At 44.4% G+C, this 108506-nt stretch overlaps 3 protein-coding genes across 10 annotated transcripts; 1 reads left to right on the top strand and 2 right to left on the bottom strand.

The window, feature by feature from the left end:
• Window positions 1-8809: 8809 nt before the first annotated feature.
• Window positions 8810-95300, bottom strand: LOC116878422 (protein HIRA). Of its 8 annotated transcripts, XM_032875904.1 has the most exons (25): window positions 95169-95300; window positions 77547-77609; window positions 75355-75465; window positions 74026-74116; window positions 72602-72696; window positions 65745-65840; window positions 64368-64528; window positions 62433-62600; window positions 60043-60156; window positions 57978-58048; window positions 57160-57265; window positions 54697-54912; window positions 53652-53737; window positions 49084-49281; window positions 47778-47939; window positions 32014-32218; window positions 31536-31640; window positions 30178-30326; window positions 28816-28977; window positions 28155-28213; window positions 27647-27752; window positions 25895-26017; window positions 25239-25402; window positions 23127-23215; window positions 9459-9700 (listed from the first exon to the last, which is right to left on the bottom strand). In XM_032875904.1, exons 1-25 carry the CDS (start codon window positions 95203-95205, stop codon window positions 9584-9586), a joined length of 3054 nt encoding a protein of 1017 aa, XP_032731795.1. In that variant the 5' UTR covers window positions 95206-95300; the 3' UTR covers window positions 9459-9583. The 8 variants fall into 8 exon arrangements, with proteins under 8 accessions (XP_032731793.1, XP_032731796.1, XP_032731794.1 ...); XM_032875902.1 differs by lacking the exon at window positions 23127-23215 and having other exon boundaries at window positions 8810-9700; XM_032875905.1 differs by lacking the exons at window positions 23127-23215; window positions 75355-75465; window positions 77547-77609; window positions 95169-95300 and adding exons at window positions 66526-66641; window positions 75146-75342 and having other exon boundaries at window positions 8810-9700.
• Window positions 95301-96199: 899 nt separating this feature from the next.
• MRPL40 (mitochondrial ribosomal protein L40) lies at window positions 96200-99937 on the top strand. The gene is made up of 4 exons (XM_032875900.1): window positions 96200-96384; window positions 96700-96783; window positions 98520-98678; window positions 99497-99937. The coding sequence occupies exons 1-4, from the start codon at window positions 96332-96334 to the stop codon at window positions 99819-99821; spliced, it is 621 nt and encodes a 206-aa protein (XP_032731791.1). The 5' UTR covers window positions 96200-96331; the 3' UTR covers window positions 99822-99937.
• Window positions 99938-104242: 4305 nt separating this feature from the next.
• On the bottom strand, window positions 104243-108184 carry CUNH22orf39 (chromosome unknown C22orf39 homolog). Its single transcript, XM_032875901.1, has 3 exons — window positions 108107-108184; window positions 107791-107958; window positions 104243-104689 (listed from the first exon to the last, which is right to left on the bottom strand). The coding sequence occupies exons 1-3, from the start codon at window positions 108128-108130 to the stop codon at window positions 104561-104563; spliced, it is 321 nt and encodes a 106-aa protein (XP_032731792.1). The 5' UTR covers window positions 108131-108184; the 3' UTR covers window positions 104243-104560.
• Window positions 108185-108506: the final 322 nt, after the last annotated feature.

Below are 108506 nucleotides of genomic sequence, written 5' to 3'. Positions count from 1 at the left end.
CCCCCTTTTAAACACTTTGAATATATCAGCCCAGTGCATTCTGGCCTCCAAGATTTCTCATGAGAAATCGGTTGATAATCTTATTGAGGATCCCTTCTTGTGAGGAGCTGCTTTTCTGTTGCTGCTTTCAAGATTGTCTTTGGCTTTTCATAATTTGACTATAATGTGTATTGGTGTGGGTTTCTTGTTGGTTTGTTTATCCTCGTTGGAATTTGTTGAGTTTCTTGGATTTGTAGATTCGTGTCTTGCATCAAATTTGGGGAGTTTTCAGCCATTACTTCCTCACATGTTCTTTCTACTCACTATTTTCTACTTATGCGATTCCCACAAGACATTCGTGTTGGACTGTTTAATAGTGTCCTACAGGTCATTTACGTTCTGCTCACTTTTCTCCATTTCTTTTTCTTTTTGTTCCTCAGACTTTATAATGTCAATGGTCTTATCTTAAAATTTGCCAGTTCTTTCTTCTGCTTGCTCCAATATACTTTTAAAGCATTCTAGTGAATTTTTATTTCACTTATTGTACTTTTCAGTTCAAGAACTTCTTTTTGGTTTCTTTTAAAAAATAAATTCTAGGGATGCCGGGGTGGTGCAGTTGGTTAAGCATCTGCCTTCAGCTCAGGTCATGATCTCAGGGTCCTGAGAGCGAGTCCCACATCAGGCTGCCTGCTCAGGGGGGAGCTTGCTTCTCCCTCTCCTCCCTGCTTATGCTCTCTCTTGCTATCTCTCTCTCTGTCTCTTTATCTCAAATAAATAAAAAAATCTTAAAAAAATAAATTCTACCTCTTTATTGATATTCTCATTTTGTTCATACATCATTTTCTTGTCTTTTTCCATGCTTTCCTTTAGCTCTTTGAGCATCTTTAAGAAAGTTGTTTTTTAATGTTTTATCTAGTAAGTCTGATGTTTGGGGTTCCTCAAGGACAGTTCATTGCAATTTATTTTGTTCCTTTAAAGGGGACAAATGTTTGTTTGCTTTTGTATGTTTGTGATTTTTTGTTATTGTTCAAAACTGGACATTTGAATTTCATAGTGTGGTAACTCTGGAATCAGATTGTTCCCCTTCCCCAGAATCTGCTCTTTTTTTTTTTTTTTCAGTTGTTCAAGGGTGTCTTTGCCTGAGATCAGCTTGAGATGAAAACCTGAGATCTTCTCTTGTCTTTTCTGAGACTTTGTTTCCTTGGGCATGCATAGAGGTTTTCTAAATTCCCCTGTATACATGTTAGATTTTGAACATCATCATCCTTAAATGTCTGCTCTCAAAGCGGGAAAAGTTTTGTAAAAAGAAAAACAGAAAAAATACCCCAAGGGATGTTCCTTTAAATCCCCTGGAAGGAATTTCAACTGGTGCAAGTTAAAACAACAGTGGTCAGCCTCTGGACCTGCATCTCAGTGGTCAAAATCAGTCAAAAATCAGAGAAACAAACTGAGGGTTTTGGAAGGAATGGTAGAAGGAGGATGGGTTAGTCTGGTGGTGGGTATTAAGGAAGGCACATATTGCATGGAGCATTGGGTGTGATGCATAAACAATGAATCTCGGAACACTGAAAAAATAAAATAAAAAAATTAGAATACCAAATACCAGTATTTGAGGACAAAGTCCTTATTGCTCACAGTGGCAATAACAATCACTAATATTTGGGGACAAGGTTCTTCTTGCCCACGGTGGTTCCAGAACACCACACCAGGAACCAAGATTATGGCTGCTTGCCATAGGCTTGGTGGAAAGAAGATGGATAGCCATTACTGTGCTGAAATGGAAATTAATAAAAATGAACTGCAATTTACCAGCCAAGCTTTCCCTCGGTAGTGGCAATCATTCAAATAAACTTGAATTCCAGTATACTTATCAGAGAGTTTCTGTCAGTACAATTTTCATCTAGGTGGAAAGATCGGTTCCTGATTCTTCTTACTCTTTATCTTCCTTTACTTCACTCCAATGTTTTAATGTTAATGACATATGTTTTATATTTCTTGTCATATTTCATGCTTTTGTGTTATTGTTAAGAACCTCCAGTTACTAAGATTTCCTCATATGTTTTCTCTTAGAAAATTTATAGTTTTAGCTCTTACATTTAGGTCTTTACTCCATTTTGAGATTTAAAAAAATATATGTTGTATGAACTGAAGTTCATTATTTAAACAAATGTATGTCAAATTGTTCCAGCAACATTTGTTGAAAATTATTTTTCTTTACTGAGTTATTTTGATGACTTTGTTGAAAATAATTTTTTAAAGATTTTATTTATTTATTTATTTGAGTGGGGGAGAGAGAGAGTTCGATTGATAGAGAGAGAACAGGCAGTGGGGCAGACAGACAGGAGAAGCAGACTCACTGTTGAGCAGGGAGCCCAATGTGAGTCTTGATCCCAGGACCCTGGGATCATGACCTGAGCTGAAGGCAGATGCTTAACCAACTGATCCACCCAGGTGTCCCAGGGGGAACCCTCTTATACTGTTGTGGGAATGCAACCTGGTGTAGCCACTCTGGAAAACAGTGTGGAGCTTCCTCAAAAAAGTTGAAAATGGAGCTACCCTATGACCCAGAAATTGTACTACTAGGGATTTACTCCAAAGATACGAATGCAATTATCTGAAGGGGCACCTGCAACGCAATATTTCTAGCAGCAATGTCCACAGTAGAGAAACTATGGAAAGAGCCCATATGTCCATTGACAGATGAATGGATAAAGAAGATGTGGTATAGATATACAATGGACTACTACTCAGGCATCAAGAAAAATGAAATCTGGTCCATTTGCAATGATGTGGATGGAACTAAAGGGTATTAGGCTAAGTGAAATAAGTCAATCAGAGAAATAGAATTATCATATGTGGAATTTAAGAAACAAAACAGGATAATAAGGAAGGGAGGCAAAAATAAAACAAGATGAATTCAGAGAGGGAGACAAACCATATAAACTCTTAATCATAGGAAATAAAACTGAGGGTTGCTGGAGGGAGGTGGGTGAGGGAATGGGGTATCTAGGTGATGGGCATTAAGGAGGACACATGATGTGTCATGAGCACTGGGTAATATCACTGGCGAATCACTGAACTCTATCTCTGAAACTAGTAATACACCACGTGTTAATTAATTGAATTTAAATAAAAATGTCACAGAATGGATAACATAAAAAAATGGATCAAAGTCTTAAATATTAGAGCCAAAGCTACAAAATTCTTAGTAGAAAACACAGGGATAAATTTACATAATCTCAGATTTATCAACAGTTTCTTAGGTATGAGACAAGAAGAATAAGCAACAAATGAAAAAATAAATTGGACTTCACCAAAACTGAGGACTTCTATGCTTCAAGACACTATCAAGAAAGTAAATGTACAACTGCAGAATGGGAGGAAATGTTTGTAAATCATATATCCAAGAAGGAACTTGTATTAGAATGTATAAAATACTCTTACAACTCATTAATAAAGACATAATCCAATTTAAAAATTGGCAAAGGATCTGAAAAGACATTCTCTAAATAAGATATTTAAATGACTGGTAAGTACATTAGAAGATGCTCACCATATTTAGTCACTAGGGAAATGCAAGTAGAGATACTTTTTCACACTCAGATGGCTGTAATAAAAAAGTTAGATAACAAGAATCGTTGGTGAGAATGGGGATAAATCAGAACCCTCATATATTGCTGATAACAAATGTAAAATGTGGGGTGCCTGGGTGGCTCAGTAAGTTAAAGCCTCTGCCTTCAGCTCAGGTCATGATCTCAGGGTCCTGGGATTGAGCCCTGCATCCGGCTCTCTGCTGAGCAGGGAACATGGTTCCCCCTCCATCTCTGCCTGCCTTTCTGCCTACATGGGATCTCTGTCTGTTAAATAAATAAATAAAATCTTAAACAAAACAAAATAAAACAAAAAAACAAACGTACAATGGTGCAGCCATTTGGAAGGTAGTCTAGAAGTTCCTCAAACAGTTAATTATAGAGTCACCATATGACCTAGCAATTCTACTCCTATGTATATATTCACGAGAAATGAAAACATGTCCATACAAAAATGTGAACACAAATGTTGATGGTAGCATTACACATAATCATCAAAAAGGTGAAATCAACCCACATGTCCATTAACAGATGCATAGATAAGCCAAAGGTGGTATTCCAAACAATTGAATATTATCTGACCATAAGAAGGAATGAAGTACTAATACATGCTAAAACATGGTTGAACCATCAAAACATTATGCTAAGTGAAATAAAGCAGTCACAAAATACTACCTATTCTATGATTCCATTTATATGAAATATCCAGAATAGGCAAATTATAGAGATAGAAAGTAGATTGATGATTGCTTAGGAATGACAGGAATGGGTCATAATAAAGGCTGTGGAGTTTCTTTTTGAGGTGATCAGAACGTCCTAATAGTGACTATGGTGATGGTTGCACATATGTGTAACTGAAAAAACCACTGAATTGTACACTTTAAATAGGTGAACTGCATGTGATGTGAATTTTATTTCAATAATTTTTTCAAAGGGCAACATGAGGCATTCTTGTGTTGATGAAAATATTTTATATCTTTAAAAATAAAACAAAACCAAAAACCTAGGAATGTGTATGGTATGTATTTTTAACTTTATAAGGCACTGTCAAACTTGATCAAAGTGGCTATTTTGTCTTCCTGCTAGCAATGTATAAAAGTTCCAGTTGTTGCACATTCTTATCAATATTCTGTAGTATATATAGTAGGTGTTATATGCAACTAATGAATCATTGAACACTACATCAAAAAGTAATGGTGTACTATTATATTGGTTAATTGAATTTAAATTTAAAAAAAGAAAAAATAGGATATGGAAAAGGGGAAACTGTCTGTATATTAGACAGAGCAGAAAGTTAATAAAGAGAGCTACTTAAATGTGTGGTGAAGTTGATTTCAAAAAATGGAAATTCCAGGAAATAAATAGAAGGAGCTGATCTAAAAAGAAATTTTAGATATGTCTTGTTATATCATTGTGGTTTTATCATTTATCATTTGTATTTTCTGAATGACTAATGATGTTGAACATCTTTTCACGTACTTTAAAAAATATATTTATTTATTTATTTGACAGACAGAGATCACAAGCAGGCAGAGAGAGAGGAGGAAGCAGGCTCCCTAGTGAGCAGAGAGCCCAATGCGGGGCTCGATCCCAGGACCCTGAGATCATGACCTGAGCCGAAGGCAGAGGCTTAACTCTCATGTACTTATTTTAGTTGCCACCCATGTATCTTTGGTGAAGTGTCCTAAGTTCAAAATAATTAGTTACAAAAGTAATTAAATTTTGATGAAATTTAAGATACAAAAGAACAATAATTAAATTTCACAAAAATTTTAAACTTAAAACCAAAATACCAATAACATTTAAAGGTGAAAAACCATCTGGAGAAAATATTTGCCATGTATGTGAAAGGACAGGGATAAGGGCTCTGATATGGGAAGAGGTGATGAGTTTTTGTTCTTTCTCTTGAGTTACACTATGTGTATATAGCTCTCACTGCACCAACCTAATTTGTAAAGGGTTCTGACTCCTTACATGCGATCTGAAGGCTAAAGCTGGGAGATGCCCAAGATGATCAGGTCAGAACTCTGAGAAGCAAGGAGTCCCAGCCCTGGAAGACACAGGCCCCCAGTGTTCTGCTAGCAAAAGAAGTCAGTGGGCAGAGGTAGTGGGAAGGTGTGGGCATCAGTGGACAGAGTAGGGAGGTCAGCAGGCATTAGGGTAGGGGTGAGGAGAAAAGGACAGTGGCAGAGGGGTCACCAGCAGAAGCACAAAGAATAAGAGAGGGGCAAGTTTTAGCCATTATTTCTCCAAATACTTTTTTCTGTCACCTCCTTTTCCCTTCTCCCCTGCCCTTTGAGGACTTCAATTGCTTGTATTTTGCATTACTTGGCAGTGTCCCTTGGCATATGACACTATTTTTTTTTCTTTCCTCTTATGAATTTTTTTCTGTTTTGGACCATTTTTATTGCTATGGCTTTACACTCACAGATCTTTTCTTCTGCAATGTTTCATCTTTTTCATCTTTAAAAGTTTGTGATTTTCTTATGGTCTTCTATGTTTGCACTCAATTTTTTTAACACAATGCAGAGTGTTATAATAACCATTTTACTGTCCTCTGCTAATTTCAATATCTGTATAAATTTAGGGTCAGTTTTGATAGATCAGTCAAGATTGATTTTTCTCATTTTGGATCATGTCCCTGCTTCGTATGCCTGGTAGTCTTTGTTTGGATGCCAGACATTGTAAACTTCACTTTGTTGGATGTTGCATACTTTAGTATTGTTATAAAGCCATTGTTTTTTTAAGATTTTATTTGTTTATTTGACAGAGAGAGAGAGAGATCACAAGCAGACAGAGAGGCAGGCAGTAAGAGGGAGAAGCGGGCTCCCTGCTGAGCAGAGAGCCCAATTTGGGGCTTGATCCCAGGATCCTGAGATCATGACCTGAGCTGAAGGCAGAGTCTTAACCTACTGAGCCACCCAGGCGCCCCAAAGTCCGTTTAAAAAATTTTTTTTTTTTTAAAGATTTGTCAGAGAGAGAAAACACAAGTGGGGTTGGGGGCAGCAGGCAGAGCAGGCAGAGAAAGGAGCCTCCCCGCTGAGCAAGGAGCCTGATGCAGGACTTGATTCTAGGACCCTGGGATGGTGACCTGAGCCAAAGGAAGCAACTTAACCAACTGAGCCACCCAGGCGTCCCTGTTATAAAGCCTTTTGAAATTTGCTTTGCAATGTAATTAATTAGTTGGAAACCGTTCGGTCCTTTTGGGTCTTGCTTTTATTTTTGTTAGATGATTCTGGAGTAGTAATCTAATTGTTCTTCAATATTTAGGCAATACTTCCTGAGTACTCTAAGCCCGTGAGTTACAAGGTTTTCTAATCTGGTTGGTAGGAATAGGTACTGTTCTTAGCCCTAAGTGATACCTAGGCAATTTTCACTCTAATCCTCTCAGGTGGTTGGTTCTCTGCCTACCCTTGGCGGTCTCATTTCCACACCCTGATCAGTGCTCAGTTAAATATGCACTAATAGGGTAGGGCTCCCTCTACTGAGGGTTGGGTTCTCTATGGAGCTTTTCATTTCTGGTATTCTGTCCTGTGAGTTCTAGCTGCCTTGGTCTCCCTGGGTTCTCAGCTTTATTTCTTCAATTCAAGTAGTTGTAGGGCTCTACCTCAGCTTCTCCTCCCTTTGCTGCAGCCTGGAAACCCTCTGGGTAAGCTGAGACAGTCATAGGGGTCATCTTGTTTGCTTTTTCCCATCTCCCAGGATTATTGTCCTTTGTTTTCTGATATACAGTATCTTTTTTTTTTTTAAAGATTTTATTTATTTATTTGACAGAGATCACAAGGAGGCAGAGAGGCAGGCAGAGAGAGAGAGGAGGAAGCAGGCTCCCTGCTGAGCAGAGATCCCGATGTGGGGCTCGATCCCGGGACCCTGGGATCATGACCAGAGCCGAAGGCAGAGGCTTTAACCCACTGAGCCACCCAGGCACCCCTCTGATATACAGTGTCTTAAGATCATTGTTTCATGTATGTTGACTGGCTTTTTTGGTTGGTTCAGGTAGGAGGGTCAATTTGGTCCCTGTTAGTCCATCTTGGCTGGAAGAAGTCCCTAACATCTTTCTACTTATTTTCCTCTCCTCTCCAAATAATAGTGTCAGGTTGCTCAGTTGTTGGTCATCTGACTCTTAATCTTGGCTCAGGTCCTGATCTAAGGGTTTTGAGTTCAGGCCCTATGCTGGTTTCTGAGCTGGGCGTGAAGCCAACTTAAAAAACAAACAAACAAAACCCCCACAAATAAAGTGAAAAACACTGATTGTTAGTTTTCTTCAAGGAGGCATTTGTTAAGCTCCAGGACTTTGCCTGTGTGATTCTGGTTAGTCTTCACAACCATACAGGTTTTCTTAACCTCATCTCCATTTGACAGCTGAAAAGCAGGCCCAGATTTTTGCTGGCTTGGACTCTGGACAAGTCTGTCAGTCCCAAGGCCGTGTGATCCTGTGGCTCCACAAAGTTCTCCATGCCTTGCTACAGAATTGCCAGGGAAGCTGCCTGACCTGCATAGCATCCCTGGCTCCTCATTCTTTAAAGAAAAGCTCATACTTGCAGCCTGGCTTTTGAGGTGTTCATACCCACATGCACTCTGTGCTCTGGCTTTGTCAGCCATGCATGTATGCCCGTGTCTCATCCAGCTACTTGATATGAATGAGAAGGCAGTAAGAAGGTAGGAAAGCATCCAGAGATGGGATATCAGTGGCCAGAGTCACCCATGTCTTCTACTAATTCCAAATCCATGCCTCTTCCACGAGACTCAGGATCCCACACAGCTGGCAGGAAGGCAACAGTGAGATGCATAACACAGAGGTAAAGGTGCTCCATTCTCACCATGTTTGAAAATTCTGTGATTCTAGCTATTTCTTCTCCTGAAGGTCAGCTTCTGGACAACTTTCTAGGAAAATCACAGCTTTCAGATAATTCTTCGGAAAACTCAAGTCTGTATTTACTGATTTCCTTCCATGAAATTGGAAAGCCAGCTATAGCCCTTGGTGCCTAGCACAGCCAGAAGGACCTTGGAAGGAGACTCGTGTGAGGTGGCCTGCCAGCTGCAGAAGCCTCAGATGCTTCATAGTCAAGAAAGTGACCTCTGTGCTGGGAAATGAATTTCTGCATGGAGAAGTTGGGGCCATTAGAGGACATCAAAGATTCCTTCCGGTTCTGATGTTTCATAACTACCCATTTCTGGAGAGGGATCAATAGCAGGGGAGGAAGGTGGAAGTTAGAAGGAAAAGGCAGGGGAAGCCAGGATGATTTGGTATCCAATGCGTGTTCATTTATTTTACACTTACAAAAGAAATCGCCCACCCCTCTGCCCCATTCCCCAAAAAAAAACAGTCTCTTTTTACAAACATTTAAAAATTAAAACCAAATGAAGATAGACAAGTTAATTTCAGTACAATTATTTTTCAATGTAGCTGTCATAATTAGAGTTTAAATTTCCTACAAGTGACCAATGTCCAAGTGACTTATAGGGAAATCCTGATTATTGGCCAAAAGGAAAATTCCATATTACAAGTTAGCAAATTCTAGTACAAAAATAGTCCGTGTTGGAATAGCCTTTCCTTTTACATAGGTCTCAGGTCAGTCTACTGACTGCATAATACACTAACATTTCAGGGTTCTCTCTTTCACAAATGGCTCATTCGTCATAGCTGAAGCAGCACGATGCCTGCAGTGGCAGGGACTAGTGTCCACCTTGGGACCGTGCTGGAAACGGCAGGCCTGGGAGTGCCTCACTGACCCCAGGGCAGCAGGGCAGGGCCCCAGCCCCAGCTCCACACAGGGGTCCTGGAGGGAGGGATGAGTGGCAGGCAGAGCTGCCCCCTTTTGAGGGAGCAACAGGCCCAGGATATAGGGGAAGTCCGCCCAGGTAGCTGGGCCAGCGCTGGCACAGGACAGCCCACCTCTTGCCAGTGTCTCCTCGTCCTTCTGTAGTCTGACGAGGTGAGAGGGGGCCCTGTGCATTGTCAGCAGCGTGAGGGTGGCCTTGCCCTTGCTGCAGCCAGGGAAGGTCTGGGCGGGCTACTTGTCCCTCAGGATGTCGAGCTGCTCCTGACACTCGGTAAAGAGGCGCTGAAAGCGGAGATTCTGCCCGATGACTGGCAGCAGCTCCTTCAGCAGCTCCCTCTTCCGCAGACCCTGTGGACATGAAGAATGACAGTTGAGTGCAAGTGTCAGTGAGGAGACCTGGATGGTGCTGGGTTTCCCTGGCCTGGCAGAGACCCCGTGTCTGCCCATCTGACCCCCAGACACCCCCTGGAGAAAACAGAGATGGATGAGAACAATTTCTCTACATGCTGGGAAGCTCCAGGCAAGCTAAAAGTCTGAGCTGGAGCATACAAGTGTGGCAGGGAGCAGGGGAGAGACACAGTGCAAGGTTACAGCAAAGAAAACCAGGGTAGGTTCTGCTCCTCTGTGTCCCCTAAGTCTGCTCGCACAGTCACTGCTGGCCTTCAACTGCACTGATTAGTGGCTATAGTAGCTTAGCATTCCAGAGCAGGATGGGAGTAGGATATTAGGGTAAAAGGGCATGTGGATGGCCATCCAGGAGGAGTTGTTCCCTAATGTGAATGCTCTCTGGGGGCCTGAGGTCAAGTCTAGGGGTGAAGAGGCACCTGGGAGGCAGTGGCTGGCCTTGGTTTTATAATCCTGGGGCCTCTGCCCTTGGGCCTTGCCCAGGGCTCTTTCATGCCTGGGTATACTGGTACCATGGTCTGCCTGGGCTCTTTTGCAATATGCACTGCAAGGAGGGGTCTCCAATGCACAGAACCCTGAGGAGCACAGCCACCGCAAAGAAAAAAAACACCAAACGATAACTCTGACCACTGAAAGAGAAGGAAGGCCCAGGATGTTAAAATAAGAATGGCAGAAAGACAAGGAATTATAGAAAAGAACCGAGTGTAGATATTAAGTTTGAGCAACACAATGGTTGAAGGGATGGGATCTGCAGAAGAATGGCCACTGCTGAAGACCAAGTCAGAGTGGAGTCAGATGGAGGACCAGACCATGCTTGAGAAGGGAGGTACACAGAGAGGAAAATGCAAGAGGAGAAACCATACAGGAAAAGTTAAGGCAGATGGACGATGACAGAAGGGACCAATATCTATATAATGGGTCCCAAAGGAGAGAGAGAAAAAAGAAAGAAGGAAATATTTAAGGAAATAATACAGGTAGATTTCACGAAACTAAAGAAAGTCAAATGGCCTTAGGTTGAAAGCCTCCCTGAGTGCTGATCATGTAAGATATGGAAACAAAATAAAGGCCATATATGAAAAGCCCAAAGCTAACATCATACTCAGTGAAAACCTGGGAGCTTTTCCTCTAAGATCAGGAATAAGACAAGGGTGCCCACTCTCACTGCTTTTTTTTTTCAACATAGTACTGGGAGTCCTAGCCACAGCAGTCAGATAAGAAAAAGAAATAGGAATCTAAATTGGTAAGGAGTAAGTAACATTCACTATTTGCAGATGACATGATACTACTATACCATACTATATAGAAAACCCTAAAGGACTCTAAAAAACTACTAGATAAATGAATAAATGAATTCAGCTAAATCACAGGATACAAAGTTAGTATACAGAAATCTGTTGCATTTCTTCATACTAATAATGAAATAGCAGAAGAGAAATTAAGAAAACAATCCCATTTATAATTGCACCAAGGGTAATAAAATACCTAGGAATAAACCTAACCAAGGAGGTGAAACTATACTCCAAAAACTATAAAACACTGATGAAAGAAATTAAAGATGACACAAATAAATGGAAAGATATTCCATGGTCATGGGTTAGAACAGCCAATATTGTGAAAGTATCTGTATCACCCAAGCAATCTACAGACTTAATGCAATCTACTTACCAAAATACCAACAACATTTTTCATAGAACTAGGAAAAAAAAAGTAAGATATGTAAAAACGGATATCTAGACATGTAGGATGAAATATATAGAATTTGAGAGTATCGAAGATAGAAAAATTCTGAAAGTTTCTAAAAAACAAGATCATATCACCTACAAAAAAAGAGAGACCAAGGTACACAATGAAGTAATATTTTTAATATAATGGAAAAAAACCTCACAACCTAAACTTTTTTACCCAGTTATTCATACAATAGAGTATAATATAAAATATTAAAAAAATATTCTTGGGCTTTTAAGACTTCAAGAGGCTTGCTACAAGAAAGATCCACCATGAAAATCTTTTAGAGGAAATACTCAAAGTAAGAAGAGATAAATCTAGATAATGCTACAAGAGATATGAAAAGAAATGTGGATAACTCAGGCTAAAGTTTATGTTGGCCTTGAGAAAACCAAGAAAACAAAGAATGTGGATGGTTTGAGCTTGGTGATTAAAAAAGAAAAATCTGTCAGACTGGATAACATAAAAGTCAGCTATCTGATGTTAGTAAGAAATATAGAAACATGGATGAAGAAGGGTTAAAAATTAAAGACAGAAAGATATGTTAGTAAAGAATGAAAAGAGAGCTAGTATTTTTAAATTACCAAAGTAGATTTTGTTACAAAAACATCACTGGGGAAAGAGCCAGTCAAAAGAAAGAGACAAAACTACCCTCAGGGAGATTTTAATACACATTCAACTAGTGATGGGTCATGGAAAGGCAAAAATCTGCAGATTCAGGTAATCCGAACTGACCAGTTAGTAAACATGACTAAATGGATATGTGTAAAATGAAAACAAATGGTCTTTGGCACATGTGGTCATATAAAAAATTGCTCTAAAAGCAAACCTCAACAAAATAGCAGGTATCATGTACACAGCAGACTGGCATAGACAAATACAGCCTATTATATATTTTTGTAAATAGTTTTATCAAAATGTAGCCACCCCTGCCTATTTGTTGGTATATTACACTACAACAGCAGAGTGGAGTAGTTGCAGCAGAGACTGTATAGCTTTGCAAAGCCTGAAATATTAACTCTCTTCCCTGACAGAAAAAGTTTGCCAACTCCTGATATAAATCATCTTCTCTAACCAAAATACAATTGAGTAGAACTCATAACTGATTAATCGATTAAGTTAACTTAGTTAACTGATATTTAAAAATGATTTACAAGTAAATGGTAATAAAAACACTAACTGTTGGGGCGCCTGGGTGGCTCAGGGGGTTAAAGCCTCTGCTTTCGGCTCAGGTCGTGATCCCGGCGTCCTGGGATCGAGCCCCACATCGGGCTCTCTGCTCAGTGGGGAGCCTGCTTCCTCTCTCTCTCTCTCTCTCTCTCTCTCCCTATGATCTCTCTCTGTCAAATAAATAAATAAAATCTTTAAAAAAAAAAAAACAAAAAACACTAACTGTTGCAAAACTGTTGTAGAAATGCCACAGAGGTGGGGCTTTATAAGGATACTTACAAACATAAAACATCTTCTATTAGAGAACATAAAAGAATGAAAACCAATGACCTGAGTCTGACCTAAGGTGGAAAAGAAGGGAGGAAGGTAAACAGGGAGGGAGGGAAGGAAAGAAGGAGACATCAGAAAAAAATATTTAAAAAATAAGCCTCATGACTGGCTGAGTAGTGAATCCAGTCTGCCAAGACTGGGAAAGGTGGCCATTTTTTCAAATGCCCAATATTCAACAAAAGACCATGGAACATACAAAGAAACAGAGAAACATGGAAATGGCTGGCTATGGTATTGGCCCATTCAAAATCACAAAATAAACATCCAGAAAACTGACCCTAAAGAAACATAGGCCTAGAACTTATGTGACAAAGACATTAAAACAATTGTCTTAAATATTCTCAAAGAGAACATGAACAGATGGACATATCAGGAAAATGGTATGTGAATAGAATGACAGTATCAACAAAGAGGTAGAAATTATAAAAAAGAACCAAACCAAAATTCTAGAACTTAAAAACATAGTAACTAAATAGAAAAATTCACTCAAGTGGTTCAACAGTAGACATGAACAGACAAAGAATCAATGAACTTGAAAATGAAGAAAAATGAAAATAGTCTAAGGGACTTTTAGGACACCATCAAGCACACCAATATATGCATTATGTAAGTCCCAAAAGAATAATAGAAAGAGAAAGGAGAAAAGAGCTTATTTGGAGAATAATGGCTGAAAAGTTCCCAGGGTTGAGGAAAAACATGGATTTACAAATCCAAGCTCAACAAATACTCCATGTAGGAAAACCCCAAAGGAACCCATACCATGACAGATTTTACTTGAACTATGGAACATCAAAGATAAAGAGACAATCTAGAAAGCAGATACTTGGCTCATTGTGTAAAAAGCATACTCAATAAGCATATTTCTCAGCAGGAACACTGAAGGCCAGAGGGAAGTGGGATGACATATTTAAGGTGCTAAAAGAAAAACTGACATCTGAGAATACCATAGTCAGTGAAACTACTCTTGAAAAATAAGGGGAAAACAAACACATTTCCAGATAAATGAAAACTGATGGAATTCATTACTATTAGATCTACCCTACAAGAAATGCTAAACGGAGTCCAAGTTGAAATGAAAGGATACTAGACAATAAAACAGAAAGTTCTCTGGTAAAAGTAAAAGGACGGACAAATAAAATAACCCATATTTTGTAATTTTATTTGGTAATTCCATTTTTTTTATTCTATAAGATTTAAAAGACAAAAGCATAAGAAACTATAAGTCTATGTTAAAGGCTACAGAATATATAAAGATATAATTTGTGACTTCAATAACAAAGTGGGTGGAGTGGAACTGTAAGGGAGTGGGCAATGTTTCTGCATACAATTGAAATTAAATTGTTATTAGTTTAAAATAGATTGTTATAACTTCAGAATGTTTTTGTTATCCCTATAGTTACTAAAAAGAAAATATCTATAAAACATACATAAATGGAAAAGAAGAGAATAAAAACATGTCACTAAAAAAATCAACTAAAATGCAAAGTAAAATAGTAAAGGAGGAAATGAGGAACAAAAACTATAAAACATACAGAAAATAAATAACAAAATGGCAGTATTAAGCATCTGTCAGTAATTATTATTTTTTGCCAGTAATAATAATAATAATTATTATTATTATTGAGAGAGAGAGAGGAAAAGCAAAAGGAGAGGGACAGAAAGAGAATTTTAAGCAGGCTACATGCTTGGTGTGGAGCCTGACATAGGACTCAATCTCCCAACTCAGATCATGACCTGAGCCAAAATCAAGAGTTGGATGCTTAACCGACTGAGCCACAAGGTACCCCTGGCAATAATTACTTCAAATGTAAATGTATTAAACTCCTCAATTAAAAAAAAAAAAAACAAACGGGTAAAAAACCAGAATCAAACTATATGCTACCTACAAGGAACTCACTTCAGAGCTCAGAACACATACAGATTGAATATAAAGGATAAAAAAGATAGTCCATGGAAATAGTAACCATAACAGAAAAGTTGGCTATACTTGTATCATACGAAATAGATGTTATTTCAAAAACTGTTACAAGAGACAAAGAAGGACACTGTATAATGATAAAGGGGTCAATTCACCAAAGATGATGTAACAATTATAAACATATGCACCAAACATCAGAGCTCCTAAATATATGAAGAAAACATTGAGTTGAAAGGAAAAATAATTCTACAATAATTGTAGTAGACTTCAATATCCCATTTTTGATAATGGGATATTGAACAACCAGAGAGAAGATCAATAAGGAACCAGAAGTCCTGAAAAACAATACAAACTGTACCTTATGTACATATATAGGACATTCCACTCAACAACAGCAGAATCCACTTTTCTCAAGTGCACATTAAACACTCTTTAGGAGAGACCACACAGTAGCTCACAAAACAAATCTCAATAGGTTTAAAAAGACTATAAAACTATCTTTTATACCACACAGTAGCTCACAAAACAAATCTCAATAGGTTTAAAAAGACTATAAAACTATCTTTCCCAATCACAATGGGATGAAACCAGAAATCAAAAGCTATTTTGTACCACACAGTAGCTCACAAAACAAATCTCAATAGGTTTAAAAAGACTATAAAACTATCTTTCCCAATCACAATGGGATGAAACCAGAAATCAAAAGCTAAAGGAAAACTGGACAATCCACACATATGTGGAAATGAAACAACACATTGCCTTTTTTTTTTTTTTTAAAGATTTTATTTATTTATTTGACCGAGAGAGATAGAGAGATCACAAGTAGGCAGAAAGGCAGGCAGGGGGTGGGGGAAGCAGGCCCCCTGCTGAGCAGAAAGCCCTGATGCGGGGCTCAGTCCCAGGACCCTGAGATCATGACCTGAGCCGAAGGCAGAGGCTTAACCCACTGAGCCACCCAGGCACCCCGAAATAACACATTGTTAAGCAATGATTCAAGAAGAAATCTCAAGGGAAATTAGAGAATATCCTGAGACAAATGAAAATGAAAACAACATACGAAGAAATATAGGATCCAGTAAAAGCACTTGTTAGAAATTTATAGCTGTAAGAATCTACAAAGAAAGACCTCAGATAAATACCATAGCTTTCCATCCTTTGAAACTAGAAAATAAAAGCAAGCTAAACCCAAATCAAACAGATGCAAGAAAATCATTATTTCAGGGAAAATAAAATGGAGAATAGAAAGATTGAGAAAATAAATGAAACCAAAATGTACTACTACTTGAAAGGATCATCCAAACTGATAAACTCTTAACTAGCTGGACTAAGAAAAACAGAGCGAAGACTGGAATGACAATCAGAAATGACACAGGGACATTATAACTGATGTCACAAAAGTAAAAATTATAAATATGGGGATACTATAAGTAATTGTTCACCAACAAATTAGACAACCTAGATAAAATGGACAAAATCCTAGAGACACATAGCCTACTAAGACTGAATCATGAAGAAATACAAAATCTGAATGGATCTATAATTAGTAAGGAGACTACATCAGTAATCACCAACTTCCTAAAAAAAAGATCCCATGACTTACCAAATGGCTTCACTGGTGTTTTTCACCAAATATTTAAAGAAGAATTAATAACAATCTTCAACTGATGCAAAAAAATTTTTTTGATCAAGTTCAACACTCTTCATTACAAAAATACCCAGCAAACTAGTAATAGAAGTCAACTACCTCAATATAATACAGACCATATATGAAAACATCACACTCAATGTTAAAAAACCGAAAGCTTTTGCTCTAAGGTCAGGAGAAAGGTGAGGATGCCAGCTTTCACACTTCTACTCACCTTAGTACTGGAAGTTCTAGCCAGAGCAATGAGGCAAGAAAAAAATAAAAGGCATCAATATTGGAAAGGAAGAAGTAAATTTTTTTGTTTGTAGGCATCATTTTATATGTAGAAAACCCTAAAGACTCTACAAAAAACTTGTTAGAACAAGTGAATTCAGCAAATTTGCAGAACAGGAAATCAGGACACCAAAATCAGCTGCATTTTTATATACTAACAACAAACATTCTGAAAAGAAAACTAAGAAAACAGTTCTGTTTACAATAGCTCCTAAAGAATAAAATACTTAGGAATAAAAAACTTAACCAAGGAGGTGAAAGACTAGTACACTGAAAACTACAAAATGTTGCTGAAAGAAATTAAAGAAGACACAACTAAATGGAAAGACACCACCTGTTCATGGATTAGAAAACTTAATATTGCTAAGATGTCAATATCATCAAAAACAATCTATAGATTTAATGTACTCCCTATCAAAATCCTAGTGGTGTTTTTCTACAGAAATAGAATAATTCATCCTAAAATTCAAATGGAATCTCAAGGGATACTGAAGAGCCACAAGAATCTTGTAAAAGAAGATGAAAGGTGGAGGCCTATTTCTGACTTCAAAACTTATTTCTGCTCTTCCCATAAGTGGCCTGAGGTGACCTCTGAAAATGGTTCACTATTCACTTGACCCAGAAAGCCCTACAAAATCATGCAGATCAAGAGGTTCAAAGCTTTGTGTTCACTTTATGAATGCATCAAAAGTTTGCATATCTGAGAAGCCACCAAGTATCTGAAGGATGTCACTATATAGAAGCAATGTGTGCCATTCTGTTGCTATAATTGTGGAGTTGGTAGGCGTGCTCAGGTCAAACACTGGGGGTGGACACAGTGTAAGTGACCTGAAAAGGGTGCTGAATTTTTACTGCACATGCTTAAAAATGCCTAACAGTGAACTTAAAGGTTTAGATGTAGATTTTCTGGTCATTGAGGATATCCAGGTGAACAAACCCCCCGAGACGTGGTGGGAACTTACAGAATGCATGTTTGGATTAACCTGCACATGAGCTCTCCCTGCCACAGAGATGACCCTTATGAAAAAGAGCAGATGGTTTCTAAACTGGAAGAGGCAGTTGCAAAGAAGAAAAAGATATCCCCAAGAAAATGAAGAGACAAAAACTTAATGGTCTGGGAATAAATTCTGCATAAAATAAATGTAAGTAGAAAAAACCCCAAAACAAAAAACAACCAAAAACAACCCCCCAAACTTACTTCAAAACTATTCTATCTTTTAGTTTTTGAACTATGTGACTATATTACTATCCAAAATTAAATTTATTTATTTATTTATTTAAAAATATTTTATTTATTTATTTGACAGAGAGAGACACAGTGATAAAGGGAACATAAGCAGGGGGAGTGGGAGAGGGAGAAGCAGGGAGGTGGGGCTTAATCCCAGGACCCCAGGATCATGACCTGAGCTGAAGGCAGATGCTTAACGACTGAGCCACCCAGGCGCCCACAAAATAAAATTTAAAATTAAAAAAAACCTCAAACATTTAATTAAAAAATCAAAGGGGATGAAGTAAACTGCTAGAAACAAAGCAGAATATTCTGTCTGCCTGTGGCAACAGAGGAAAGCTGCAAGAGGATCCACCCTCTGACCTGAAGGTTGGTGTCAAAACCAACTGCCACAGAGTACCATCTCCCAAAGTGGGCTCTCAGTATGTCTCTCTACTGTTTAAGGCAGCAGCCGGAGACATTGCTCATCACCACATTTCTGGCCATTGTCACAGGTCCTACGGTGAAGAGGGAGAGGGAGGCTTCCAAAACCAGGATCTGGCTGGGAAGACAATGGCCAGCAAAGAGCTCAAGCACCTGAAGGATAACTGCTTAGTGACCCAACCCTTGGCTTCCAGTCTCCCTCCTGTGTAGACTGTGCCATGATCTTTGAGGGAAAGAAGCCTGGACCTTTGGGGTCTCCTGAAGCAAACTGGTAGTTCATATCACAAAGAGTAATTTCCCAGTATATAAAGAATTCCTATGAACCAATTAAAAAAACATATAACAATGAAGTATTTCAATAGATAGTTAAAGAAAAAAAGGAAGTGTAAGTGGCTCTTAAATATACTAAATGATGCTTCCTAATACGCCTCTTGGGAGGGCTGCTGAGTCAGCATTGCTGGTTGGTTGTTTTTTTTTGTTTTTTAAAGCATTGCTGGGTTTTTGTTTTTTTTTTTAATTTATTTATTTGACAGACAGAGATCACAAGTAGGCAGAGAGGCAGGCAGAGAGAGAGAGAGAGAGAGAGAGAAGAGGAAGCAGGCTCCCTGATGAGCAGAGAGCCTGACTCGGGATCATGACCTGAGCTGAAGGCAGAGGCTTTAACCCACTGAGCCAACCAGGCACCCCTAAAGCATTGCTGGTTTTAAGTCCATCTTCCATCTACTGGTCCTTTTTCCCAGCAACTCTGAGGATCAGTTACATTGGAATGATCAATTCTTACTGTTAAAGTGTTTATGAAGAAACTCAACAAGAGAGCAGAGTGCTCATACTCCAAACTTGCCCTTAATATCTAGATAAAGAGATAGTAAAAAAGTTTTTGTAAAAAAGGAATAAATTCAGCATAGTGCTGAAGTCAGGAGGAAATGTGGCAGACATCAAGAGATGGCTGTGGGGACGCCTGGGTGGCTCAGTTGGTTGAGCGGCTGCCTTCGGCTCAGGTCATGATCCCAGTGTCCTGGGATCGAGTCCCACATCGGGCTCCTTGCTCGGCAGGGAGCCTGCTTCTCCCTCTGCCTCTGTCTGCCTGTGCTCGCTCTCTCTCCCTCTGTCTCTGACAAATAAATAAATAAAATCTTTAAAAAAAAAAAAAAAAAAAAGAGATGGCTGTGTCCACACCTGCTCTAAGACCTCTCCTACATATGCTTTACTGCTCACTTCCCCAGACTCCCTTGCAATGAGGGTGTTCAAGTGACTTGTTGGTTGCCTGTGAGGCACAGACTAGCTTTTGGGAGAGCTTTTCTTTTTTTTTTTTTTTAAAGATTTTATTTATTTGTTTATTTTAGATTTTATTTATTTATTTATTTGACAGAGATCACAAGTAGGCAGAGAGGCAGGGAGAGAGAGAGGGGGGAGCAGGCTCCACGCTGAGCAGAGAGCCCGATGCAGGGCTCTATCCCAGGATCCTGAGACCATGACCTGAGCTGAAGGCAGAGGCTTAACCCACTGAGCCACCCAAGTGCCCCAGCTTTTCTTTTTCTGGTAAGAATGGTAGATGCTATTGGTACTGGTTTCCCCCCTCCAGCTGACTTACTTGGAGGACAGAAAACAACAATATTTCAGTCACTATTGGGAGTACCACTTACCTGCAGCTGAGAGCATTTGTCATAGATACCAGGGACCATGAGTGGACTAGCTATGTTAGGCAGTTTACAGAAGATGAAAAGCAGGTGGGACCACACGGAAAGGGAGCCCCAGGCTCTTTTGGGCAAAGCTCCAACGAGGTGTCCTGCTCAGAGCTGGTAAGAATAAGTGGCAGGAAGGAGAGGGAGAAAAGAGCACATGGCTAATAAATGGTGGCCTGTCTGTGCCTCCCTTCATCTGCACCTTATTGGCCTAGCACCCCTGCCTTCAGTCTGAGACAGAAAGCTGCTATGTAGAACTCCAGCTCATGTCTTGGGCTAATAATGCTCTCAGAGTGGCAGCTGGATCACAGAATGAGGCTCTACAACCTGGCTGGGGAAGAGGTTAGTCAGGCACATGCTGACCTATCTCCCACCCAAGAAGACATCCTGTCAGGGTACCCCAGAGCTGACATGTGCTAGGGAATTACTGGTAATTTGGAACCACCCTTCCTGTTGAGGTCATGGGACGAAGGTACACAAATAGAAATGGACCTCAGGGAGCTAATGTGCTAATGACCTAGAGTTGAGCTGGGATGTGGGGAAGGTAGAAATTCAGAGAGGGATGCCTTTGCCTTGGGAATGTTTATTGATGAGAAAAAGGCTGAGCGAGCTTCTGTCAGACTTGTGGGCCTAGGGAGACAAAAGCAGGGGCCAAAATGAAAAGTGGGGATTCCTGTTAAGTCATCCCTCTTTGTGCTGACACCCCAAAGGGATGTAACCCAGAATAAAGGTAAACCAGAAATAAATCCGCCCCTGCACAAATGAGTGTCTGGCTTTGAATCATGAGACAGCCCAGAAAACCTCAATCCCAGAACTGGGCTGAGGGGAGTCTGCAGTGCTGGTGGTGCCTCAAGAACTGGCAACAGCAAATAAAAGCACTCTGTAAAAGAAGGTAACATCACCTGAGGCCTCAAACCATTTCTACAAATAATTTTTCAAACATGCCCAGCGGATAGAAATAATCAGGCATGTAAGGAAACAAGATAATATAAATGAGACCCGGCAGAGACATTTATAGGCAATTGAAACAGATCCAAGAGGGCTCCCAATAGTAGAACTATCAGACATACAACTTTAAAACAACTAAGGTTACTATGCTCAAGCAGATAAAAGACTAAGTTGAAAATATGGGGGGAGAACTGCAACCATAAAAAATGATACAGCAGATTTTAAAAAGAGAGGACATTACATCTCTCTGAAGATGTGGAAAATGGAAGGGAAGATATCACTGAGGAAGAGAACCAAGGCAGATCCACAGAATGAATGAAAGAAACAGACTTTCAGGTTTGTGAAACTTCAAAACAAGAGAGGGAGCCAAAAGAACTTACACAGCAATGGAAATCAGATTTGCAGCAGAGATTTTAGCAACAGTGGATGTTAAAAGTCTGTGGTGCCATACCTTCAAAGATGTAAGGAAGGGGAATTGGACTTTGAAGTTAGGATTCTAGTAACCAACCAAATTAAGATCCACTGCTACAAAATAAAAATCAAATAAAACACACAGGCCAATCACACACCAAGGCCTGTAGAGCTTGTGAGGTCTGACCTCCAGCCTTTCTGACTGCAACCCGTTTCACCCTCCCACTGCCATTCTGCTTGGCTATTCCTTCCACACGGCAGGCCCTTCCACCTTGGGCCTTTAGACTTGCTGTTCCCACTGCCTGGATGTTCTTCCCCCAAACATCTGTGGGGCTTTGCCCTTCACCTTTTCTGGTCTCTGCTCAGTTAGTTAAGACTTCCTTGATTACTCAATATAAAATAGCATCCTGCCAGTATGCCCCTGGCCACTTTATGTTTGTTCTCAGCACCCACCCTCACCCAACACAATACATGTACTTGCTCAGCTGTTTAGAATCCACCTCTCTGCACAAGAATGGAGACCTAGGAAGGTGGGGGCCGTTAGCTTTGTTCACTGCTCACTGTCCCATGCCGAGCCAGAGCAGGTGCTCCATCAGTATTTGCTCAGTGACTGCATGAAGCAGGGGAGCTAACTTATATCCACAACCCCCAATCCCTCACCAAACTGGTCCTTTCAAGGCACTAGCAGGCACATGTGCAAGCCAAAAAATTTGGAGGTGACTGCATGCATGTTCATTATTCTCTGTCTCTTAATCTATTCTACCCATCCACCCACCAAGTCTTGTTGGGTCTGCCTCTAAAATACAACTTGAATCTGTCTCCTTTCCCCTCTCCATGGCCCTCACACTGATCCAAGTCACCTTCGTCTATTGCCAGGACCGCTACAAAAACAAGTTCTGACTGCCCTCCTACGTCAGTTCGCATTACCACCCCTGCTAATCGATCTCTTGCCACCAGCTCCTCCAAAAGCTCCAGCTCCTCACAAGATCTCACTGATCATCTTCCTGCTCCTCTGTCTTACCTCATTTTCTACCACCCCGTCCTTTGCCTACTATGCTGCAGCCACAGTGGCCTCCATGTTTGCATTCACTATCACCTCTACCAGGAGACTCCCAGGTCCTGGTAGAGCTGGTGCATTCTCATCCCTGGGTTTCATCCTAAAAGACCCCTCTCATGTCTTCCCTGGCCATGCATTCCCAGGCACCCTTGTCTGATTGCTCTGCTTATTTCTGGGCATAGTATAATCCATAGTCTAAAACTATCTTGTTGACTGAATTGCTTCCTTGCTTTTGTCTGCCTTCCTATCAGACTGGGAGCTCCACGAAGGCAGGGAAGGATCTCTCACCTTCTCTACCGAACAAACCCGTAACCCCAGCAGGCAACTCTCCTCAGGTGCATGCGTGGCTGAGCACTCCCTGGGTCCTTGATGCCGAGGGCCCAGCTGCTGCCTGGCAGTACACTGCTGGCATTTCACCCTCCCACTGATCCTGGGGCCTGTGGCAGTGTGCTCAAGAAGTCTAATGGGGAAGAATTCCAAAGCACTTTGGCTTATTTTTCATCTCCACTTTCACTTTTCAAGACAGAATTCTTGTGGCAAGAACGAAAGCAGCACCTACCACTACCGTTGACTCCCACTGGCTTCCAGTGGAGTAGTGAACCGGACCCAGTAAGTCCTTGCATATTTCTCGGAGCCGGTATTCAAACCCTAATTACGGAAAAAAACAAAACAAAACAAAACAACAAAACAAAACAGAAATAGGAACACATTACAAAAAGAAATAAAAAAATCAAGAATATGCTAAGTTGTTGTGTATAGCAAACCAGATTGAGCAAATGTTTATTTTATTGCCTGCTTAGGGCAAAATGCCTCTTGCATGTCTCTCAGTTTGGGGCACTGAGATTCATAATGACAGACTCTCACTCAGGAACCCACTCCCTTGACAGCATAAAGAGCAGCCCCTCTGTGTGCTGGGCCTATGGGAAAAATAAATGTGGCCAGCTCTGGGAAAAACTCCCCAAGGTGATGGGAAAATGCAGGAATCGTGGAAGTGGGCTAGTCAGATTTGTTTCAGAGAAGACATGTTGGTAGTGAGAGGAGATCAGCAGGGTCAGTAGGCAGCCTTCAGGAGGTTAAGAGATGGCAAGGGTATGAATTTAGGCTGAGGAGGTGGTGACAGAGTGGAAAAGACAGGAGAAGCAGTCACAGGCCTGTCAACTCACGGGTTATGGCACAGGTATGTGGAGTGCCAGAAGTGCTGGTGGCAGAATCTGGGGGCCTGTCAGCACTGGCGGCAGCTGAAGCCACAGGGAATGATGAAATCACCCAAAGATGAGGGTAGAGAGTAAGAGGGTGATGCTGGAATCTGAGGAATTTTAGAAGTGAGAGGGGTCTTCCTTTACAATTTGAGTCCTTTTATGGTCAAGGAAACAAGAGATAGAGTGGAGGTGACTTGTGTATGGACGTAGGAACAGACGTGTGGAAGATGGACAAAGAGAAGCAAGTGGTAGAAGTGATCCCACAACTGGTGCAGGCCCTCGAGGAGGCAGCGACTTCGTACAGGGCGTCAGGATGAGTCCTGATCAGTTCCCAGGATGAAGAAAATTAGAGAGGCCAGGGGAACAGTCTCCCCAGTGGAATGGGGTATGAAGCCCAGATGTGACAGGAGCATCCCAGCAAAGGTATGGGTTTGGGAAGACTGAGTATTTAGAAGAGTCAGTGACCACACAGGCTGGGCAACCACACAGACTGGGCAGGAAGAGGAAAATTAAACTCATGTATGGAGTCTGCTGGGGAGGGGCGAGGGACTTCGAGTTGGTCAGCCATGGCTGTTGTCATCAGAGGTGTATATATACGTCATCAGAGGCAATGTGGCATAGCTGAGTTCTGGGAGTGACATTTGTAGGGGTTCGGCATGTTTTTCTCTTTTTCTGTACTCTAAATTTTAAACAAAATAGGGAGGGTGTCATCAAAAGCAAAGCAGGAAGGCCAGGAGAGGCTGTGGGGAAGGCTGCTCTGTGACCAGGCCTGGAGCTGTGCGGTAACACGGGGAGCTTTGGGAGGGCCGGTTCCCAAGCCACAACCCTGGAGGCCAAGCTCAGGGAAGAGGAAGGCTGGTAGGAAAAACACCACACATGCCTAGCAAACAGATGAAAGGCTATTTATTGGAGGTCGCCCTGAAAGCAGGATGGCCACCTCTTTCAACAAACCTAGCTTTCTGTTGGCCAAAAGGGGCAAGAGGAGGTGGTGGGGGATATACTGGGGAGGGGAAGTGCTGGCAGGGAAAGCTGGGCTGGAAGGCCATGGGAAGGCACTGGATGGGCTGGCTCTTCCAGGCCAGGAGGGGCTTGGGGAAGAGAAATACAGGCTCAATGGATGCTGCCAGAAGATGCCCTTCCCTGGTGTGACTGGCTGACCACTGAGGATGCAGGGTGTGAGGGAGGGCAGGAGTGTGAGCAACTCATCTGCTCCTTTGGAGAATCTCTATCTGAGCATCCCGTGCCCCCACCCCCTCCTACCACCAAACCTTCCGGCCCTCAGGGCCTACCTGATTCAGAGCCTCAGAGCCTCTAAATGGGCTGGATGCTTGCTGAGCTGCCTTGATTATAGCTCAGGCTAAGAGATGGGGCGAGGGCCGTCTTTGCCTTGATTCATAGGCTTTCAGGAGGGTCATGTTGGGACAGAAATTGAGCCAGTCCCAGGAAGATGGAAGGGCCGCAAGAAACCTCACCTTCATTCACAAGGTACCGAGCATAGAGGAGGAGCCAATGGCGGTACTCATGGCTGGACTGCAGGGTGAGTGCCGCTGCAACCTGATTCTCCAGGTAGGCCAGGGTGGTCTCCTGCTGCACTACATGAGGCACGGAGAAGAGCCGGGCTGCCTGTCTTCCTGAACTGCAGAGACCGGCAGAGCAAGCATCATGAGGCAGTGGGTACTGCATGGGTCAGGAGGCTGCTACCTCGAGCCCCTGGGCCCCAGTGAGGAGCCAGTAAAGGGGCAGGTGTCAGACACCACGCTGGCTAACCTGTCCCCATGTCCCGTGACAGGCCTCCTGGCCACTCTAGCACCCCAGGTGTATCCCACCCTGTCCTTCCTATCTAGGCCCAAGGTGACAGGTCAGCAGCTCATTTCTCCCCACCCCAAATACTGCCCATCACGGTGTCCATGACTCATAGCACCTCAGACCGCCATCTATGCCCTGAAGTGACAGGAATTGTGACCTAGCACCCTGAGATATTACCCAACGTGGGCCCACAACCCTTGGCACCTTGAGCCTACTTGTGCTAAGCAGCAGTTAGACAGAGGGCTGGGCAGTCAGAGAGCAGGCCTGAGTGGGACTGTGCTTGCATGACCCAGCCACCTCCCCCAGCACTTGAGTCACCTACGTGGAGGCACGGCCCTGGACTATGGCTAAAGGTCCGGAGCATAGCATGGCATCCTGGGGAGGCAGGCTGCTCCTGAAGTCCGCACACTGGGCCAGGGAGTCCTGCTTGTCAGAAACCAGGTTCCTGGGGAGGCAACAGCAGGAGCAGAGGTCAGAAAAACCAGGAGGTCCACCAGAAAGGCTGGGGGTGAGGCCGCCAAGGAGCAGGTACCACATGACTCTCTGCCAGAGTGTCAGCAGAGGCCAAGTAGCACTGCATTCTCCCCACAGGGCCCTCAGGGACAGGTTTCATGAGGCAAAATCAATGACGGTGAAGGTCATCAACAGGGTTCTTGCTGGGACCACCTGAGCACCATAGTCTCAGAACTTGAGGACAGGAGCCTGTGTATGAAGTGTACACAGGATGCCCACTTGCTGGGGGCCCATACGGCCTGGTCCTTGGAAGCCTCCAGGAATGCCAGGTGCCAGCCTTCCCGGGCCTCTCTAGCATCCCAAGCAGACAGTTTTCACCTTCTTGGGACCTTTCACATCTTTGTTGAAAACATTCCAGCCACACTTTAAAAATAGTTGGGTGAATTTGTAAAATACCGGGCCAACGTTTCCCTTCTTAAATAACTAGTCTGTTTCCACTATTATAGTAATCACATAAAATACACAAGTTTGCAACTTGGGAGAGCTGGGAATGGGGAGGTTTTTTTTTTAAAGATTAAATTTTATTTATTTTTTTTTATTTTAATTTTGTTTTTAAAGAATTTATTTAATTGATGGAGAGAGAACTCAAGCAGGCAGAGTGGCAGGCAGAGGAGAAGGAGAAGCAGGCTCTCCACTGAGCAGGGAGCCCAATGTGGGACTCGATTCCAGGACCCTAGGATGGTGACCTGAGCCGAAGGCAGCCATTTAACCGACTAAGCCACCTGGGCACCCCTTAAGATTTTATTTTTAAGTAATCTCTACACCCAACATAGGGCTCAAACTTAAAACTGTAAGATCAAGAGTTGCTTACTTTAATGACTGAACCAGCCAGGGGCAGCGGCTCCCCATCCCCCCCACCCTTCTTTTTTAAACTCAAGAAAGAAATCTCAGTGGGAGGATAAACTTGTGCCTGGCAACTCTTAACAGAAGAGGGCTGGAAGGCAGCTGGTTTGGGTATGATGGACCAAAGGTGCAGGCAGAAGAAAAGAATTTCTGAGTGGCTGGTACACAATATACATATTTCACACATCTAGATTAAAATCTTGGAGGAATAAAGATTTTGCAAATACAGAAAAGGCCTCTAAACTCCAAAATGGGCTGAGGAAAGACACAGACCATGACATATAGTGAGTGACTATGCAACCTCACTAATTCACAAAGTCAGCCAGAAGTACTACTCAGCTCCTGCTAAGCTACAAGAAGTGAGGAATGATGGTGAAGTTGTTATGAAGTCGACTCGCCTATGCTGACAATGGCTAAGGAGGCGAGGCTGGAAATGTGTATTGACAACCATAAGAATTTTCAAATGCCTGTTCCAAACAAAGTGACGTCAGGAAACAATGTAGAAGGAAAGCATCCCTGCCCACAGGGACAGTGGGGCCTGTACTGGCAGGTTTGAGCTCTCTCTCTTCTCTAGCGGACAGAGTCCAGCAGGGCTGCCACCATGGCACCCACTCCAGGGCTTGACTGTCAGGAGCCGAGCCAGGCAGGCCTGACTCTTTTGTTCCAGCTCAGATGGACACTCTCCCAGAAGGGTAGGGCCAGGAGCTGGCTTACTTACCATGTAGAAAGTGATGGATTAAAGCAGTATGCCTTCCCATCAGACAGATTCATCACTGGGATTCCATGCTGTGTCAGCAAGATCTGTGACACTGTCATGTCACTTCCTGGGGAGACAGCACAAGAATGGGTTCTTGGGTGTGTTCTGATCAGCAGGTGCCTGCATACACACCTAAGGAGAAATGCAAAGCACAGCTCCCACAGTCCTAGCAACAGGTGTCTTAACACTTACGCATAACTAGTCAGTCACTGCTCTACTCTGCACATGCTGGTCTCGCTGCTATCCATAGGCTGTTCATCACCTCTCAGGGACCCATTAAAATATGTCCCTGGAGAGAATGCATTGCCCTACAACATACTGACATCCCCTACAACACGAATTGCCTCAGGCTGGGCCCAGAGCTTGGCTCTCCATCTAGGCTGAACAGGGTGCTTCCACGTCAGGAACCCAAGCTGCCAAGCCCTCCCGCAACTCCAACGTACAAGGGGCAGTCCACTGCTGAGGTTACCTGCCAAGATGGAGTGTAGAGATTCCTCTTTCACCACAACCACCTGTCTGTGAACATCCCTAGGAGGGAGACAGGGAACAGCTTACTCTGCAGCAGGGGTAAAAGCATCACAATGTGCCCCAATGATCAGACCCCACTCCATGGTCCCTGGTACATACCCAGCCCTTGCTTCCAGGAGAGGGGCTCTGTGCTGGAAGTGGTTTCTACTCCCCATGTGTCACTATGCTACCTCTGCACAAGTCTATAGCAGAGGGCCTAGGAAACAGCTGTAGGGCCCGCCACCAACACTATGCCAACTTTGGGAGAAGTGTGGCCATGCTCTGGCAGCCGAGATCCCCTTTCTGGACGCTGGCACATGCAATTAGGCATTGTGATTTGTCGTGAGGTTTCAGGATGCTCTAACGATGGCAGCAGGGGCAGGCAGCCTGCGCCACTTCCATTGCACACTCTCCCTCCCCCAGTGCGGGGTGGCTATCACAAGCAATGTGTGACTGACTGTTCAGGGCTCCTCAGGCATTAAGATGCCCAGGCCAGCAGGACCCCAAGACATGTTTGCCGAGTAGCCGGCTTTGCTGCCTTCCCTACCCTGCAGTGAGAGGGGACCTGCACAGCCCCATCCCATCCTGCTTAGAGCCCACCCCACCTTGGGCCTGCCTCTCACCAGACAGACAACGTGGCTGCAGCAGTGAGTGCCATGACGTAGGAGCCCGTGCAGTGCAAAGTGGAGATTGGGGACGGCAGGAGAATGGGAGGGAGGAGGCGGCGACCACAGGCGGAGAACACGGACAGCATCCTCTTTTCACAGGCAACACATACCACGTCACTGAAAAAGCAGAGAGGGGACAGGTGTCATGATCATCGGGAGCTGTGGCAGAGACAGCAGCCCTGAAATGCAGAGCCTTCCCTCTGTCTGTGCTTGACACGTGCCTGCTGCAGCCTTCCTCTGAGCAGGTGCAGCAAAGGGAGAGGTGGGTGAGGCCTTGTCCAAGGACTGGGGCAGCAGGGCTGATGCAGCCTAGTCTCAATGAAACATCTGATTAAAAAGAATGTGTTCTCTTTCCTTCAGGGACTGCTTGAGCTTTTCTGAGCTCACACTAATGCTAATCCAGGGGGAGCCCACAGCAACGCCCAGGACACAGGCCCATTTGCCCTTTGTGAGTGCCTGGGATCAGGAAGCTCAGTTTGCTTATCTTGGCAGAGAATGAAAAGGAGGTACAGAATTATGGTTCCTTTTAAGTGCAACACCATGCACTCACTCAGGGTCCTTGGGAACCTGACCTAAGATCGAAGGTCAAGTACTCACAGACATTTTGAAAGCATTGTACGTGCAGCCTTATGATAACTAACTAAGGGCCTAGTTAAAGTTACTATATCTAAGCCAATTATCTTTGTAAAATCCCTTTAAGAGCTAAAGACAGGGTTCTGACTAGAGGCCCTACACCTCGACAGGCACCTGAGGAAAATGCTGGTCCTCTTTCCAGATCAAGCACATGTGAAACAGCGTTAGGGCATCATGGCCTGGAAGTCCATGGGAAGACATTAGGGGACTAACCACTGAGTTAAGGTTCCCCTCAAAGTGCAGAATATGGAGAGGGCTTGGCTGCGGACTCACAGGACAATCAGAAATCCATCGTGACTTCTCTAGAAGAAAATCTGGGGTCCAGAGAAAGAATCATCCCATGTTAGAGAGAGCCAGGCAGAGCTCAGCCTGGAACATGAGACTTTAGGAATATGGCCAGATAAGGGAATCAGAACATCTGGGTAGAAATCCTGCCTTGGTTGACCCTCAAAGACCGTTTCCCCACCTATAACATGGTGATAATGATACTGACTTTATTAGGTTTTGTGGGGGCTGAGAAGACATGTACACGCTTAGCCTAGGGCAAGGCATGGCACAGGCCTCTGTGGGAGCTAGCATGTAGGGCAATGCCTCCTGCCTCAGGCAGTAACAGGGCCACACAGCATAGCACATGGTGCTTGTCTGACATTAAAAGCCGGTTTGGGTGTAGACCCTTGCCCTTACCAACTGCCGGCAGCGGTGAGGATCCGGCTGGTGAGTACTGTCTCCCACTCCTTCCCTTCCCGGTTACACTTCAAACGACTTAGCTTCACACCCCCCACGGCAGTCACTTCATTCTCCACTTCAATGTACATGGAGGGATCGGAGCTCACCTGGGTGGAGGAAAGCAAACACAATGTCTTTTCAGGTGATGGTGGCCCACTGAACTTGGGTCATGTGACAGGTGAGATCATCAGAGGGCCCAAAGTAGGAGAAAGACAGAGAGGCAGACAGAACTGGCTGGTAAACAGGAGGGTGGCAGTGTGTGCAGTAACAGGGTGGGACGAGAAGGCCAGATATTTGGATGTGTGGCCCCCAGGGCAGGGAGAGGGCTGGGAGCTTGCTTGGTCTCATCTCTCATGCCCAAGGAGCTCATGGACTAGATACCCCTATATGGAAAACCCAGGCAGAACGGCTGAATAGTTTGTACTCATGTGGGCACAAAAGTGGGTGACTGGGAGAAAGGCCCGTTTATAGACCCCCGGAAACCAAGAATAGCCCCATGCAGCACTCAGTGGTAAAGGCCCTGGATGGGGGTTGGGGGGGCGGTGGCTAGGGTTTGGAAGGGGGTTTGTGTGCCCTATCTCCATGCACAACAGCAACAGGAACAAACCACGTGGGTCCCTATCCTTAGGCCCAGAAGGCCTGTAGTGAGAAGGGCTGACATCAGCTCTCATGTGTCCCAGGAAGACCAGCATGCATGGGGCAGTTGTGACCAGTGGAAAGTGACCTCCATGTGGGGTCCTAGAAGGTGTTCTGAGGACATGCACCTGAGCTGAGGAATAATAGGCATGAACCTATGGCATGTCTAAGGTCAGGTGCTAGATGGAATGAATGGAAGGCTTCTGGGCATAAAGGATTCTTTGTTTTAGAGGTGTGTTTTGAACAAGCACACAGTCATAAGCTTCTACTTCAAGAACTCAAATAGCTCTGATGATGACAGGGACAGGGCCAGCAAGGGAGGATGATGGGGAGGTAGGCCATTACCATGCAGTCCAACCATACCAAGCCCAAGGCTGCCCAGGGTGGAGTGTGGAGCTCAAGGAGGCTTCCAGAAGAATACCTGAGACAAGTTTTGAAGGAGCTGGCCATCCAGAAGATGGCAGCAGGACTGTAAGAGCAAAGCATAGAGGAGAGAAATTCGAGGTGGGGGCAGCAAGAGAGTTCCTGGGGAAGAGGCTAGTTGATCTGGCTCTGATTAACTACAAGTTCCCTCAGAAAGTGATGGAGAGCCATTGAAAAGCAGACCTAAGTCAGTGATAATTCAGGTTTTACAGAGGGGGATGGTGGAGAGAGTGTGCAGAGGTGGGAAGCCTGCTCACCTGGAGGGTGAATGCTCTCTGGGGGCCTGGCATGGGTAGTTTCAGTGCAGGTGCTGGTACAGACAAACACACGGCGTCCTTCTCTGCAGTCAGGGCAGCTGGGGACTGCAAGAGGAGAAATGTCTCTGAGCCCCGCCCCAGCACCGTAGGGCAAAGTCAGGTAAAGGTGAGTCACCCAGTGGTGAGGCCAGGCCAGTTCCCCAGGCATTTCCACCTACTCTGTGAGGGTGAAAGTGCAGATGAATGTTATAAAGACCCCCACTTTCCAGATGAGTAGCTGACCCCAGGGAACTGGTCAAGGACTCTGAGTGGGCTGAGGGCAGATGTGGGGGCCTGCAAGTTTCTGCCGATTGTTCCCACACTGATGAGGCACACAGTGGCATGCACCACTTCTCCTATCACACTCGGGCACGTGCAGATTCCAGCACTGAGCTCACAAGGTGGGCTGGTGGAGACTGCATGGGCCCACTGGCCTCACCTGGACAGACAGAGACACAGGCATGAGCCGAGAGTCCTTCCGAGGCCGCCCTTTTTTCTTCTTTTCCACTGTTTCCACCTCAAGCTCCAGTTTTCGCTTGGACAGCGAGGAGGGCTTAGCCACAGGGACCTTTTCGTCGCTGTCACTGCTGCTCTCCAGGAGGTCCCGCGGCCTTAGCTCCTTCACAAGGTTATGCTCTTTCAATCTGCACAAACACAGACATCCATGGTCTACTCAATATGACTACTAAGTTTATAATAATTAATAAAATCCATATTCATCACCAAAAATTAATAAATAAAAATAGTAAAAAAGGACTTCTTGTTTCTGCCCCAACATGCGAAGAGCTTGGAAGTCATTACTCTCATTCTTAACGAGGAAAGATGAAAAAGTGAAAATCAACAACTTTTCCTGGATTCATCAGAGAAGTAAGGTCACAAGGCAAACTACCACCCTGGAAACTGGAGATGCCAGGTGAAGACAGAAAGTCGGAACGCACCTGGAGCTAAGGCCCTGGAGCCCTAACTGGAAGGAAGACTTAAAGTAACTCGTACACTGCTGGAGGCTGAGTGTGGGCTGGCTTGTAAATCAAAACTCTTGGGGGTCTGGTGGCAGGAGGGTCCCCACACTTATGTTGGTTTTACCTCCAGGAGCTCTAACAGGCTTTCACAGGTGAAGATCAGGGATGAAAAAAATCCCCTCAGTGCTTTGGGCTAGTGGAGGGGAAAAAGAACCATTGAAATACAGTCAGAGTTCCCTTCTCCTTAACAAAAGCCTGCCTTCAAGCGAAACTACTTTACTAGACCCCAGGTGACTTAGCGGCAGGGAAATTAACCAACTATAGCCTAGCGCCCCCCCATCCTCACCCCCACCCTACACAGACTACAGAATTCTTCGGAAGGTCATAGCCCAGGGTCACTAGCCCAAAACAACTAAAAAAGATTTATCACGTGATAACAGAATGCTTCTCCTCCCTGAAACCTCACCACCAGTTCAACATGGCTCTGGTATAACAGGAGTAGAATAACTAGTTTGAAGCTAGCATAGGGTGGTTCATGAGTCTGAAGGAAAGAAGCTGGTTTCATAACTAAAAGGCAAGGAGAAGCTTCAAGTGCTAATGTGGAAGCTGCAGGAAGTTGTCGAGAAGATCTAGCTAAGATAATTAGTGAAGGCGGCTACACTAAACAGCAGATTTTCAATACACATGAAATAGCCTTGTTTTAAAAAGTAGAAGCTATTTAGGATTTTCACAGTTGGAGAGAAGTCAATGCCTGGCTTCAAAGAACAGGCTAACTCTCTTGTTAGGGGCCAATGCAGCTAGTGACTTTAAGTGGAAGCCAACGCTCATCTACCACCCCCGAATCCTAGGGTCTTAAGAAGTATGCTCAATCTACTCTGCCTTACCCTGTATGAGTGGAACAATAAAGCCTAGATGAGAGCATATCTGCTTATAGCGTAGTTTACTAAATATTTTAAGTATTTCAAGCTCACTGTTGAGACCCACTGCTCTGAAAAAGATTCCTTTAAAAATATTACTGTTCCTTTGGAAAAAAAAAAAAAATATTACTGTTCAAGGGCACCTGGGTGGCTCAGTCAGTTAAGTAGCTGCCTTTGGCTCAGGTCATGTTCCCAGGGTCCTGCGATTGAGCCCTACATCGGGCTCCCTGCTCAGCGGAAAGCCTGCTTCTCCCTATCCCTCTGCATGCTGCTCTGCCTACTTGTGATCTCTATCTCTGTGTCAAATAAATAAAAACCTTTAAAAAAAATTACTGCTCATTGCCAATACCCCTGGTTACCCAAGAGCTCTGATCCGGATGTATGAAATTAATGTTGCTTTCATGCCTGCTAACATAACATCTGTTCTGCAGGCCATGGATCAAGAGTAGTTTTGACTTTCAAGTCTTATTATTAAAGAAATACATTTTGTAAGGCTATAGCTGCCATACATAGTGATTTCTGGGACGGATCTGTACAAAGTAAATGGAAAACTTTCTGAAAAGGATTCATCATCTATATGTCACCAGGAACATACAAGATTCACAGGGTCAAAACAGCAACATGAACAGGAGTTTGGAAGAAGTAGATTCCAACCCTCATGGATGACTTTGAGCGGTTCATGACTTCAGTGGAGGGAGTAACTGCAGATGTGGTGGAAACAACAAGAGACCTAGAATTAGAAGTGAAGCCTGAAGATGTGCCTGAATTGCTGCAATCTCATGAGAAAACCTGAATGGATGAGAAGTTGTTTCTCATGGAGGAGCAGAGAAAGTGGTTTCTTGAAATGGAATCAACTCCCAGAGAAGATGCTGTAAACGTTGTTGAAAAGACAATAAAGGGGGCGCCTGGGTGGCTCAGTGGGTTGAAGCCTCTGCCTACGGCTCAGGTCATGATCCCAGGGTCCTGGGATCGAGCCCTGCATCGGGCTCTCTGCTCTGCGGGGAGCCTGCTTCCCTTCCTCTCTCTCTCTCCCCGCCTCTCTTGTGATCTCTGCCTACTTGTGATCTCTGTCGAATAAATAAATAAAATCTCTTAAAAAAATAAAAAAAAAAGACAATAAAGGATTTAGAATACTACATAAACTTAGCTGATAAAACAGTGGCATGTTTTGAGAGGACTGACTTCAATTTTGAAAGAAGTGTTGTGTATAAATGTTGGCAAACGGCATTGCTACAGAGAAATTGTTCATAAAAGGAAGAGTCAACCGATGTAGCAAACTTCATTGTCTTAAAGTTGCCACAGCCACCTCAACCTCCAGCAACCACCACCCAGAACAGTTAGGAACCATTAGCATTGAGGCAAAACCCTCCATTTGCAAAAAAAAAAAATTATGACTTGCTGAAAGCTCAGATGATGGTTAGCATTTTGTAACAATGAAGTATTTTTTCCATTAGGGTATATATATTGTTTTTCTTAGATACAATGCTGTTATTGGACACTTAACAGGCTACAATAGGTTGTCAACAACTTTTACATGTACTGGGAAATGAAAAAATTCATTTGATTTGCTTTATTGCAATATTAAATTTATTGTGGTGGTCTGGAACCAAACTTGCAACTCTCCAGCATATGCCTACATGCCATGCTAACTCTAATTAAGAGAAAATTGGAGTAGCTATATTAATTTCAGACAAAGTGGACACCATAGTAAGTAAAAGTATTAAGAATAAAGAGGAACATTACATAATGATAAAAGGGTCAACTTTCCAAGAAGACATAGCAATCCTTAATGTACATGCCTAATAAATAAGCATCAAATCACATGTGGCAAAACCTGATAGAACCACAAGGAGCACTATACAACTCCACAACCAAAAGTGGAGATTTCAATTTACCTCTATCAGTAACCGACAGATCCAGCAGGCAGAAAATCAGTTAACAAATTACTCAAACGAACAGTACTATCTATTCATTTGAATTTGGTTGATATTTATAAGATACTTCATATAACAATAGCAGAATACACATTCTTCTCAAGATCACACAGAATATTCACTAAGATCACATTCTGGGTCTTAAAACATACTCTAACAAATTTAAAAGGATAAAAAACATACAAAGTATGCTTTAAGCCCACAACATTGAATCTTGAATGTTCGATAGACAACAATAACAGAAATATACCTGAAAACCTTCCAAATGGAGATAGAAGCACACACTTCTAAACAATATTTGGTCAAAGAAAAAGTCACAAGAGAATTGTAAAAATATTTAATTAAATAAAAACAAAAATGTAATGTATAAAAATTTGTGGGATGCAGTGGAAACAGTGCTTAGAAGGAAATTTATAGCAGAGACTCTATTTTATTTTACTCCTACTATTTTTAAAAAGATTTATTTATTGGGGCACCTGGGTGGCTCAGTTGGTTAAGTGCCAGCCTTTGGCTCAGGTCATGATACTGGAGTCCTATGACTGAGTCCTGCATTGGGCTCCTGAGCAGAGAGTCTGCTTCTCCCTCTGATCTTCTCCGCTCTCATGCCTCTCCCCACTCAAATAAATAAACAAAATCTAAAAAGAGATTTATTTGTTTAATTTTTGGGGGGAGAGGCAGAGGGTGAGAGTCTTAAGCAGACTCTGCACTGAATGTGGAGTCCAACACAGGGTTCTATCTCAGGATCCTGAGATTCATTACCTGAGCCCAAACCAAGAATCAGACACTTAACTGACTGCTACCCAGACACACCCTTTGTTATTTTTTTTTAAAGATTTTATTTATTTATTTGAGAGAGAGAGAGCACAAGTAGGCAGAGCAGCAGGCAGAGGAAGAAGGAGAAGCAGGCTCCCCGCCCAGCAGGGAGCTCAATGCAGGGCTCGATTCCAGGGCCCTGGAATCATGACCCAAGCCGAAGGCAGGCGCCCAACCGACTGAGCCACCCAGGTGCCCCCTCCCTTTGCTTTTCCTTAAATATTTATTTATTTGAGAGAGAGAGAACAAGAGTGAGGGTGGGGGGAAAGGTAGAGGAATCTTCAAGCAGACTCCCTGATGAGCATGGACCCTGATGTGGGGCTCAATCTCCTGTCCCTGATATCATGATCTGAGCCAAAATCAAGAGTCTGCAGCTTACCCAACTGAGCCACCCAGGTGCCCTAAGAGTGCATATTTTAGAAAAGAAGAAAGACCTGAAATAAAAAACTTAAACTTTACCTTTAGGAACTAGAAAAAAGATGAGCAAGCAGAAGCAAATAAATAATAAATAGCAATACAATAATATAATAATAAGGCAATAATAAGTAAAATAATACAAAGCAAGAAGAAGACAATAAATTATAAAAATTAGAGCAGAAATCCATGAAATTTAAAACAGGAAAATGACAGAGGAAAAATCAATGAAATAAAAAGCTCGTTCTTTGAAGAGTAATAAAATTAATAAACTTGTAGCCAGGCTAATCAGAAAAGAGAGGACACAAATCACTAATGTCAAAAATGCAAAAGGGGCCTTTACTACTGCTCCCATAGACAATAATAAAAGGAACAGAGAGGAATATTAGGAATAATTCTAAACCCAAAGATTGGGTAACTTTGAGGAAATGGACCAGTTCCTTGAAAAAAACAAAAAACAATCAACTAAAACTCACACAAGGAAAAATAACTAATCTGAATAGGTGTATTAAAGAAAATGAATCAATTAACAACCTTCTAAGAAAAAAAAGTACCAGGCCCAGACAGTTTTACTGGTGAATTCTACCAAATATTTAAGGAAGAAATTATACCAATTCTCTACAATATATTCTACAAAAGAGAAGCAGAGGAAATAAATCCTAACACCCATGATGCAAGCAATACCCAAATATAAAAACCAGATACTGATATTACAAGGAAAAACAACTATAGGCCAGTATCTCTCATGAAGATAGCTGTAAAAATCTTCAACAAAATACTGGCAAACTAGATCCAACAAGGTATAAGAATTATATACAATAACCAAATGGTATTTACTCCAGATACACAAACTACTCAACATTCAAAATGATTAATGTAATCCATCACATCTAATAAAGCTAAAGAAGAAAAATCTTATCATCTTATAAACAGATGCAGAAAGGGCATTTGACAAAACCCCACATCCATTCATGATTTAAAAAAAAAACAAAAAGCCCTCTTAGCAGTAAAAAAAAAAAACTCTTAGCAAACCAAGATTAGAGGAGAATTCCCTCAATTTGATAAAGGATATTCACAAAAACACCTATAGCTAACATTATTCTTTTTTTTTTTAAAGATTTTATTTATAAATCTTTAAAAAAAAAAAAAAAAAAGATTTTATTTATTTATTTGATAGAGATCACAAGTAGGCAGAGCAACAGGCAGAGAGAGAGGGAGAAGCAGACTCCCTGCTGAGCAGAGAGCCCGATGCGGGGCTCGATCCCAGGACCCTGGGATCATGACCTGAGCCAAAGGCAGAAGCTTTAACCCACTGAGCCACCCAGGCGCCCCAGCTAACATCACTCTTAATCGTGAGACACTAAATGCTTTCCCATAAGACTGAGAAGGCAAGGATGTCCCCTCTCACTACTTCTATTTAATATAATATGGTACTAGAAATCCTAGCTGATGCAGTAAGATAAGAGAAAGAAATCAAAGGCATTAAGATTGGGAAGGAGAAATAAAATTATCTTTATTTGCAGATGACATAATTCTCTTTGTAGAAAATCTCAAAGAATCAAAGACAACAACAAAAAATGGAACTAATAAGCAATTATGGCAAGGCTACAGGATATAAAGTTAAGATACAAAAGTCAACTGCTTTTCTACATTATCAGTAAGGAACAACTGGTATTTGAAATTCTAAACACAATACATTTAACATTAGCATAAAAAATGAAATAATTAGATATAAATCTAACAAAATATGTCTAAATTCCATATGAGGAAAACAAGAAAACTCTGATGAAAGAAATCAAAGATCTACATAAATGGAGATATTCTACATTTATGGATAAGAAGACTCAATATGTATTTTTTAAAGTTCTTTTTTTCCCCAAGATTTTATTTATTTATTTATTTGAGAGAGTGAGTGTGCACACAAGAAGGAGGAGAAGCAAAGGCAGAGGAAGAAGCAGGCTCTGCGATGAAAAGGGAGCCTGAGGCGAGGCTCAATCCTGGGACCCTGAGAATCACGACCTGAGTTGAAGGCAGAGGCTTAACTGACTAGCCCCCAGGTGCCCTAGAAGACTCAATATTGTTAAGATGTCAATTTTTCATAACTTGATCTAGAGATTAAATGGAATTCCAATAAAAGTCCCAGGAAATTATATTGAATATACTGACAAACTGATTCTAAAGTTTATATGGAAAGATAAAAGACCTAGAAATAGATCCATACAAATATACTCAAGTGATATGATTAAGGCAAAGGCACAGAAAGAACACTCTTTTCAACAAATGATGCTGAAACAGCTGGACAACCTCATGCAAAAATGGGATCTACACTCATTCCTTACATCTCCCACAAAAATTAACTCAAAATGGATCATAGATCTAAGTGTAAAATGTAAAACTATAAAAGGAGAACTTAGAAAAAACATGGTAGGAAGTCTAGATGAGTCTGGGTTTGGCAAATTTATTTTTTACATTACAGTGCTTACCATGGTAAGTGTAGTTACCATCTGTCAGCATACAAAGTTATTACAATATTATTGACAATGAGTGTTTGACACAATACTGAAAACATGATTCATCACAGAAAAAATCTGGTTCAGTAGGACTTCATTAACATTAGAAGTTTCTGCTCCAAGACACTGTTAAAAGAATGAAAAGACAAGCCAAAGACCGGAAGACAGTATTTGCAAATGACATTATCTGAGTAAGGATTTGTAACCAAAATATACAAAGAATTTGTAGAACTTGACAGTAAGAAAACAAGCAATCTAATCTAAAAAATAAAAAGATCTAAACAGGCACCCCACCAAAGAAGATCCAGATGGCCAATAAGCATATGAAAAGATGGTCAACATTAGAAGTGAAAATCAGGGAACTGAAAATAAAAACAATAATAAGAGATCACTCAACACATACTAGAATGGCTATAATCTAAAAAAAATGTATAACAAATGTGGACAAGGATGTGGATCAAAGGAACTCACTCATTGTTGGTGGAAATGCAGTCATTGTGAATGACAGATAGTTTCTTACAAAGCTAAACCTAGTCTCACCACACAACCTAGCGACTGCACACCTAGGTATTAGCTCAACTGAGCTGAAAACATTTATTCACACAAAAACCTACACGTGAATGTTCACAGCAGCCTTATATAATACTTATACATAACTGCCCCCAAACGGAAGCAATCAAGGTGTCCTTCAATGGGGGAATGGATAAACTGGTAGTACATACAAACTGTGGTACATCCATACAATGGAGTATTATTCGGTAATCAAAAGAAATGAGCTATCAAACCATGAAAATGCACATAAGAACATTACGTTGCTAAGTGAAACACACCCATTAGAAAGGGTATATACAGTATGATTCCAATTTTACAACATTCTAGAAAAGGCAAAACTATGGAGGCAGTAAAAAGTTCAGTGATTGTCGGGTGTTCAGGGAAGAAGAAGGGAAGGATTAATAGCTAAAGTACAAGGGATATTTAGGGAGGTGAAGTTACTGTGCATGATGCTATAATGCTGGATAGAAGACATACATTTGTCAAAACAGATACAACTGTACAACACAAAGAGAAAACTTTAAATGATGGATAGAACTTTATAAATTTTTTAAAAAAACATTTTAAAGTGTAGGACTAAATACCTACTGGAGTATGATAATGGAATGTGATTATGTAGGAGAACATCCTTGCTTAGGAAGTGACTCACAGCAGGAAGGACAGAAGTGTTTTGTTTCTGTCATGTGTGTTGTAGAGTAAAAGTAAAATAAAAACTGGCAAAAGTGATAAAAACTGCTGAATCCAGGTGAAGGATACAAATAAAGATGTTTGATGGTGCTGAAGGTATGGAAGTTTTCAAAACAAAAGCCTATCAAAAACTCCACTTAGAAGTCCTAGGTACTGCTGACATAGAAACACGGTATCTCATGCATTTTCTTGCACTTCTCCACTGGAATCTGTGTATGTGTACGTGTATGTGTGTGTATGTATATGTATAATGCGTTTATTTTTGGTAACAGCTTTACTGAGATGTAACCCACACACAATTCATGAATTTAATGTATACAATCCAATCTTGCTGTCTTCACAAAGTTGTGCAACAACCACAATAGCAATTTCAGAATATTTTCATCATCTGAAAAAGAAACCCTATACCTCTAGGTTATAACCCCTTCCCTCCCCCAACAAATTCTCCCATTGACCACAGCTTGGGAAGCCACTAATCTACTTTCTATTCCCATAGATGTCCCCATTCTGGAAATTTTCTATAAATGGAATCACAGAATAGGAAGTATCTAGAATTGGCTTCTTTTACTTAGCATGTTTTCAAGGTTCATTTGTGCTGTAGATTGTATCGTACTTTACTCTTTTTTTTATGATTGAATAATATTTCATTGCATGCACAACCACACCTTGCTTACCCATACGTCAGGTAACAGACATTTGGTTGGTTTCAAGCTTTTGGCTATTTAAAGAATGCTGATATGAACATTCACGTAGAAGTTATTTGTGTAGGCATGTTTTCATTTTTCTTGGGTGTTTTTACCTAGGACTGAAATTCTTGTGTCAAATGTTAGGTCTACGTTTAACTTTTAAAGGAACTGCTGAACTATTTTCCAAAGTGTCTGTACCATTTTATATAACCACCAGCAGCATATGAAATTCTCAATTTCCTCACATTGATGCCAACAGTTATTATTTATCTTTTGATTTCCTAGAAGTACAAAGTAGAATCTTGTGGCTTTACTTGTATTTCCCCAATAGGTAATAAGGTTGAATATCTTTTTATCTGCTTATTATTTGTATATCATATATATTAAGATTTTATTTATTTGACAAAGAGACAGAGACAGCAAGAGGGGGAACAAAAGCAGGGAGAGGGAAAGAAGGAGAAGGAGAACAGGCTTCCGGCTGAGCAGGGAGCCAATGCAGGGCTTGATCCCAGGACCCTGGGATCGTGACCTGAACTGAAGGCAGATGCTTAATGACTAAGCTACCCAGGTGCCCCTATATCATATTTTTAAAGAAGATTTTTATTTATTTATTTTAGAGAAAGAGAGATTGTGAGTGGCGAGACGGACAGAAGGAAAGCGAGAATCCCAAGCAGGCTCCCCACTGAGCGTGGAGCCTGATGTGGGGTTTAATCCCAGAAACCTGAGATCATGACATGAGCTGAAATCAAGAGTCATTGCTCAACTGACTGAGCCACCCAGGCACCCCTCATATACCGTATTTTTAAAAACGCCGGGGCACCTGTGTGGCTCAGTGGGTTAAAGCCTCTCTGCCTTTGGCTTGGGTCATGATCCCAGGGTCCTGGGATCGAGCCCCACATTGGGCTCTCGGCTCAGTGGGGAGCCTGCTCCCCACCCCACCCTTGCCTCTCAGCTTACTTGTGATCTCTGTCTGTCAAATAAATAAATAAACTTAAAAAAAATGCCTATTCAAATCCTTGGCCTACTTAAAAACGGCATCATTAGTCTACTACTGAGTTTTAAGAATACTTGTATTCTAGACACAAGTCCTTTATTAGATATAGGATTAGTAAATATTTTCTCCAGTTCTACAGTTTTTTCCCCCACCATCGTGATGGTCTCTTTTTTTTTTTTTTTTTAAAGATTTTATTTATTTATTTGACAGAGAGAGATCACAAGTAGGCAGAGAGAGAGAGGAGGAAGCAGGCTCCCCGCGGAGCAGAGAGCCAGATGCGGGGCTTGATCCCAGGACCATGGGATCATGACCTGAGCGGAAGGCAGAGGCTTTAACCCACTGAGCCACCCAGGCGCCCCGTGATGGTCTCCTTTAAAGCACAAAAGTTTAAGGGCGCCTGGGTGGCTCAGTGGATTGAGCCTCTGCCTTTGGCTCTGGTCATGATCTCAGTCATGATCTCGGGGTCTTGGGATTAAGTCCCGCGCCGGGCTCTCTGTTCAGTGGGGAGGCTGCTTCCCTTTCTCTCTCTGCCTGCTGCTCTACCTACTTGTGATCTGTTAAATAAATAAATAAAATCTTTAAGAAAAAAGAAAGGCATGAAAGTTTTAAATTTTAATGAAACCCACTTTATCTATTTCTTCTTTGATTACTTGTGATTTTGCTGTCATAGATTATTGAGAAATGCATTAACAAATCCAAAGTAACAGAGTTTTCTAGTTTGGCTCTTAAAATTAAGTTCTTTGATTAATTTTGAATGCAAAGTGAAGTGAGGATCCAACTTTACATTTTTGCATATGTGGATATCCTGCTGTCCCAGTAACATCTGTTGTTAAGAATCTTCTTTTTCTTTATCCATTGAATGGTCTTGGCACCCTTGTTGAAAATCAACTGATTGCTGACTTGAGCTTATTTCTGGGATTTCAGTTCTACTCTTTTGATCTACATGTCTATCCTTGTGTTAGTACCACACTGTCTTATTATTGCTCTGTACTAAAGTTTGAACTCAGGAAGTGTGAGTTCTCCAACTTTGCTCTTTTTCTTCAAGACTATTTTGGCTGTTTGGGGGCCCCTGTGTTTCTACATGACCTTTGGGATCAGCTTGTCGATTTCTAAAAGGAAGACAGAATTTTGCAAAGGACTGCACTGAATCTGTAAATCAATTTGGGAGCTACTACCATCTTAACAATATTAAGATATCCAAAGGAATGTCTTTCCATTTATTCAGGTCTTTAGTTTCTTTCAACAATGTGTTGTAGTTTCCAAAGTATAATTTTTATGCTGTATTTCTTTTGTTAAATTTATTCCTAAACAATTTTATTCTTTTATGTGCCATTACAAATAGAACTATTATCTTAAGTTCTTTTTTGGATTGTTCTTTACAAGCGTATAGAAATACAACTGGTTTTTGTATACAGATCTTGTATCTTGCAATCTTGAAGTCATTTAGTCTAGAAACTCTAGTACAGTATTGAACAGAAATGGCAAGAGCTGACATCTTTGTCTTGCTCCTGTTCATTTTCCTTAAGGGGAAAACATCCAGTCTTTTACCATTAAGTATGATCTTAGTTGTGTGGTTTTTTCAAAGATGTCCTTTGATCATGTTGAGGGAGTTTCATTCTCTTCCTAGTTTGTTATTTGTTTAGGTCATGAATGGGTGCTAGATTCAATCATGGGGTGTCTGTTTTTATTCTACTGATATCATATATTACATCGGCTGATTTTCGTATGTTGAACCAACCTTGTATTTCTGGGATAAATCCCACTTAGTTCTTGTGTATGATTAAAAAAAAAAAAAAAAGTTGTATTTTTGAGGATGTCTTCTGCTGTTCTTCCTACCGGTAGCCCTAGGTTATAGAAAGGTAGACAGGCACACTAGGGTCTACAAATCCTGAACTCTTTCCAATATGTACCCAGGTACAGAACTGGGAAAACCCAGAAATTCCTAGTTCTACTCCATGAAACCAGAAAGCCTGCTCCCCATTCTTCTGACGCCCTAGAGCAGAGCAAAACATCCACCTTTGGATGTAACTTGATGGTCTAGACACCCTAAGTTAGTGCTTCCCAAAATCCTTTCAAAAATCCTTTCTAGAATTTGTAGACTTTTGTGTAATTATGGTTTTATAAAATACAGTAAGAATGTCATAGCAATGTCAAACTCATATAAGCTTCTAAATTATTTGATCACTTTCTAAACTCAATACCAGTGTATGAACCTCACTTTGCTTAGCACTGCCCTAGCTTAGGCTGTATCACTCTCTACGGCTGAGACTTCTTTGAGAGCCCTCAGGAGTCTCTCCACCTTTTACCTCTACCTGACATCCCATTCAGGGCTCCTAAGGCTAGGGACCCACTGAAAACTACACTTCCCAGCCTGTGTGGGCCTGTACCAGAGATCACCCAGTACCCCTAGGAGAACCAAGCTATGGATCTATAGCAGCTGTCTCTTAGATCCAGGTATCTGCTGAGGAAGAGCACAGCTGGTCAGAGATGCCACACTTACAAGTGGGCTCCATCTTAGGTTCTGCCTGCACAGGCCAACTTGGAACCCTACTCTGTGCCTTTCACTGACACACAGCCCTAAGGCAGGGTGGAGTGGAGGACCCACCCACAGGTTCAACTAGGATGGCCACCCTGCACCTGGAAGGCTAGCCTTAGGCTTCCAGACTCATCTAACACTCTTGGCAAAGAAGTACCAGTCAGGTTGCAAAGACCAAATTGCCAAACCATCAGGAGGTACAATGAAGGAGTAACAGCAGGAGACCAGGATCAAGATATGGTTTTACAGGCACTGCCTTCCTCTTCAACCCTCAAGATATATCACCTATGAGTTAGGTGTTCCTCAGAGAGCCGTTCTGCCTAGCGGGGAGAGGGGCTGAGACAGACTGTGTGTCTTGCTAAAGATCACCCCACCAGAGTGGGGAGTTAGGACTTAACCTCAGAGTGTATGGCTCTGAGTGCTGCTCCTAACTATGCATGACACTGTGACCCCAAAGGAAGACCTCTACTGATGGGTGATTTAAAGGATTACAAGAAATAGCCATATCCAGAAAGCTGCATTTTGGGGCACCTGTGTGGCTCATGACCTGAGCCGAAGGCAGACGCTTACCTGACTGAACTATCCAGGCACCCCCTCATATCACTTCTTCTTCTTCTTTTTTTTTTTTTCAAGATTTTATTTATTTATTTTACAGGGAGAGACATAACCAGAGAGTGAACACAGGCAGGGGGAGTGGGAGAGGAAGAAGCAGGCTTCCTGCCGAGCAGGGAGCCCGATGTAGGGCTCCATCTCAGGACCCTGGGATCATGACCTGAGGTAAAGGCAGACGCTTAATGACTGAGCCACCCAGGTGCCCCACACCACTTTTTATTATGACTTTTTGAGTACAGCCATCCTAGTCGTATCTCATTGTGGTTCCCAGTTTGCATTTCCCTAATGACTATTGACAGTAACAGTCTTTTATGTGTTTATCAGTCATTTGTATATTTTTGGAGAAATTTCTATTCAAATCCTTTGTTCATTTTCAAATTGGGTTATTAGTCCTTTTATTGTTGAACTGTAAGTTCTTTATACATTTTGGATCCTAAGTCTTTTAGCTGATTTTAGTTGTTTAGTTCTTTAGTTGTTTGTGATTTAGGTATTATATCTAAGAAACAGTTTCTTAATCCAGGGTCATATAGATCTACATCTGTTTTCTTAAAATAGTTTTAAAGTTTTAGCTCTTACATTTAGTTCTTTGACAGATTTTGAGTTAACTTTTTACATGAGATGGCAGATTAGACTTTCCTCACATTTTACCTTTCATGTCTTTGATTATTTAAGCATATTTATTTTATAGTCTTTATCTGGCAATTCTCTATGATCACATTTATAAAAAGGTCTAAACCCATTCATTATGTCTCCTGACATTTGTGTGTAATGCATGGTCTCTGCATGTTTTTTGTTACTTTGGATTTTGAGTGTCCCTTTTTGGCAGTGCTTCTCGGTGGGAATGCTGGACTTCTTTGGGTCAGGGAAATGTCGTCACTGGGACGGGGTGGGGGGAGGGCGGTTTGCGTCAGTTTTGCCAAGTGCCTCTGGGTGTTAATTAGGCCTAAATCTCCTTTTGTGTTCTTTTCTTTGCTTGGTTTCCAGATGACCTGGGTAGCATTAAACATCCCCAATCCACAGGAGGGCAGGTCTGTGGCTATACAGTCTGTTTTCCCAACCCGGAGGACTGACTGAGATATTTTAACTTTTTGGCCATGTTCTCATCCTGCCCTTCAGGTTTTTTCTATCCTCTCCCTCACTGGTGGTGTACTTTCTCAAGCAGTTTGACTTAATGGTAGTGTCTTAGTTCCAACCTCCTACATGGCTCAGGGCCAAGGCCCTGTCTTGAATCTGTGTGGCCATTAAAACTCAAGGTTACCATGTCAGTAACCCCCAGCCCAACACCCACAGTGTGGTCCTGCCCACTGCTCTGGCTGTCTTATCATCCTTAGATTTCGGCTCCTGGGGCCTTCCCTTACTTTCTCACAAACTGGTTACATGTTTTAGGCATATGTATTGCAGTTCATCCATCGTTTCAAAGTACTAAGCAGCAGGAAGGTTTTCAGATCATCCACACTGCTGGACAGAGGAACTGCTAGATAAAGAGATCCCATAGAACATCTGTATATGTAAATAGGCATGATCACAACAAAGAATACAGGTCCCGCGCCAAAGTCATAGACGCAGCTGATGACTTGAAGGGAGAGTCCTCCCATGCTCGTTTCCAGAGGCTGTTCTCCAAGGAGAACAAATCCTGATCAGACAAGCAATTTTGAGATCATGAGTCCAGTCCTAGGGACAGTGTCCTACAGCTTTAGCTCTAAGACATTACCTACTGCCAAGGTCAGGTCTTATTACAAATGCTCCCTTCATTAAGTACCTACCTGTTGTGTGGCTACTGTGAGTCTGTGACCAATGTCCCTGAATTTGGCTGATAGCAGCAAAGGGCTGCTGAGTCCCTATCACCTCAAGGTAGAGTGCAACCCCAAGAGGACATCACTTAAGTCCTTTGCCCCTCTGTAGGAAGCTAGCCCAGCCCACCTCTAACCCCCTCAGCCCCCACCTCACTGAGCTCTGTCTCGTGGTGGGTTCATGGTCATGGGGGTGGAGATATGCTCCCTAGGAATCAGAAAAGTACTGTGCCAACAAACACACCTGCTCTGGTCACCTCAAGAGGACTCCTGCAATTCTAAGAAATAGACATCTTAGATGGTTTGGTTGCTGTGTGCTAAGGGAGGTGCAGAGAATGGGCGAGTAGCATAGAGCCTGAAAAGGTGCAGAAGCTCATTTCATAAAAACCTCTATCACTTTTATCTGAAGCTCCCAAATGCCTGGTCAGTGTCTGAGCAGGCCATTACTTCCACGGTACAACAGTATCAGAGCCAATCTCCTGCTCCACTTTAGGCAAACTCTGGGCTCTATTCAAATGACAACCTTATCCTCAGCATAGTCTCTGCACCGACCAGCCCTGGTGTCATTGTCTTCATTGTCCTTTATGCCTGTTCTGTGCCCGCATGACTCCTTGCAACCATTTTCCCACTTAAAGAAGCTGCTCCTTTCTCTTTGGACACAGAGGCTCCTGGGTACAGAGGGACCAGAGTCTGCTCCTGCATGGGAAGGCAGGCTGGTTGGTGCAAAAGCAGACACCACACTACTGGCTGAAACTGTACCCTCCCTGGTCTCTTGAGGCCCCACACAGCCACCACCTACCTTTCCACGGCTGTTGGAGTCACACTGGTCAAGGAAGGAGCACCTGGCGTGGCTTTGGACCGCTCCGTGAATCGGGAGTCAAATGCTTTCATGGGTTCAATCTTGGACGGGGTTGTTAACATGGAGGGTGATGATGCAGCAGGAGTAGAGGTAGCATTCACACTGGGGGTCGGGGGGTAAAAAGGGGGAACATGTCAAGCACAATCCATCAAACATCTGGGAGTCCTAGATTTGTGTTACTTGGAGCCAACTAACAGGGGCATGAATATCAAAGTTACATAGAACCCAACTTCAAGATGTAATCTACTACTACTGACTATTTCTTCAATAGTTTCATGTGTTAAAATCTGGAAGTCTGTCTATCTGAGAAGGTCATGAACAAATGTACTCACATTTCCCCACTGCATGTTGACAGTTTCTGGGGGTAGCATGAGGCCTAGAAAGTGGCTCTTACAACCTTTTTTTCTCACCATACAGCCTTATCTCCACAACCTGAATATAGCACCTCCCACCCCAAACCAAATCCAAACTCACCAGCTTTTCCTGCTTCAACAAATGGTCTGAGGGAAGTCCCCACCAGCATCCTAAAGCCACTGTCTATACCTGCCCTTCAACCTCAGCCAAAGACTGTGGCCTGGGTGGCCCCTCTCATCTTACCTTGGCAATTATGCATTCTTCATACACTCCTCCAAGTGCACACCCCATAGCCCTTGTGTTCTCCACAGGAGGGGCCCAGGCTTGAGCCTACAGGTTTTCCCCCATGCCCAAGCAGGTCACACAAGCTGAGTCCCAAAGCCATTGGGCCTCCTATTGACCACATCCACCTGCCTGGACCCCGCACCAGACACCTGGCTGGTATCTGGGAGCCCCCCTCCTTGCCCAAGACCTGTAGGGCCAACTGTTAAAATGTCTTACAGATCTGGAGCTGTCCTTCCCCAGATATCCTTTCTGAGATGACTGGTGTGGCAATGCTCCTGACTGTGCAATGAAGGCCTAAGCCACTTCAAATGTGGAACTGCTGATAGGTGGGGCTGACTCTGAGGCAGGTGATCTGTCCCTGGCCAGGTCCCACCCTCAGGAACACATCTTGGGACTCCATCTTGTCCCAGGAGGTAAAGTCCTTATGGTCCTGTGCATCAGAGACTCACCTGAACAAGGTCTCCCTCCCAAGCAGGCCCTTATAAGAAAAAAAAAAATCAAGCATCTCTTTCTTTTTTTATTGAAGGAGCCATGAAGTGTCAGCGAAACTGTGTCCAAATCTGAACTTTCCCCAGAGACAGGAGCAAGCCTTGGCATGCCCACTCACCTGTCCTTACTGACAGTATCACCAGCCGGCCTGGCGCCAGTTGTAGCCACAGGCTCTGTGGAGGGCTTCGAGGCGCCAAAGGAGTTGGGGGTACTGGAATCCAGTGGCAGTAGCTGTGGATTGCTATGAGAGGAGAGCATGGTGCCCGCCAGGGAGCCTGAGAGTGGGATGCTGTTAAAGAATGCCGTGGAGAAGTCCCTGTTGTCAAGAACAAAAATCAGCCTGGGAAATCAGACACCACCACATCAAGTACTTTCTGTGTTTGAAGTAATTTTTTTGGGGTCCATAGATGAAGTATTTTTGTGGAAGAAAATGTGCAAAGTTACAGAAAAGTAAAAAGAAAACTAGACTTATGTCATACACTATGTGTAATTGAACCTAAGATGAACTGGTACTTTAGGTACCACTAAGAAAGAAAAAATTACTACCAAATATAATTGTTAGATGCCACTGATTATAAAATGTACCCTGATTTCAGAGATAGTAAAATGTGCAAACAAGTGTCTCAGAACTCAGGAAATGCAGCATACAGAGCAAAACTCCCTTTCGTTATGGGCTGTATGGATATACCATAATTTACCTAACCAGCCTCTACTGAGGAATGCCAGGGCTTTCTCCCAGCTTTTCCTGTAACAGACACTGCTGTAACAGGAGGCAAGATACTGCAGTGCTAAGGCTAAGGGCCCTGGGCCAATCCAGCCAGGTCTCACTCCTTTGCCATACACAAGCTCTGGGATCTTAGGCACGTCAACCACTCTGTGCTTCAGGTTCCTATCTGCAAAACAGAAAGTGACAGGCCCCTCCCCATGACGTCAGGACTGTGGTCAGTGTAGCACATACTTAGAACACATAGTAGCCGCTCAAAGATGCTCCCTATCATAATCATCCTTGCACTAGTTGTTTCACATATTACATAGGATAAATTCCTAGAAGTGGAATTGCAGCAGCAGATGGAATGTTCACTAATGAGTTCTGATTAATAGTTCTAAAGTGCCTTCCGTGGAGGTTTAAATTCCAGCTGCGCGTGGGAGTGCTTATTTCCCCAAACTCTCACCAAGAGTCTTACCAAATTTTTTGATACTTGACAATCTGGTAAAAAACAGTAACTTACTATAATTTTAATTTGCAATTATTTTGATGTGAGATTAAAATTTTTTCATATAGAAGCATCTGATTTCCTTTTTTGGTGAACTGTTTATATCCTTTATATATTGTTCTATCTGGTACTGGTCTTTATTATTGATTATAAGACCTATTTATAGAACTAAAATATTCCTTATATGAAGAATTAGTATTTTCCCTAGGATTTTTTTTTAAGATTTTATTTTTAAATAATCTCTACAACCATTGTGGAGCTTGGCTCACAATCCCTAGAATTAAGAGCTGCGTGGTCTTCTGACTTAGCCAGCCAGGTGTCCCCAAGATGCTGTGTTTTGACTTTTTATGGTGCAATTTTCCTTGCCCCCAAAATGTTATTTTTGTGTGATCTAAATTTTATGTCATTTTAAAAAATGACTTAAAAAAAAAAAATCTCTGAGATCCTAAAAATATTCTCTTAGGGAATCTTCTAAAATTTTAAACAACAAAAAAGCTAAATATTAAAAAAAAAATCTACGAGCTGTTCAGAAAGTATCTAATTTTAAGTTGTGAGGTAGGGATCCAACTTTGTTTCTAGAGGGTAGGTAGTCCTCTCATTTATTAGATTAGCTGATGCTTCATCACTGATGCAAAATGCTACCTTTAAAATTCCCGTAAATATTTGGGCTTACTTGTGGGTTTTCCATTGTATTTCACTGCTCTAGTCATGTGTTAGTATCTATTTAATTATAGTTCATAAGTCTTAATTTCTGGTGGAGCTAGTCTTCACCATATTTTTTCATTAATTTAGAATCAGCCTAATTCTGAAAACTGCTGTTAGTTATTTGTATGGGCTCATGTTCAGAGAGATCATCTTATGATGTTGAGTCATCCTACAGAATAAATGGTATGCATTTTCAGTTATTTCTTTGAATTTTCTTTTAGTTCTCTCAGTATTGAATTTTTTTCTTCACAAAGAGCTACATTTCTTGTTACATTCTAGGTACTGCATTTGTGAAAGTGATTTCTCCCTTTATATCTTCTAAAGGTATAGATCTTCTTGATCGGTTGCATCCAGTCATTTTTTGTCCTATTTTACGATCTATGACAGTTTTCCCAGTTGCCTCTTTTGTACATCATACCGTCTTTAAATAATGACACATTTTACCACCTTCTCTTCAATTTATTCTTTCTCCTGACGACAGTATGAGTTAGGCCCTCCAGAACAACGTTAAAGTATAGTCAACAAGAAAGGACACTTACTTGTTTAGTTTCTGAATTTACTTTAAAATAAGGTAGTTTTTAATCAAATTAAGGAAATATCCATCTATTCATACTTAACTAAATTTTAAATCAGAACATTAGTAAAAATGTCTCCTACGCATTCGTGGAGATGATCACATATTTCCTTTGATCTTTTGACACATAGAATCAAATTAAGTTTCCCAAAATTTGAACTGCCTTGCTTCCCTGAAATAAACCTTACTATGTCATAGTGTATTAGCAATGTAACACTGTAAGTTTCTGTTACTATTTTCTTTAGCATTTTTGAACTGACATTCAGAAATGAGACTGATCAGGAATTTATTATGTTCTATCTTTGTCATGTTTTTGATGTAAATATTATGTTCATTTCAAAAAAGTTTTAGAAGTTTTCCTTTTTCTATGCACTGGAGTATTTTTAAGAGTATTACAATGATCTGTCCCTCTAATCATTAGAATGATTAGAATGAAAACTTTATTAGAATTTCCCTGTGATACCTTCTTAGCCTGGTGGCTTTTGGTAGGTTAGCTCTGTGACAGTGTCCTTTATTTCTTCTATAATAATTTAATGGTATAGATTTTCTTGTTTTTATAATTTTATTTCCTCAAAATCATCTATTCTCAAATTTATTTGCATACAATTCAGTAAAGAAGTCTTTCAAACTTTTGATTCATTCTTTATCTGTGATTATTTCCATTTAAAATACTTTTCTGTCTTGATTAGCTAAGCTAATCGTTACCTATTCTGTTGCTACAAGTAACAAGGAATCAAAGAGGGCAACAAAGCCTTTAAGACCAAAAGAATCAAGTTCTGGTGTCAGAAATACACGCCCTGTAGCACAGATAGAAAGCCACCTACCACCTTTGTCTCCTCATCAAGTAAGGCCTGAAAGGATCCATAGAAGAAAAGTGCCACCATCACCACCACCTCCAGGACCCTCACTCCCACAAGCCCTTCAGTGTTCAAAGCACAGTCACATACCTGTCTGATTTTGTCCTAGTAAAAAGTAAGCATATGGCATTACCCACTAGTAGGTTAACAATAGAAAAAGGCTTGGTCAAAGGAAAACCACTCTCTGGGAGGAGTCAGGAGACCTGGTACTGGCTCTATCTGGTCAGGTCTCTGCCCTCCAGGGCCCTAGAACCTGCACACCCTTAACGTGAGGAAGTCATATCAGCATACCATATGACTGGTAGGTTTTTCAGACTTCAAGGAAGATCTAGAACAGCTCGCAGATGAACAACTGCAAAGTGCACAGGACTAGTATTTTTGTGATGTCCTGAGCAGACTGGTTGAATAGAAAACCAGAATGAATCACCTTAATAGTGGGGGTCTATTTCTTTCATGCAGGACCTTATTATCCTTTGAATCAATATACATTGTTTTGGGGAGAATGACCAATATAAAAGCAAGCCTGATGACAGATGTTGAGACAACAGCAAATGGTGACTGGGTCCACTTCCCCCTTCTTTGCCCCCTCCAGGGAAATGTGCCTTAGAGCCCTATTCTCTGTCCAGCAATTCCACTTCTGGGAAGTATCCTGAGGTGACAGTCACAGGTGTGCTCAAAGATTCATTTATAATCACAAAACACTGGACACAAACTGTAAGTCCATAGTTAAGGGGCTGGTCAAGTAAATCATGGTGCATTCACAGCCTCGGAACCTGGACAATCAGCAAGCCAATGCTTCAGAGGACTATTTATTAAAAAGGATGCAAGGTCAAGATACAGGAGCAAGTGGGGAAAAAAGACCAGAGATACAGATGCCAAAATATTAACAGTGATTATATCTCAGAAACTAGATTACGGGTAATGTTTATGTCCTTCTTTGGGTTTTTACTATTCAACAGAGTATATACAGAAGGCTATAAAAGGGAAAAATGAAACAGAAAAAAATCAGTCCGACTTCTCTCCCTGGTGTCTTCAATGCCCCACCAACAATGAGGCAGAGCTGCCCATCTGGACACACTTGCCCTTCGAAGGTGCCTTCGCCCTCTGACTTATCACAGGCTCCTCCCTGCCCACCTTCTGATGAGTCAAATGTGCCTAAGGGCTCTGGAGGAAGCATAGGGCTTTGAGGCTGGTGGGAAGCTGGGCTCAACTCCCCCATTTCCAGATTGGCCCAAGAGCCCGTGAAGACCCTGATTATGAAAGTGTTAACTGCTGAAAGGAGAGAGGAAGACCTCCCCAGATAAGGCCACAGAAAGCTCGGTGAGTGAACAAGTACCCGGTGTCCAGCTGTGCTATGCAGAGAGGTGTGATTCTTCTGCGACCATCTGCTGTCCGAGTCTCAACTTGTTTCTTCAAAAGATTCTGGCAAAGGAGAGTGACATATGAATAGAAAAGTTTCTGCTCAGTATCTCCACGTATCAAAAAACAAGGCTTCCAAGGAAATGAATTTTAACTTCTCTTTCTATGGCCTTTCTAGTTCAACTAAACTAAGCCGCTGAATCAAAAACCAAGCATTTTTGTCAGATATGTGTTCAACTTCCTGCACAGTAAATCAGCAAGGACAGAAAAGCTCCCAGTTGAACTGGTGCAGCACTTTGCTCTCCATCACCAGCACTGCAGGCCTGGCCAGGCTTCCTGGGCAGTGAGCAGGCCCCTCCAGCCCAGCAGCCATGGGGCTCACTGAAGGGATGAAGGAAACCTGCATCTGTAAGCCACTCTTGTCTCTAAGCTGTGATCTGCAGACCTTCTCTCATCAGAGTCATTTCTTCCACTGAAGGCTCATAAAATCAAAGGTTCCCAGTCACACATTGTGTCTCAACTACCTAGGGAGGTTTGTTACCCTGCACAAGCTCATGAAGATGGTTTAAGCTCCCCAAGGGATCCTGACATTTCCTGCTCTGTTCCTGACCCATGTTCACCCTCATTCCACAGTGAGACATGGGCTTCCAGAGAAAGAAGGGGAAACCATAGACATCTCCTCAGGACAGAACCTGAAACCTACCGTTCTCATGATTGAGAATTTCCTAGAAAGGCTAAAAGTGAGGTTTGGAAGTTCCCACAAGAGATGACCTCCTCTAGAGCTCCTTGGGACAAAGAAGCTTTTGACAAAGTGCCTTAGGCTCCATTACTACCTCATGTAGCTGATGGCAACAGGGCTAAGTAGCCCCAAGCTGGCTAACCCCTAGGTCCTGTTCTAGGCACAGCATATACTTGCCTCCTCACCACCTGCACCTGTGCTCTGTTCAATGGACTGCATGCGCCCCTTCCCCTGTCCCCGGGTCTGGACCCACGTCATCAGTGATATGGGGCTGAGACCTCACCTTCCTAATGTCTTCCAGACTTTCCCCGTTAACGACACCAGCAACTGAGGCAGCTGAGCTTGTCTCTCTGGCCGAGGCACTCTTCTGGTCCAGCTGCTGTTGCTGCTGCCTGCGTTGGTATTTGAGCATCTCTGGGTTCTCAATGACGGCTGTGGAGAGCTGGGCCTCAGTCATGATGGCCAAGCTCTTGCCATACGTGGACTGATGAATGCGGCTCTAGGGGAAGCAGAGAGAAGTGCAATAGACTAGTTGTGGGCAGCAAAGTGGTGGCTAGTGCCCACCAGTCAGTGAGCTGCATGTTAGGTCTCCTGATTCTGAGACTGGAAAGGGTCCTGGGCAGTGGTCCCAGGGCCCTGGATGCCAGCCTGCCCTCACCACTCACCCTATTCTGCCTAGAGCTGACTAGATGACTCTGGAGAAGTCTTAAACCCTCTCTAGATGTATAGAACCTCCTTGTTCTATAGCCAGGGATGAAAATGAATGAGTAACTGATCAAAAAACTGCCATGTGGTCTGGTGCAGAATGAATGGCAATGAACATTTGCTGAATTTAAAGTAAGACACTCAAATTGTTAATGTGAGGTTCTTAAATCACTCCAAGGACCCCAGACACTTTTTGGGCATCAAATGCTAAAATTCAGAGCCTCCTTCAGTGTTCTTGTCTGCAGTCATCAGTCCCATGTGGCTGAAGTTGCCGTGGGGCTGCTAACAGTGTCTTAGAGTAAGGGAAGGCCTGGCACAACAGACCTAGGGAAATCTTTCTCAGCCCTTGCTGTCAGCCAACATGTCCTGACCCTTCCGAGCAGGGCCCCTCCCTCCACCTTCCCAGGTCTCAATCCTATGTGACAACAAGCCAGATAGGACCCCATGTGGGCAGGGACAACCGGTGTGATGAGAAGCAGATTCATACAAGGATGTGTTAATGACCAGTGGAGGCCAACAGGACATATGCTTCATAACAGAGGATACAGGGCAGGGGAAGGTGATGCCCTGGGACTCATTTCTGCAGGGCCTGGTATGCTGTATGTGGCCAAGAACCTTCCTCCCTTGCTACCTGTCCCTTCTCCCCTCAATCCCTCCCCTGGAACCTAGAGGCAGAATTCAGTTTGGCAGATGTTTACCTATGTTTCTTTTTCTTTTTTTTAAAGATTTTATTTATTTATTTGACAGAGAGAGAGAGAGAGAGAGAGAGATCACAAGTAGGCAGAGAGGTAGGCAGAGAGAGAGGGGGAAGCAGGCTCCCTCCTGAGCAGAGAGACATAAGCGGGACTTGATCCTAGGACCCTGAGATCATGACCTGAGCTGAAGGCAGAGGCTTAACCCACTGAGCCACCCAGGTGCCCTACCTATGTTTCTTAAACATGGGGTCCCTGCCTGCCATCTGAGAAATGGTAAGCTAGACAGTATTATTTTGTAGGACTCCCCTTGACCAGCCAGGACTGAATAAAGAGGAGGGGAATGTACAGTGATCCCAGGATGCCTGACGACAGGGTAGAAAGAAGACCTGAGGCCACTGAGACACTCATCCCTTCACTGACCAATGACTTCTGGGGAGCCAGGCCATTTTAGGTTTGTCAACAAGGCAGACCTCTACCCTCAAGGGGTTTACATCATAGTGGAAGGTCCACATAGTAGCTTATGAGGGAGCCTCTACCAGTAATTGAACTTTGAAGGAGAGAGCCACTCACCTGCTTTGGGCCTTTATAAGGCTTCTTTCAGACAAACGAGTACATTTCACTAAGTGTCATCAAAGACCCATCTATAGAAATGTCTGTTTTCTAAATCTACGGTCCATTAAGCAGGGCCTGTCCCAAAGTCCCTGAAGAGCACATTGGCCTCCCTGTCCTGGGCAAAGCACAGAGGGAAGGAGGCCTATGGGCGTGAGTCACGGTTCTGTTCTCAAACCTTAGGGTCATGTATGGTCTCTGCAAAGAGCCAAACTATTTTCTAAGGCTTAGTTACCTCATTGATAAAATGAGCCCTTCCTTGAAGGTTTTTGTATAATTCATACAAAATAATACATGCAAAATACATGGCCCAGAGTCTGGAATGCAGTAAGTGCTAAGAAATGACCAACATTACTGTTATAGTTGAAACACCTTGGCAACTAGGTCTCTACAAGACAACGGGGAAAGTGACATGAGCAGGCATCCTTGGGTGACACCCAGGGGGAAAACTTTTCAGTGCAGAGCTAATTATAAGCTCAAGAAAAGATGCCAAACTTATTCTTAGTTCTAGAACTGATTTCTGACATGAATAAGAGTCTCATCTTTAATCTATACTGTAAAGAAGATAAGCATTATGAACTATAAAAGATAAATACCCAATAATATTTTAAGAAACAATGTGTCTGTGTATATCCTAAGAGGAGGGTCCAAATGAAGGGGCCTCTCAGAGCTATTTCCATGGCCCGAGAGCAAGTGCAGCACTCAGGCCACTAGCTGAAGGTATAATGTTCTCTTACCTTCTCCTCCTCACTCAAGGGGTCTCCGAGCTCATCCTGGGAGAAATCTAAGAATGCCACAGAGCCATCCATGGAGCACACCAAGATGCCCAGCCCGTTCAGAGTCCTGAAAGAGATGGCCATTAGCAGCCTGGAGAGCAAGTGCCTATGGAGCTTACCCACACCCCCCAAGGGTGGACCAGGAGGATGACATGCAGGACTTTACGCAGATGCCAGAAACCCTTCATTACCTTCTGTGGCATTCCCTGGTAGGGTGAGGACAGGAGAGACAATCACGCCCTAGCAGGTTCTGGTATCTTTTAGTTTTTTTTTTTTTTAATCTTTTAGTTCTAATTCTAAGCATATGTGCAAAGTATACTTCATCTTCTTTTGTAAGAATTTCATTTTTATTTGTTTTTGAAATCACTTTAAAAAAAACATTAAGTATACATCTAGATGAGGTCGTTGAAAAGCAAAAAATGTGTCTCCACACTTGTGCTAATCTGGTTCATGCAATGACAAAGTGAAGCGAAACCAGAATCATAGCACTCTCCGCTTCCCAAATACCAGTTTGCCTAAGAAGTATTTTCTATAGGCAAATGCCAAAAAAAGCAAGGAGCACAGCAGCAGACATTCTCCCAATGGCAGGGGCAGGTTGCCCTTTTCTGAATCATATGCAAACAGCACCCCAGGGGTCTGGTCCGGCTCCCACACCTTGGAGGGTTGAGGGGTGGGGAGAGTCCCTGGCTACCTGACCCTAATCACATCCAGAAGCCTCATGTTCCAACATGTGGCTTCTCTTTTCCTAGCCTGTGCATTTTAAAAAGAATCCATCTTACCAGGAAATATCCATGATGGATTTGTCAAATAGTTCATGGATGACAACCAAAGGCCGTTTCAGACACGTGAGCTAGAAAAAAAGGAGAAGTTAATGAAATGAATGAACACTGCTTTCTGTCCACTCAGCTCATCAACAGTCCTAGAAGTCTTGATATGAGTTTTTGTTGACATATAGGGCATACTGGATTCTATTCAAACAGCAACCAGCAAGATCCCAAGCCGTGGAAACCGTGGAAACTTGCCAAACTTGCCAAAATAAACATTTCAGTATGGCCCCCGTCTGAAGGGCTCGCTGTGGTCTGCCAGGGGAGATGGATTTATACATAGACAACTAAGAATGGAGAAGGTGGGTCTAAAAAGGCCATGACCTGTGCAGAGGTCTACAAGCAGGGATAGGATGTCAAGGCCTGGGCAGAAAATGAGGCAGCAAAATTAGCACCCAGGAGAGGAAAAGAGCCTCGGAGAGAAGCCAGGACATCTCCGCCCAAGGAGTTCTGGTATGTATTAATGCAAAGCTCACTGTAACTGGCTACATACATCACATGGGCTCATTCTAAAAAGTGTGTGCGGATAGTCCACCAACACCAAAACAGTTTAAGTTGCCTTGAATCTAGACCCACAGTTAACCACTATAACACTTGAGTTATTTTCTCCTAGTCTATCTTGTGCAAATATTTTATTCTTTGGCAGATGACTGTGCTTGCTTTTCATTTAATACATAATTAGTATGTCATCAAACACCGTAAAAACCTCTCTTTGATGACTGCACAACATTCACCACATGCATATTTGTATCTAGTCACTCAAAGGCTGGGCTGTGTGTCATCTCCACAACCCTACAGCTCACATGCTAATGTCTGACCACCCTGCTGACAGGTCTAGGGGCCACAGAGTGGTGGGCTGGGATGGGACACCTTCTGCACGGCTCCCATCAGGTGCTGCTTTTGTGGGGGAAGAGCTGCTGCAGCTACCCTAGTCCTGAGGAGAGGAAATCTGAGCTACCTGGAATCCACAAGAAGAATCTTGCCCCTCCCCTAATTCCACTTTCAGAAAAAAATAGCCCTGTCTCTTCTCTCAAAAATGTGCCTACAGACCACTCAGAAATCTGGAACCCATGTGAACACCTGACCTCAGCATTCTAAGAAAATGGGATCAGGAATGTTTTGGTCAAAGCAGGCCAGCAGGAGTCCAGGAAGAACACGCCTGGAAGTGCCTATGATAGCACTAAGGTTCAGGTTCTGAAATGTCATGTGAATAAGAACGTCGATAAGAATGTCATGTGAAAAAAGAACCACAGTGTACACAGAAATCCATTTCTGTGTGACACACAACTGTAATAAAGGCAGCCTGAGAACAACCTTCAGCTCCACAACTACAAGTCCATTCTGCTTATGGGGAAATCAGTTAGGAACAAACTATTGATTGCTAAATCCAACAACAAACACGAATCTCAACAACATTAAATCAAGTGAAAGCAACACAACTGCACAACTTGTTGATGTGACAGACATCACTGGAGTGGTTGCCTCGGCCAAAGGGGGTTGGGAAGTGGGGTCTTGACTGGGGGCAAGTGGGGGCGGGGATGAGGGGTTACAGGTTCGTGGTTAGACTGTATATATGTATGTCATACATGTATGACAACGCACTGAGGTGTATACTTTAGGTGAATGCATTTGCTGTAGGTTATTTTTAAAATTTTATTTATTTATTTATTTGGCTGTAAGTTTTATATATAGACAGAAAGGTTTTCCAAAAGGAAGCAAACACAACATACCAACTGAGGGTATTCCCAGAGTCTGGACACAGAGTTGCTCAGACTGGGGCTCAGGGTGGCCTTTTCTACCTGGGCCCAAGCCTAGTCTTCAGTCCTCCCTTCTTCTTGGGGCAACCAGGGGGCCTGACCCCAGGTGTAGGGTGGAAGCACATACTGAGCACCACTAAAAGTGGCTCTTCCAGGCCTCTGGGCTCCGCCTCCTTCAACAGCCCCTTCTCATTCCCCCTGTAGGAGCCACAAAAGCTCTTGGGGGAGGGTTGGGGGGTTGCGGGTAGGGAGTCGGGGCTCACCCAGACGGAGAGAGAACGGTCCTTGCTGCCAACAGCACAGCAGCAATACGGGCAGCTGGGCTTTGCAGAACTCCCGTTCTTCTGCTTCTTTTTGAAGATTTTTGGGTTGAATTTCTAAAGCCAAATAACAAATGTTAAAATAATTAATTAAGCATCAAGCATACACCCCTGCCAGGTTCAGAAATATACCACAATACCAGCCTGTCTGCGGGAAACCCACAATGACATTCTCCCAGCCCCAGGCACTCAGCATGCTTTACTTCATCTTCATCACTACCCAGGAGGCATTTTGCTGAGGTTGAAATGGAGTTTCAGGGAGGCCAGGAAATGTGGGCCAAGTTACCCAATAAGTAAGTGGTGGGACAAGGATTTGAAGCTGGCTCCACCAACTCTCCATTTCTGGGCCTGTAGCCAGGTTGATGGCATGGGAGCTACTGAAATCGGCTCTCTGATTTCCTCCTGGCCTGAGAAAGGCCAGTTCCAGGACCTGGCTTTAGGTACAAAGTCTTGACAGAGGATGGTGGGACTGTCAGATACCTACCCCATTAATCCTTTCCCCTTCACTGTAAGTGATGCTCAGAGTCAAAACTATCTAGCAGATACTGATTAGCCCTGAATAATCTTACTTGGCCAGCTAAGTCATGCTAAAGTCTGTACCGGGGGATATCCTCAGTGTAACCTGGGTGCTGCTTTTGGCAAGCACACCAAGAGCTCCTGCCACATTCCTGGATTGAAAGGGATAGGAACTCTAGACTCAGAACTGGAGTCCCCAATCCAGGACAACTGAGGAGAAGGGTGGCTCCCTGGAGCCTGGTATCAGCTGGCCTGGCCCATAGGGGTTCTAATTCCAGAGGGCAGGCATAAAGACCAGACAACATAGAACCTGGAGGTGTGTACGATGGTCTTGAGTCTCACCCTGACTTGCCTGAGAGGCATCAGTACCATGATCTCACAGAGTCACTCTTACAGTGCCTATGAGGACCACCTGACAGTCATGAGGAAGCATTGCGCTATGCTGAAGCAGTGATTTTCAATCATTTTCATAACAAGGACCTGGGCTCAAACAAAGTCCTACATGGGTTCCAATAAAAAAAAATCAAAGAAGCAACATTTTATTTGTATAAAACATATATATTCTAAGTCACAACATATAATACTTATTATTATTATTTTAAAGATTGAGAGAGAAAAAAGAGAGTGAGCCAGTGTGTGGCGGGAAGGCGCAGGGGAGAGGGAGAGAATCTCCAGCAGACTTCCCACTGATCTCAGAGCCTAATGAGGGGCTTGATCCCACGACCCATGAGATCATGACTTGAACTGAAATCACAAGTCAGATCCTTAACTGACCGAGCCACCCAGGCACCACTATAATATTTATTATTAATTTAAGCAATTGGAAAGATTAGCCCATTTTAAGTAACACGAAAAACTGAGATCAGGGTCCTGGCTGATTCTTCACCTTTTCTTTTCTTTCTTTCTTTTTTTTTTTTTTTAAAGATTTTATTTATTTATTTGACAGTGAGACACAGCAAGAGAGGGAACACAAGCAGGGGGAGTGGGAGAGGGAGAAGCAGGCTTCCTGCTGAGGAGGACCCTGGGGTCATGACCTGAGGCAAAGGCAGACACTTAAGGACTGAGCCACAGGTTTCCCTGATCCTTCACTTTTTTTTTTTTAAAATACTTTTAATTTTTATTTATTTGACAGACAGAGATCACAAGTAGGCAGACAGGCAGGCAGAGAGACGGGAGGGGGAGAAGCAGGCTCCCTGCTGAGCAGAGAGCCCAATGTGGGGCTCGATCCCAGGACCCTGGGATCATGACCTGAGCCTAAGGCAGAGGCTTTAACCACTGAGCCACCCAGGCGCCCCTATCCTTCACTTTTGTCAACCCTAGTCCACCAACCTATTTACTTTGTTTTGGTTGCCCAGTGCTGAGAAAACCCTCACTAAAAGTAGCCCGTATCTTCCGATACCCTTCACCCTCCATACCAAGATTGGGCAGGGCAGCTCCAGACTCAGGTGATCCACAGCATGGCCTCACAGCCACGCCTGGCCACGGCTGGGGTATAGGCAGGCACATGTGCTTAGCAGGCATATGCTACTGGAGCACTTGTCAGAACCACCATGCTTGAGTACACAGGACCTGACCCAAATATGGAAAAAGGCTAGTGTGGAGCTATAATTTCCCAAAGACTGATTTTGGTGAAACTCGTTAAAATATGTGAGTATGTATTCTGCTTTGTAAAATGTGTTTAAAAATTATGAAACATAAGTAATTAAAATGAAACAAGAATGTAGCATGTGCTGACTCTCAGAGCCCACCACCTGAGCCCCACATGTGACCCAGCCTCGGGGTAAGACAGCACCCAGGTGGAGGCTAAGTACACTCACCACAACAGTCACAGCTTTCCGGTGCCCAACAAAGTCCATGTTGGTCTTCCAGCCCTCTCGTTCAATGATCTGGGCAGTGGGGCCAGAGTTGTTCATGGCGTGGGCAGACACCAGGTAGTGCCCATCAGGTGACCAGCTGAGCCGCAACACATGGGTTGTCCCTCCACACTGAAAGAAACATGTGCCCTTGGAAGGAGCTCAAGACCAACTGTGTGACCAAAACTCTGTCCTCAAGAATAGAGTCAAATTCTGATTTATAAATGTATGATGGCAGAGCATGGACACCAGCTTTTGGCTATGCTAACAGCTCTAACGCTCCAGTCCCTCCAGGTGTCTGACAAAAAAGGCTGTTAGGTGAGACTGGGAGCTGCAGCACCCTATACTCCCCTATGGGAGCTGAGCACAACACAGTGGCATCTAGACGATCAACAGCCACCTCTTTTGTCAGTTCTGTTTGGGCCAAATCTGTCTGGCCACTGACCTCTTTCTTCTGCCTAGCATGTTAACCTTACCACATGAGATCTGCAGAGCATTCACTTCAGTGGAGAAAGAACTCTGTGGACCTTCAGGAACCCGTCTCTGTGATGCATTCAGTGACCATGAGCCGCTACATACTTTCTCCAGCCTGCCTCAGCTGAAGACTGGTGGTGCTACTAACTAGCAAATGAGAAAAACTTCATAAAGCCCATATAAACCATTAAATCCATGGCAGAAAGATATTGTTCCCCTGATCTGGACTAGGCCTGAAGCAAGGCATCCCTCCACATTATTATTCCTGCAAAGTGAGATGATATGGGCCAGAAAAACAGCCCTCTAAAGCTCAAGGTCAGTCCAGGGCAGCCTGAATGACTTAGGAATTAAGATCTTGGCCTCACAATCCTAGAGAAGGGTAGGATGATGCATGGCCTTGAGTGCAGTGACACAGCTGCTTCAAGCCCACTCAGGCCCACCCGAGGCTAAGGAGTCCCACCAGCTCCCAACTGGGATTCCAAACATTCCTATCTCCATAGCTGCCCCAGGAACCCTGCTAGTGGGATCCTGCTGCCTGGTTGCCGGAGCCCTGAGGAGGAGCTCCAGAAGGCATTAGGGCCCATGTCCTCTGTACATGGAGGGCACGTACTCCTAAGGAGGGCAGGACTAAGCAGGGTGAATACCAGTGCTCATGTGGTGCTGTTGGTTTGGGGAAAACTGCATACATGATTTCCACCTTCCTTCTGCAGCCAGCCTTGACTTATGGGCAAATGTCTAGACCTCCTGCAAAACTTTGCTCATAGCCCTTCCTCTGATGTAATCGGTACTCCTCGGCTGTTTCTGTGCATTCTGGACAACTCCATCACCATACTCACAATGGATGTGAAAGTCTATCTTTCCCACCAGGTTCTAAGCTTCAAGGCAGAGACTCCATCTCAGTCCACTTTCATTTCCTTTATCCAGTACTACCCTTCTTACAGCAGGCACTTAAGAAATATCTAACAAATAAGGGAGACCCTGAACTCTGATTCCACATGAAACAAGAACTCAAATAAAAGGTAGTAAAATACTACCCAAGTCACTGCAGTCTGACATCCAGACATTCTGCATGAGGCACTGCTTCACTACCCAAGAGAGAAGTGGGCTGGCCTGCAGAGTACAAGTCAGTGAGTAAAGCCACAGCACAGTCAGGAAAAAAATAAAAGAGAAGGCCTCCTCTACCTGTGTGGCACAATGCTATGGAGGCATCACTAAAGTTCTCTTCAGCTTTTTCTCACTTCAAAGTTGGACATTTCATACTGTCTGAGAAGTGAAAGTTTTTCATCATCTGACTCTTTGGGCCACAGTGCCCACCCCAGAGAACCTTGTTGGTTCAACCACAATGTATGGACCCCAGCCAGCTTCTCGTCTGTGCGTGGAGGCCGGGGAGGCTGCTGGACCAAACTCCCTGAGCTGTGTTCTTACCTCATCAAAAGGCTTGGTGATGCTGGTCTCCAACTGCCAGTCCAGCGTTCTCCACACCTTTAGGCTGCGGTCATCAGCTTGAGAGGCAATGTATTTACCAACAGGGTCCCAAGTCAACCCCTTTACCAAGCCAGAATGTCCTCTCAAAGTAGCTAGAATTTCTGTGGAGGAAAAGAGGAGATTGGGAAAGCATTAGCTAAGGGAAAATGATGAGTCTATATAGAAACATGAGCTGTAATCCATGGGCTATGGAATGGCTAGCCAAGAGAAGGGATCTCAGGAGTCCATCTCGGCCAGCTCCCATCCCTGGGCACAAGCAAAGAGCCCCCTAATCTGATCCCTATCAGGCCAAAAGCAACTTGAAAGAAGGACTACACCCAGGAGCAGGCATTGTGATTTCCCTTTAGCCACAGCTAATACTGACTGAGCCTGCATAAGCCCCCTAAAGGGCAGGCAAGCAGGGATCCAGGTTTGGCCAGAGTCAAATTCTGCCCCTTTGACTTGTCTGTGGTTGGCAGCTCTGCCAGTGGTTTCTCCCTCTGGGGGCCATGCAAACCTGTGCTGTAACATCGATATTTGTGATTTGAACCTTCCTGGCAGCTAAAAGCAGGCCTAAAAGCTCAGGGGTTGGAGCACTGTGGTGAAAGTTCTTTGTAAGTCATCACAAAGGACAAAGGTGTATGAGATAGCATGTCCTAGAGACCTGTAATCTAAATGCCACCCCAACTCTCAATCTGGCCCTCTGTGACCACAATGAAAATGCCCCTCCCCCACCCCGCCCACATCTTGGTGGCTTATAGAGAAAATGACTTGGGCCTAGTTCACGGAGGATGTTTTTTAGCCCACGAACAAAACATATTCTAGATCCCAAAGAGGAATCAAAGTATCTTACTAGTTATCAACTACAGTGATATGCTAGGTTATGCCGTCTGTTTTGACTTTACACACATTAATAAGAAATACCAATCTTTTGCAAAACTGGATTTGTTAGCCTATCTCTGTTTAATAGCTTCAGAGAGGAGATGGCAACTGAGTGGAGGCCAGAGCCCAGTGGGGTGGGGAGGGTGGGGAGGCATGCCCTCAAGAGCATGTGTGTAGTGGGGAATGCCAGGTGCCAAGCACATGCAACACCACCCTATCACCCTCGTGATCTGTGGCACATCCACGCTAGCCCTCAATTACTATTTTTCTTTAACATAAACTTGTTTTAAAACCTTAAACAAATGTCACTGAAGAGAAAAAGAACTGAGTTGCTGATGAGACGCACAAATCCCCATTCACTGCGACATACTTGTCACTGCCAGCCTTAGGAGACAGAGCCCACCCTGCTCCAGATGATCAGCCCATTTATGCTGCCACCCAGTCAGAGGTCCAGACCTGGGAACTTCACAGCATTCCAGATGACGACAGTGTTATCCACGCTGCATGAGGCCAGCCACGCGTCATGGGGAGACCATGCTACATCCATCACATCTGGAAGACAGAGGGCTGGCGGTGAGCCTCTTATCTGGTGTGCAGACTCAGCGAGGGGGGCACTCGGCAACACCTGTCTGCCAGGTTGGCCGGCAGCCCCTAGCCTCTCATGTTTGAGGAAACTTGACTTGCAATCATCATAACTAAACTCCTTCTTAAAAACCAGTCTGTAAAACTTCCCCACTAAGGTTTATGAACTGGTCATGACATTTGAGGCATCTGAGTGACCTCCCTCACCCCTCACAAAGGAGGTGACTGAGGACATGGCTGACAACTTGGGGCCACGTATAAGAACTCTGGCTCTGACACCTGCTGGGACTGTGGCCTCAGGCTCGCTAAGCTTGCTTCTCTGATCCCAACTGGGCCTTTCTGAGAGCCCTTTGAGCTCTACAGGCACCACACCTGGCATAATGGCTAGCACAGAGCCAGAGTACAATAGCTGCCCAATAAGTGGGAGGCCATCTTCAGGCCCTTCTCCTCACAAACTGGATCTCATCTCCAAGACCCCACCAGAATATCCCTTCCCTAGAGAACCCCTAAATACAATCACTCATGTTAATTTTTTGTGACTGTTTTCTTATCTATAAAATGCAGATTAAAAAAAAAAAAACACAACCCTATGCTCAGAGGGTTATTATGAGGATTAAATGTGGGAAATTGCTGTAGCACGGTGCCAGGCACACACCAAGGCATCGATAAAGGTCAGCTGTGACGGTGACGATGACCGGGCCCATCTCGCCGTGCAGGTGTGATTTTTCTAACCTCTGTGCCTGGTGCAGTGCTAGGTGTACAGAAGAATGGCTGGTGAGGTGAAGAAACAGAAACACAGCAGCAAGTTAATAGCTATCTAGTCCTCTCCTCATAGGATTTTTAAAAAGGTGTAAGCAAAATACTCAAAACTTCTATTTTTTTTCTATTTTTTACAGTCTTCAGGGACAGCTTGATGAATTTTTTCACAAGGTACTGCAATTTGTATTTCACACTGCATATGCGCTAGTGTGCTGCATTTAGTACCCCCACAGCCTATGTGATCCTAAGGGCTCCTCTTGTTTAGTTCTACATTCCATGTCCATAAACAGACCTGATTCAACTATTGACTATCAACTGAGTCCCAGGTTTTATGCTAATGAGCACATGGGTGTACGCCATTCTCCACACTCTGGTTTATTTCTTGTGCCTGGCAGCCCAAAGTGGACTCTGGGCAGAATGCCTGAAGACTTTCCTAAGTCTGGACTCTCTTAACCCTGTAGACAGCTTTTCAGAAACCTCTATGACTTTACACTTTTATAAGCAGAAATGTCCATTTCAAAATTCTCTTATTATCTTGAGGATTACGATTTTCCCTTCTAACTTATTAAGTACATTTTTTATATTTTAACTTTACTAATAAAAGTGAAGATTTTTTCTATCTGTCTAGAGTTGTCTTCTTGGGCTATTTTGCTCCCATCTTCTGTCTGTTGGGAGGCCTTTTGTGCAGCGGGTCTAACAAACACCAATGCAATGCCTAAAAAAATGAAGAATAAAAACCTCCTCTAAGAGCTTAGAGGCCAAGAGGGGCAGACATGTAAACAGTAGAATTTCACCATGGTATCTAAGTCCTAGAGCCGAGAAGTGGTCAGCTGGGAGGGAATTCCGGAAGGGAGATGTGATTTTCCTAGCAATTTCCATGTACTACTGATAATACAGGCATTAGCTGCAAATTCTAACAGTTTATCTTCCTATACTGTAAGAGATTGATATAGTAAAATCTGTGATTCTCCTTTGTGATGTCTTTTATTGCCTGTTAACCTTAAAAAACATTCCCTCTGGTAGCGGTCTGATGAATATTCAGTTCTGTTTTCTTCTGCTTTAATTATTTAGAACGTTTCTCTCTTTAACATATGGAATTTATTTCAGTACATGCTGTATTTAGGGAGGCTCTACTTTACTCTTTCCTCATCTACAAACCATATAATGGTTATTCTATCACAAGTGGGGAACAATTCTTTCTTCCCATAACTGATAATTGGTGCCTCCTTCACAATAATACACCAAGGTCCTAGGTACATGTAGTCTACTTCAATGTTGTTAGTTTTGCCCCCAAACTCATGACATTTTAATCATTGCAGCTTTGAATGATTTCTTCTGTAACCTTCCTTACTCTTCCAAGTGCCCTTTGGAGTCGCTGCTGAGTTACATAATAAAGCCACTTATGGACAAATTTTCCACTAATTTTCTCCCTTAACCCCAGTTTTGGAGCTTCTGTCTTCAGACCATACCATTCCCGCTCTTTTCTCTTTGCACATCTACATACATCTGAGACTCTCCTGCATTTGAAGTGTTTTCTGGTCACTGTCATTCCAGATACTCTCATCATCATTCTTGGTGATTCTAGGAGGATGATCTGTTTAATACCCAAGGCTCCTGGATCCTTAAACTCTGCCTCCTCCTCCAGTAACCTTGGCTTCTGCTACCTCAGGCATTCATTCCCAGTCATGCCCAGAGAGTCTCCCAAACAACACAGTGTAATTCCTCCCTGGTTTGAATGCCAACCCTCCCTTACTCCTACCATCAACTGGTGCTTCTGGCTCCCTCTCAGCTCCAACAGAGCTTCCAGGTGCTATGAGCCTTCTGTTGTCTCCCTATTTGGCTTAGAGTCTACCATACCCTCCACTCTTCTGTGTTTTCACAGGTGCCCAAAACCCAGCCTGGTTCAGTCTAGCTCTGTCCTCCCCTGGGTCTTAATCTTGAGGACCCTCTAATGAGGCTTCCACTGAATTGCACCAGCCTGAACAGCACTAGCCAAGGCCATGGGTGGCCTCTATGTCATCAAGTCCAATGGTCAGTATCCTCAGTCCTCACCTGACCTCAAGACAACATTGGATGCACTGCTGGATTGCTTCTCCTTCAAACGCTCTATCTTAATTGGTCTCCTCTCCATCTCAGCCACTTTTCACTGACTGGTTCCTTATCACCTCCAAATCACCCCATCACCCCAGCCTCCACCCTTGGCCTCTAGTCCCACATACACTTGTCCCCTATACTCAACTCTCACATATCAAAATGCCTATGCAGCAGGGCTAATTACACCCCTGCTAGGCAATGCAAACTGAACATGCCCCAAAGCCAATTCTTAAACATTTCCCTCAGCAAATATGTCTGTCCCACCTATACACCTGCCATCAGGTAATGGCAACTGCATTCTTGACACCCTCCAGACCACAGTCTGGTACACTGTCCTGATTTCCTTTGCTTATCTCACACCCCATATCCCATCCACCAGGAACTCTCCATCTGACCATCGCTCCTCTTGACCTCCACTGCTATGACCCAGGTCCACTGAGATTACGCCAACAGCCTCCTCAGTGATCTCTCCAGTGCTGCCTGTAGTCCATGCAGCTGCCACAGGCCTCCTCACTCCTCTACTCAAAATCCTACTTAGTCTTCCCATCTCACTCAGAGAAGAGCCCCTCACAGTGGCCGTGTCCTAGCTATTCCTTTAGCCTGGAAGGCTCTTTGGATGTGTACTCAGTGGTCCCCTCACCTCCACCTGGTCTCCTGTTGGATGTCACCTTCTCAGTGAGGCCTCCTGGAAAACCCATCTCATTTTGCTTCTCGGCACTTATCTTCTAGTTGCTGATGTGACTAGTTGTCTGTCTCTCCTATAAGAATGTAAACTTCCCGAGGGTAGAACAGCACCCAGAACATGGCAGGTGCTCAATAAATATTTGTTAAATGAATTTGGGGAAAAAAATAGTGTATTTTTTTCGATCTTTCCACTTATGAAGTGGCCATTTTAGCTCTCTCAAAAAAGGTTTGTGTTTTAAGACTTACAGATCTCACACATTTCTTGGTAAAAGTATTCCTGAATATTTACAATTTTTCTTCCTGCTGTATAAGAGTTCTCTTTGTATCATTAGATATTCTAATGGCTATTACTAGCGAAAGGTAAATAATTTAAAGTTTTCTTATATGAGACCAACTCAATGACTCATTATTAGCTCTAGGTGCTTTTCAACGCTTTTTAAGTTCTAATAGCTGCGTGCTACAATATTTGCCATTGGTTTGAAAAAGACATTTCATATTAAGGAAATAGCTTCCTATGGCTATTTAAAAAATATTTTTATTACAAATTGATGCTAAATTATCTAATATCCCTTTCAGAAAACCTCCTTAGATGACTGTTTTTGTTTTTGTTTCTTAAAGTAGGCTCCATGTTCAACTTGGGGCTTGAACTCAGGACCCTGAGACTGAGTCATATGCTCTACCAACTGAGCCAACCAGGCGCTCCAAGAGTCTTTTCTCATTTAACCTCCTAGTATGTTGTTATAGTAATACACAAAATTCTTCCATTATAAATATACTTCGTCAAAATGAATTAGTGTTTTCAAAAGTTATCAAATTCACAAGCATTATGTTTCTGGTTTTTCTTTTTTCACATTCGTCTAAGCTTTTGTTTTACTATTTTTTTTTTAGGTTTTTGGAACCCAGGGTGACAGCTTCCTTTGAAGAATAAATATTTCTAGGGGCGCCTGAGTGACTCGGTTGTTAGGGGTCTGCCTTCAACTCAGGTCATGATCTCAGGGTCCTGGGATCAAGTGCCACATCAGGCTTCCTGCATCAGGGAGCCTGTATTTCCCTCTGCTTCCCACTCCTCCTGCTTGTGCTTTCTCGCTCTCTGTCTCTCTCTCCCCCCAACAAATAAATAAATAAAATCTTAAGAAGAATAAAGTACCTAAAAAATTCTTAAAAAAAAAAAAGAATAAATATTTCTACAACCTGGAATAATTTTTCTTAAAAACTTGAAAAAAACCCTGCATCAACAAATCAAAAAATAAATTAGGATCAGGAAGCATTTATGAGGACTCCAATTTTTTCATTGGTTACTACTTTAAGTTTTCCGAACCTTACGGTATCAATTCTGAAAATTTGTATCTTCTAGAAAATTTTACTTCTCTTAGCATTTTTTTTTTAGTTTAATAAATATTATGTTGTACTCTGTGGTAACATTTTCCTCTAGGTTAAACGTTTTTCTAGCCCCATTACCTCTAATTTCTTCTAGGTTTTTTTCTTCCAACCCTCACTCCCCAATTAAATATGCCAAAGTATATGTTTTTCACACTCTGCTTTCAAAGACCAAGTGCTTTCTATTTATTTATTTATTTTTGCGTTTTCACTGATTTTTCTTCTTTAAGAGTTCTGCCCATAACTGCTATCAGGACCACTGAACAAGAAATGGGTGTCCCTGCTGAAAGTGGGCAACCCTACTTCCTGTAAAGGAGAACCGTGGGATGGTGGGTATGGAGAAAAGTTGAAGTTATGGTTCAGCCCCAAGTCTCAGGGTAGGGAACCCAACAAAGGCCTCACTGAGGCCCCACCCCACACTTGAACACCTGCATGGACACTTTCTCCAAGTTCCAGAGGAGTCCAATTAGACTCTGCTTTGAGTAACTGTGAGTAAGCAAGGTTAAGTTACAAATTTTTATGGTTATCAACAAGTATACAATACTACTCTGCCAGCTTTCAAAAATGTGGAATTAATCTATGGTCACTAAGAGGTGGGTCTGTTTACCTTTAAAGTGTGTGTAGAGTATTTGCAGAGCATAAACTGTCAGTGGATTACGGCTGATGCCTTCCAAACCACTCACTCTTGCCCCATCTTCTCCCAGAGCTCCAGGCTCAATTCCAAATCTTGTGACATTCTTCCCTGCCCCCACTCCCCAGACTCAGTACATCCCACACTGAATTGGTATCCATCCTCATAAGCCCACTATCGATATGGTCTGAGAGAGGACACCACCGGCTATGCAGGCACCAGCTAGGAATCTCCTTCATCCCTCCCCTGCTTTGTCCTAAGAATTTCTCAAGTCAGTCTCCCTCTCCATCCCAATTATCCCAGGCCTGGTTCAGGCCCTTACAGTTTTCATCTGAACCACTGAAACAATCTCCTTTTCTACATACCTATCAGAATGATCTCCCTCTTACACCTCAAATCTTTTAAAGGCTCCCTATCTCTTCCACAATAAAGGCCACCTTCATTAACAGGGAACACAAACCTTCTATGACCTGGCCCCTGACACTTAGCCAGCTCCACTCTGTACTATTCCCTGCCTTGTATGTAAAGATCCAGCTGTGGTGAAATGCTGCTGACCCACCATGTGCATCAGGCCTTTCTGGCTTCTGCTCTGTCTGGGAAATGCTTCAGGCCATTCTTGGGCTAGACGACAGGCTTTCCAAGGTATAGTAACTCTAGCACCCTGGCATCTGAATGTACAACACATGGCTTTTAACTACTCTTAATGACATTCCTCTTCTTCAGTTCAAATTTGTAAAATGTGTCCCTTTCCATTTCAAGTCCATTAAACACTTTTCAAATATACTCAAGGTCAGGTAAAAAACTTTTCATCGGGCCCCTTTTCATGTGTGCTGGTTTCTGTGGAATAAATAAAGTGTGCTTACAGACTTAGTGATCCACTGATGAAGGTAGTGATTCAGTTCACCAGGACAAACGGCAGAACGTGGGGAGTTCTACATTGAAGATATAAACATATACCCAATGAGGGCAGGAGTGGGGGCACTGAATGCAGCTGGAGGCAGGCAGTGGGGACAGTGACTGCACAGATCTTGAGGGACAGGCAGGGTGTGACCGATGGTGATGGAGAGGGATGGCCCAGACGCAAGGTTGCTATAAGGACCAAAACAGTCCACCAGGCCATGGAGGTGCTGCTGCTGACTGCAGACAGCTGCCAGGGCTGCCCATCCCAAAAGGCAGCCCCACTCACCGCCTGAGTGACTCCGGAGGATAGAGACACATCGCCACTGCTCCACATTGGCAAGCTTACCACTGGAGCCGAACACGGTGCTGGGGCCGATGTACCTGTGTGAAAGAGGAGTCAGAAAGGCACTCCAAGCATACTCGAGGCACGGCACAGAGATGTCACTGCAGCATGGCTTATCATGGCAGACAGAACAAAGCAAACCAGACAATGGCTAGAAAGCATCAAATTGTTGAACAAAAGGGACTGATTAGGTAAGTTATGTTCCATGCACTTAATGAAATACTAAATAGCCATCACAAATCTTGTGGTAAGAGACTATCCACTGTATGGGGAAATGTTCACCAAATATAATTAAATGAAAAAAGCAGGCCACAGGACATCCTATACAATATGAAGATATCACTATGTAAAGAAAAAAAAATACATGTAATATCGGTATCATCTATGCATGGAAAATGGATCAGAAAGACACACATGAAAAATACCAAAATATTAATCATGGCTTTTTTGGATGGTGATTTTCACATACTTTTTCAGATTCCCAAATTATCTACTAAATTCGTTATTTATATTGACTAAAGCAGCAAAGCCAACAGTCTTTTTAAAGCTCTCTTGCAAAGCAGTCAAAGCCCGGGTACTAACTGCTTGCCATGCAAGCAGTCGGGTAGGTCCCCATGGAGGTGGTGCTGACACCACTGATAGAGCCTCTGTTAACACACTCTGCTCCCACAACTCTTTACCAACTCACAGAAGGAGCTCACTGAGTGGGCCAAAGGAGATAGCACGCCTTTGCTCTCATGGCCACGGCCAAAGGGCCACTCTGGCTAAGCAGCGGGGTAGGGTCTGGTTCCCTAGTCTGACTAGCTCCCAGAATCACCTGGGGAGCTGGTTATGGAACAGACTCCCAGGACCCACCCCGAGACACTCTGCCTAGGTTTAAAGAAAAAGTTTTCTACGTGATGGTTAGTTCATTATGGGTACAGAGCAGGCACTTTCAAAGGGGACTCCTTAGAGTCCCAGGGTAGGGCTGACAGAGAATGAGGTGAGTGGCAAAGAGGGCAGGCTCCAGATACCAACCCCACATTCCATCAGAGCACTTTGACTTTAACCTATTCTGTATGTTGGAAAATTTCATTTGAAGAGCAAAACAAAGTTACCAAGGTCAGCAATGGAAAGGATTAATATTCTTTTCAGATGGACATGCTGCAGCCCTGGGAGGGGGCGACTGAGTAGGTCTCCAGGCAGGTGGGTGGCTTCTCAAAGCCCTAGTCAGGCCCCAGTGGCTCCAGGCCTATGTGTGCTTCCTGCTACTCAGGAAGTTTGGAGTTCTAGGGACTTCAGTGCCAGAATGGGGAAAGGTGACTGTGATTAAGACCAGCAAAGAAGCTTCTAAAAATAAAATGTGAAGAAAGGAAAATGATGCTTACGTAGCCCGCTTCCACACCATAATCAGTTTGTCATCTCCCCCAGAAGCTAAATACATCCCACTGTTTGACCACCGCACACAGTTCACACATGCTGGGAAGAAAAAAAAATAGGGTGATGAAAATCCAATAGTCATGCCCATTTGCTTTATGCAGAGTCTAGCAAGATGCAAAGGGTTTATAAAACCTATTCTCTCTCAACTATTCAAGGCATCCACTGTGGGTGAGTCCCAGAAGAACAATCCAGATTAAATACTATCCTACCTGTACTGTAATAACAAATGATCAGGACAGAGTTTGGCGAGGGGAAGTCTACATAACCTGAGAAGTGTTAGTGCTGGATGAAACAATCAACAGGAGGTGGATTTCCATGAAAACTTGTAACTAAATCTCTATTTCAAAAGGGCTATCTCATGATGAGATGTGTTCCTGAGCAGGGAGAAGTCCTGAAATGAGGGCATGTACTAAAAAGGCTGAGATGCCCTTCACAAAACTTTCAGGGGAGCAGCTTGTTAGAGCATAAAACTCTGACTTCATCCTATCTGTGGCCTTTTTAAATTTGGATTTTCCAAACTTGTCAGAACTACAGGTTGACTGGTTCTGCACTTATAAATTAAGACCAGCAGAAATGCCTCCTAGGCCCCGATGGGTGAGAGCGTCTGGGAGCACTCACAGCTCGGCCTTTGGGAACCCTGCAATACAAGGGACACTATCCAAGTTGTAGCCCACACATGGCCTGCGAGTGACTTGTGCTCCAAGTCAGAGGGCACTGAGGCACGTTGGGAGAGCAAGAACACACAGAGCTAAGGAAGGGGACATAGCTGTTAATGGAGCATCTCAGGGAAGGCAGCTAGGTTGGAAACCAGAGCCAGATACAGTCACCCTGATGCTCAGAAGCAGGAAACTAAGGCACTAAATATAGGAAAGGAAACCACAACACTGTCCGACCATCAAAAGGATCCTGGCAGAGGGCCTCAGAGTGACACTGTGGCAATCTGAGACATTTTGGTGAGTTGTCTTTAATACACCCTTCCCCAGAACCCTACTGCTTCCAGGTCACTGGCCCCAAAGCCCCATGGAATCAGGCAGTAACGACTCATGAGCAGGAAATCACCAGAGGTACCTGCAGACTGTCCAAAGATGGTTCTGTGGGCGGGCCGAGTCTTCTGCTGAATAACTCACCCAGGTGTGCAGCCAACATCTGTGCCTTCAGACAGCAGGCCGAGGGGAGTTACCGCCGCACGGGGCCTTATCTTTCTAATTACAAACACATGTGCTAACCTTGGGCACTCTGCCAACACGCAAAGCCTGCAAAGGGCCACTCTGTAATACCTAAGTGATTGTCCATCTGGCAAAGCATCTTGGGAATATTTTCATCCTTCTCGTCATCCTCCTGGAGGACTGGAGACATATTCCAGATCACAACCTTCCCAGAATCCTGTCCTGGAATGAAGGATCAGAAAAAATTCAATGTGCAAGAAGTAGAAATTTGATATTAACTCTGAGACACAGTCTTCACTTAGCTTTCATAAATCATAATGGACTAGACTGGAGGAGACTAAATTTGCATCATTAATTTAAGTTACAGAAAAGAAATGAAGAAAGATTAAGTGCTGAAGGGGGTCAAAAAGCATATGGATTTAGTAGTAGGGGGAAGCCAACCTGACTTTGAAAAGAACTCTGGACTAGAAATCAGGAGAGGACTGAGCTCTAGTCTGTCCTCTACAACAGATCCCTCAGGAGCCCCTAGAAGGTCCTCATCCCTGCCCACAAACCAGACTCCTCATCTGTAAGTTGAAGACTGGAAAAACTGATGTCCCAGGACCCTTTCAGGTTTGTGCATGGGAACCCTAGCAACCAAGGGCAACAGCACATTCCTGCCAGTACTTTGATCCCTTTTCAGGTGCTGCCTGGAGTCAAGGGCAGCCCCCAGAGCTGACTGGATGCTTTGAGACCCACGTCTCAATGAAATGTGCCCTGTATACAGGAAAAAAGGCTCATTATCTTCTTATCTGCCCTTTGCTGTCACCTATAGATGGGAGAGCAACCAAAAGAGGGCATTTAGGGATCCTGGATCATAAGGTGATATAAAACCCAGCTAAAAAATTTATCTATGGGGGTGCCTGGGTGGTTCAATGGGTTAAAGCCTCTGCCTTTGGCTCAGGTCATGATCCCAGGGTCCTGGGATCGAGCCCCACATCAGGCGCTCTGCTCGGCAGGGAGCCTGCTTCCTTTCCTCTCTCTCTGCCTGCCTTTCTGCCTACTTGTGATCTCTGTTTGTCAAATAAATAAAATAGAAATCTTTAAAAAAAAATTAAAAAAATTATCTATGCATTTTGGCAATGATCTTTTCTTTTCTTTTGCAATGATTTTTCTTTCTAAGCTTCTCACTTACTGATAACTGATGAAAGTCTGGCCCCTCATTTAACTATTACAGAGGAAGAAACACCAATAAATGCCTACAAATGGACATGTCAGAATTATCATAAGGCATACCTGAAACTGCCTATTGGCCAGTATATAAAAATATTTCCTAAACAGCTCTTCTTGACCATACTACATACTGAGAAGGGTGGGAAGGTATGTCTCTTTTTATGGATGAGGAAAAAAACCCTGTCCCCCAGCTTAGTGCAGTAGTCATAGATGATGTCAGTGGGTACCTTCCAGGTGCAGTCCGTAATGTGCTGGAAGGAGATCAAGGGTCCCCTGCATACCCTTGCAGCAGGAAGCTCATAGGCAACCCACCCTGTAGCACCTGGCCCAAGGGCCTGGAACTCACAGGGGCACTCTTCAGGTGCTGTCCAGGAAGGCCTTGGCCAGAGGAAGACGCTGCTCTATAGTGAAGCTGTCGGGGGCTGAGATCTGTGGGAATGCCTCCTTGTTCCACCATATACACATCTTGGTGTCCTGGCGTGAAAATGACTATCTTTCCAAGCAGCACTGTTTCTGTGACACTGTAACACCGATGAAGCATGCTAATACTATTATGGGCCGTATTTTCAAATGGCGCAGGCGTTTTTACTTGCCCACAGCATACTTCTTCTCTAACTTAGCTGAATTCCTCTGAGCCCAGGAAAGGCCTCATAACTACATGACTAACTCTGTAGTTTTAGTTTAACCACTTCTTCCCCTTTTTCAGATGAGAAAGTACTGCCAGAACGAAGATGAGGACCCAACCTTGGCCTCAAGGGCTGGGGATCTATCCATGGGACCACCTGCCACTTGCCACCTTCAATAAGCTGGGATTTGGGGATGTAAAATGATTTGAATATTAACCCAATGAATAGGAATTAGAAAGATACACCCACTACTGAAATATTTATATGGAGCAAGCACACTAGAGAAAAAAAAAAAAAAAAAAAAAAAAGGGTTTTGAGATAACAGATTATAATTGTACATTTTAAATGGAGTCATATCCATACTGAAAAAAGAAAGTATTCTATCTTCAGCTCAGTGGGCAACCAGGAGAAGCAGAGCAAGGTGTCAGGACCGTGCATGCTCCTTCTGTTACTCTGTGAACGTACCTTGTCCTCCAGTTGCGAACTTGGTCCCGTCAGGGTGAATATCAACTGAAAAAATTGGCTTTCCTGGAAATAAAGGGAAAAAAAACACACACAACATCTATCTTGGCTTGTATTCACTGGAGAATAGCAACAAAGTCAAAATTTTTGAAACAGTGGTTATTTGAGTAATATGTCTAATTGCTGCTCCTGGGAAAAAATAATAGGCTGCGGATAAATTCCTTCTAAGAGTGGAATGATCTAACAGTTTTCGTTAAAGTAGAAACTGCTGGAAGACTCTCCAAGTGACATTAAATAGCTGAGTCTCAAAGGGGAACAAAGCTTTCTGTCATTAGAACGGAGTCCAAAGATTGCTTGAGCGTTTGCACAGAGGTCCAATAGACAGTAGCTGGCCACATTCTGGGGACACACATTTGTTAAAGCTATGAGCTGTTTATGACAGCAGCTCTGAGTTACAGAGCTACATCTTCAGCTACCTCTCCATCCCATGGACCTGCACTTGGCTAGCAGCCTGGACACAAGAACCCTGGCCTTTCTGCCTTGCTGACAGCTGGGTAGGACCAGTAGCTGACCACAGTTATCACTTCCCTCATCCTTCTGCTTCCAAAAGCCCCCCTATATACTTGTGTTGCTTCGAAGTCTGTGGAGAGTCAGCTTTCTTGGCCTCTCCTATGGCTGAACTTCCTTCATAGGATGTGCTCTGTTCAACTGGATGCTCAGTCCCTCCAGGGGGAAGAACTGTAGCTACAAGCTCCTGGAGTCCCCACAGGGTGCAGACCCACACCAAGGGCCCATGAAGCGGTGTGGCTAGCTTGGTGGACCAGACTGGTAAGGCGTCATGACAGCTTGAAACCCAGCAAACTGAAGTGTTGCTGGGGCCTGGTCCCTGTGGCATTTGTCGGGCTAACCAGTCTGCTTCCATGCTAAGAGTGGCATGTCAATTGTTGTCAAGTTTATCACCATATCCTCAGCTTCTAGCAAAGGCCTGATGAGTGGTGGCTCAGTAACATTTATTCAGTGACAAATCAGATGCATGACAATAGACTGAACGTCAGCAATCACTAATACAGACAAGGTGCTGTTGCCAAGGAGTCTCTTGGTTGAAGATGCTGTCTCCGTTACCTAAGAGGAGTTGGCATGGACACCAGAAGGAGGGCTACCAGCTCTAGAATCACATGATGGCAAGTGGAGACAGGGCAGGGTGGGGCAGGGGCAGGCGGTGGCGCCTAACAGCTGAAAGTCTTGCCAGGGTTACTGTCCAAATACGGAAAATCAAATATTGGTACCCAAAAAGGCAATGGCCAGCGTGGGCCCCAAGGAATAGACAGCTCACTTTATCTTCTTCCAGAGAGCCATACCCCTAACAGGCAAATCGAGCCTGAGCTTCCACAGACAAGGAGAAATGTGCTCTCCTTCCTGTCATTACACAGTAGGGTGAAACAGCTGTGTAAGGACACTAGCAAGCAGGTGTCCCAAATGCAAGGGCCCTATTTTGTCTCAGAGAACAAGCAGAAACTCAAGCAAAGTTGGAAATCGAATCACATACTATTTCATCTCTACTACTTACTGAAATTCAAAACAACAAAGGCTGCTACAGCAGGACCCTGCCATGCTGGCAGCTCTAGCCAGGTTCCCCAGACCCTCAGTCACCTCCAGGTCCACACCTAAGAGCCAGAGCTTTACAGTGACGGGTCAAGTTTAGCCAAGCTGCTACTGAGTGCCTTCCTGGAGCACAAACATACGGGAAATTCAGCCCTGGTCTGCCCTGAGCGTTTACTCCAAGGATTCCCAAGACAAGCCCCAAAACAGCTTGGCACTCTATATAGCTTGGAAGGAGCCAGAACAGCAGTGGAGCGCACTTACAAGGACCCGAGGAGAGAGAGCTATTGCTATTCTTCCACAGTCCAGATGGGCAGACCCTAATTAGCCCCATCTTTGCCTTCAAAAGAAGAATCCAGAAAACTATGTACAGTAGGTAAAAAGAAGGTAGGGACTGAGAATACAGGTAAAAAAGACTGGAAGTGTTAACACTGGTGTTCCTGTGCCTATGCACTCAGACCTACACTGGCACACCACGCCCTTGCTGGGTCAGGTGGTTGTCTCGTGTGTTAAGCCAGAGAGCCTGACACACTGCTGCTGAGAATGTGCCATACTTTCCCAGAGGCTGAGGACCTAGGACGGAAGCAGTAGCAAGAAAGTGGGTTTCTTGACCATCTGGGGCACGACAAGTGCCTGACAGGGAAGCCTCAAGAAAAAAGAAAGGACAATTAGGGCTATGAGCTGTGCAGACCATGGCTTCTAGTGCTGAGAATGAGTTGGGCCAGTCCTCGTAGATGCCAGCCATCTACTCCTTATGGGAGAGGCAGAGCAACAGTGGGGTAAGCCCTGTGGAGCTCTCCTTCCCAGTCCATGACATACTCTACTAAGCATCTGATGTGGCCCCTCAAGCCACGCAGGCAGCACAGTCCAGGGTATTCTCTAAATCTCACACCACCCGGTGCAATGGATCGTTCTGACATCCTCATTTGACAGAGGGGGAAACCGAGGCACAAAACTTAGGGAAGTTGCCCAAGGTGATGCAGCTTGAGGCGGCACACTGGATGCTCAGCTTTAAGTATATAATGTGCTGCCCCTTCAGATGAAGCTGGGAAGGGACATGCCTGGACATGCTGGGAGGCCTTTGATGTCACTGCCTGGAGGGAAGAGATTCAAAGCCCACAGGTGAAAGGTGAAGTAGGGAGTCAGAGGGAGAGTGAGAGCTATGCACAGATGTGCAACTGGTCTTGATGACCTGGACGAGGCCTTGGACTTGCTATACTGAGCTTTGATCACCCTGGACACCTCAGTCCCAAGGCCTGGGGAGACTGCTACCTGGTTAGGCTCTGGTGAAACACATCTCTCAGGACTCCTGCCCTTGCATGCTTCCCTTTCCTTGAATTTGGATTGGCTCTGTGATCTGTTTTAACTAAGAGAATGTGACTGAAGTGATGCTGCTCCAGTTCTGAGATTAAGCCTAAAGAAGGTCCAGCAGTTCAACTTTTGCCCTCTGGAGGAAGCCAGAGCCCTGTGGCATTTGTCTGGCTCCAGTGATCAGGTGGTTGCCATGTAAGAAGTCCAAGTACCCTGAGGCCACTGTGTTGAGACCCCCCAAGCTGGCCAAAGAATCCAGGGTCAAAGGGTCAAAGAATCCAGACAACAGTGAGAATGAGAGCCCTGAAACAGGACCCAGGGCGAACTGTTCTGGCCCCAAACTGCTCCAGCCATCCCAGCAGATTCAGTGCAAAACTAAGATGAGCTGTCCCTGCTGAGCCTGGCCAGGTTTCACAATCACAAACAAATAATAAAATTGCTATTGTTTTTAAGCCAGCAAGGTTAGGGGTAGTTTGTTATGCTAATTCATTTGGTTTCCTGCCTAGGGCAACTGGAGCTACATATTTGTCATTTTCACCAGAAAAGTTCTAGCTGACTCAACTTGAGTCTTGAGAAGGCCATCCATCAGTGTGGAGCATGCACCTGGCCACAGGAGGGCTTTTCAGTTCCGTTAAGTCTGTGAGACACTGTATTATATGCCCCCCAAGAAGTACATCAAAATGACTTACATGCAAGTCAGAAACAAACCTGACTCCCCAAGAGCACACAGAGCAGAGCCTAGGTAAGCAGAGGGGCTTCGCTGCACAGGTACCCATCACAGCCCAAGTCTTCCCCACCACACCCACTCATAGCATCCATGGGATGTTTTCTCATCCATCCACCTTTGTGGTTGTCTATGAGCCTGCTATGGGACTAAGCAGAGGAAAGGTAAAGCCAATAAAGGTTCAGCCCTGCCCTCAGGAAGCTCCCAGGGATGGGTGTCTGCACAGGTGAAAAGCTACCTAACTCACCCTGGGCTTTCTACAGAAATCACAACTGAAGTGAGTCCCAAAGTCTGAAGAGGAGTTAGCCAGAAGAGTAGGGAAGGGAATTTCAGGCATTGGGGACATGACATAGAATACAGAATAATTCTGACAAGCTGCTGCAGAATGTGGGGAGAGGAGGCTTGGAGGATGGGTAGGGCCTAGCAAGACACCGTTGAGGAACACAGACCTTCCTCTACAGCTACCTCTGAAGCAAGGGAATGCTAAGGTCAGATTCACATTTCAGCTCCACATAGCTGCGTGGAGCATGGGCTTTTGTTAAGACCAGAGGGGGCCTCAAGGCTCCAGAGGAAGGCAGAAACAAGGGCTGGGAACAGTCCTGGGTGTGAACAATGAACATGCCTGGGTAGAATTCTTAGCCATGCCACTCAACAACTATGCAGCCTTGAGTAAGTTACTGAATGCCTCCAAATACCAGTTTTCCAATCTGAATGGTGTGGAATTCAGTCACCCTTACAAGTACATTCTCAGAGAGATTAAGATGCTGTGCCACATTGCTTCGAAGACGCACACATTTCACATGTGAACATTTCTGAGATCATAATGTGCTTTGGAGAAAGGTGTGACTGGGGTAATGTTTCCTTCTGTAGAGATGCGCCACAGAGTTGATGAAATATCGCTACTCAAAGCCACCAGCATGGTACTGGTTCCCTACTTCTTTCCAGCACTAGACTCTTCAGTCTAAGGAATATATCAGTTCATATACCCACAGTAGGAACAGACCTCCTTTTTCTAAAGGGCTCTTTGAGGCAGAGTAGAGGAAAAGGATCTATGGCCTGATTAGAGAACTTTTCCTGTGGCACAATGTTAAAGATGAATTCCTGTTTCCTGCATTCCACCTTTCTTTGTACAAAAACAAAGACAAGGGGTGCCTGGGTGGCTCCAGTCACGATCTCAGGGTCCTGGGATCGAGGCCTGCATCAGGATTCCTGCTCAGTGTGGAGCCTGCTTCTCCTTCTCCCTCTGACCCTTCCTCTGCTTCTGTTGTTTCTCTGTCAAATAAATAAATAAATAAAATCTTCATTTTTGTTTTTTTTAAAAACAGAGACAAAAGAGAAATTAATCCACTCCCTAGGCCCTAGAGCCACCAGGCAATTTCACATCCTCTGAATGAAGTGGCATGTTTTCCCTGCACGCCTACCAAAGCCCATTCTCCTTGGGGACCTGCTTTCAGGTGACCCCTCTTGGACACCTTCTTGCACCCCTCCTCAGACCACATAGAGCACCCTCCTGTCACTCTCTCCCCAGAATTGTGATAGTTGGCCATGTTCCCTGCCTGGGGGTTGCTGATCTGACAACTGCAGTGTGAATGCTCTCCCTCTGGCAGGAATAAAAAGTAAGGTACAGAAGCTGAATTTTGACAGGGCGTGGTCAGACAGCATCCTCCTCCCTGGTATCTGGGGAAAAGACTCCTGGAGGAGGCCCAAATGTGGAACTTAGTCTGAACCGAGAGCACTGGCCAAAGAGAAGCAGGGAGGGCCCAAACAAGAATGGCTGGCACTCTCAGTGGCCTTCAGATCTTTGGTTTGTGCTCCTCCTGTCTTTGAGTCTTTATGCTCTGAAAGCTCACTGGGCAGATCCAACTGGAACATCTGTGAGTACATACTGCTGGAATGGAAGCTTAGGGGAACCTGAGCCCTTTGCCCACTGTACATTGTTCCTGGAAACGCTTATCCTATACAGCCCATTAATACTTGGTTTTAACAAATGTTGGTGAATTTGTAACAAAAAATGAAACATGGGAAAATGTTTGAAACATTTATAAAGTGAAAAAAATTACAAAAGAATATTAAAATATAAGGTGGGTGCAAAGGACATGATCTTCTATGCAAAAAACCTTGAAGAGTCCACAGGATAAATTTAGTAAAATTGAATGACACAAAATCAGCAAACATTAGTTGCATTTCTGTACATCAAGTGAAAAATCTAAAAAAGAAACTAAGAAAACAATTCCATTTAAAATAGAATAAAAAAATACTTAGAAATAATAAACGTAACCAAGAAGGCTAAAGACTTGTACACTGAAGACTAGAAAACAGCGCTGAAAGAAATTAAAGACACAAATAAAAGGAAAAACTCTTATCTTCATAAACTGGAAAACTTAATACTGCTAAGATGTCAACAATATCCAAAGCTCTACAGATTTAATGCAATCCCTATCAAAACTACAGTGATGGGGTGCTTGGCTGGCTCAATCGGTACCAAGCGCACAAATCTTGATCTCAGGGTTCTGAGTTCCAGCACTGTGTTGGGAGTAGAGTTCACTTGAAACAAAACAAAACAAACACCAGCAATGACATTTTTTGCAGAAATAGAAAACCCATCCTATAAATTCTTATGGAATCTCATGGGACCCTGAATAGCTAAAAGAATCTTGGAAAATAACAAAGCTGAAGTCTTACACTTCCTGATCTCAAAACTAACTACAAAACTACAGTAATCAAAACAGTGCGTACTGGCATAAGACAGACATATAGACCAGCATAGCAGAATAGAGAGCACAGAAATAAACCCTTGCACATGTGGTCAAGTGATTTCTGACAAGGGCGCCAAGACCAGCCCATGGGAAAAGTTTCGTCAACAAATGGTGCTGGAAAAAATGAACACCCGCATGCAAAAGAATGAAGCTAGAGCATTATGCCATATAAGAATTTAACTGAAAATGGATCAAGGATGCAAATGTAAAACCTAACATTATAAAATTCAAGAGAACATGGGAGAAAGTTTAATGACAATGGATTTGGCAATGGTTTCTTAGACATGATACCAAAGACACAGGCATTAAGAGGTAAAAATAGACAAAGTGTACTTCTTAAAAATTAAAACCTTTTGTCCACCAAAGGGCACTACTAACAGAATAAAAAGGCAACCCATAAAAAAGAAGAAAATATTTGCAAATCATATATATGATGAGATTTTAATATTCAGAAACACAGAGAACTCCTAAAACTCAATGACAGAAAACAAGAAAAAACCCATTCAAAAACGGGCAAAGGACCTGAACAAACATTTCTCCAAAGAAGATATACAAATGGCCAACAAGCATGTAAAAAGATGCTCAACATCATTAGCTACCACAAAAATGCAAATCAAAACCAGAATGAGATTATCACCTTACATCTGTTAGGTTGGCTACCATTAGAGAAAGAGAGAGAGAGAGTAACAAGTGCTGGTGAGGATGTGGAGAAAATGGAATCTTGTGCACCACTGGTGGGAGGGTAAAATGTCACAGCTGCTATCAAAAACAGTATGGGCATTCCTTAAAAAATGAAAAACAGAATTACCCGTGGTCCAGCAATTCCACTTCCAGGTATATATCCAAAAGAACTGAAAGCAGTGTCTTGAAGAGATATTGTACACCTGTGTTATAGCAGCATTAGTCACAACAGCCAAGAGTAGAAGCAATGTAAGTGTCCACTGACGGATGCATGGATAAGCAAACTGTGGTATATATATAATATATACAACAGAATATCATTCAGCCTTGAAAAGGAAAGAGATTCTGATGCATTCTACAACATGGATGAACCCTGAAAATGTTGTAATTAACATAAGCTAGTCACAAATAATACATGATACCACTTAAATGAGGTCTGTAGAGCAGTCAAATTCATAAAGACAGAAAGTAGAGTGGTGGTTGCCAGGAGCTGGGGGTAGGGAGAATGAAGAGTTGTTGCTTAAGGTGTATATAGTTTAGTTTCACAAAATGACTAAGTTCTGGAGATTGGTTCCACAATAGTGAGTTCTCAGTATGCTGATACACTCATAACACTACTGATTTATATACTTGAGAGACGGTTAAAATGGTAAATTTTGTGTATTTTTATATTTTAACATAACTTAAAAAACTTAAAAGAATGCTAACTAAAACCAAACCCAACCAATCTATCTATATATATCTATATAACTCTACTCACCTACCAACCTACCTACCTACCTATCTATAAGGTACAGAGGCATGGAAGGGTTATAAAAGGATTAATTAGAACTGCTCGGTGTCTTGACTATGGTGGTGTATACATGAACCTATACAAGTGAAAAATTGTATAGAACTAAACACCAGGGGGGTGCCTGTGTGGCTCAGTCAATTAAGCCACTGACTCTTGATTTTGGCTTAGGTCCCAATCTTAGGATCCTCTGATCGAGCCCTGTGTCAGGCTCCGTGCTCAGCACGAGACCACTGCTCCTTCTCCTGCTCTCCCAAATAAATAAAATCTAAAACCAACCAACCAAACAAAAAACCCCAAAACCCAAACAAACCCTAAACACCTACCCAAACACAAATGAGTATAAATACAAGTGGAGAAGTCTGAGTAAGACAGATGGATTGTTTCAATATCAATGTCAATGTGATATTATGTTGCTGTTTTATAAAATGTTACCAGTGGGAGAAACTGGGAAAAGAGTACAAAGAACTTCTTAGTATTGTTTCATTCCACTATGCGGTAATCTACAACTATCTCAATAATAAATAAATAACTACACACATATACATGGTCTATGTGTCTGTATAGTAATGTATAATAAAAGCAAATATCAAAACATCAGTGGCTGTCTATAAAACTGACTCCTTATGCAGGTGATAACGTGCAAATCTACAACTAGCCATCTCTCTGGAGAGACTTGCACCTAAGCACTCTAACGAGCAGCTCACTTCTCTATCCAGCCAAGTGCAGACATTTCACCTTCAATTTCTTTACAATAGAACTCCTGATCTTCTGGCCTAAACCTGCTCTACCCATCATCTCCCCATCAGCAAAGATCATACCAGGGACAGGGGAAGCCAAGAGGCCCAACATAAAAGCCCCACTCCCCATGACTTTTCTGGCCTCATTTTCTGCCTCCTCCCCCAAACACTGGCCCCATGCCCTGGCCTCCCCTCTGTTCCTAGACTGCACAGGGGTGTTTCCATCCTGTGCCTTGCACTGGTTCCTTCCCGGATACACATTCCTTTCTCACCTCCTTTTAGTCTTTGCTCAAATGTCACCCTCTTACTGAGGCCTGAGCTAACAACCCTACCTGAAAGTACTACTTCCTCAACTTGGCACAACCAATCCTAATTCTCATCTACTTTTTTCTTAGCAATTTCTTACACACTGTATAATTTCCTTTATTGCATGTCTGTCTACTCCAACCACCAGAATGTAAACTCCAGGAGCTCAGGAATTTTTGCCTGTTTTAGTCAGAGAGTCACTGTGGTACCCAGAGCTGTGGGGCTTGGCAAACAGTAGGCACTCAATAAATACTTATTATTAATGGCTGGAGAAAGACTGCAGCAGAGACCCAAAATTCAAAACACTTTCATTGTCACTAGGATCCCAATCTTTGAAAGGCAGGCTCCTCATCTCCTGAAGTGAGGACTCAGATATCACCAAACACCTGCAAGTGGGAGGCATGGCCCTGGCCTGCTCACAAAGCCATCTGCTGCTGTTCTCTCTACCAATTTCAACCACAAAGACTTCTCCCGTCTCCTTAAGCAAGCCCTACCAGGATGACATCTCATAGATATAAGGTGGCTGAGAGATTCAAAACACAGCACAGGAAGGAAGCTGTAGCAATCATGCAGCCATTTTGTTTTGTTTTGTTGTGTGTGTGTATGCGTGTATGTGCATGTGTGTGCTGCCACAAACTAAAGTAAAAGAAAGTCACAGGTATATCATTTATGAATCTTAATCACTTCTCTTGCAGCATTTGCCAATGTGTAACCTAGAAAGTTTTGGTAATGGTCACTATTTCTTCATACTTTTTAAAAAAAAAAGATTTTATTTATTTATTTGTCAGAGGGAGAGAGAGGGAGAGAGAGAGCACAAGCAGGAAGAGTGGCAGACAGAGGCAGAGAGAGAAGCAGGCTCCCCGCTGAGCAAAGAGCCCAAAGTGGAACTTGATCCCAGGACCCTGGGATCATGATCTGAGCTGAAGGCAGCAGCTTAAATGACTGAGCCACCCTGGTGTCTCTTCCCCTTTACTTTTACAGAACACAGATATTCTTTAAAAGTTATCTGCAAAATGGATTTCTCCAAACATCATCATCTCTTCTATATAGCTCCACTCGAAAATTAAGAGCAATTAAAAACATTTCTTTGGGGGCAGGGAATGTTAGCTGTTTAACAATTAAGAAAATAACACTACAGTTAATAATACTGTATCCCATACTTGAAAGTTGCTAAGAGAGTAAATTTTAAAAGCTTTCCTCTCAAGAAAAAAAAATCTGTAACAACGTACAGTGACAGATGTTAACTAGACTTACTATGGTGATTATTTTGTGACACATACAAATATGGAATCATTATGTTGTACACCTGAAACATTAATGCTATATATTATACCTCAATTTTAAAAAGGAGGGGGGTGGAGAAAATAACCTACAGTCTTATTTAAGTAGAAAATACAAAGCAACATTTTACCTATTCGTTATATGTGTAATGCGAAGTCTGAAGGGAGGCTATACAATAAAAACACTGAACGTGCTACGTATTAGGGATTTGGCTAAGGTCTTAAAGAACGTAGATACTTTTACATTGTGATATGTACATTAAACAAAATGTGTGTGTGTTTTTAAAAGTACCAAGTTATCCATTTATTTTTTTCCAAATGGTCTCAAAGACTATATAAGTTTTAGCATTTTCTAATTTTCCCTAAATTGAACAGGTATTCCTATAATATGAGAAATAATTTTAAGTTCCTAATCACAAAATGCTTCATTATCCAGATCCACTCATACACCATTAGACAGATGTATCCTAGTATAATTATATATGGCAGTTGTCTCTGGCCAAAATGTAGGTGTTTGTCCTATTCCTTAACAATAGCTCTAGAATGGAGTTCTAGTGTTTTCAAAAGGGAGAAGGTGAAGAAGCCATTTATCAAATGGGACCTGGGGGAAGCCCTGTGTGGTAGCCTCATTTAGGCAACTTCGTCTAATTGAATCCTGGCTCTTCTGCTCCGTCTACTCTATTCTCTTACTGATCTCAGTGGACAACAACCCTGCCCTTCACCTGGGAGCCACCCCATCTTACACCCCACATTCTACCCTGGTGACTCTACCTTCACAGTATGTCTATAACTCACACTTCCTAGAGCGGTGCAAATGTTTGTATTTTGAGTTGGGAATGAGTAAGAGAGTGTATCTGTTTGCTGAAATTCATTAAATTGTATACAAACTGTGCATTTTGCTATGTAAATTATACTTAAATATGTCTATAATTTACATATTTTATGTAAATATAATATACAATTACTGTATAAAGTAACATATGTAAGTTATATCTAAAAAAATAATATGTGTACACTCACACAGAGTCCAGTCATTTCTCATCAGCACTATTACCTCCATCACTACCCTGGTCCAAACCACAGTCATCTCTTACCTGGATCACTGTGACTGCCTTTTAATGGGTCTCCCAGCTCTCTCCCTTGCCCCCAAACCCATCCTAGTCCCAGTGCAGAAGTCAGGAAGATCTTTAGCAGTCACATCAGAACACTGTTACTCCTCTGCTCACGTGACACTAGGAACAGAAGTCCAGCAGCCAAAAGGTCCTCCCAGTCCATCCACAGCTCTCTCCAGCCTCACCTCTTAGTGCTCTTGCCCATCTGCCTCTCCAGCCTCACTCCAATCACAAGATACTGGTACTATTCCTCAAACCCACCAGCCAAGTTCTGGCTGTTCTCTCTGCCTGTAATGCTCCTCCCTCAGACAGCTGCCTTCCTCACCTCCACCACGCCTGTCATGGATGCTGTGGTACCAGGCCAGGTCCCCTCCCTCCAGGAATGAAGCTCCTGCCCCCAACTGTGGGAGTGTTGGCAGCCTGTGTAAACTTCCAGCTGAGGTCTTCTCCACAGAGGACCTACCCTTAGTGGAAGAACTGCTTTGACTAAGGTCAGGTCCCCTCCCCAGGACAGCCTGCACCCAATGATTGTAGATGTGCGTTAGAAAGCCCTGGTTCTTCACCCCAATTCCGGACAACTCATAAGGATTAGCTGCAGAGCCCCTGACAGGGTGGGCAGCAGCTTCTGTTGCACTGCACTACAGCTCAACTTCTTCCTGTCTAGCCCTGTTTCCAGCACTCCCCAATAATTCTTCCTTTCTCGGGACAGGATACCCCCAGCAGACAGCTCTCCCAGTCTTACTGGCTAGAATGCATCACATGCTGCTCCTCAAAAGATCCTGCTATGCTACTTCGTTCACTGCTACACTTCTAGCGTTCAGCCTCTGGCACACAATTTGTACTCATTATTGGTTGAATGGTTGAATTCACTCAGTGCCTCTCTGTGCAGGACCCTCTGATCTGACGGACGATGCAGCAGACCTGGAGTCCATTCCTATGATGGTCTATTCCTGGCCCTCAAATGAGACCCACTGCCTCTTCTATCTGTCCCTCATTACGGTGCCTCTGACCAGGGCAACGTCACTGTGACTTGGTCTGTCCTAGGTGGGTTAATATAAAAAACAACAAGTTTTGACCTAAATGGGTATTCCTTTTGCCGGAGGTGTTCTAAAACACCTGCTATTTGTTTCATCTACTCCCTTTCCTAAAATGCTCCCAACCTTCCCCAGGCCTTTGCTTCAGATACTTCCACAGTGGCAGCACCTTCTCTACTACCACAATCCACTTCCCATCAAGGCTCAGCCCCAGGGTACACCCACAAACCAGACTCTTGTCCCTAGGGCTACAATGGCTCACTTGTGTAGCCCTGGTTTCCACCTGCCCTGTATTCTAGAATGTGGTCTATAGGTCCTCTCCCACCTACACACAAAGGGGTAACCTTATTTACCTATGATCAGCCCAGACCTTCTCTCCAAAAGGGTTCAAAGTCTTGTCCATAAATAAGTGAAAGACCCACATGTGTATTATCTAAGGCAAAATCCCACCCGTTTTCTTCTGAATCTTCAGATGCATTCTGGTTATTTATTTATTGATTTATTTATTTTTATAATCAACCTACTGCCTTCAGGCCTCACTCAGTGAGAGACAGCCTGGAGAGAGCTCAGATTCCCTGAGCCTTCACAGGTAGCAGATGCAGCAGGTATTACTGGCTTCATTTAACAAATCAGGAAAGAGATTAAAAAAAAAAACAAAACAAAACCTTCTGTATCACATATTTTGTGAGCAGCAGAGCACGGAGATTCAAGAACTATCTGACTCCCAGATAAACAGCACTAATTCTCGTCCTCAAGAAGTTTATAATCTAGTTGGAACCACGAGACAAATAAATGAAAAGGCAAATAACGACAAAGATGCTCTTACATACAGCAGGGTTTCTCAACCTCAGCACCACTGGCCTTTTAGGCCAGATGATTCTTTATTATGAGGGAATGTCCCATGTGCTGCAGTGTTCAGCAGCAGTCCTGCCCTCTACCTACTAGCTGCCAGTAGTGCCCCCCTTCACTTGTGAAAACAAAATGTGTTTCCAGACATTGGCCTGTTTGAGAACCCTTGATGTAAATACATTTCAAGGCTTATCTTAATGACCACTGCAATCATAAAATATCACTATTAGGATCCTCCCAGCCTGTTCTCAGAGATAGGTCTGCAGTGCCCCTCTAGCAGCTGTGCAGGGCCTTTCCACACCAGCTGCTGACTTCATTATTCTACCACCCTGCCTGCATTTCCCCTTCAAGCGTACTTATTTATTTTCATCGGTGTATGTCTCAGAACGATGTCCTGAAATCCCTTCTGGAAGGACACAGGGTAGGGGAAAATATAATCCAATTACAGGGCAGGAGGAAAAACACACATCATAAAGCAAATGTGATTAACTGACAAATTACCCCAGTACTGAAAATTTGCCAAATGCCTTTATACAACAATGCCATTAAAGTGTGAGCCAGAGGCCAAGGGAGGACAAGAATTCTTTCAGTTCTGTCTCTTTTGGTTAGAATGGGCTTCCCTGAAGAGCTGAGCATGAACACTGCCCAGGAGTGAAGACTTCCAGAAACTCTCAGGAGCAAAGGCCCAGGGATGGGAAGAACCACGAGTCTCAATGAAGTTTTCTAAACATATAAATTACATTTTTCTACAACCAAAAACCCAATCATCCACTTTCCGACCAATGTGGCTATAACCTAACTTAGAAAAGAACCTCCAAGCCTAAAATAAAATCAAATATATAAGAAATACTGTATCCAAGAACACAGAGTAAAATAGGTGTAGGTGTTAACAGTGGCTGGCACATACTTCCATATATATGATAAATGTTATCAGCTCTTATTGTATATCTTCAGATAGCTTTCTTATATTTGGGTACAGGGTGAAAACACAGGAACAAATCTTTGTATTTCCTCAACTTTACCTAGAAGTGGAATCACAAGCCCAAGAATTTACAGCTAATACATGATAGCATCTTGAATCCAGTTTGATTCCTTGTTCAAGGCTCATTTCACTGTGATACAACAACTTCAAAATTTGTTAACTTACGGGATCACCTTAGAGCAGTGATTCTCAACTGGGGCTGATTCTGGCCATCGGGGCTCTGCTGCATTTGGTTCACTGGTATATTTCCAGCACTCAGCCCCTGGCACACAATCTGTACTCATTATTTGTTGAATGGATGAATTCACTAAGTGCCCCTCTATGCAGGACCCTCTGATGGATGATGCAGCAGACCTGAAGTCCATTACTATGATTTGGTTGTCACAGCTGGGTGTGTGTGTGTGGGTGGTGGTAATGGTATCCCAATGGGTTAAGGCCAGGAAAGCTAACATCCTACAACACACAGTATGGTCCCCACAACAATTAGGTGGTTCAAAATGTCAATAGTGCTAAGATTGAGAAACTCTACCTTAGAGGAAAGGTCTTACCACTATTATTAGCCAGGAAAATGGAGACCGAAAGTATGCTTACATCCCAACAGATATTTCTTCCTTTGCCTTTAACCTGCTTTATTCTAGCTGTCCTCTCCACCATGGCTGAATGGACACTGCTACCTCAGGGAAAATACTGGGCTCTCTGCTCCTTCCCTCTTTGGACTCCCAGACACCAGAAAAAGTATGTTCAAGCCAAATAACAAGTCAGGAGATATGAATGCAGAGTCAGGAATCCAGGAAGTGCAATGATGCACTCTCCACAGCACCATGGTCTTCTGGGTTTGTTAGTCCAAAGGAAACATGATTTTACTGGCCACCACCCACAACTCTGGTTTCTGGCTAGGCAGCTCCTGCTCCCAGCAGCTCCCACTATTTACCAGTCTTTAAAAGACCGCTCAGTAGTGATCCAGATTATTATCATGTCCTTCAGGACAGTGGTAATTAACCCTGACAGTCCTTCTGAACACTTGAAAAGACAGAGACTGATTTCAGGAGATTTTAAAAGAAAGGAAACTAAACTCCTATCCTGCCAGAGTTTCAATTTCTTTTATTACTACCTTTTAGATTTCTAAAGCACTTTATAGCCTGGGGAGCATTTTTGTGTCTACCTTTGCAACCAAAGATCACAAGTGTACTGTGAAGAAACCAGAGCAAATTATTATCCTATTCCATTCTAGGACCATGGAGGGAGAGACTGCAGCAACAAGAGGCCAGGGCCCAGTGCTCTGTCCACTCTGCCAGGTTGGAATGTTTGGCTGCTGGCCTGGTTGCAGACTCTCGCTCATTTGTACCTAGATAATCGCTTGAGCATCTTGACACACTTAATGCTTACATAGCATAAAACTTGTGTCCTACAAAGGAGTTTATCACAAAGTTAGAAATTATATGGCAAGAGATAGAAGAAAGACTAAAGAAGGGTAGATTATACACAAAAATTGATCTATGGGGTGATCTCGGGGTCCTGGGATCAAGCCCCTTCTTGGGCTCTGTGCTCAGCAGGGAGTCTGCTGGAGGATCCTCTCTCCCTCTGGCTGCCTGCCTACCCCAGCTTGGCCTCTCTCACTCCTGCTCTAAAATAAATAAGTAAATCTTTAAAAAAATGATCCAGGGACGCCTGGGTGGCTCAGTGGGTTAAGCCTCTGCCTTCGGCTCAGGTCATGATCTCAGGGTCCTGGGATGGAGCCCTGCATTGGGGTTCTATGCTCAGCAGGGAGCCTGCTTCCTCCTCTCTCTCTGCCTCCTTCTCTGCCTACTTGTGATCTCTCTGTCAAATAAACAAATAAATAAAATCTTTTTAAAACAAATAAATAAATAATCCAGACAAAGCATTTTAAAACAAAAATTCCTTTAGATAATCACTTTTACAGCAAAATTTTTCCCTTCCAGACTCACGAGCACCATAATTTATAATCACTGAACATTTGCCCAATTCTCCAGGGAAAGATCTACAAACTACACATCAGGGAATGCTCTTGGAGATCAGCACTTGGAAAAATCCAACTAAAGTTCACCACTTTTGCTTTCATGCACAGTAAGTCTAGTTGTGTCTTTGTAAATTACGCAAACCTCAGCTTACCTGTTGCAACCAATATTTACCATATACCCTTTGTGTGAAGGTACTGTTGAATGTGGTAGGGAATACAGAGGGGACTGTGGCAGTCCCCTGCCCTGAGAGAGCATATGGAAAGTACACACACAAGGACTAGGCACATCTAGTGGAGTAAAACAGGAAGAATGTCAACAACAACAAATAAGGTGACCTCATCTGGACCCTGAAAAATGAGAGAGATGTCATATAAGAAGACAGACGGAGAAAATACTTCTGACTGAAAGAACATAGATGTTCAGTTCAGTTGTGGTAGTGTACAGCACCACGGGATTAAGTTCAAAACTAAAAAGCTCCACATGTATAAAAAAGGGGCCTTACTTGCTCTCAAAGGAAACACTAGCTCCCTCTAGTCGCCTTGCAAAGCAGATATGAGGAACAAGACAGAATCAGGGTGACCCTTTTCCTGTCAGCAGACAGGCTGGCATCAGGGATACAGGCCCTAGGCTGGAGGAGTGCTCCTTGGGCTTCAGTGCTGTCAGCAGTGAATGGGGGTCTCTCCCCACTCACGTCTCCCAGGAACAAAGACCAACTCCTGCAGTACTTGTGCCAACAGAGTACAATTATGACAAACTGCTCTACCAGTTTTGGGGGCTCATATGCACTCAACCAGAGGACTAGGAGGGTCTGTTCCCCCAGGGTACGCTTTGGGACCACCGCCACAGGGTTAAGAAAGGCCCTATCCTAGATCACCCCTTGTCCTACAGGCTCCAACCCAAGCCACCCTGATGTCTCAGCTCAGCATAAACGTGGTTCGTTCAGCTGGGGGACCTTGGGGACCAAGCCACAGTCCCCCAAATGGGGGCACTGTCACCAGATTCAGGTCTCTGGCAGGAGTAGTAACAGTCCCACCAGCTGGGCAGAGACATGCAGATTGCAGGTGTTCACCCGGCCACTGAAAAGCCACAGAGGGGACTGGGCCCCAGTTTCACACACTGGACCATTTGAGCACATCCTGGCTGCTGTAGACGAGTGGCAGGAGCTGGCTGGCGCCCAGGGCCGCTCCCCGGAGGCAGGCCGCGGCTCCTCCACGGACCACGGGTGGGCGACCGAGGGCTCAGTGCAAGTGCCAGGAGTGAGGGCGGATTCGCTGAGGACAAGCGGAGCACGTGCCCGTGCTCGCCGGCTTCCTCGGGCGGAGGACAAAGTCCGCTCCCGCCGACCCCGCAGTTTGGGCACCGGGCACCGGGCACCGGACGCGTCGGGGCCGAGAAGGGCAGGGCCTGCGCGTGGCTCCGACCCCGCTCCAGACCCCGCCTCGACCCCCGACTCGGCCTTTCGCGAAACCGGCGCGCACTCACCATTGTGGTTGACCCAGGTCGGCTTCAGGAGCTTCATTGTTCGGCCGCCGCCGCCGCCGGGCTGAGGCGAGAGCCGCGTCCCTCAGCGCGCCCGGGCCATGGAGCCACCGCCGCTGCTTCCTCCCGCGCCGCCCTCCGGCCGCCGCCCGCCCCGCGCCCTCAGCGCCGCCGCGCCATTGCCGGCCCGCGCCCCCCACCGCCGCCACAGCCGCCCCCCGCGCTCGGCCACCGCCGCCGCCGCCACAGCCGCATCCCCTGCGCCGCTCCTCCTCCGGCGGCTCCCGGGCAACGCCGGAAGTCACGGCGCGCACCTGCCAAATCGCCCCGGCGGGAAACCGCTCCCCACGCGGACGGGGCCGCCCGGGCTTCTTCGCGGGCAGGGGCAGGGCAGTGTGACCCCACTTGGAGCCCGCCCGGCGCGCGGTCGCCGACGAGGCGCTCGACTAGGAGGGCGGCTGGCGAGCTGGGCCTCGAGCTGCAGCCCCGGCCGGCGAAGCCAGGAAGGGTCGGGATGGCGTGAACGGCCCTCTCACCAGCTCTACCTCGCTGGTGCCGAGTCCGACTAATTAGCTAGCTTCTGTCATTCATCAATACGCGTTTGTTGGGCATCTCGCGAGCGCCAGGCCACGTGTCGGAGCCGGGATGCTGTGGCCGGCAGTGGCCGGGGCCCCGCAGTTCGGACGAATGGCGGGAAGGAGCTAGCCCTGAGGGCTGGGACGGTGGGTGGTCGCGGGGGAGACCGAGACGAGTGCGTTTAGGAAGATCGGGACCATTTTCAGAGACGTAGGCACTTGTACCCGGAAAGACGCCCTCTCGGTCACTCTGGCTGCACTGCGGGGTCTCAGCCCTCGCAGGGACACAAGCCGACGAGCTAGAGCAACCGCTGATGGAGTTGTACTCTCAGCAGGGAAGAGCTCGCAGCGACCCGCAGACACGGAAGGAAAGACGCAGAGGAGCTACAAGCAGCTCGGGGCGTGCCCACGCGCCGCCGGGGCGTGCGGGGCGGGGCCACGTCGGGGGCGGTCCAGGTTCAGCCCAGCCCTCAGTAGCCGGAACGCGGGAACGCGGAGCGGCGGGAAGGCCGGAACTTTGAGAAGGGCACTGCGGACCGGACCGCCAAGGGCCGCGCGCCCGGAAGCAGCGGGTTGACTGCCGGAGGGGCGATGGCACTCGCGGCGCTAGGGGTTTCCGCTCGCGCTCTGCGCTCACGGAGTTGGTGAGTGCGGACCCCAACAGGGTCGTGGGGTCCCTCGCCTGTGCTTTCTCGCCGACCGTCCTTGACCACTTTATCTCAGGGAGGAGCTAGCTGATTGCGCCTCTTCCTGTAGATGAAAATCCAAGGATCCTGGCAAGCAGGGACTCTGCCCAAGTGCTCTTTGGTGTGAACGGGGGATTTTGGCAAGTCTCCCACGTTGATTTGTCACACCCAGCAGTTACCAGGGCCCCAGGTTTTAAGGGTAGCATAATTTTTTGCTCTTTTCCTGTTTAGTGAGGAGAGTCAGGTATTTATATATCCTTTTGTCTTTTTCAGGCTCCTGGGAACTTGGCAGACACAGATTAGAGATACCCACCAGCGAGCTTCCTTATTGTCCTTCTGGGAACTAATTCCCATGAGGTAAACTACCCTGGGGCCGACCCTTTGGGGGTGTCTGCAGGAGACTGATGTGCATATGAACAGAACAAGACTACAGGACATTTGGTTTGCAAAATTATTTGCCTGCAAAATATCTTGGTTAAATTTACTATTTTTTAAAGATTTTGTTTATTTGACAGAGACACAGGGAGAAGAGGGAACACAAGCAGGGGGAGTGAGAGAGGGAGAGGGGCTTCCCCTGACCAGGGAGCCTAATGCTGGGCTCAATCCCAGGACCCTGGGATCATGACCTGAGTTGAAGGCAGACGCTTAACGACTGAGCCACCCAGGTGCCCCTCTTGGCTAAATATAGGTAGATGCTTTTCTGTTTTTCAGCATTCTATATGTGGAATACTGCTGCCTGTAATCAGAAAACAAAAATTAAATATAAAAATGGATTAAATAAAAATTAGTTTTAAAGGGATTGTTGTACGTTTTAAAAGACACAGCACAGATATCTTGATTTCCCAGAGAGGTCTAGGGAGGCATGAGGATTAGCTTTTCCACCTAGGAGTCTGGATGCTTTCTAGGGACTTGATTCACAAGGCTCAGTCTTGATGCTAGAGGATTTACTTCTTTTCTTTTTTTTTTTTTTTTTTTTTAAAGATTTTATTTATTTGACAGAGAGAGATCACAAGTAGAGGGAGAGAGAGAGAGAGGAGGAAGCAGGCTCCCCGCCCAGCAGAGAGCCCGATGTGGGACTCGATCCCAGGACCCTGAGATCATGACCTGAGCTGAAGGCTGAGCCTTAACCCACTGAGCCACCCAGGCAGCCCTACTTATTTTCTTTCTTAAGATTATATTTATTTGTTTGAGAGAGAGAGCGAGAGCAAACCGGGGGAGGGGCTGAGGAAGAGGGAGAAGCAGACACCCTACTGAGCAGGGAGGATCCCCCTGGCTGGCTGTGAGGCTGGAGCCCAGAACCCAGGGATCATGACCTGAGTGGAAGGCAGATGGTTAACCTACTGAACCATCCAGGGGACCCAGAGGATTTACTTATTTTTAATAGTATATTATCCCCATAGGAGATCTGTTCCTGAGTGTACATTGGACTTTTGTGAATGCTCTAGGATGGGAAATTTGTTAAGAAATCCCAAAAAGTAAAGAGAGACTTACCAGTCACTTTTATTACTCAAATGACTTTTACAAATCACAAATCCAGGGGTCCTGGGTGGCTCAGTTGGTCAAGGAACTGTCTTCAGCTCAGGTCATGGTCCCAGGGTCCTGGGATTGAGCTCTACATTGCATTGGGCTCCTTGCTCAGAGGGGAGTCTGCTTGTCCTTCTACCTCCACCTTGCTCATGCTGTCTGTCTCACTATCTCAAATAAATAAAATCTTTTTAAAAAACGACTAATCCATTTAAAATGTGAGTAATGATTTTCTAATTCATCAGTTTGGTGTTTTTAGTTTCCACTGCAATCCCAAGACACACCCAAACCCAACATGAAAGATGAGTACTTATTTTTAATTTATACCCTGATGGCCCATGAAGTTTTTCTAGCTCTTCCTGGGTTGCCAGTGCCCACGCAGTTCTGACAAGGACCCTGGGTTGGAGGCCGTCCCCTTTCACACTCAGCTCATGAGGTTAGACACACGTATAGTTCCTTCCCCAGTGGAGAGCACAGTACAAGTTCCGGGCACCTCACCCAGCACCATGTCTCTCAGCAGGTTTGTGAGACTGAAGAGGAAAATATCTAATGTTTGCTTTATCCATTAGAGCAGAACCTCTGCGAAAGAAGAAAAAGGTAGATCCTAAAAAAGACCAAGCAGTCAAGGACCGTCTGAAAAAGAGGATCAGACGACTGGAGAAAGCTAGCCAGGAGCTAATTCCCATTGAAGATTTTATTACACCTGTGAGGCTCTTGGATAAAGCAAGGTAAGAGTTCTCTAGGGTCGAGGTTCTCAGGACAGAGTTCCATCATCTTCAGGTAGTTGTATCTCACCCGTGAGATGAGTGGGCGTGGGCTCACCAGGTCCCAGTCTGAGTCCTCTTCTCCTTGACTGTGTTTTGTGGGAGGTGGCGAAAGCATTTCTGGGTGGTGCTCCTGAATGGCTGACATGGGAAGGAAACTCAGAATAACTGTTTGATAAGCCAGTTCATGTTGTTGCTTTTTTGCAAGCTGAGTTTTAGCTGTGACTGATAACTTGAGCCTTGGGTCTGCAGCCCTTGCCTCACCTTGATGGTAGAAACCCCTTAGCCTCTAGCTTTATGGTACAAGTGCTCACAGTTGGAATGTGATATGTACAGGCCTGGCAGGGTTGCTGCCTTGTAAAAAGCGTGAACCATTTATAAAGTAACAGCTTGCCATATAGGTGGGACAGAGCAAGTGCTTTTTTGGTATTCTTTGGCTGATCTGGGCTCTTGTCTCCTTGGGACTTGGTTGTCTATTTCATGACACCACTTAACATTTCCACACTCACCAAAGGTAGTCTCAGCCTGGGGTAAAGGAAGGGCTGCCAGTCTTCTTAGAGCCTCACTGTTTCTTGTATCCATGTAACTGATGCTTCCAGCATCAGTTGCATCTGCTACCACATCACTATTCTGTTATTTAATTTATCCCTAACTTCCATGTTTTCCAAGTCCCATCTCTGTCTGGCACTGGGGACTTTTTGGTCATAGGCAGTCACCCAGCCTACCTCGCCAGTGAGATCTTTGCTTTCCAGCTTTACACCTTTGGATTTGTGTGTTCCCAGACAGCGGCCTCCTGTGGAGCTTCCCTTTGAGGAGAGTGAGCGAAGAGCTCTGCTTCTGAAGAAGTGGTCCCAGTACAAGCATCAAGAGCACGAGAAGGAGAGGGATGCCATCAGGACCATGCTCAAGTCCCAGCAGGAAGCTCTGCAGGAGCTGCAACTCATGTCCCCAGAGCTACATGCAGAGGCCACCAAGCGGGACCTCAATTTGTTCCCCTTTGAAAGAGAAGGACCAGATTACACGCCACCAGTCTCCAACTACCAGCCCCCTGAAGGCAGGTACCATGATATCACTAAGGTATACACACAGGTGGAGTTTAAGAGGTAGAGCCACATGCACCTGCCCACAGAACACTCTGCCCTTTAGAGCCAGGAGGACGAGGGCTCAAGCTTGCTTGTCACAGAACCAGGGATGCTGTGAATAAATACGTTTAATCAAGTGTCTCTGTCTTATGCTTGAGTCAAAATTAATTGACCTGAAGACTGATGGAGGTGAGAGATGGTGCCCTTGTCTGGTACTGGGGAGAGAATGACCAAGACATTTAACCGCTGCTCCCCAGTAAAAAAGATTCTAGTTGTGTGGGGCAGACACCACCAGCAAGAGGCAGCTAGGTACCTCAAGAGCAGAGGAGAAGGATGTGCAGACTGTGTGCTGTGTGTTGTCTGTGTACCTGTGCAGACAGGAGAGGCTGGGCCTTCCCACTGGGGAAATGGAACACGGGACCTTCCCCACATCTCTGGCAGGGCCAGCTTTGGGTTTTAAGCTGGGGAGGGAAGTTGAAGAGAGTGGAGCAAGTCTGGCACCCACTACTTAAAGTTGCTGTGCTCCTTAGGAGGGCGTAGCACCCGACTCTTGATTCAAGTGTTAGTCTGGGATAGTGAATGTGTTAGTGTGCTGGGGCTGTAAGAGCAAAGTACCATAGTCCAGGGGCTTAAACCACAGAAATTTGTTTCTCATAGCTCTTGAGGCCAGAATTCCCAAATCAAGGTGTTGGCAGGACTGGTTTTTCCTGAAGCTGTTCTCCTTTGCTTGAAGAGAGCCACCTTCTCCCTGGGTCCTCGTACGGTCCTCCCTCTCTGCCTGTCTCATGTAATAAGGATACTAGTCAGATTGGATTACGGCCCAGTATTATGACCTCCTTTTAAATTAATTACCTCCTTAAGTACCCTATCTCTAAATAGTCCCATTCAGAGGTACTAGTGGTTAGAGCTTCAACACAGGAATTTGGTGGCAGGGGGATGGGGGGTGGGGAACAACACAATTCAGCCAGAAATAGTGAAGGTCCAGTGAGCAAATAGAGCCATTTCTCCTAGTGACTTGCATTGCTACCTCAGAAAGAGTTTGGGTTTTTCACCGCCTTAGTGCAGATAAATCAAGGAAACATTTCATTTGAGGAAGAATTCAGATTATTTTCTCCAGGTATGGGGTTCACTTTTGGCTTAAAAACTTACTAAACATTTTTACTGGATAAAAACACTGCCTAAGGATTCTGAGTTCATTAGTTCTATCTTTTTTTTCTTTTTTTTTTTTAAAGATTTTTATTTATTTATTTGACAGAGAAAGATCACAAGTAGACAGAGAGGCAGGCAGAGAGAGAGAGAGAGAGGGAAGCAGGCTCCCTGCTGAGCAGAGAGCCCGATGCGGGACTCGATCCCAAGACCCTGAGATCATGACCCAAGCCGAAGGCAGCGGCTTAACCCACTGAGCCACCCAGGCGCCCCTCATTAGTTCTATCTTTGAGACAAACACTGCATATGGCCACTTTTCACAACCTCACTGCTCCCTTAAGGTCCACACCACTGCCACCTTTTGTCTATTCCACTGCTGCAGCAGCCAACTGATGCGTCCACGTGGCCACTTCCCCCCTGCCCTCCCCTGACCCCCTGTAAGCTGCTCTGCACAACCAGAGGGCTCTGTAAAGCACAAGCCAGGGCCGGCATTTGGCTACTCACCACCCATGATCACACCTTACAGACCCCCATCCACCTTCCCCCCCATCAGCACATGGCACCCAGTTGTTCCTTGTGGACTGTGAGCTGCTTCCCCTATAAGGCTCAGGCCTCTTCATCCAGGTCTCAACTTAGATGCTGAGGCCTTCCCCACCTCCCTGTTGGTTTTTGTTTGTTTTGTTTTTAGTTTTATTTATTTGTCAGATAGAGCACAAGCAGCGGGAGTGGCAGGCAGGAGAAGCAGGCTCCCTGCTGAGCAAGGAGCCTAATGGACTGGATCCCAGGACCCTGGAATCAGGACCCGAGCTGAAGGCAGATGCTTAACTGACTGAGCCACCCAGGCGCCCCTGCAGGTGCTTTGTTGTAGTGCTTTTCAAACAATAGGTTTCATCCGTTAGGTTATATAATCAATTCATGGGGTCAGGGCCAGCAGTTACAACTTTTTATTTTGAAGTAGTTACAGATATATAGGAGGCTGGAAATAAAGATGCAAGGAGGGGCTGTGTGTGGTTCTCCCAGCCTCCCCAAGTGTTAACATCTTACACGCCACATACAGTGTGTGAGAAAGAGACTGACATAGGCAGAACCCAGAATGCATTCAGGTTTCCCACTGTGTCTGCACTCACTGGTGTGTATGTCTAGCATTGCACAATTCCATCACACATGCAGCTCTGTAGGAGTCAAGGTTCCATTACCACAGGATCCCCTTATGTACCCTAGCCACATCCACACCCTCCTTCCATCCCTAACCCTTGGCACCATTAGCCATTCTCCATCCGTATTATTACATCATTTCACCAATGTTACATAAATGCAACTGTGTCATATGCACCCATTTAAGATTTTTTAGCTCGGTATAATTTACTTGAGCTTCACCCAAGCTGCTGCACATACAGCAGTTTCTTTTCAGTGGCACAGAACTGCAAATGTCAGTGTATCACGCCTTGTACAGATAAGGACTGTTTTGTGAGGCTTATTTCAATCATATATGCAGTATATAAAGTATGTACCAGATCATAAAACTTGTTACGGGTTTCATGCAAAAAATTTGAGAGCTGCTCTATCTTCTCCCTGCCCATTTTCTTCACAGCACTTACCATTATTTTAGACTTATTTAATGATGTTTAAATGTTTATGTCAGGCCCCTAAACTCAAATGGAGCTCTTTGAAGGCAACTTGCCCATTTCAAGAGTGCAATCCCAGAGCCAAAGGCCCCACCGGGCAGTGTAGCAGGTGCTCAGATGTTGGGAGTTAAAAGTTAAAACAGGAGCAGACGTAGGAACATTCTGTGCAATGATTATCTGTCACTAAGACTTCCTCACAGAGAGTGCATTCAGTGGTGGGCAGCCTCCAGCCCTAAATAAGCACATAGAGAATGTGGATCCCTTGTGGTGAGCCCTCAGGACTGCTGTGCTGGCTGCCACTGCAGCACCCCCCTCCCCTTGCCCGCCCCAGGAACCCCAAGGGATCATATGCAGATTGCAAAATTCCAATGTCCCTTCTGTTTCAGAGTGAAAAGAATGCCTGTAGCTCCCGAGCTTCCCACTCTCCTCCTTGGCTGGAAATGCTCCAGAAAGTAGCCACAGACACAAGGCAGATACCCTGGCTGACTCAGGTATCAAAACACCCACGCTGAGATAGGCTCTTCTTTATACTCACCCCTCTGCTCCTGGGCTCCTATGTGCACACCCCCCACCCACTCACAGGTACATGCAGTCACAGGAAAGGACCGTTGGGGGCCTGTGTGCAAACGCCCCTACCACTCAACGGGTACACACACACACACACAGGGAGAGGCTACTGGGGACCTATGTGTAACCCCCCCCCCACACACACACACCCTGGTACACAGAGTCACAGGGAAGGATCACTGGGGACTTGTGTGCACACATCCCTACAGCTCATAGGTACATACACAGGGAGAGGTTATTGGGGCTCTATGTGCAGATCCCCCCAAACTTAGAGGTATGTGCAGTCACAGGGACTCTTGGGTTAATACAGGATGATAGGGCAAAATCTAATTTTTAATTTGTGCCTTTCTGAAGTGATGGGATTATTTTGCCCCAAAAAATGAGTTAAAAGATGTCTGACCCACTGCCTGTGGCCAGGTTGGGGCCCAGTCGTGACGGGGGGCTACTAAAGTGGCAGCTTGGCCAGGAAGAAGCAGAGAGGCTGCGGAGCACACAGCCAGCCTCGCCCTCAGCACCATGCCACAGGAGCTGCTCTGCAGCCACGAGATGCTAAATCATTTCGTTAGTGATAAAAGGGCCTCTTCAAAAACTCGAGTTCTTGTTGGCTCATATGCATATATTTTAAAAACACCTACAGGTGTGTAAGTATACAAAATTCCCATACTCTTCTGAGCACAATAATGTCAGATGCTAAATCTAACAATCTCAACTATTAAATTGTGGATTTAATTTTCAGTCTGTCTGAAATCACATGTGTAAAATGGCATTTGAGATCATCTACATTTTCTAAAACCGACCAAAGGAAATTTTAAAGGAAGGAGACTAAAATTCCACGCACCCTGGGCTTGGGTTTCTTGAGCCAAGAGTCTATGATCCCGTTTAATGCGAGACTGTGTATTCTGTAGCTGTGTTCATTTCTTAAAAACCAAGAGGCCTATCTCCTACGAAGAGCAATGCCGCAGATGAACTTAGTGAGTGGGCTAATAACTCTGTGTAAGCACCAGGGGCTGGCAATGCATACTGTCACCAAGCCAAGACCAGGAAAGGTATTCCCCACAGCACGACCATTTAGTTACCTCATTAGGAGCCCCCCCCCCCCCCGCCCATGTGTCCACTTGGGTCAGGTCTACTGCTCAAGAGTTTACCTGAGAATGCTGTTGTCCCTGGGAGTGGAGCATGAACTGGCCTGACCTGGCTGCTCACTGGGATCTGTGGTGGTGTTTGGAATCCTGGGAGCTGTGCAGTGGGTGAGATTGTCTGCCAGAGCAAGGCAACAGCGCGGGTGGGCAAGGAGGGCTGGAGACCCCGGGCTCTGTGTTCTAAGCCGAGTGGAAAATTCAGGGACCCACTAGACTGAGCCGGTCACTGTCCTTAGGGCGACAGCCCCACTTGAAACAGATGAGAGGAAGCTGTTCCGGAGTGCTCATCACTGGTCTTTCTCCTCTTGTGGTAGAGGGAGGTGCCAGTCTGCAGGAGGGCTCTGCCTCAGGGCCCACACCAGGGCGTGCTTCTGTGTAGCCTGGACTCTTGCACGCTCGCTCTCACAGAGGGACCGCTGTGCAAAGGAGACCCCCGATCACTTCCAGCTCACATCTCCCCTGTAACTCCCTTCTCCTCAGCCCCCTTCCGAACAAGCTGGAAAAATGAAGCATAAGGCACATACCACTCCAGAACTTGGCTGCTTCTACCTAATAAACCTTGGCGATTATTCCATACTAAAACACAAAGATCTAGATCATTCCTTCTCCTAAGCTACTGTGAAAACTATTGTACAGATCACCATCATTTGAGTAAAGTTTAAAATGTCTTCTTCTGGGCCTTAGGACTTGATGCCTTCAGTTCAAACCTAATCAGATTTGCCTGCCGAGACCAGCATGAGGCCAAGCTGAGAGGAAAGACAAGAGTCTGAAAGAGTGGCCTCAGTGGGGAGGATGAGTAAGAGACACATGCTAAGGGAGCTCTGGACAGGGGAGGAGGAATCCAGACAAAAGACAATAGGACCACTCAACCAGCGGGCTTTTCTCTGCTACTCTCTTCCCAAAATAAACATGGGGCAGTACCTTATAACCATGAAAGGTGCACTTGGTAGGTGCCAAGCACTACGTTGGCCTTTTTACAGATAGAATTTCACCTTCTCTATCTCATTGTCTGTCTTTGCTCAAGCTCTACTGTCTTAAACAGAATGTTTTTGTTCTTACTTAAAAAGCAATCAGAAATGCAAAGGATATGAAAAACTCCCAGACCTCTGTCCCTGTGGTGAAACTAACAGCTTCCCCAACACAATTTTAGACCCAAATTTTAGTGCTAATAGTGTTTCCCTAAAGATGGAATAATCTACTGCCTAGTGTACTTCCATGGTTTATCACTAGGTATACTACGGATACCTTTCCCTGCCCAGATAGATTGCTATCTATTTTTTTTAATGGCTAAGTTGTACCCCACTGTGTGGAGGAAGTTACTTGATTACACGTCTACTAGCAGCATTTAGGATGCTTTCAGTGTTTGTACTATCATAGTGATGCAGCAGGTATTTTGAACTTTTTAAAAAAAGATTTTATTTATTTGACAGAGAGAGCACACAAGTAGGGGGAGCATCAAGCAGAGGGAGAGGGAGACTCCCTGCTGAGCAGAGAGCCCTACGTGGGGCTTGATCCCAGGACCCTGGGATCATGACCTGAGCTAACGGCAGACACTTAACTGACTGAGCTGCCCAGGCACCCCGGGTATTTTGAAGTTTTAAATGCACTGTTACCCAGTTACTTCCCAAGGATGGACTTCCAGAAGTAAAATAAGGAGGTCAAAAGGTATCCTTTTGACAGATAATCAGGATAAGTCAACACTCCACCAACACTGCACAAGGGCCCCTGACTCTCCAAACCCTTATCAACACTTCTGACATTTCACTGGGCAGAAATCACTTGTCATCTGACCTTATATACCAGGTCATTTAATTTTCTTTTTGAATGAATTCCTTCTTTGTGCCCTTTGTCCATTTTTTAAAAAGATTAAAAAAAAAAAAAACTTAACTTATTTGAGAGGGGGGTGAGAGAGAAAGCAGGAGCAGGGGGAGGGGCAGAGGGAGAATTAGGGAGCCTGCTCAGCAGGGAGCCGGACACAGAGCTCCATCTCAGGACCCTAGGATCATGACCTGAGCTGAAGGCAGATGCTTAACCAACTGAGCCACCCAGGCATCCCCTCTCCCCACTTTTCTATCCTGAAATCATCCCCATTTTTGTGATAAGAAAAGCTCTTACTGAGCTCTCCCTAAAAAAGTTATTAATTTCTTGCCATACAGACTATAAGCTATCTTTCCCAATTTTTTGATTTCCACTTATACTAGACCTGTCATCATTTTCTTTTATACAGAAGCTTGGTTTCCACATCTGTTTGTCTGTTTCAATAATCACATACATTTAAGCATGCTGAAGCAGCTGCCAGCCCTGCTGGATCTTCTTCCCCCTTCACCATGAGCACTGCACCCTCAAGCTTCTCTTCATGTCCCCATCCAAAATAGTTCCAAGGCACCACTACCTATTCTAGACTGGAATGAAAGTGCCAGAAGGGCAGGGGCTCTGTTCTCACCACTCCTCTATCTTTAAGAGCTCCCAACATGATAAATATTCGCTGAATGAATAGAAAACCAGAACTACCTCCTCACTGGTCTCTTTGGTCCTCCATAATACACTCTCCCACCCTGGCAGTCAGATTGATAAATATCTATACCTGTATATGTGTGTGTATGTGTGTGTGTGTGTGTGTGTGTGTGTGTGTGTATATATATATATATATATATATATTTTTTTTTTTTTTTTAAAGAGAGGGAAGGGGAGGGAGGGGTGACGTGGGAGACAGAGAGAAAGAGAGGGAGAGAGAGAGAAACCCAAGCACACTCCCTGACCAGCACGGAGCCTGATTCCACAATCCAGAGATCACAACCTGAGCCTAAATCAAGAGTCTGTCACCCAACCAATTGAGTCACTCAGGCACTCCCTGCCCCCATCCCCCTTTTCAAGTAGGCTCCATGCCTAACCTGGTACCCAGTGCTGGGCTTAAACTCCTGACCCGGAGATCAATACCTGAGCTGATGTCAACAGTCAGACGCTTAACCAACTGAGCTACCCACGGCCCTCAGACTGATCTTTTCAAGATATAAATCAGATCATGCTTCCCATGATCTGTAAACCCATCTTTAAGCCCCACCAGGTCCCTGGTACCTCTCTAGCCTCATCCCCTACCCCTCTATAGCCCACCGTCCTTCTGCTCCAAGCACCTGATCCTTCTTTGTGCTCCTCAGATGCGCCCCGCCCTGGGCTGGGTGAAGGCTGTTAAAGCTGGTTCCCGGTCTTTCAGGCCTCAGCAATATCAACTCCTCTGCAGGCCTGCTGAGGACACTAACGCTATTAGGGGATCCCTCCTCTCTCTCCAAACCACTCTACATTCTCTTCCTTTCTTTGTTCTTCAGTGTCTGAAACCCCCGTTGATATACTAATATTTGTTATTTCTCAAAAGGAAGGAAGCACAACCAAAGGGGTACCCAGACATCACTCCTCTCCAGCGCCCCCGGGTCTGGAACGTGGGGAGGGTGTGGTCCGTGCACTCGGACGCCGGGGCAATGCACCCCCACGGCCCAGCGCCACCCCCAGCTCCCCAGTGCACCTGGGCCTCCGCGCTCCGGCGCTCCTCCCACTCCCGGCAACTGGCCAGGTCGCGCCGCCACTGCTCGCAGGCCGGCCGTTCGCCGTGGACGTAGTAGTGGTGCAGGAAGTGTCTGGCGCTGCGGCAGAGCTTCCACTCCGCGCGGTAGACTTCGCAGGGGCGCGGCGGCTGCAGCGAGAAGCACGCCTGAGCCAGAAGCCGCCGCACTACCCGCCTAGGGACCTCCATCCCGCCCCTTACTTGGGAGAAGCCTCGGGTAATCCGGTCGTCCGGCCCAAGGAGGTCCCTGCACGTCTCGGGCTCCCCTAGCACTCACCCGCCAGCCTCCACCATCCGCCATGTCCGGGCGACTGCGGAACCCCGCCTCTGAGCTCGGTAGCCAATGAAGATTGAAGACAAGTCGTACCGTATGATAGACGGATAGGAACCAATGAACTCTGCGCTGTGACGCTGGACTCCTCCCCTACCTCCTTGAGACGCGCCAATAACAGCCGGGGGGCGGTGACGAGCAGAGGAGGTGCTCAGGACCGCCAAGGGGCGGAGCGGGCCGGGGTTTGCCAGGAGGTAGAAAGCACGGCGGCGCGCGGGCTGCGAGGATGAAGAGATGTCAGTGGCCCTTCTTCTGGTGCCTGGCGGGCCTCCCGGGATGCACAGCCACCTTGTTAGCTATTTCTGAAACCACGGGGTCCACGCCGGTTTTCAGCAGTTTTATTAAA

The sequence above is a fragment of the Lontra canadensis genome, unplaced genomic scaffold, assembly GCF_010015895.1.
Source record: "Lontra canadensis isolate GAN:19392208 unplaced genomic scaffold, GSC_riverotter_1.0 scaffold57, whole genome shotgun sequence".
Classification (NCBI taxonomy): Eukaryota; Metazoa; Chordata; class Mammalia; order Carnivora; family Mustelidae; genus Lontra; species Lontra canadensis.
Note: the sequence above shows the minus strand (reverse complement) of the source record. Positions and strands in the feature narration are given on the sequence as shown.

Coding starts and splice junctions, on each gene's coding strand:
- LOC116878422 (XM_032875902.1), bottom strand. CDS start 95,205: ATGAAGCTCCTGAAGCCGACCTGGGTCAACCACAATG. Junction 49,282..53,651: donor ATAGCACAGCTGGACACCGG/GTACTTGTTCAC, acceptor TCTTGACAACAG/GGACTTCTCCACGGCATTCT. Junction 26,018..27,646: donor AATCCATCACTTTCTACATG/GTAAGTAAGCCA, acceptor TTGCCTCCCCAG/GAACCTGGTTTCTGACAAGC.
- MRPL40 (XM_032875900.1), top strand. CDS start 96,332: ATGGCACTCGCGGCGCTAGGGGTTTCCGCTCGCGCTCTGCGCTCACGG. Junction 96,385..96,699: donor GCTCTGCGCTCACGGAGTTG/GTGAGTGCGGAC, acceptor TGTCTTTTTCAG/GCTCCTGGGAACTTGGCAGA. Junction 96,784..98,519: donor TGGGAACTAATTCCCATGAG/GTAAACTACCCT, acceptor TTTATCCATTAG/AGCAGAACCTCTGCGAAAGA.
- CUNH22orf39 (XM_032875901.1), bottom strand. CDS start 108,130: ATGGCGGATGGTGGAGGCTGGCGG. Junction 107,959..108,106: donor CGGATGGTGGAGGCTGGCGG/GTGAGTGCTAGG, acceptor TTCTCGCTGCAG/CCGCCGCGCCCCTGCGAAGT. Junction 104,690..107,790: donor GCCGGAGCGCGGAGGCCCAG/GTGCACTGGGGA, acceptor TCCTTTGCACAG/CGGTCCCTCTGTGAGAGCGA.